Below are 126,675 nucleotides of genomic sequence, written 5' to 3'. Positions count from 1 at the left end.
ATATTTCCCTGTCTATGTGGAAATGCATGACAGGGCATGCATTCTTAAGTCCAAATTAGTGTGTTCAGACATAAACTTCCTTTGTATGATGAACCTCATCCTTCCAAATGAAAACCAGCCTACAAAATCATTAGTGTGAAATAAGCACTAACAACATGGGCTCAAGAACATTTTAGCACTGATTGGTAATATGATAATTTGGCCTAGGTAATTTTGTTTTGGAATTTTGGCTTGGCTTGGCTTTTCCAAATCTTTTGAAAACTGGCAACCCACAACTGCATGGCCATGCTGCCTGATATACAAGTTACTTTTAGAAGTCTATATAATCCACTGGGGGAGCAACAAATAAAGCTAGGGCTTGTTTAAGAGGAATTATGTTATGTGTGTGTGTTAAACTTGCAACATGCCTGAAGCACATTTCCGCCCAGAAAATCACTTCCACCTGGGTATACCCTGGTCAGAGCTTTGATTTTATAAGCATGAGTTGCTATCCTGGAGCTTGGCTGACCTTTGTGGTATAACATGAAGGGATGCAGTTGCATCACATCAAGTGACCCTAGGTTTTTATTATTATAAAATGAACAGATCTTTGGCCTGGTTTTAAGATCAACTTGTATTGTGTTTAGGGGTTTTATGGTTGCTGCCCATCAAGTACAGCATGTTTTTAGTGAGATAAAGATTAAGTAAGTTTAGAGCTGGCGGCACTATGGCGCAGGGGGTAGTGCTGTCGCCTCACAGGAAGAAGGGCCTGGGTTTGATTCTGTATTGATTCTGTTCTCACTGTGTCCACGTGGGTTTCCTTACGGTGCTTCGGTTTTTGCCCACAGTCCAAAGACATGCAGTCAGACCAGTTGGTGCTAGTGAAAATTACCCTAAGTTTGAATGTGTGTTTGTTTGTCTGCCCTGTGATGAACTGGCAACCTGTCCAGGGTGTTTCCTACTTTTTATCCAATAAATTAGACTAACCACCAGGATAAAGCAGAGGAAACACAGGCAATGAAAGAATAAATGAAAGTTTAGAGCAAAAATGACAATTCTGAAGAACTCTAGCATTAGGTAAAACTATTTGGAAGCACCTGTATTTCTGGGTTCCTCATGTTGTAATACAGACATGCATTTGTCCCATCATTTAAAAGAATAATGGGGTATACATGAACATTTCTAAAAAATGAAGAAAGGGTGACAAACAGTAAATAATTCTTACCTATTTTCATAAACACTATTCATGCCACCTCACTATACCACATGTAGAGATGAATTAAAATTGTGTACTTGTGTAATTTGTGTAATTGTGTACTTGTTAAGAACCATTTAAAATGTGCCAAATTTAGGAGAAATCGAATTTAGGAGGAATCAAATTTAGGAGGAATACCAAATCCAACACCTTATACTGACAGACAATTTGTCTGGATGGTTAGACAAATTCCAAGAACCACCAAAAACAAGCTTGCCATGAGTTACCCTGTCCATAAACAATTTAGCTTGACATCACCACAGACCATAAAAAATCTGAGGTGGGTTCTTCTTTTAAACCTGCCTTTAAGCATATGGTAATACAAAGGTTATTCTATTGGCTGTGTGATTTGTAATATGTTTGAATTTGGTGTTTGTGGAAAATGAGAACCTTTCCATTTGTGAGAAATTTAAATTATGGAAAACCACCCACCAGTCAGTAGAACTGAAGGAGTGGCATAATTGAAATGTTTACATTTAGAGATTATGCTGGAAAAACATACAGTAGGAACATTTTCCATCGATGACTAGCACAGGTTAGACAGCATTCTGTGGCAAAAGTATGTGAACACCTGACCATGGGTTTGTTCTTTTAAAATCCACCAGCATTTATATGGAGTTTATAACAGTTACTCATTTGGAAAGAAGTGACTGTGCAGGCAGTGCCCATTTAGGCTGAAGAACATACGTGAGGTCAGGTGAGAAGGCTAAATGAGAAGGTCTGGTGAACAATGAACAATTCAATTTATCCCAATAGTATGACGGTTCTTCAAAAAGTCTCCACACTTTCTTAAACTCTGTTTATTAAGAATTTATTTAAAAAATAAATGACATCACTTTTCTACAAAAACACCTTCCGATGCAGTCAACCAACTTTTTAAGTGCACCAACTTTTTAATGCCATCAGCAAAAAATGTTTTTGGTTGAGTGAGTAGCCACTCATGCACCGCTGCTTTTACATCATCACATGAAAATCTTCTTCCCCTTAAAGCTTCTTTGAGCGTCCAAAAAGGTGGAAATCAGATGGCTCTGCCCTCACCGTTTTCAATAAAAATATAAAAGCGCGGAAACTTTTTGAAGATCCCTCGTATTTAATAGGGTTCAGGTCAGGGCTCTGCACAGGCCACTGTATTTCCTCAACAAACTCATTAAAATGTCTTTAGGGACTTTAGTTTGTGCACAGTGGCACAATCATGCTGAACAGAAAATGCAAAGGAGTGTCCACATACTTTTGACCATAGAATGTATATTACACAGTGGCAGCTTTAATTTGGTTGGAAAAATGCAGATCATATTTTTGATTTATGTAAAATATACAGACGACCAAGAAAGTCAGGACTTTCTGCCTATCATCAGTGCCCAAAATTACTAATAATTTCCTAGCTGAATGGAATCTAATCCCTGCAGTTAGGGATTCTAAATTCTGGTCTAAAGTAATTTTCAAAGGCTGTTAAAAAGCAAAGAAATGACCATCTTTATATTAATGCTAATGGTCTTCGAATTAAATGAGATAGACATGATGTTTGTGTTTTTACATTCAGTTCGGACTATAGAGTCTGTCATATCATGTTCCAGCTCTTGTCTCACGTTAGCTTCCATGACCTTTGTAAATCAAGCTGACCTTTTTTATGACTTCATCATTGCTGTCTCAACTCAGGTTTCATTTCTAATTTACCATAATTTATACCTCCACCCAGCTCTTGTTACATATCATCACAGGGCAGAAGTGCAATTTTCTTACCCACAACACCATGCCGATCCTCTTTTAGGTATGTGTGTTAGTCAACATGTCAAGCAGCTGTTTAGTGTTCGTCTCGTCTCATCTCATGAACCTTTAAAGTTTTCTGGGTTTTTTATGCACCGGGCACCTAATGAGCACTGCTCCACTAGGTCCATTACCTGGTATTTATTGCCTCAGAGAACCAAAGTAAGCTTAAAAGAAACTTCCTTATGGGTTGTCAGTCTGGCGCCAGCTTATATAAAAAAAGGTATTTTTCCATTTCAGTTGCACTGATGTCCTCATAACTATTTTGTCATACACCAGGCTGGGACCTGTATTAATATATGTACGTAAAAATGTTAAATAAAACCAAGTTTTTAATCCAATGTGCTCATTTTTATCCAAATGTATGTCCTTATATACAAGGACTAATATACTATGCAAGACTTGTATTTGTAAAAATGTCTAAAATTAAATCAAGCAAATATGTGCAGTTCAGTAATTAAAGGTTTAATAAATGGTTACCTTAATGAATTTGCAATATGACATTCCTTAACCATGGCTGCAGTGCCTCTATTTTGATGTTCTCCTAAACGGTCAAGTAATCTCAGCTACTCAACTAAGGAACTCCATGTTTGCCTCTTGTACCTGCAATTTATTACCCACAGCTCATAACCACAGGTAATAATATGAACATAAACTGACCAGTACACAGAAAGCCTTGTCTGCAACCTAAGCTTCAATTATACTGTAATAATATAATATAATGTATAAACCGATATTTAGTTTTACACTTTCAACAACACATTAAACAACACCATTAATACTGGTATGGGCCGATATCATATCCAGAGTGTTCTCCTGCCTTGTATTCAGTGTTTACAGGATAGGATCCAGGTGCTGAAAAGATGAACTAATTAACAACATAACAGCACTAAACTTTTATCAAGCTTGTTTTGTTTAGTTTAGCTTTGCCCTTGGACATTCATTAGAGGTCATTTTAAGCAGTATCTTTCTCTAGAATAACAAAACACTCTAAAACCAATTAAAAATATTATTTTGTGGTTTAGTGTTAAAGTTTCTCTGGGCCACTTTTATATGTAATAGAGAATCATTTGTTCTGTGGTTGGTGGTTAATCTTGTACTAATCGGCACGCCAGAGCTGTGTGACTTTAACATCTGGTATTTGCTTTAGACACAACTCCTTTGCTCTAGCTCCAAAAATTACCATGTGGAATGTAAGAGCTGAAAGATTTCAGTGACAAAATTCCTGTTTCATTTTCCAAAAAATTCAATATTAATTTTACAGAATTTTACACCATTGAAGTAATACATAGATGTATTGTTTATATATTGTTTAACATATTATATTGTTTCTATATATTGTTTAACATGTTTTATATTTTGTAACCAACAGTCTGTTGCAGCAACAATAAATCCTACAATCCAACAAACTACACAAAGTGATTTTTATTTTGAGTGCGCACAACTTTTCAAATAAGGCAGGACAATTGCTGTCATTAAAATACCATAACTTAGAACAGCAAGATTACTTTGAACACCAAGAATAATGAACATCATTTGAAAACAATCAAACAATCGTATTTTCCAAAACAAGTCGACTAGACTGCTGCTTAAAAACAGCTTTAACCAGTGAACACATCCTTATTATTGAGTTCAGGTGTTTCAGCCTAGTGCTAAGAGGTGTATAAAATCAATTATGTAAAAGAAATAACTTTTTAATAAAAGTAATAAAATATAAAAAATGTACTGTATCAAGCAAAAATTAGAGTGTAATGAATAGGAAAGGTGATATAATTCAGTGGTAAACATGCCTCTGTCCCATCTTTTTTTAATGTTGCAGGTTTTAAAATTTAAATTCTGAGTTTATATTTGCACAACAGAACTAAGTTGGTCAATGAAAACACTGGAAATGTTTTCTGTGTACTTTTGTTAGTTAAATTAAAGTTCGAGAGAATGAACAGATAGTTGCATTTTACAAAATGTATTAACTTATCTGAAAAGGGGCTGTTTTTTCTATTTTATTTATTTATATATTTTTTATGCATTAGTAATTTGTCATCCGCTGCTGGGGGACCCTCCGACCCGAGCGCAGCCCTTAGCGAAACCCTTTTTCACAGGCGCCTCTCTATCTGCTAATCAGGGTCCTTAAACAGCGTTTGAAGACCCCACCCACACAGTCCGGTCACCCCGTCCTAGCAGAAACGTGTCTGCTGCAGTCACTGCCCGCACTCATTATGCCCGCTAAATGGCACCCAGCCGACCGATGGCAACACCGAGTTTCGAACCGAGGAGTTCAGAATCTCTGCGCTGATGTGCTAGCAGAATATCCCGCTGTGCCACCTGGGCACCCAGGGGCTTTTTTAACATTTAATTTCCCTTTAAACAAATATGTTATATACCCTAAAACTTTAAAAAAAAATTTTAGTTTTAGCTGAAGAAATGTGACATTTGTGCTGTGGTAACAAATCTGACCCAAACGCCGATCTATATAATAAAATCAGCCATTAAAAGCAGGATAGCCATAAAAAATATTATTTTTAAGTGCATTTTCACTTTAATCTCTTTCTACAGTGACACAGTAGACCTTGGCTTAAGAAGGTGTATTTTTTTGTACTGAATCCAACTTCTATTTTAGAAGGAAATCAAGTTGGTGTATGCCTAAAACAAACAATTACAGACATTTGAACTTATTCAAACTTTTTGAAATGTTTTACTAAACTTTACTGCGCTTAGTGTTCAGTAGTGATCTAACTTCTGCAAAAATTAAGTTTATGTAACGTTTCTCTGTTTTACAAGTACAATAAGTGAGATGTGAAGGGATAATTGATGTGATACCAAAAAACAAGACTTTGAAGTACTAAGCTCAGATTTCAGTGGGTAGATGTAAAAATCATTTGCAGTACCTGTTTACAAGATTGACATTTATCATGGCACAAAAACAGGTAATGTGTGCAATTTGGCACACCAACAATACCTTGTGCTCATTGCACGAATGTAGAAAAGAACCTGTCTGCCTACAGTGTATCACAAAAGTGAGTACCCTCACATTTCTGCAAATATTTTATTATATCTTTTCATGGGACAACACTATAGAAATAAAACTTGGATATAACTTAGAGTAGTCAGTGTACAACTTGTATAGCAGTGTAGATTTACTGTCTTCTGAAAATAACTCAACACACAGCCATTAATGTCTAAATGGCTGGCAACATAAGTGAGTACACCCCACAGTGAACATGTCCAAATTGTGCCCAAAGTGTCAATATTTTGTGTGACCACCATTATTATCCAGCACTGCCTTAACCCTCCTGGGCATGGAATTCACCAGAGCTGCACAGGTTGCTACTGGAATCCTCTTCCACTCCTCCATGATGACATCACGGAGCTGGTGGATGTTAGACACCTTGAACTCCTCCACCTTCCACTTGAGGATGCGCCACAGGTGCTCAATTGGGTTTAGTCCATCACCTTTACCTTCAGCTTCCTCAGCAAGGCAGTTGTCATCTTGGAGGTTGTGTTTGGGGTCGTTATCCTGTTGGAAAACTGCCATGAGGCCCAGTTTTCGAAGGGAGGGGATCATGCTCTGCTTCAGAATGTCACAGTACATGTTGGAATTCATGTTTCCCTCAATGAACTGCAGCTCCCCAGTGCCAGCAACACTCATGCAGCCCAAGACCATGATGCTACCACCACCATGCTTGACTGTAGCCAAGATACAGTTGTCTTGGTACTTCTCACCAGGGCGCCGCCACACATGCTGGACACCATCTGAGCCAAACAAGTTTATCTTGGTCTCGTCAGACCACAGGGCATTCCAGTAATCCATGTTCTTGGACTGCTTGTCTTCAGCAAACTGTTTGCGGGCTTTCTTGTGCGTCAGCTTCCTTCTGGGATGACGACCATGCAAACCGAGTTGATGCAGTGTGCGGCGTATGGTCTGAGCACTGACAGGCTGACCTCCCACGTCTTCAACCTCTGCAGCAATGCTGGCAGCACTCATGTGTCTATTTTTTAAAGCCAACCTCTGGATATGACGCCGAACACGTGGACTCAACTTCTTTGGTCGACCCTGGCGAAGCCTGTTCCGAGTGGAACCTGTCCTGGAAAACCGCTGTATGACCTTGGCCACCATGCTGTAGCTCAGTTTCAGGGTGTTAGCAATCTTCTTATAGCCCAGGCCATCTTTGTGGAGAGCAACAATTCTATTTCTCACATCCTCAGAGAGTTCTTTGCCATGACAGCCCTGCTCCCCATTTACACCTGGGACCTTGACACATGACACCAGGGAGGGACAACGACACATTTGGGCACAATTTGGACATGTTCACTGTGGGGTGTACTCACTTATGTTGCCAGCTATTTAGACATTAATGGCTGTGTGTTGAGTTATTTTCAGAAGACAGTAAATCTACACTGCTATACAAGCTGTACACTGACTACTCTAAGTTATATCCAAGTTTCATGTCTATAGTGTTGTCCCATGAAAAGATATAATGAAATATTTGCAGAAATGTGAGGGGTGTACTCACTTTTGTGATACACTGTACCTAACTGCCACTCAGAGCAATGAGACGCTCAACAATGGGTCTAAATATAAAACTTTCTTTGTGTGGTTTACATTCCATGCTCCACCCTGGTTGACCAAACACTTTAATAATCTCATGCACATTAATCACTGCAAGTCACTGACACAACACCTCTTATGGTTGGCTTTAATGTCCTCTATGGCACTATGTGTTGTCTATAATTTATATTGTTTGCACAACTGCTTCTTTAAACTCCAGTAATGTAATGGAATTTATTATAGTTGGCATTACTCTGTTTTTAATTATTTATACTTTTTTTTCCTGTTTGTTCTTCTGAAAAAGGGATTTTATGCATCACACAGCGACCACACTGTATAGATCCAACAGTAACTTACATTTGGAGCTTTTTTCTAGTCTTATTTTTAGTCATCAACTAATGCCTCACAATTCGAACCATACCATGAAATCTCAGAGAGTTCTACCCTGATGCCTATGGCTCTTGGCTTGCTTATTTTTTAAAAGTGGTTGGACATGTATTCCTTGAGCTAATGGCTAAAAGCCATCTGGACTTTTCCAAACAAAGACATTCTGATTCTTGCTTTTATTCTGTAAAATTCCTTTTTAATAAGGGTGAGGCACACAAAACAAATTCTTATTCTAATATTAATCCTTTTTGAAAGAGCAAAATTGATGTACTGCTAATTTATAAATAGTGAACAAACTGGACTTTTCAACCACCTTCCACAATGTCTCCTAAATGTTTGCACCTTTGACCTACATTACACTTGTGTTTTAAAACATGTAGCCTGTTTTTTTTCTCCCCAGAACAGATGATCCTGTCAGATTCTTCCTGGCTGTAATCACTCATTGGGCAGCACAAGTGGTGCAGCAGGTACTGTGGTTCCTATACAGTAAGTGAGTGAATAGGTGTGATATGTGTGTGTGATACCCTGTGATTGAACGGCACCCTGTCCAAGGTGAATTTCTGCTTTGTGCCCTGTGTTTCAGGACATGCTATGGAAACATGGTGGCTCTAATCAGAATGCAGTTATTATTGAAGATTAACAAATAAAGGAATTGTAATTATAGGTCGTATTCCTGGATTCCTGGTCTCATTGCAGACCCACCTTGATCTACCACACTCATTTAAATCTGATATGTTATAAATAGTATGTATTAATTACTGCACTTGCAGTTGTGTTGGTTCTGTTATGACATATTTAGTGCATAAAATTTAGTATAAATATTGGGTGCCAATAAAGTCAATAATATGTCAGACAGTGGAGAACAGGTTATATGCCATCATGACATTCAAATTACAATATTTACCATGCAATCGGTAAAAAATAATTTAATCCAGATCAGCACTTTTGCAGGCCACTAGAATTCCTCATCACCAAATCTGAAAGCAAGTATTTGGGCATGTGCTAATACAAGAAAGGGCCCTTTCTCAATTTGTTGCCATGAAATTGGAAGGATATCATTAATTTTTAAACATTGGTTTTATACAGCTGTTATTAATAAGGTTGGTACGGTGGCTCGGTGGGTAGCACTGTCGCCTCACAGCAAGAAGGTCCTGGGTTCGATCCCCAGGCAGGGCGGCCCGGGCCCTTTCTGTGCGGAGTTTGCATGTTCTCCCCGTGTCTGTGTGGGTTTCCTCCAGGAGCTCCGGTTTCCTCCCACAGTCCAAAAACATGCAGTCGGGTAAATTTGAGACACTGAATTGCCCTATATGTGAATGGGTGTGAGTGAGTGTTGTTAATAAATGTGGCTGTAACACCTGCAAGTCAATAATGAGTAAATGTGTCTACATACTGTAGCAATATAGTGTATATTTGTAACTTTTAATGGGTGTCTGTAACATGAATAGTCCCAAACAACTTTATCACATTTCTCTGTAAAAAACAGTTTTAAACATTTTATAAATTTCTATTGTTATTTATATATAATTGTGTAACTTACAGGGATTTGGCTCTTTGAAACCGCTGACAACTGAGACAGCAAAGATGCCGTTTAAAATCCTGTGAGGCATCTTTCCAGGCAAGCAATGTTGGCGTTTACTCTTTTAAAGAATATAATTGCAAGTCTGTTTTTGCTCTTTTAGCTTCTCAACTACAAAAGACAGAGCACTAAATGGATCACCAGAGAAACCTACTATCTCCCAGAGGAAACCAGATGTCAGTTTAATTTCTGGCCACCAACAAATACAGCTGGAGAACGTGCCCTGGCATGTGTGATTGACTCCAGCCAGCTCGAGATCTTAACAGAGATCTGGACTTCTTTCCTTCCTGCATGACAGTGATTTGGCTATTTAAAAAAAAAAATTACCTTAAAAAAAGTGTCGGGTAATGTGAGCTTTGTGCATGTCGACACCATTCTGTTTCAGAGATATTTGTCAAAGTACATTGGCATGCAAAGTGAGTGCTATGTGTAGATGGCCCAGGAGAGATGTTGTGCGTTAGGTCACTGACGTGACCGCTCGAAGGCAATCAGGCTTTGTTCTTGTCTTGCACTAAGTAAACATTATGCTCTTTACTCTGGCCACAGGCAAGGACATGACAAAGACAATGCAAAATGCTTTTAGTCAAATGAATATTTCTTTCCATCACCTTTATTTCCCCCTTCACCCGCTCTCTTTTTCTCTGGCTAATAACACTCAATTTGAAGGGTACCAACTGCATAATGCGCCTTCATAACACATAGGGAATACAGCAAGCATTTCTGAAAGCGGTAGAGTATTATGTAAAAACTTGATTCCATTCTGTACCTTAATTCTTAGACACTCCTGTGTTAAAAAAACATTCTGGGACCCCCTTGTTATGGTCATCTTATGCCTCCAGCAAGGATGACGTGTTCTTGTTTCTTGGTATTTTCTGATTTACTGGTTTACTTCTGGTAAACTGGTGGTGGGAGCTTCCTCGCCTAGGTCTACTTCAGCAGGTTCTGCATCAACAACTGACTAGGAATCTTTTGTAGATTGGACTTTTACACTTTTGTAGTCAAAAATGTGTCTATTCTCAAAGACCCAACATAGGCTATAGGTAGTAAAAATAGATCTATATGACATCACAAAAACTTTCCCATATGCCTATTGATTTTCCCATCCCATCACTTGATTAATTTTTACTCTTCTCAATTAAATGCAACATGACCCCCCACTAGACTCACTGAGGCCCCCGGTTGAGAACCACTGCCTTAAATCACACCATAGTTTAAAATTATGAAACTGTAGACTACCTATATTTATAAGACAAATAAATAACAATAAATCAATAACCAAAAAAAGAGTACTATGGTTGTGTTGTCATTTACTACAATACTAAGAGATATATGTATATGTGTAAAAGATGTGCTATCTAGTGCTTACACCAACTTCTGTTTATTCAACCATCTGCTAAGTTTATATTAACAATTATTATAAGCTAATAATGCATTCAGTAACGAAAGAGGCAACAAGAACTAAATGCACTTGACTAGATAATAGGCGCTAAACCTGTTTCCTGACTCTCCGCTGTCAACTCCTAGGTAGCATAGTTTAGGAATGAGAAAGATGTTTTATTGTAAGCTATTTTTGTCACCGCACTCACAATATAACATTGTCCTCTGACTTCTCCAAAGTAAATTAATACCAGAAATGGTGGGGAGGAAGGTATGGAAGGTAACTCAACCGGTTCTAGTAAACAAGTTTGGCTTAAAAAAAAAACAATGAGTGTTTGAATAGATTTTTTATATGTCTGGATTAGAAGAATAAAGTATTTAGTGAAATTAAGAAGGTACATAAGCTCAAAAAACAATTTATGTATACTTAAATTTACACAGATATGAAACAGCTTTATTTAAAACACACAGTACATTACTGTACTCTATAGTGTACTCTTTATATTTACCAAAACAATTACAGGATTAAAACTTTGTTCCTGTGACTAATGCATTACTAAGCTACCTGGCCAGTCTGGCAGCTATGTACCTAAGCTACCTGCATAAGTATATATCTTGGATACCAACAAATAAATAATTCTGTTGCTACGCAAAATAATACTTCAAATCTTCAAATTTGTCTTGTTTGTCCTAGTGACAAAAATATTCTATAATAACCTTAACCTAGGTAACAACTACAATAATTGCTCTAATATTTATGTCCTAGAAAAGTCCGTGCTAGCAGGTTGGCCAGTCTGCTAGCTAACTGTGTACCGATGTTACCTACCTAAACTTGTGGTTATTGTGCTATATTTTATTGTTTAAAATTTGCTATTGTACTAATGTCAATCAAAGTCTGATAGTAAAACAGTGGCATTAACTCGACTTTAAGAATTGCTAGCTCAAGCCTTTCTTATCTTATATGTACTTCTATTGTCCATTACTGATTGTAGTCCATTTATTGTGTCGATGTGACGTGCTTCACTTTTGTGACCCACCTCCACATAAAATGCTTCAAAATAAAATGTATTTTGTATTATGCCAATAGTATTAAGACAATTTTAGTATCTACAAAACAATAATCAAATGGTGGACAGGTAATTTTCTCATAAAGAACAAATGGGAATAATTAGTATACACCGAATACACCACTTACCAGCACACAAACACGCACGAGTGCCGACAGTTAAAAAATGCTCATATTTAAGTATCTTATTAATTAAATTAAACCATCTGTTCATTTTTATTTATTATTTTTAATTACTTTAGTTAAATTCACTGGACAAAGAACCATATAGTTCTCTAGGTTTGTAACCTTATTGGAAATGTTCCCAAATCAAATACTGTTACAATATGGACTGATGTTACAAGACCTATGGTTCAAAATATATCTGAGACACGCCTCAGGCAAATCCACCATAAAATTCCTCTTACTTTATCTTATAGACCAAACAAACTAATGTGGGTCAAGCCGTATGTGGTTATTATAACAAGAAGGCATAAGCTAACACAATTCACCTTATCTCAGCAAGCAAGCTTATACAATGCAGCAAGTATGACCCTATAACATACCATTAAACTCAGTCTCTTTTAAACATTGCTGTAACACCTGTACGTATTCTCCTCCCAGAGAGGCTGGGAGGGGAGGGATAAAATGCAGAGAGAGCAGTATAAGCTTCAATTCAACCATATTAGCTCTGCAGTTCCCATATAGCCTGAGAAAAGAAGACTTGCACATACACTTCTCGAGGCACCAGGATACGTGGAAGGATTTCTTCAATTGATATCATCTTTGATATAATGACATTTCATATTGTAAAGCCTTGAGTCAAAATATCACAGCATGGGTTGGCTCACTGAGGCTCAAATAAACCGGTGAACTAACACGCCTCTGTTCACTAAATTTGTGGAGATCACGCACACTACAAAAGGCTGTCCGTGTAAAGGGCGGGTAGAGAATAGAGAGAGCTGAACCTTGTTAGGCACATGGATTTCTCTGGAAGTAAACTGGGATCGGAGAACAACAAACAGTAAGTTGTTTCTATAGAACTACTAATAACATTCTGATCTTATTTTAATAACTTTATCTAAGAAGATTTCTTGGTTGTTATTGAACATGGTTGCTTTGAACAATACTTCTGGATGTTACCTTCCTTAGTCAGGTAAATATATTGAGTCATGTCTAGAATGGACTGTAGTGTAGTCTTGGTACATGCTTGGGGAGATGCCTTAGTATATGAATTTGAAGATGACTGTAATTGCAAAGAGAATGCTTTTGGTGTGTCTGTTTTACAGACGGTGCATTTCTATTTACTAATAAGAGAGTAATTTTGTCATGCACATTGAAGGATAAGAATTGGTGTTATACCTTGAAAAGGATTAATTTTGGACAAATATTGGCCACAGCAGATTTTTCAATGCTTTTATACATTACTAAGGGCGGCACGGTGGCTCAGTGGGTAGCACTGTCACCTCACAGCAAGAAGATCCTGGGTTCAATCCCCAGCTGGGGTGGTCCATGTCCTTTCTGTGTGGAGTTTGCCTGTTCTCCCCGTGTCTTCATGGGTTTCCTCCCGAAGCTCCAGTTTCCTCCCGAAGCTCCGGTTTCCTCCCACAGTCCAAAGACGTGCAGTGAGGTGAACTGTAGATACAAAATTGTCCATGACTGTGTTTGACAATAAAACTTGTGAACTGATGAACCTTGTGTAACGAGTAACTACCATTTCTGTCATGAATGTAACCAAAGTGTAAAACATGATGGCAAAATCCTAACAAATAAATAAATTATACATTATTAAATGCCATAAGGTGCTCAGGTGATGCAGTGGTAAATTACACTAACCCACCAGTGCCTGGATCCAGAGTTTAATTCCCCAGTGGCGCCATTGGCTGGATTGGTTATATCTAAGAGTTGAAGACTAAGTTCCTACAATGGATTAGTGTCCTGTCCAGGGTTTCTTGCTGCATTGCACCAAGTGATTTTGATGGAGCTTGTCCCAGTGCAACCCTGATCAGGATAAAGCGGTGAAACAACAACAAAAACTATATAAATAAAATTAAAGTCAAATGCCAATAGTTTAAGTGGTTCTTCTCATTGACATAAAATACCTTTTTACTACTTGTACATCTGGAAACATTGTTTATTTTTTGCATGTAGTACAGAAGTAAACTTAAAATGTACAGTGCCTAATGTTGGCAACACAGTGGCACAGGTGCTGCGTCTGGTTAGTCTCAGAGAAAAATCACCCTCGCCCCTTTGTCCATGTTTACTCCATGTTCTACGGTTTTCTCCCGTCTCACTGAAACATTGAAGTAGGAGATGCGCTACAAAGTACTGGCACCTTGCCAATCTGTTCCTGGTGCTCTGCAACACTAATTAGGATGAAGTGATGGCTGAAGATAACAAATAAATCAATAATCAAATGAAAAACTATACCTGATTGATAACTAGCTTGGGTCACTTAATCTAATGCAGAATACAAACATGCTCTGCATCTCAGCCATAACATTGACATCAAGACAGGATAAATAGCAAATAACAGAGAAACAATCACTTTGCCAGCATTTTTTAGACAAGACAGGTAGACAAGGACCAGATACAACAGCCTAGAGGGCAGCCTGGCATAGCCCTGGCATTACTAACAGCCATAACGTGAGCGTAATCAGGTTTGTAAAGCTTGTTTTGCAGGTTACATTGTGATAATGTATTTACTTCTTCCTCTGTATGTTTAACTTAAAAGGCCAGAGTACTTTTAGTAATACAGAAAATGAGACAAAAAGACCAGGCAATCAGTAACAATGTATTTGAAAGTAGCCTACTGTAAATGTTTAAAAGTTTATATGTTCATCATTCGGAGCCAAGTACATTTAATGGAGAACATGTTGACCAAAGAAATGACATGTAGTGAGAATAACTTTGAAAGCGTAGACCTAAAAATGATCTTTATGAATGTTATGAATGATATTTATATTAAAACTGGGCTACCTAGCTTTAACACTTGTCATGTAGCACTGGCTCACATTCGCGTCACTGACAGCTTTGTTGTTAATAAGCGATTTAGATGTTTCAGGTTCAGGTTGTTTGAGCCATGTGCTCATGACACTACTCAATAACATGCTGTTCATGTGCAAAACCAGAAATCAATTTCATTGTTATTAAATATAAACATAATATTGCTATCAGCAACAGACTCATCCAACTCTGCTGTAACAAGGAACGGTACAGGATATCGTTTGTACCAGCAGCGATCACGCTGTATAACACTTCACTAGTTCGGGACATCATCATCGAACGCTAAGTTACTATCAGGATAGACTCATGGAGCATGGTCTAGCACTCTGTTTATAAAGACTATATTGCACATCTGATAATATTTACTGCAATGAACACTTTAGTATACCGACATATATTAGTATATTACGTATTACATATCTCATCTAACAATATTTACTGCCAGGATAAAGTTTTTTATATTACATACTACATTTTTATTCTATTTATTTAATTACATAGTGTGTACAACAATACTTGTGTAGTTTAATACTTTGTACTTTCTATCTATCCATCTATCTATCCATCCATCCATCTATCTATCTATGGGAATGAGCTTTGGAAAATTTAAATATATGTGAGACCCGCTATTTAAGCTTATTTTGTTGGTTAGGAGCACAAATCCAGACCTCAACAACAGAAAGTAATCTAGTCTAATGGGTCCAATTTAACCATTTTCACTTCTTACACAGGTTGCCTCCAACCCTTAATGTCTGCTGTCAACTATTAGGAAAAGTGGGGGATCTAGTTTTACAGACAGGAGCCTTGTGAAAATAAATAGGCCAAATTGTTTAATAATTTGCTTTACAGGGTTGAATTAAAGCTTTAAGAAACATTCTGAACTGCTAACTGTTACTAGATCTCCACATTTCCTTATACCCCATAAGCTGAACATTTTTCTTCCTTAAGAATACTAGAGGTTTTATCTTTTCCAGAAACAAATACTGGCCATAATCGTTATTAGCTCCTTCAGACTAAAATAATGCTATCTGTTATTCTATCATTTACATTTTCAGCATTTAGCAGACGCTTTTATCCAAAGCAACTTACAGTACAGTTACAGTATACAATCTGAGCAATTAAGGGTTAAGGGCCTTGCTCAAGGGCCCAACAGCAGCAACCTGGCAGTGGTAGGGCTTGAACCAGCGACCTTCTGGTTACTAGTCCAGTACCTTAACCACTAGGCTACGGCTTGCCTGATATTTTGCTTGCTTTGCGGCTTGCTACGGCTATCAGATATTTTGCAAATTGGCACTTTGGTGATGATGGTAGTAACAGAGTGTGTTGACTGACATTCTGGTCCAAAATATCTTATATGTATTTAATTAGGTTAAGATCTAAATTTTCAAACTTATCAAACAATTTAGTGACCCCCTCCTCCCCTGTGGATGCATACAATGTAATCCTGAAAGAGATCACTTCCATCATGATAGAAATGTTACATTTAAAAAAAAACCAATAAAAACCTTTAAATCAATCCGAATGACTGCTTTGTACTGGCCTATTTTCTTTAAGGGGACCAGTGGAACAAAACCATGACAGTTCTCTGAGGGGTGCAATATGCGAATAATCTTGCAGTCAGTGCCACAGAATGTTCTATAAGAATTTAATGTATAAATCTGGTGGTTGTGACAGCCAGGGTGGATGTTTAAGTTCATCTTGGTGTTTAACAAACCACTGTTAAATCATTTTAGCAATCTGTAAATCTGTATGTGGACATTATCATGAATTTTGGAACTCTTTTGAAAAAGAGTGTTTGTACCAGAGGGTGCACCTGATATACAATACACTGTACACCAATTCTAATGCAACAGGAATGTAGACCCAAGAACATTTCTAATATTGTCCAGTGCCACTTTATCACATACTTTATCAGCTGAGTAAAATAAAAACCATACAGTGAAACCATGAAGTAATGTTGGTGTATAGGTTATCATTTGTACTGAACCATCAATAAACTCTTATCTGATGAACATGTCAGCCTCTGCCTAACGATGTTAAGTGAAAACATCTACAAATGGCCTTAAAGCTGCTGACTGACATAATGAGAATGAAAAAGTGACGGGGGAGCAGTAAAAATAAAATGGTCTTATTCCTTCATGCGTAACTGGAACCTCTGAGGTTAAGACAGACACTGAACAGAAGCAGTTGTATAACTCAGAGGGATTTAAAAATGACATTAATCATCAGCATTTTCTATTTTACTCTTACTAAATTTAACGCTAATCTGATTTGTACTTGAACTTGAATTACATTTAAAGGCAACCTTAAAATTTCTTGACCTTTTTGAGTTTTTGAGTTGCTTGGCTTCTTATCTATAGTTCCTTTGTTCTTTAGCCCTTTGGCTACTTTTTCTTCCGTTGTATTAAATGACATCTTCTCGCATTAATCTCAGGTTATGAACTCAGCCTTCTGGTTTTGAGGTTTTAAGATTTGATCTTAATCGCCCTGTTTATTTGTGTGTTGACCTAAGTGAATGCTATACGTCATAGGGCAGGTTGGGACAGAAACAACAAAGACTTTGCACAAACCAAACTAATGAGCTAAACAACTGACACAAACAATTTTACTTTAAATGTTTTTACTGAACACACTGATAATCATTCACAGTCCATCCTGGAAATGGTATGCAAACCTTCGGGCTAATGACTTCTACAGAACTCAACACAGAGCTCAACTAAACAAAATATACTGTAAACGGGATGTGGGTTTTAGATGTTTCCTGCTCTTCTCAAAAATGATCTTTTCATGTGAACCATGACCTAATCAAAACAAGTTTTAGAGGAACTTGTTTAATAATTCACAAGAAAACTTTTTTTTTTTTTTTTTTTTTTTTTTTTACAAAATAAAGGCATTCAGTACAGTTGCTGTTATATCTAAGAGTAAGCACTGTGACAAGATTCCACCAAAACACAATGTGCACAATAAATAGATTTAAAAAGACTTAATAGTAACTTAATAGTAGTCTTTTGTTAGTAACAAAAAATATGTTCCACAATTATTTTGGGACATTGCTGCATCTGGAGGAAACAAAACATTATCCTGACTGTGAAGTATGGTGGATGGTGTATCAAAGGCTTAGGTTTTATAGAGTGCTAATAAACTTTGTATGGTCTAAATGGTCTGCCTTTCTGCATCATCAGCATAGTACTATTACAATATAGTTTACAAGTGGGAGACACTCAGGTCCAGTGACCTGTCTTAAAGGAAGATATTTTTAAAGACAAGTATAAATACTTGTTGTAAAATTGTGAAGTTGTAGGAAAAATCCAAGGTCCAGGGTTACTATTAAAAACAAAACTGAGAAAAATGCCACACAAAACACAAAACATTGTATATTACCAAATGCCTCAGGCAATTCTAGTGCATGCAGTCCAGGTGTCTGTCTTTGATTTAAAACAAAAGACGTTGCCATGCAACATGGCAAATCAACAAGAGCGATGCATTATACAGTGACCAGGTCAGTACACTGATTTAATTTCACTGACATGCTATACTGTGATCTTAAGCAGGTCATGTAACCAAGGTATCCTAATTCAAATGGATCTGCATGTAAAAAACTGCTGAGCATGAATAATATATATTTATACATTCGTTTTCAATGTAAATATAAAAGTGCAGAAACGTTTTGAAGATTCCTTGTATATAAATATATGCACAAGGAATCTTCAAAAGGTTTCTGCACTTTTATATTTTGGAGGGTGGGAGGAGTAGTAATTGGTCGTGTCTGCGAGACTGAGAGAGAGCTTATAGTCCAGATTTAGCGCCATCTGATTTCCACCTTTTTGGACACTCAAAGAAGCTTTAAGAGGAAGAAGATTTTCATGTGAGGATGATGTGAAAGCAGCGCTGCATCAGTGGCTACACGCTCAACCAAAAACATTTTTTGATGATGGCATAAGAAAGTAGTACGGCACTGGGAAAAATGCATTGGAAGGTGACTGTAGAAAAGTGATGTAGTTTTTTTAAAAAAATTTTTAAAAATCTTTTTATTTTTTATTCTTAATAAATAGAGTTCGGTGCGGAAACTTTTTGAAGAACCCTCGTATGTTCTCCTTTTCTGATTGTGGGTATATTGAAGTTCCTCTTATTATTTGAAATCCATTCATATAATATTTGATAATAGGATTGGTGGATTATCCAGTTTTTTTTATATATACTGTTATAAACATTGAGCACCATTGAGAGTACTGTATAATAAAGACCATACTTTTTTATTCTGCTGTGCAATGGCATTTTACTTACTTTTCAGTCAGTAAAAATCATATTTAGTTTAGTACAATGTTAGGTGGTTTGACCCCTACAAGCTTAAAAGGTTTACAACCATGTGTATATTATAAAATGTATACACTTTTTACCGTTATTAAAAGATTTTCCTGATTAATGTATTAATTTGATTTATTTTACTAGAATAAAGGAACGTCACAAATAAAAACAGAATAAATCAATGCAGATGCCAAAATATTAATTTGAAGTTGGAATTTTGAGGTTTGATAGCTAATATAAAATTGTATAATTTTATGTCCGGTTAAGAGTACATAACTAGTCCACTTTAGATTATCATTTTACATTTAGGAAACATTTCAGGTCAATTTTTGTAAAACCTATGCTGAGGACTCACTAATGGATTAAAAACAAAATAATAGTCTTTTTAAAAGTGTTTCTTAAAAAGGCAGTCAGTCTTTTTGTGATCAGCATATCAGATGTCATGGTGCATTTGTAAAACCTCCACAGATGGTACCATTTTGGAAAACAGGCCCATAAAAGACCTGAGGAAAAGAAATAAATTGATCAATATTAAGACTTTGTGTATAAAATTTTGCAATGCTTGTGCATTGTTCCAGCAAATCAGATACACAGCCAATCATGTCTGTATGTAAACACCAGACCTACTGATAGCACCACTGAGGTTTTGAACCCTGGATCCCAGCGGTAGTGGGCTAGCACAAGTAAGCAATAATAATATTAATAAATGTATGAATGTAATACCTGTTTTACATTCAAGGTCTCTTCACAAGCATAACTAAGTTGTCCATCTAGCTACCCATGCTATTGCTCGTTAGTTATCTAACTTGGCCCAAAGAACATCAAAACAGCGAATGCTCAAGTGCCTCACTCTCTCTCTCTTTCTTTTTCTCTCTGCATGGGGTCACACCAAAGTACTGGATTGTTGCTCTGTAGTAAAATGTTCCCATGTGACATTCACTCTGCTCCCACAGGCATGGAGACTGACTCAGGGGAGCCAAGTTGGCATGGACCTGATCACATCATACACACATGGAACCTCAGCTCAGCTTCGTATCACGAAAACAGTGGCCTGAACAGCTCATATGGAGGGGGATCGTATTTTTTGCTGCTGCCGAACAGCTCAGCAGGTACCAATAATGCATCACCTGCAGCGAGGGTGAGGGATATGGCACTGGCACAGGCTGAGATTGGCGTCCTGAGTCTGATCTTGGCGCTGACCACACTGGGCAACGGCTTTGTGCTCTGGGTCCTCCTGCGTAGGCGGAAGCACCATGCACCTATGCACTTCTTCATGGTTAACCTGTGCGTGGCTGATCTAGTGGTGGCCTTCTTTCAGGTGAGCATAACTCTTAATAGTTGTTTTCTGAAAAAGTTAGTGGCTGTGTTTCAAAAAGTATACTACACACTTCACTGGTAGATACTGCATCCTAAATATTTAGGTATTTTAAATAGGTATTTTGCTGTATAGTGTGCAGTGACAAGAACTGTTATTTTGTACCAGTTAAATTTGTATTTCCTCAGTGTTACTTCGGAATTTATTTCTGTGCTATTTTGTGTAGTTTTTTTTTATGTATTTGTACAGTTATTGTTGAAATTCAAGTTAAATCATTTGCAATTCATAGTTGTGGAATTTAACACAAAATGAGTTGGGGTTTTTCTTTTTATGTGAAGCTTAACTGGTCACAGTAACTGGAATCCAACCCTCAAATGGCACCAAACAATTATAAATTTAAACTTGCAATAACTGATAGCCATTGTATATTCAGTCAGAAACAGTTATCCAGTTGATTTGAGTATAAAGCTAAGCTAAAATTTAGGCTTTTATTGATCGTATCTCTGGCAGCATACTAGGGCATATGCGTTGGCATGTGCATTAAGAGAGTAGGTAAATGTAAATAATAACAGAAAGATGTGGTCCATTCAAAGGTCCATTCACAGGTGTGTAATTGGAAAAGAAAACATAATATATTAATAAAAAAAAATATTTAAAGTTTGACATTATCAACTTGGATTGCTTGTGGTGGGATGTTGGACATTTGACAAATAGAAAATCTTTGATGGAAACTCTAGAACCAGAATTTCTATGAAGCTTGAATATTGTTTAAATCTGCCAAAATCCTGGTGTTTATTAAACCCTTGAGAATAATTTTAGCAGTTTGTATATTGGCGCTTGAAAGTGGAAATACTGTCATTAAAAAGAGTAATATTATCTAAGTTGTATATGGATAATGCAACTGCATAAAGAGGCAAAGTGTTTTCCATGTAATAATGGTGTACAAAAATATATGTACAGTATATATTTAACAGTTCAGCAGCAACCTAAACTGTTTACACCAGGCAACTCAGGTTTATGATTCCATGCTGTTTATTCAAATATACAATGAACATACAATCTGCATGTTGAAGCAGAGATCAAGATTCATTCGAGCAGGCAAAGTTTTAGTGAACTGGTGTGCAATGTGACCTTTTAATGTAGCCTCTGCCCTGAGTTTTGGCATCCTGAAATGATTTTTTAAAATAGAATAAAAAGCATGGTTATTTTGGTTTGTAGTCTTTCTTTCATATTAAACTATTTTGCACATTCTCCTCTGAATTCACTTATTAACATTTGCAGAACTGCCACTTACTGGATGGTTTTTAGCTTTGTACAGTGTAGTTCCAGGAGGAGATCAGCAGTTTTTGACACACTCAAACAGCACATCACGTTTCTTTTTTGTAATGTGTGATGTAATCATTATCTCAAGCTTTTACTATGATATTGGGATCTACACCTTTAATAACTGATCCACCTCTACACTCCAGGTTCTCCCCCAGCTCATGTGGGATATTACAGAGAAGTTCCAGGGGCCAGATGCTCTGTGCCGCTCAGTGAAGTACATGCAGGTCGTTGGCATGTTTGCGTCCTCCTACATGATTGTGGCCATGACGGTTGACCGCCATTATGCCATATGCTGCCCTCTGCAGGCCTACAGATTAGGAGCAATCTCACGTTGGAACACACCTATCATCGTGGCCTGGGGGCTGGCCCTGGTTCTTAGCGTACCCCAGGTAAGAGAGTGCAAGAGGGTAATTTTATACCAAGAACCCAAAAAGCTGAAATGACAAAACATTTGTGCATCACTAGGTTTTTATCTTCTCTCGGACTGAAGTGATCCCAGGTGAGTTTGAGTGCTGGGGGCACTTTGCTGAGCCCTGGGGTCTAAAGGCCTATGTGACATGGATGACTCTGGCTGTCTTTGTGCTTCCTACATGCATCATCACTGTGTGCCAGGTAAGTCTTGTTCCTTATTTAAAAAATTATATTTACTTGATCTGGGCTTTACCAATGAATAGCATATCAGCACTAAGCAAATTTACATTTGTGGCATTTCGCCGACACTGTTATCGAAAGTATGACTGAATTCAATTCAAGCAATTGAGGTTTAAGGACCTTGCTCACAGGCCCAACAGTGGCAACTTGGTGGTGGCAAGGCTTGAACCGACAACCTTCTGACTACTAGTCCAGTACCTTAACAGCTGAGCTGCGGCTGCCCCAAAAACTGGATGGTACAACAAAATTTCCCCACAACAATAAAATACAGGGCATCTACACTCATTTTGCTCAAATCTGAATCAACATACCAAGTCTACATTATATGGACAAAAGGATGTGGTGACCTGAAAAAGAAATTCCCCAAAATGTTGAAGGATATTATAAAGGCTTTAAGATGTTTTAGCACATAGTGTCACTTTGACTGGGCAGTTTTAGCAGGGCAGAAATTTTTAAAATGTATTAAAATTTTAAAGAAATGGCACACTATGACAGTACCACATTGTACAACCCATTCTAATGCCAGTGGTTGTCTATAAAATTGCATGGCTATATTCTTGAATTTATGTGACTGTTATGAGTGGCTGTACATGAAATAGCAGGATCCTCCAGTTAAAATGGAGTGTCTGTATTTTTTTGACAGGCGCACGGTAATGCAGCTTGAGAACTGACTACTTTAAATTGCCTTACGTTGTGTGTGTGTGAGAGAGTGAATAAATGGGTAAATGTGTGGAGTCCTGTGATAAATTGGTGCCCTGTCCTGGAGTATATCCCAGCTTTGAGTTAAGTGTTTTTAGGTTGTGCCAGACCTGATCAGGTTAAAGCAATTATTGCAGGTGAATGAATGACATCTTTGATGTAACTACTGTCTCTTTTTCAGGTGCGAATATTTAAAGAGATCCATGACAACATCTACCTGAAATCGAAACGGGGGCTGCCAGCTGACATGAAGAAAAACGCCGCCCTATTCCGCATGCCCAGTCTGAGACAACACAATGATAAAGCCAGAAAAACAGAAAAGAGAAGAGGAAGCATCCTAAGGGATTCCAAATTCTCTACAGACTTCCATCGAAGGAGTATTAGTAACTCATCTCAATCGTACTGCACTACACACAACTCCCAGCATGCACTGCAGCCAGATTGCTGCGACTGTCCGAGTGGGCTTCAATGCAGCACTCGGTCTCCTGATGTACTGTCTCACACGCAGACTAACACAAATCAGAGCAACTCTGTGTCACTTCCGAGCACAGAGCTGCACGCTGAAACAGCCAGTGACTGTTATCAGATTCCTTCAGATTACTCTGAAGCCTATAACTCATCAGAACCCTCTGTGAGGGTCTCCAGCTCTGTGCGCTACTCTTCTGCTTCCTTTTCACACCCTGTGACTGCATCCTCACCAGGTGTATCCAGAGCGATGTCCAAAACAGTAAGGATGACTCTGGTTATAGTGCTGGTCTATACCATGTGCTGGTCCCCATTCTTTACAGTGCAGCTCTGGGCAGCTTGGGACCCAAACCCACCAGTCCAAGGTGAGATACTCAAACCAAGAGGTTTTCAACTTAGTTACAATCAGGGATGCATGAGTCTAGTCTTATCTAGTAGTTGTGTTGCTGTGTCATTGCAAAATTGTGTGCAAAAGCAGTGAAAATCTAAAGCAACATGTGACCCGGCAATACATAATCAAGCCAAAGATTAGTTTAAGTGGACTTAACATATTGCTTTATAAATTATAACCTAAAAAGCCATATATCAATTCTATGCTGAAACTCTGCTGCGTTCACTGGGCCTGAGGTTATCTCAGATGGACCGAAAGACAGTGTAAATTTTCTGTGCTTGAGTAAGTCCACATTTCAGCTTGTTGTTGTAAAAAAGGGGCGTCAAGTGCCAAAGAATAAAAACTATCCAAAAGCCAAAATCTGCCATGGTATTGGGGGGGTCATTAGTTACTTGTCTATGTTTGAAGGTACCATTGACGCAAAGCTGTATACTGGGACTTTAGAAAGACATATGCTGTCATGTATGGATAAAGGGTTCACAAACTTTTTTTAGGTGTAAATAGCTAGGAATACCAGGATATCTCACCTAACAATGTCTCCTCCTCCGCCTAATTTTCTTTCTTTTTTTAGGTGTAGCCTTCACCATCCTGATGCTACTGGCCAGTCTGAACTCATGCACCAACCCCTGGATCTACACAGCCTTCTCCAACAGTGTAACCCATGAACTTCTGTCCCTTCTGCACTGCCAGCCTCGAGTCCTACGCAGAGGCTCTCTTGCTGATGATTCCAGTGCCACACATGTTACCATCACCAAGGATTACCCATACTGAGCCACAGAGATGCCAGCAAATGACTGGAATGTGTATTAATATGAAGCATATACCCTGTTCAGCTGGGGAAAATGGCAAAAACACAAAAAGATTTGTCAATGGAAGGTCATTTTTTTGTATTTGTATAAACATCTGGAAGCAGGTCTAAAGCTTCAGACTGATGAAACAGTGTGGATTATGCAACACAAGCAAGACCAGTGAACATGAAGGAATATTTCATGGCACACCTACAAGGGCAGGGGATACAGTCAATCCCAGATTGGCATCCTTGGTAAAGATAAGTAAAAATGCCTCTGTAGTTAAACAGATTAATAATCAGTAATAATGTATCTTTCAATAAAATATTTGTTCCAATTTGAAGTTAATTCACGGAAAAATAATGTTATAAAAAAAATGACATGATATAATCAAATGTGTGTGGACAGCCCTTCCATTAAATGACTTTAGGTGGTTCAGCCTTACTAATTACAAAATGTAAACAATCTATTATAATTTGTTGGCAATCATTTGAGTAAGACTCTTTCTTGTTTCACCAGGAGTGTGCCCTGTACATAAAGCATAAAGTAAGGTCAATAAACACAGGGTTCAACAAGTTAGGTGTAGAGGAACTCCTGCACCAAGCCCTGACATATTTGGCCTGAATTGAACGATGCATAAACAGGACTAAATGGGCACAGATTTCACACTCCAAAATCTTGGGGAAAACCTTCATGAAGTGGTATGTGCTGTTGAAGCGGCAAGGGGGTGTGGGAGGGGGGTTTAGCCATATAAACTTCAAATTAATGTCTTGTGTTATTTTTAAACTCAGTATTTTGAACATTCAGGAACCTAATTTTACTGGGATATAGTAACAGAGAATATTGGGAAATACACAAATGAAATAAGACAAATTTGTTTACCTTTTTAAACCATGGTTTTGACTTTAAAATAAATAGCCAAGTGTGTCTTGCCCTCTACGCAAAGTAAAAATGACTTCTATAATCTTTAAATAATTTAACTTTAATTACTGGTTGCACTTTATAAACAAGTTTTATATTTTTAGTGTGAGGTTAAGCTTTTTCTGCCATCTTTCCCAAAGGAGCCAATACATCTGGATCTGACTTTCTTTGTGTTGCTTTAATCTAAAACATTAAAGAGCATTAGAATGGACTGCTTAGCTGTAACATTAAACAGAGCATATATTTAGTATATTTATTTAATGGAAGAACACTTGAGTAAAGAGAATGGAAAGACTGCTTAGGAATCTTAATGCGAGGGAAAGAGGAAATTACTGTCTGAGAAATAAATTACAGAATTACTGTCTAGGGCAGACATTTGATCAGATCATTTATCACTTAGTTTTCAGTGCTTATCTGTTTTTGTCTTGAAATGGATTGAGTCTCTTGGCAGACATTGCTTAGAAAAATCAGTCTTGGAATATCTGTGAAAACTCATCAAAAAAACATCTGTGTTATTGTCAATGAATACTGAAAATGAAAGCAGTAAAATGATCTTTTATCATGGACAGTGTTGTGGTGGTTAGTGGGTCAGCAGCACTCAACAATCAAACATCACATGGTGACTCATTCATACTCACTAAGTCAAATTTAGAAAACTCAATCCGTGTTTTTGAGAGGCGAGAAGAAACCAAGATACCAAGACACACACAACCTACACAAACAACAAGAGAAAATGCCAAACTCCACACAGATGGTAATTAAAGTCAACCTTGGGTACCCACAGCCTCCCTTATATACTAATATCACTATTACTACTACTACACACCCATACCAAACTCCTCACGAAAACCCTGGGAAATCCGATGAAAAAAAATCAAACCTTGGTTGCAGAAGTTATGTGACAACAATTCCACCTGGAACAAAGCCATGGAGACATGGAGAGTTCATGGGAAGAACATATCAAACTCCACAGTCACCTGAAACAACAAACCATGCAGGTGACAGTGAACAAACAGAATATTGGCAAAAAAGGACAACAGATGTATGTGCAAGAAAATGTGAAAAAATCAGGGATAATGAGGACAGAATTAATTTAGCATATATTGTGCCAGTGTTAAATAATTTTAACATCCATGTTAAACCAGATGTTAATTTTTATGTTATTTTATTAAAGTTTGTAGAATATTCTTCATTTTCATTTTTGAAATGGTTTTATGCTTATCATGTTCTGAAGTAAACCAAACAAGGTGTAAAGGATTGGGCAGTAATAATAGTTACTTTATCATTTTTATACATAACACATAATGGCTTGCAATAGTAAAACATACAAATAAAAAATAGTTTAATAACACTTTTACACAAGGTGAGTATATATTTTTTATAATTATTTAATATGCTGTTAGCATCCTGAGGAGCCAATCATGATCTTTAACAAGATTATCATTTGGCCAGTCTTTGCAAAAACTATCAATAAGTGTCCACAGACTTTCTGAAACAGCTGAAGTAAACATCCCAAAAGATAGACATTTTGAAAGTAGGTGAACCGTTTAATTTCGTTCTCCCTGAGGTATTTTATTGCAGTGGTGTGAAAAAGCGCACCAGTTAGCTTTAATGCTAATACTAGATTTTTTTTTACTGAAGCTGCCAATTCAGTAAACATTTACTTAGACTGTATAGTCTAAATAGTGATTAGCAGAGACATAACTGACCCCGTTTTACTTTTATGTTTGTTTGTTAGTTTGTTTTGGCCATAAGACCCTTATCTTTAGTTACTACATACAGACGACGCTTACAAAAGTGATTTTCAGGCTGTATCTCAAACCGCATCATATGTGCTACATACAATAGTGTGTAACTATACAATTGGTAGTACACACCCAATTGCTATTAAGTACACTTGAGGCTGGATTGAAATGCAACCTGTTTTAATTACGCCAGATGCAACCGTTCGGTTCATTGTCACAGCTCTTCTTTATTCGTGACAATAACAACACCTTGCTAAAATAAATTAAAATAAAAAAATAGTTCTGTGCTCAGAAGGTTAACTGGTATGCACAAATGACTACTCAATGTAGTTTTCTACTTTTTATCTACTCAGTGTTGTTCCTGAGTTTTCTAATCAGCCTGCAAATCACTGAGTGACTGACTGCTGACTTCTCTTTTAATTTAATGAGAGATTTTGTGGCTCAATTGCCTTTTTAGTTTTAAAATATCAAATATATATTTCACTTCACACAATACTACACAAGTCAACTGTATTGAGAGGAATGTTTAAGATGCCTCTATATCGTTTTTGAAATGTTGTTTAATGATTTTGTCCCTGAATAATTTAGAAAGGCCATTCACCTGTACCGTAATTGTAACAACTTTTTACCAAAATCAAAAACGTTTTGCATCAACACCTACAACTATTTATTATGCAATACCTTTTGCACCATCAGTCTGAGTTTAATGAACTTTGTTCATTCTAATAATACATACTCGGTCACATTTATAGGCACAAAGCAAAAGACTAATTTTCTTCATTGGAAGTGTAGTAAATAATAAACACAAAACTAATTAAATGTGTCCTCTTCTGTTTTGCACACTACTTAAAACAAAACTGGTTAAAAATGATTTATAACAAAATTTACATGTTTCCTGACAATTATTGCTATTAGGCCTACTTTTAGTCCAAACTCTTAAATACAGAATGAAGGTGGCTCAAAAGATTACTACAAAATCTTACAACATGCAGCCAAAATAATTTTCCGTTTTAAGCTATATTTCACATATTGTCCCAGCTTTTCTGGAATTAAATTTTGTAACACTGCATAAGGCATATATACCAATGACTGCTGACTTTTTAGTTACTATTTGTTAACCATTTTTCATTTTTATTTATCTTCAGTAACAGCTTCATCTGATTTGGGCTTGTCTACCCATTCATATTTAGAAGCAACCTTCATTCTGCCAAACTCAGGACAGTGCCACAGGAGAGGTTTAATACCAGGGCTCCAGGACCCTGATGCAGTGCAGCATTTACACCTCCTGTCATGTTAAACCATTTAAATGTACTCTCTCCAGTAGTTTCATTGCCTTGGAACAAGCCTAATTATTACACATAATAATAATAATAATATGATTTTTGCTAAACAATATACATATCATTAACACTATTATTTAACAAAGAATTCCATTATACTGGATTTTTTTGGGGAAAAAAACAATAATAACTATTTTTTTCATTTCATCTGAGTTGAATATGCCTGTGCCTGTCTCCACCTAGTGGTCATAAAATAAGAATGTTCAAAGTTCATGCATGTAGAGCTCGGGATACATTTCACAGAACGTTTGACATGATCTGTCTCCAACAACTTACTGAATTTTATAAATGTTATATAACCCAGGCTTACAATTAAAGACAGATCATCATTTTCCTGATCTTCACAAAAGCTAAATCACAAAATTAAAAGCAAACTACTAAAATTAAGAATGGTTTATTTTTTCCCAATAATAAAAATCAAAACATTCCTTTTTGTCTTCAATCCAGTCAGTGCATTTACTACTGTTATTATTAAAACAAACAAAATGATCTTATTTACAGCTAAGCTTACTGTTTTGAACTAGACTTTTATTGTATTGTCACATTATTGGAAGGATGTAGAAAGAATGGGCCAGTAAACAATAAAAACAAAAAACAAAAACGACATCTGATCAAATAAATAAATACAAGAAATTCACTGTATGTTATGCAAAGTAAATAACATTCTTAATAATAACCTGTTTGGCACATCTTGAAAATTACGAATGATGATGTATGGAAACATAAATATGGAGGTCTTTGTGGAAATAATGGTACAGCAATGTGAACTGAAAGGTTTCTCTTTAAGTCTGGATTGTGGTCTTGGCATTGAAAGCAAAGTAGTAAATCAAGATGCCAAAAGCAGCAGCCAGGACTTCAGTAGATACCCAAGGGCCACTCCATGCTCCCTACAATAAAAACAGCGAATGCACAGATTATATTAGGATTTATCAAATTGATCAATTAAATAAATAAAAATGATAAACTAAGGGAAACATGCAGTGCTAGGTGGTTTTCCTATGTACTGTTATGTATCTAATAAAATAGCTTTTCTGTGCATACTAGCAATAAATAGGAATTACAGTATGTTCAGATAATTAAGACTAGTGTTCTGCTTACTCTGTGATCCACATTGACAGAAAAGAGGGGCTTGATTGTATCCACATCCTCATTGTTTCTTTGAGCCTGAAACAAACATACACATTTTTCATCAATTTCAACAATAAAATACAAAAATTAGTGAGGGTCAGAGTTAAAAATCTTAACAGTTTCTAAAAACAGAGTTATATTAAGAGCATATTAATAGAAAGCAGGAACAGATTTTCAATTATTCTTTCATTAATGCCTTCATTGATTGTCTGTTTTACCACCACTTCCAATTCATGGTCGCGGTGGGTACAATTCACTGGGCGAAATTCAGTAACAACCCCAGACAGTTTGCCAGACCATCATAGGTCAAACGCACACACACACAGCAATTTTGTATCTCCACTTAACCTGACTGCATGTCTTTGGACTGAGCACCCGGAGGAAACCCACGCAAACTCATCCATTTAACCTTCCATCTATCTTTTTTGCTATCTATCAAACTGATCAAAGTTTATCGCCCTAAAGCCATGAGTCAAGGAATATAGTTAAAGAAATTAATGATTAATTACAAATCATTAACCTCTACTGTTAACTACCCTGGGGTAAGTATTTGAAGTCTTTAGTGCACTACATAGGTATAAATATTCGCTTGTGCCTTTCTTAATCAAAAGTCAAATAAAACAAGGATTTTCTGTTTTTTATGAAATAAAAAGAACAATCCTAAGAAGATTTCTTAGAGATACATGAGAGTTATTGTTAACTTACTTTGCGCAGTGCACTGTAAGATTCCTCATCGAAGAACTTCACCACATACGTTCCTGAACTGGCCTGCTTGTGTGGGAGACTCCATGATACCTGTTAAAAAACATATAACGTGATATAAACATAAAAGCAACTACAAAAGAACTGCTTATCCTATGTCTAAAAATTAATACTGACCTGGTACTTCCCTACATCCTGGCCTCTTGTCACAGGAAACTGTCTTCCATTAACATCAGCATACAATGCCACACTCTGGTAAAAAGAGCAGCATAGTCACGATCACTATCAACTTGTAGACAATTATGAATACACTTTATGAATTTTAATCCTATGTGCATATGTGCAGCCAATCTGTGTGGATCTTTAGGTCAGGTTATAATAATTATACAAACACTACTTCTAAAAAAGTAATACACTGACCAACTATACTGAATTGTAAACATAAACAAATTAAAAAATGTGATGCTTGCAAGACATTCGAAAATAGTGGGACAAAAGCAGGTTAACTGCTGCTACATAACCTCTTCAATTAATTAAATTTGTTATACAGTTGGGAACTGGGGATACTAAGTGTTGCAGTTTTGCAAATGGACATTTTGTCCAATTGTTTATGTCTATTACATTGTTTTCTCCAGTTTCTCTATTAGCTCAACTTAATTATAAACTCAGATACATGAACAAAAATACAAAGCTGATTTAAATACCTGTACACCATTAGAACATGACAAGCTCAGCTCCACAATGAAGACAGACTCTGATGAGATGACGGCATCACTGGTTGTGTACGTTGACGGTGTGATGACTGGGTTTAGACAGCCGTCCCCTAGACAAGATACAAGGATACATTTAAGTCATGTAACACACACTGTTGTTTTTTGTGACCAGGCTGAGCAGCTCGATTACAGTTTACAGTACATTGACGTTCATTATGTTTTGTCTCAGAACTGATTTCAAAATTCACAATTAGTCAGCTGATGTATTAACAATATACAATATTATGCAGGTATACAACCTTGCAACTGGCTACTTTAGGCATAATGTAAAGTAACATTGCATATCTTTTCAAATTGGTAAAACAACAAAATGTGGTAAAACAGGAGATTTGCAGCATAAATGTGCAGCTGATGTGCAATCTGTAGCAGTTGTGTGATACAAATCATGGTCGACATAGACTAAAATCTGAAAAGAATGTTTCCACCACCTTGTTGAAGTTAAGTCATATGGAATTTTAGGCTGCCTGAAGAGTAAAGGGGGACCCTACTCAATATTGGAATGATGTTACTTGCCAGTTAGTGTATATTTGTTGTTATTATTAAAAAAAAAATTAAAAAGTATTATATATTTTTGCCATCTACAGCAATATACATTGGCAAATACATATAAAATTGTACCTTTTTTTTATATAAAATGAAACTGACATGGCAACTGAACAGTTCATCTTGATCAGTTAATTATTTTTAAAAACATATTTTACTTACAGTCACAATTATGAGGTCAAAAAGCAAACCCTGGTAAATTATATGTTTGGTTGCTTTTTATAAGTGAAAATTGTAGAGGAGAATATGGGGGACCGTATGAATTTCTCTTTCCTGAGAATTACCCACACAATCTTTAATTTATTTGGTAAATTTAACATATTAGAAAAAGCTTGTTATGTGTTAAATGTGGTAAGACATTTTAGATATCGTAAGGTAAATTTGTGGTAAATAAATAACATTTATCCATTCATTAGTGCAGAATTTTGTTCCTGTAGAAAACTATCCAACACCCACGTTTGTCTGTCCAAACTTCTGCACAGTACTGTGGTTGTGATAAACCTTATTACTGAACTACAGCATGTTAGATTAGTACACGGTTTGTTATTGTTAATGTTTAGCACTGCCTGGTTAGCCAGTGTGGTACCTCAGATTTGCCTACAGTGTATACAATTTAAAACACAAATGAAGCAGTTACTTACCTTTGCACACGCAGACAAAAAGCGCTAAAAAGATCAGATTTTTAATCATTATTAAGGTTTAACGCTTTTGTAAATGTTGAAATGAAAAGGATGCGGCAGAAACCACTAACAGCAGGAATGAGAGCCACATCAGCGTGGAGAGCAGAAAGATGACGTGTCTCGCTATGAATTCTGGGACTTTGAGTCTAAATCCGTCCGCTCATACAAATGCTAACATTTCCAAAATTATTTTAAAATCAATAATATAATTTGTAATTAATGTCATTAATCTGGGGTCACTGACCAAAAAGGTTGCAAACCCGTGTGATTTAAAAATATATTGCTTTTGTTTTCAATTCTATTTTAGTTCAATGCAAAAAGATTAAATATACATTTCAAATGGCATAAATTTAATATATTGTATAACATTAGGTTTAACAAAAAGATGATTCTATTACAACAATATGAATAAAATATTTTACAAAATATTTGATATAGTTCCATAATATTATTCCATGGCATAAAATGGTTTTATACAAGATTGTATGCTGTCAAGTTATTGAATAAAGTTTTTACTTTTATGTTATAGCAAAGGAACTTTTTTTCTACTTTAAAAACATTAAATAGAGGGGGGCTTTAACATATCTACATTATTCTATCGATATCATTCATCAAAAACAGTAATCCTGACCCGTATTGTACACAAAACTAATTATTATATAAAAATACGCCAACAGTCACACAATTTTGAGCTAAACATTTATAAAACATTTTCCAAGAAGTTCAAAATATTTTGTCTAAACACGACCGAACGACTTGGTCAGTGTCATGATTTATGAGTAGGGCATTTATTACTATAATGAACTAAGTCTGAGGTTTATGTTCAGCACCAATTATATAATAACAAAACATAATTTACACCTTTCATTACACTTTTCTAAAATTATCCCCACACAGTTCCTCTCTCTCAGCTTTAATTCTCTCTCTCTCTCACTGCTACATGTGTTCGGTCTCTCAGCGCCCTTAGTCACGTGACGGTACGACAACAAAACACCGCAGAGCAGGAGGAGTACGTATCATTTTTTTGTCAGCAGTTTAGTAGAAGTAGCAGCAAAGACACTTACATTACTTTTTTTTAAAAATTCTTTTGAAGTAGTGAAAGCTGGAGAAGCAGACGCAAAATGAGAGGAAACTCGACTGAAGCAAACTCAGCTAGGATGCCAGGGATCGTTGTTTGGATAAATGATCATCTGTTAATAGCATTGATAAGCTAAGTTGGTGGAACAGCGACCATGTTGGTAAATGTTTGTATTGTTCATGCTGCTTATTTTGCACAAAGAGTACTTAGTTTTTGTCTGCGTCTATTTACAAGTACAAATAAAGTACATATATTTGAAAAACAATGGTTCTTTAGTCAAGACGATGGTTCATTTGTATACTTAAAGGCTTCTGTGCATTATGAAATGTGGCCTAATTATCATTGGAAAAACAAATAATGCGAACCAGATTTAATGTTAGTCCACGATTATGTTTTGTGTCCTTGATGCCAGTATTAAAGCTCGCAGAAGCATAAATCAATCTCCCTGCTGAAACTTTCTCTTGGATCTAATTAATATTCTTTTCTTTTATTTTTGACAGAAGGTTGTACGTTTTTAAATACTTTTCTTTACACATACAGAAATAGGGGCAATTTTATGGAAATTATAGTGTAAATTATACATAGATAAAATACAAACGCACCGTACGCACTTTACGCAAATTCACGAAACCACCCGAGTACGTAGATCAGTTTCGTGAATCGGAGCATGCGTAGTGAGGTTCTCATTCTGTGTTTGTTTTGATGCATAAGTGCTCCTTTCTTTTGACTTTGTGCTTATAAATGTAAACAGAATAGAATCTATTTTTTTTATTTTAAAATGAATGAACAAGGACACATATATTCGGTCACTATTAAAAATGTACATATTTATTCACTCAGCAAACACAACTACGAGTTAGCCGCTTGGTGGTGAAAGATACTTTACTTATCCCGAGGGAAATTACGCCGTGATGGTAACGTGGTGAGAAAGCAAGGCACCCAGAAACAAGAACTCTGACAGACATGTATGTATTACAATATTAATATGATAAGTTATAAATACTGAGTGCTTATAGAAACAGAAATCACTGCAATTAGCTTAGCAGCTAACACTAGCAACTAAGCTAACAAGTACCCGTGTTTACCTTGGATATTAACTCTCAGCTGTAATGTCTTTCGTATAGTTAATGTACTGCACATGGTGCACAAGTCTTTATTGTATATCTTTCATAATAATAGTTATGGTTTATGAGTTATTTGGGTTTTAGTCAGTATCTCAGCTGTGAACTAGTTGGCTAGGCTAAGTATTGACATCACACGGCTGTTCTAACCTTATTACTAGGGGTGGGCTGATCGATCCAAATATCGATAGTATCGATACTTCAGTTTGACTTTCTCCGCTACATTCAGCACGTTTCTCCCGTTTCATAAGAATGTACAAACCATGGTTGTAGAGACGCTCCTCTCACATGCACACCAAGCCCATCATTCATTGTAATGCGTATTGTAATATTGCTTATTTACATGTCAACGAAATCATTTATTGCAACTCTATGCAACGGAGCTGCTGTCCGTTACATATGGAAAAAAGACTCAAAGACTCACGACATGCTTTAAAGAAACTTTATTGTAAATATAACGATATTGTTGGTGTGCGGCAAAACCGGAGAACATAAATCATGGACTGGAATCTGTAAACACAGTAACTTCACTAAACTTCTCAGGGTGGCCAACTGAGAAGTTTAAACGGACAATACATTTAACTCTACATTACTGCAATAATAATAATAATAATAATAACATTAAAAAAAACCTCTTCATGAACTTACCGAATAGCGTCCTGCAGCCGTTTCGCGGGACGTCCGGAGAAAAATGCGCGAGGACTATTTCCGGGTTTCTGTAGCGTGGCGCATACCATCTCGCATACCATCAAGGGGGGTTTCCGAGTGTAAATACTGCACAGATGTGCTTTTATATTATATAAGATTGTCACAGAGGTTTTAGTAAGATACATTAACACCTTGTAATTATGATTATTTAGTCAAATAAGGTCTAGATTATAAAATTGATTTTGTTTTGTTATAATTGATTTGTTGTTTGAGAAATGGTGTAGGCCAAGAACATACAGTCAGGTAACTGAACATGGCTCTTCAGTCTAGACTAGTGATGGGAATTATGGCTCCTTGAAGGGAGTCGGATCTTTTGGCTCGGCTCCTTTTAAAGAGCCGTTCAAAAAAATGGCTCTTCGTTCTTCGGGAGGCGCTACTGGGTAAACTATAATACAGCCCCGATATTAATATCAATGATGAACAATCATGAACATTTTGCTACCTTGCCTTAAATGTAGGCCTAATTCAAACAACACTTAAATGAGAATGAGATTTATTTTAAAAGGAAAAAAAACTACAGTGAAGAGACATACTGTGGTTGCATTGCATTAAGTTTCAGAAAAATCCTCTCTTGTACAGATGTGCCTGTGTTTGTTTCTGCTTTAAAACATAAGCACCATGAAATAATCAGATTTAACATAATTAAACAAGTTTATAGTTTATTTCTCAATTATTTTATTTGTCATTATATTACTAGAACTGCTAGTTTTCTGCATGTTCTCTCTGTAGCTCGGTTACGTCTCTCTCTCTCTCTCTCTCTGTGTGTGTGTGTGTGTGTGTGTGTGTGTGTGTGTGTCCCGCTCTCTCCGCGATTCTAAAAGTGTTTTTGGATTTGAATTTCAACAATATACAGCTTTCATTATGACTGATTAATTCCCTCTACTAATGCAAAGTGGAATGGGTGGATTACAGCCGATAAGAACTGCCCAGAAATAATAATACAGTAATCCCTCCTCGATCGCGAAAGGTGAAAATCCGCGAAGTAAAAACCATGTGTTTATATGGTTATTTTTATAACCCGATTCCATCGGCTTTAGTATTTAGCATCTTGTCATTAAAACCAATGGATTGAGGTAGCACAGCACGCTAATGTCAATATAACATCTCCCTTCATGTACCGATAACGGTTACATTTCCTGACAAGCCTGAACTTGCAAATAAAAACACTTGGTACAAGTTTATACAGGTTAAAAATCAGTAATATTTTATTTACGTTTGAAAAGAACTCCATTCGTTTGTCCGCACCGTCAGCCATGTTTATTTTTCTGCGAGAGAAGCGCGCCCGACCCGCAATGAATTCTGGGATTGCCTTGATCACCAATACCTTAATAAGGCAGCGTCGGATGCTCACTCGTTTTTGAGTGAAAATAACGTTGAAATGTTAAGAAGTGAAGATATTAAGGCATCTAGGATTTGGAACAGCCTCCTTATCGGGAGCGCGCACAGGATGACGTGAAATGCGTCTATGTAGAGAGCTCACTAGCTTTTCGAACACACCCAATGTCTGCAGAAATCCGCGAACCAGCGAAAAATCTGCGAAAAATCCGCGATTTATATTTAGACATGCTTGCAAATAAAATCCGCGATAGAGTGAAGCCGCAAAAGTCGAAGCGCGATATAGCGAGGGATTACTGTATATGGAACGGCTCCCAGAGGCGCGACTCGGTTCCTTTCGTTCATTTTAAGAGCCGCGATAGAATCGGATCGTTCGCGAACGACTCATCACTAGTCTAGACTGGTTTAGCGGTTGAGTGGAAAGCATCTATAGACTTGAAGTGACTAAATATTTTGATTGAGTTATTTGTTTGTATTTCTTTAAATCTGAGTTTATTTATTTTTCAATATTATTTATTGATTACTGAGTAGTGTAATTTTTTTTTACCAAAGTGTGGCTAATAAAAGAGGGTGATCCCTCATCTGTAGCCCCCTTTAAAACCACTCACACTCCATATATGAAAATAATCATTTGTACTCGGACAGTTTTGATAATAAACGGAAATGTGACCAAATGAAGCGTTTTCAGAATGTTTGTGGTGTTTCTGCGCCATCATGTGGATCTTTGCTGAGGTAACTTGTACAGTTGCTGGCTCGGGTTAGTTCGTTTTTCGGGGAGATTTACTACAAAATTATTAAATAACATTGATTTTCAGTTGAAGGTTTTTCATACAATCATATACAATAATATAATAACAAAACTAAATTTCCACTGCACTTGTGTGGCTCACAAAAAATGAAGTAAACAAAAGTACTACTGGAGAACACTTCTAAACTTTAAATTCTTCTTTATTTTTTTTTTCTTTATTTACTGCTGTAAAATATCCCCACACAGCTCCTCTCTCAGCCTCTATTCTCTCTCTCTCTCTCAGCATATTCTCTCTCTCAGCATATTCTCTCTCTCTCTCAGCATATTCTCTCTCTCTCTCTCTCTCTCTCTCTCTCTCTCTCTCTCTCTCTCTCTCTCTCTCAGCATATTCTCTCTCAGCATATTCTCTCTCTCTCTCAGCATATTCTCTCTCTCAGCATATTCTCTCTCTCTCTCAGCATATTCTCTCTCTCTCTCTCTCTCTCTCTCTCTCAGCATATTCTCTCTCTCTCAGCATATTCTCTCTCTCACGCGCGTGCTCTCTCTCTCTCTCAGCATATTCTCTCTCAGCATATTCTCTCTCTCTCAGCATATTCTCTCTTTCTCTCTCTCAGCATATTCTCTCTCTCTCTCTCTCAGCATATTCTCTCTCTCGCGCGCGCTCTCTCTCTCTCAGCATATTCTCTCTCTCAGCATATTCTCTCTCGCGCGCGCTCTCTCTCTCTCTCTCTCTCTCTCTCAGCATATTCTCTCTCGCGCGCGCTCTCTCTCTCTCTCTCTCTCTCAGCATATTCTCTCTCGCGCGCGCTCTCTCTCTCAGCATATTTTCTCTTTCTCTCTCAGCATATTCTCTCTCTCAGCATATTCTCTCTCTCTCTCAGCATATTATCTCTCTCTCTCAGCTCTACATGTGTTCGGTCTCAGCACCCTTAGTCACGTGACGGTACCACAACAAAACACAGCAGAGCAGGAGGAGTAGGTGTGAACACATGCAGAGGAAAGCAAGAGGAAGAGTTGTTTACAAGAATGAGATTTGGACACACAGGGCTAAATAGCACACTGGTATTAATTAAGAAGCATGAGGATGGTAACTGTGAAAACTGCAATAGTCCTGAGACTGTAGAACATGTAATTCTTCACTGTCCTAGGTATCATGGCTACAGAAACAGCCTAATTCAGCAACTAGAAGAAAATAAGCTTAGGCTGAATGTGCAGGACACCCTACAGAAAGGGTCTGGGGAAATTGGTTTTAAGTTTCTTTTTTTCTTTCTTAAAGGATACAGGGTTAGTGAACAGAGTTTAGGTATATACTGTAGACTGAAGTTACACGAACTACTGGTTCCTTACTCCAGTCCAGATGGTGGCGGTAATGCACCAAAAAGTTAGTTGCCATCCGCCATAAAAAGAAGAGTAAGATACGCGTATAGGAGCGTCTGTACAAACATGGTTTCTACTTTCTGATCAAACGGGAGAAACGTGCTGAATGTAGCGGAGAAAAAGTCAAACTGAAGTATCGATATTTGGATCGATCCGCCCACCCCTAGTAATATGGTTAGAATAGCCGTGTGAACGTGTCAGTACATAGCCTAGCCAACTAGTTCACAGCTGAGATACTGACTAAACCCAAATAACTCATACGCCATGACTATTATTATTAAAGATATACGATAAAGACTTGTGCACTGTGTGCAGTACATTAACTATACGAAAGACATTACAGCTGTGAGTTAATATCCAAGGTAAACAACACCGGTACTTGTTAGCTAGTGTTTCTATAACCATTCTGTATTTATAAATCTATTATATTAATATTGTAATACATACATTTTTGTAAGTAGCTGCTCTCAGTAGGGTTGTAGATAAATTTAGTTGTTTAAAGCGGTTTCTGGATGCTTTACTTTCTCACAACGTTACCATCATGGCTAACACTCATACCACGTAGTTGTGTTTGCTGGGTGAATACATTTTTGTAAATTTTTAAGTGACCGAATACATGTGTCCTTGTTAATTCAAAATAAAAATAGATGCTATTCTGTTTACATTTATAAGCACAACGTCGAAAGAAAAGAGCTCTCATTCACCAAAACACCAACACGCAGAATAAGAGCCTCACTACGCATGCGCCGATTTGCGTAAGATGCGTAAAAAAGTGCGCCCGTACTTTACGTATGTATAATTTACACTATTATTTCTATAAAAGTGCCCCTATTTCTGTATGTGCAAAGCAAAGTATTCAGAAACTTACAATCTTCCAATGCCTACCAGTGTACTGGTACAGAAGAAATAGTTAATGTTTTACCCTACCAACATCATAGATTTTTGTAAACATATGCAAATACTTAATTTCATTAACTTTCCACAGGTAAACAGTTGAATCGGCAACAGGCCATTATGATTTGGTTTTAAAAGAAGCATTGAGGCTCAGATGCTTAGAAGAATAGATGGTTATGTCCCCTTGTGAAAAAACTGTCCAACATATAAAGAACAACATTTCACAATTCAGTATTGCAAAGAATTTAGGGGGTCTATTATCTACTGTCTGTAATATTAAAAGATTCAGAGGATTTGGATAAATCGCTGTGCATAAAGGGCAAGGTTAAATCCTCAGAAGGCAATGCAGTAAAAACCAACATGCTTTTTTAATTAATATAACCACATGGGTAAGATTTTAAAATGTGTCTTCAAAATTTGTGTCCATTCATTCAAATGAGCATCAAGTCAGTCACTGATGTTGGACAAAAAGGGCTGGCTCTCAATCTGGGTTCCAATACCCACTGCACCACCATACTGCCAGTTTAGTCCTTATTTTATTTGGGGGTTGAATATTTCCTATTGAAACTATAAGCATATACAAACTAGAACAATAAACAAGAACTCACCCACTCAGAAATCTTACATGGTTCCAAAAATGATGGTCAAAGAAAACTACAAAAACCATCAGCCCAGTTTATTAACATTTATATGATTTAAAATAGGCAATATTTTGAAATCACCCAAAATAAGTGAAAAGTGATAGCAAGAGACTTAGATCATGGAAAGTTCATTCCACCAGCACAGTAGCCAGTAGCACCACTGAGATCTGGGTTTAAATCTCAGCAGTGCCGAATCTTTGTCAGAATGTGTCTACATAGTTTTGGCATTTTTTAACAATTAGATTTTTACTTTAACCTATTAACACTTCTCCATTTCTCAGTTTATCTGTTCTGCAGGATTAAAACTTTCCCTCCTCGTGCTGCTATTCCTCTTTTCTGATGACTTTGTGGGAATGAAACAGAGGAACAGAGGTTCTCAGTGGAAGACAGCCCAGAGGATGAAGAGTGAAGAGTCAAGAGTCCTTGTGAGTCAAGTGTTGCTGCCGAATGTGAAGCTCCTTGAAGACAGAGTCCATCTGAACACACACCTCCTGTGAGGGAACATTATTCTTATTGTCATATACAGTATTAGTTAGTACACAGCATCCAAATTATAGAGCTTTTTGCAATGCAGCAAAGAACAAATTATAAATGAAAATTTTCCAACCTTGTCCACAGTTATTTTGGTCTCTTCTTTTTCATTGTCTTCTGTAGACCTTCGTGTCTGGGGGCTGGTAGAAGAGCAAAATTGTTAGAAAAATTATTTGGCACTTTGCCTGTGTGCATTATTGAAAGACCATACAGTGAAAGAGGACAGGATTCAAAATGTGTTGCATACTCCATTGGTTTTCGTAAAGCCCTTGGAGAAATGGCTGGCAGGATATGTTTTCCTTGAGGTATCTGCAAGGCAATCTTTGACCCAACTGCTTGGGTGACACTGACCACAGGCTTCTCACTAAACTCTTTGGGCCTGGAAAATAAATAATATGGAGATAGAGATCTAGTAGATGCATTTCAACCATTAACCATTAGTCTAGTTTATTTACTTTTACCTGCTGCTAAAGCACCCAAATATATCTGGGTGTTCATCTCATATTCATCTCTTCCTAAATGCTGTTTACCCAGAGGTAAATAAAGCCAATTATTATCTTATCTTATCTGTCTTATCTTTAATTACTCTATTTATACTGGATTTTAGCCCCCCCATCCCCATACAACTCCCAACCACCCTTTCCACACTTGCGACTTTACCATATGCCATTTTTATGTAAATCCGTACACTTTACAAGTAAACAATGTTATCATTTGAAATAAATGTGCACAGTATATTACCGTGTGTGGTCGGGCCTGGCAATCTGTTCCTCAGCCTGGGTTTCTCCAGTGCTGCTTTTGTCTGTGTCTTTGTAATCCTGCCCTCCATCCACACTGCATGATGAAGGATGAAAAACAGTGAAAGAGATGAGAGGGGTTAGTGCAACAGGTCAAATAGGGAAAAGTGATATTATGACAGGTATTATGATTGACATTAACCTTGCAAGGTGTGAGCATGGTTGTTTTCTGTCATGTTAGTGTTTTTTTAACTTTTTAGGTGTCCCACACATACTTTACCTTTGTCAGTTTTACTAAAATGAGGGTGGACATTTTTAGCATAAAAACTTGCTTTTTCCCCATTTCACTAAAAGTAAACCACAAATTTAGATAAATGGTGTGGTACTGTTATTAAAGTATCGATGCTTTCTAGTGCTAGCAGTTTTGTGTTAAGAAAAACAACAGATGTTACATGGTTGACTAAAGGACAGTCCTTTTTGTTTACAGATGCACTGGTCTATCAATGCTGGCATTACTATTTTGGTATCTGTTCCCCTTGGGGTGGCACGGTGGCTTGTTGGGTAGCACTGTCGCTTCACAGCATGATTGGCCCAGGTTTGATTTCCAGGTGGAGCAGTTTGGGTCCTTTCTGTGTGGCATGTTTTCCTTGTGTATTTGAAGGTTTCCTTTGAGAGTTCTGATTTCCTCCCAGTCCAAAAACATGCAGTCAGGAGAATTGGAGAAACAAAATTTGCCCATGACAGTGTTTAAAATTAAACTTAAAATGTAGCCTTTATATCATGTCCTGTCATGAATGTAACCAAAATTATAAATATAAACTATAATATGTAATTAGAAGCAAAAACAAATATATGTTCAAGGAATTTAATTGATAAAGGAGAGAAGTATTAAAACACTTAAGTACATTGTTGCAAAACTGTAGCTAGCAATTACAAGTCTTTGTATTTAGCTTCAAGACTTTTACAGCAAGAATAATTAGCTTTTTAAAGCAATATGGTTAAATGTTTACCTATTTATGCTGTTAAATCAGTTTTACTTTCTCAAGATTACAAATGATTGTTTTTGCATGTTGCTCAGTTTTACCAATTTAAACATACCGAGTTCCCCATCACATTTTTTACCTTCAGTGAAAATAATCTTGTTGCTTCTGCATCAGCAAATGTCTACCTTTTAAACAACAAAAACGGTAGTGTTCAATTACTTGTTTTTTCCCCTTTTGTATGGCATTTGTGTGACAAGTAGGAAGTCAAGCACCTACCTACTTCCTTCTACTGGGCTCATCAGTGACAGTTAAGAAAAATAAAGAAGAAAATAATGGAGAACTGATGTACATGAACTGAGATCTGGCCCTGATGGAATAGATGAGGAAGGACCTGTGTTATGACTTACCTTGGCACACTGATGTAATTACTTGGAATCAGACCCTTAACACCATTCATTTCCCCCTTCCACCAATCAGAGGAGGCTCTGCTGTATAGTCGGAGGCGGCCACCCTGTCTGAAGGACAGCTCAGATGCTGAACGTGCTGTGTAGTCAAATAAGGCCACTCCTTCCAGCTCTGCACAGCCAATGCACATTCATTAACAGTAAAATACACTACAGTCCAAAAGTCTGAGGTCCTGATTTTGTTTTGAATGCACAGTACAAACCTAATAACAGAAATCAGTGAATTGTATTTTTATATGAATTTAATTAAAAACAATACAAAACAATATTGGAATTTTGACTTTTATGCTTATTCTAAATTGCATGAAAATGATGATGTCTAGATGGCAGCGTTTTTTGCTACAAAATGTTGAGAGATCATTTAGCAATAATGATGCCAAGACAAATATGCAAATTGTCAATGATGCCCTGAGCATTACCTGTTGTGGCAACAGCAACCCAAAAAAAAAGAGCAATTGATTTGAAATATGCTCTGTAAACACTGTTAACAGACAAGCACATTTTACAAATTACATGACACTTAGGCAAGAACGTTGCATCTTAGAGTATTCCTAAGAAAGTTGCAGTTCTTGAAACTGGTCTTGGCTCCGAGACTGTACACTGATGTCAGATTTGTCTTCAAAATCTTACATGTTTTACTTCAAATAATACCTGATAAATTTTTTTTGGTGCCTGGTGAAGTGTGATTCCTCGACGCTTACCCTCTTTGACTTTGTTTGGAGAAACTTCTGATTCCACCTCTGACTCCTCAATTGCAGCCTCACTGCAGACACAATAAAACAATGTTCAGGATAGGTTGCCAGGTAATTAGGTACACATATACCATATTTGTGGACTCTGTAGGTATTGGATGATGAAAGTGGCCAATCAGTATTTACTGCTGCATCCCAAATTACATGATATATATATCTTAACCGCTTATCCAATTAGGGTCGCGGGGGATGCTGGAGCCTATCCCATTAACACCACCATTAGCTCCAGTCCATTGCAGGGCAGACACACACACAAACACACCCATTCACCTACGGGGCAATTCAGTGTCTCCATTTAACTTTACTGCATGTTTTTGGACTGTGGGAGGAAACCGTAGCTCCCGGAGGAAACCCACGCATACACGGGGAGAACATGCAAACTCCGCACAGAAAGGCTTAGAGGAAAGGCCTGATCTATGGAGTGTGGCCTTAGATTCATAACAAAAAGTTTTAGTTATGAACATTTAATAAAACATTTACAGTTTTTACTTTCTGCTTGTACTATTTGATGCTCTGAGGTCAAGTTTCCTTCTCCAGATCTCTGCATTTCTATAACTGGGTCCCAGATTTGTTTTAAATGCTCCTTTTACTTTGTTTTGTGGACAGTTCAAAAATGGTAAACCTCACAAAGAAATATTTCTAGTTGAGAAACATTCTACCAGCTGATTCACAATTTTTACACAGATAGTACAAATCATATTAAGTTTGAAAAGCTGATACACTGTTTGAGCAAGTGTGTGTAATGTGTGGTATTCTTACATATCCTCTGTCTCTAGTGTCATGCAGGTTTCATACACTGGTCCCTCTAACTCAGTTTGGCTGGGGAAGATGTTCTCCTGCTGGATGATGATTGTTTTGACAAGAGCATTGATGTGCTGCATGGCTGCAGCATCTGCATCCTCGGGTGCTCTTATCAGACTGGGTCCAAAACACACAGCCACGTTGTAGGGCTGCATCATGTTCTCATCACTGTACTGAGAAATGCTGCGCGTGCACACACGCACGCACAAACATTTTTTAAATCACCTTGAACATGCACACAAGTGTTTTCAACTGCTCACTTAGACAAATTGTCCAGGTCAGTGTTTGATTACTCACTGGTGAAGAAATGCAAAAAGGTATCTCATCACAACAATGACCGGGGAAGGGTATGAAAGTATGACTGCCTTTAACTGTGCTACTTTCTCAGCCTCATCCTCGATTCCTAGAGAAAAGTATGAAAAGGTTATATGTTATTTAATTTACACTAACTGTATATACAGCAGGCCACAAATGTAAGTTCACTATCATCAACTGTTTATTGATTAGTAATCAAAACTGGCTAAAAGCCTTGGAAATTATAATGAATGATTTTTATGTGTAGATTAATAATAACAGCCACTTTTAATTGAACGACCAGCAATGAGGGCTCACACACGTATCGCGTATAGGGGTGTCATAGTGGTATGCAAATGCAGATAACAAAAACCCTGGTTTAATCTCCCATTATATATGGGATATATTGTCTCTGTTGGATGCCCAGACAGGTGGCTGGCATAGCTGAGATCATAATCTCGAATCTCAGCAATGGTGTGGTAGCATATTGGACCACTGCACCACCCAGTTCCCCATTTCCTAATTTTTTTAGGAGGAGAAAAAGTCTTACGTCCACACTCCATCAGTTTGTCAAAGCTGTCCTTGGGAAAAAGAGGGTTTTCCATTCCTCTGAAATAGAGCTTAAGTACACAAGCCACTGAATCCATATCACAAACTTCACCTTCCAGGGGGTCGTCACCTACACACACATGCAGAAAGCTAACCTCATTATTAATGACCTATAGAGAGACACACACAGAGATAGAACCTATGGAAAGCCCTTGTCCTTTAGTTATCTTGGCTGTATGACTTTGTTTCTCATGGCACAAAGACCTTGAGTGCAGTCATAAGTTTTAAGCAGAGCTGTTTCCACAAACCACAGCAACAGTTTTATTACTTTTAAATATTTTTTAATCACTAAACATGTTTTTACAGTATATTCTTGAGACGTAAAAGAAAAGTTAAAAATCTTGAAAATTCCAAGACCTACTGTACCGAGACATACCAGTCAATTACAAGTGCATGTAAAGCTTTTATAATTTTATATATTAAAGTTATCCACTGCTTTACAATAATACTAGGGGATTGTAACAGTAAAGTTGCTAAACATTTATATGTATCCCTTAAATAGTCTGTGCATAGGCCTGCTTACAGTGAAAAAGAGTGCTCATCAGGGTGATCACACATACCTTTCTCAAACACGTCTCTCAGACGATTGACCTCAAGCTGAGATCCTGAAATTCGAAAGATGCCCTCATGATGCAGGCCTTGGCAAAAAAAGAAACAGAGGTAGAAAGTGACATAGAGAAAGCAAATCTTTCAGTTCATAACAAACCAAAACATTTTTCCTGGCCACCTGACAAAAACTTTACATTCAACTCCAAATTACATCCAATTTTACCATTTCCATTTTCCATTTTCATCAACTGCTTTATTCTGGTCAAAGTCGCGCAGGTCCGGTTCCACCGGTAAACAATGGGCAGACTGGAATATCCTGAGCAGGGCGCCAATTCATCTCCGGGCTTGCGCCCCCAACCCCCACCCCACACAGATCATGTACTAGACTAGATAGTGTGTCAGACTAAAAATTATAGCATTGATAGTGTATTAATTTAACATTCTATTTAGTAGTGTTTTAAGCAGATTAAGACACATCCAATGTAGTGAATGTTCTGCTTTTTAGGTAGCTTTTGATAAGAAAAAGGTAGTCATCTTTGTCCTTTAAAGTAAAAACAAATACATTAATACATTTAGCTCGCATAAATACATTACCAAAATTACAATGACTCAAATCAAGATTACAGTATTCACATGAACAGATTTGAACTGATTTAATGTTACCAGATTTCCAAAGTGCCTATTTATAAATACAATGGCAGAAAAAAATTATTTATGCCCTCTAGAATTCATCTATTTTTGCATATTTGTCAAGGTTATTGGTTTCAGACTGAAACATCATGTGTATTTGTTTTAAGTTTTTAAATTAAATTTAGTGTGACAAATATCCAAAAATAAAAAAAGGGGGCTAATACTTATATAGGTATATTTATAGGTATAAAGCTATAGAAATATTTTAGGGCTTTTTTTACTCTTTACTCAAATTGTTCATATGAAAGGGATTACCTCGAAAGTTAATAAATCTAATGCAGCTCTCCACCACCAATGGGATCGGCTCTCCAGATGCCTGCAGAAGAGAACCCAGAGAGTTTTTAAATAGGCCAACACTGTAAACGTTTGACTTCAACTGAATGTCCATTTCACAACCAGACAGTGAAAAAGAGAATAAGCTAGAGAGAAAGGGCATGAAAAAAGAGAGAATACCTGGATGTAGGAAAGCATGTCTCCAGAGAAAGGCTTATAGTCACTCTGAGCACAGGGTTGACTCTTTCTTTGACGAAAAGACCTCTTTGTACGCCTCATGCTGCAATAAATGTAACTGTAATTATTATGCAGGCAGAAGGCTTCTTCAAACCATACAACTTTTTAAAATGCATTATGAATTCGTTTTACAGACAGTTGCAATATTCAAGCCCCCCCCCCCAAAAAAAAAAGGATTTACAACTAATTTCTGTAAAGCTATATTTTGCTTTATTTGTTAAATGTACACTGCAAATGAAGTAATATCATATTGTTGATCTTGAAACCTACTGCTAGTCTGTATGACATAAAGTTGGGTTACAACATGATTTAACTGATGGGAACTCAATAATAACCCCTAACTTGCTTTAGCTGTGATGTGTTATTTATAAATCACACAGATACAAGTTTAAGGTGTGTTGGCCAACTTGCAGAATACTCCCAACGGATTTTTACTGCCAGCTATAATGGGTACAGTCTAAAAACTAAGTGCTATTGTATGCCACAGGCAAACATTATATCAAACATTTATTTTTAAATGCAAACCATTTCATAAATCTACTTACACTATAGGTACACGTGTTGTAGTATGTAGTAGTTTTTGTACATGTCTAGACTGTATTCCTTACAAACCTTATTTGTAAATGCTGTCTTGCTTATCTGGACAATTCAGTTTATTCGTTTTATGCATGTCTTTTAATTTATTGAATTTTTATGCCATGCTTATACTGAAAATAGGTTTTCATTTCTTACCTTTGATCTTGACCATCAACAGTTCCAGCTGATTACAGGCAGGCATTTAAAAAAGCAATTTGGTATTTATTGGTATTAAATTATGTATTTAATTATTAATAAACATCATTTAATTATGATTGTTATATAATTATTTAAAGCTGATTTTACTTTTCTGTATGGCAGCTTTTAGTAGATCATGCTTTGCCTGTAGTTTTGATATTAAAGAACCAGTAAGGAGATGGTCTTTAATGTTCTATGGAAGACATCAAAACCCATATTAAATACAAAAGCAGTTTCTTAGTGCTGCAGGTATTTAGAAGAGACATGACAGGTACTTAACGAATTTCATTATTTACCGAAAAATATGCAGTCTCTGAGTCTTGCAGACTTGATCGACGTTTTATTTGATGAACCTTATTGATTGAGTTTTCACTGGGAGTTTCTGGTGACTGACTGGGTGTGTGATCGGGGGCTGACCCAAATACATCCTCTGCAATCCAGCCAAGCAGGGCAGAGTGACAAGCCTGCAGTGTATTACTGAACTACAACAGAAAAGTGATTATGCGTGCAATATCATACATACATACAGCTACATACCCTATTTTCTCCTTAACCTAGATTCCCACTTGCTATTTTGTTCTCCTTTATCATTCAACAGCAAATCAAAAGGGTGTGGCAAGCACATGCTTTTTCTGAGCTGTGCCATGCTATAAAGACGTGCCAACTGCCCCATCCATACAGATGACCTCACAGATGCCAGAGATAGGCTTATGACTTAGATGAAGATTAGTACACATTTTAGTACACATTTTACACATATTACACATTGTTAAATCCAAGGGGTTCACAAACATTTTCAGCAAATGTACACATACATACAGTATATGTGTAACTATTTATGCAACTGTGCAATATCTATAATCAGTTATATTGTAATAATCATTTGTATTTTGTGCTTTATTATAACTGGGTATTTGAACATACCTCTTCATTTTCAGCTGTAACTGTGCTAAGTCTGGTATGTAGCTGCTGGCATCGAGTGTCGATCTCACTTTTTGTCTCACAATCTACAATTACCTCACACACCTGCATCGAACAGGATATACACAGGATTTGAACTTACACCCACATAAAAAAAGACTTCAATTCACCCACACAAGGCGTTATATTGTTTTGTAAAGTTGTGGGCTTTAGCAGCAGCACCTCTGTCCATATGTGAGAAAATCTTTAAAAAATCTTAGAAAGCAAGCAGACCAGAATCCATGTGTATAAACAAAATAATATGTAATCAATCTATACTTCATTGTAAAAGGTTCTTGCTCATTTGTTTATGCACCACATAAAGACAAGCAATTATGTGATCATATCAAACTAAATGATCACACCCAATAACAAAGCAGTACCTGGTCACCCTCATGAGGCTGATACTGAAATCGGAGAGGTATGCAGAAAGCCACTTTGTAAGCCTGCATCAGTATGTCTCTATCCTGATTCTGATCCAAACCAGAGACAGTATTGTCCAGCTGCTGCAGTCCAGAGCCCAGGTTCTGATGGGCTCTCAGCCGGCTGGACAGGTAGAACTGGAGCACTTGAGACAAGCAGTGGTGGAAACCTGTATCACTAAACTAGAAAAAAGATTTGCAGTATCAGAATTGAAGTAAAAAAGAAGTCAAAGTGAAATGAAATTTCTCAGCTTTTCAATGGGCGCAAGACACACAGTAACACCCTGGACCCTGGGGCGCCAGTCCATCGCAGGGCAGACACATATACACACACTTATTCACCTATAGGGCAATTCAGTGTCTCCAGTTAACCTGACTGCATGTTTTTGGACTGTCGGAAGCTCCACACAGAAAGGACCCAGACCGCCCCGCCTGGGGATCAAACCCAGGACTTTCTTGCTGTGAGGCGACAGTGCTACCCACTGAGCCACCGTGCTGCCCTGTAAATAATTACATTATTTAATTCATAGCAATTTTACAATTAAATGTCTTGTGCCTTAAGTCACAACCAAAGTTGTGTTATGTTATAATGTAAAAGAGAAGAAACATACACTGTATGGATTGCGTGGCAGAAAGATTTCACATTTAAATGATGATCATTTATATGAAATGTATTTTACCTTAGTCCATATAAGCAAAATACAATAAATCGCTTCTTGAAATTTTCAATAAATCCAAAAATAATTGAATTGATCTATTGCTTAAAGCAAAAAAAAAACCCTAATAACTAATATCAATTACTTGTCTTCTGATAAAATTAAGTTATTTTGATTAAATGAAAGATTTATTCTGAAAGCAATGTGTCTCATTCTAAACCCCAAATCAAACCAGATTACTTACATCAATCAGAGAAGACAGATCATGTAGGTAATATTTGTTTAAGTTGGCATTTGCTGCTTCCAGGTCAAGCAGGTAGTAATTTCGTGCTTTGGTGGACTTTACTTGAGTCTCCTGAACTTTACACTGTCTCTGCACACAAAATAAGAAACAAAAAATGCACTAAAAATAAAACCACGAATTCCCCTCCCACACACAAACACTCACTTAACCACACACATCCGTAAGCTGTCATTTTGAAAGGAAAATTGATTTATATAGTACACACATGGTGCCACATTAGATAATCAGAAACAAAGAAAGGGTTAGGGTTAGGATGTCCTTATAGTTGCTGAACACACTGATGATATAAATACAGCAAATACCACATTTCATACTTTTTAACATTATTGTGATATTAATGCTCTCATGTACAAACCCTATTTTAAAAAGAATTGGGGCATTTTGTAAAAACAAAAACCGTGAGCCACCTATTCAAAGAATTTAATGGATTCTTTATGTTGACCAACTTGACTGTAAATTTTGTAAATACATTTTCGAAAATATTAACTACATCAGCTGTGTTTGTTTGTTTATTGAAATTTTAACGTCATGTTTTACACTTTGGTTACATTCATGACAGGAACGGTAGTTACTCATTACACAAGGTTCATCAGTTCACAAGTTTATATCGAACACAGTCCTGGACAATTTTGTATCTCCAATTTACCTCAATTGCATGTCTTTGGACTGTGGGAGGAAACCAGAGCTCCCGGAGGAAACCCACTCAGACACGGGGAGAACATGCAAGAAAGAATCTGAACCGCCCCACCTGGGGATCAAACCCAGGACCTTCTTGCTGTGAGGCGACAGTGCTACCCACCGAGCTACCGTGCCGTCCCATCTGCTGTGTCAAAATACATTTACATACAATAACTTATCAATTGGGTAGAGTGGAAAGTTCTGTAGGCTGTAGCTAATTTCAAAATGATCATTCCAAAAGATAGCACTTTGTGGAATGACTCACAGTGGCTATTTATAGAGTTATTTTAATGTAAAAACAATTGCTGTGCATTTTCTTCATCAACTTAACCAAAATAATTTCTGTACTTTTACAAAGGTTACAAATAGAGGCATCAACCATGGGTGTAATGAATGCAACTGTTCAATTTAATTATATCTTGCATTTATAATATCAATTTATAATGTTAGACCCCCAGTACAGTTAACATTTCAGTCATTACACGTCATTACTGGTGTGGGTGTATCTTTTGGAGAAGTTAGGGAATAATTATGATCACTTTGAAGTGAACCTGGAATCCATTATTTTTGCACCCATTCAAAAATACATGCACCCGTGGTCTCAGGCCAGGTTAGGGGGGGGGGGGGAGAAAAAAAAAAAAAAAAAAACTGAGCAACTTCAGAGGAATGCATTCAGATACCTCAAATACAGAATCAAGAACCCACAATTGTTTTGCAGTGGTAGTGTGTTTTAGACTCCTGTGATAAAATATCTTTCCCAGCTGAAGCATTTTAGCAAATGGGATTAAACTGTCGGATTTAAGATCTCTGCACTGTGTACACAATCTTTTTGCTAAAAATGATCCTTATTACATGATACCACCAGTCCATTACAATGTTCTACTTTGGAAAATGTGTTACCTGGAGAATGTGTTGTGTTAGATTTGAGTTGAAATTACTTTGAGTAAAAGTACAATTTTCTTTAAAAATAGTCTGCTATGATAGGCAAAGTTTGCTTCCCCCAACCTGTTATATACAGATTATAATTGTTACAAGCTTTGTGTATGTTGGTTGTTTAAGTAATCACACTTACTTTTTCCATAAGTCTCTCCATTTTCTTATTTGCACTCTGTTTCTGTTTTTCTTCTTGTTTGGCAGCTTCTTTCAGTTTGCCCTCAGCTGACAGGTACTCAGTGTGGTACTGGGAATATGTCTTAAGTGTCTATAAGACAATAATGCACACAATACCATCATTACTTCTTAATTTTCACTTGATGTAACTTTGTCAAGTCATGTTATCATTGATATCTTTAAAAAGTCTTTAAAACCTTAAAATTACTTCAAGTGGTATGTAACGTGAATCAATCCTAACACAAGATTAGCTCAATTTGAATTACATACATTTCTTTTTGGAATAAGTATGAGTATGAGCAGTTTTTGGATAAGCAGGTATACTTTTATGTCTACAGAATTCACAAAAATCAAATCAACAAAGATTATGTGTTAATCATGTTGTGAGACGTGCCATTGTTGCTTTAAATATTGAGCTATATCGGTATAGATATACTGTATTATTTTTGATTACTAGTTTACTGATCCATTCTTTTATTCCAGACACAAATAAAACACACTTACAGTCTGCAGTTCTGCCATCACCTTCAACATGCCGTCCTGTAACTGGTTGCAAATGTCTTTACTCTGAAGAAATATAAACACAGACAGAAAAATACATGTTTAGCAAGCTTTATAGGGTTATAAGCAGCAATAATAACTGTGGTACTCTAGCTGGAATTGACTTTTAATTGATTTGTCAATAATATATAAACATAATAAATATCTGTATTATGTCTACAGAACATGCAGAACACTATTTAAACATACAACTCCACAGGTGCATGCAGAATAACATGGAAATATCTCCCACATTTAAAAAAAAAAAAAACCAAAATATTGTTATTATAGTTTTGGACCTTGTTTGTGGGTTTTATATAACTTGATGTTATGTCCAGTCTTTCAATTTGACACAATATAGGCATGATAATTAGCAGGGAAATGGTGAGACAGTAAAACATTTGTGATTGTATCAATATCTGATGTGATATAGACATTAAAAATCTACATAATCAACATTGTAGAGCTGTATTAATTATCAGCAAAGTAAATCTAAATTTACCCAAAAAAAATATGTCCAAACCTTCAATTCGATTAGTACTTTGAGCATTTCTTTAAACTGATAGCTTAATTTTTATTTTACTTAATACATTTTCAAAACACTCATTAATAAGTAATTGCTACTTTTGAGACATATCATTAACCACAATGTAACCACATGTACATTAGATTTGAAATGCTTGGGAGTTATCTTCACACACTGATCTATTTACTAAAACTAATTAAACAAACAATATAACAAGAGGATTGCTTCATATGTGTTGTCTAGTATGAGATGCATTTGTGTGTTTGTGTGTGTGTGTGTGTGTGTGTGTGTGTGTACTTTTTTAGCCAGACGCTGAACATGCTCCAGACAACGAGACAGCTGCTGGGGTAAAACAGTTCCACAGCTTTCACTAAGCATGATGTGATCTTTGCTCTCTTGCTTTGTCTGAGTCAACAACTCTTGCCAGCAGTGCAACACTGAATCACTACTAGACTCCTTCCTGAAAAGAAAAGAGAACAACAGTTCTGTTTGGTTTTTCCTCAGTAGAGCAAAGATAGTAAGTGAAACAATTGCACAGAATTGCATGAACCAGAATTATGTCTTTAGTTTAAAAATGATTAAATAAAACCAACAGCTGCTGTGTCACTACATAGAGTAACACTGGCAGTAGAGTGGGTTGGAGCAATGAGCAGTGTAAGCATGCCACCCTATCAAATAGTAAATTTGTCAATCTGTTGTTGTGCACAATTGTTTTCGCTGTTATTTTTAAAGAAGAGTGTTTTAAACTGAGCTGTAAGCCTGCTCAAATGTTTTAGTCTGGATGTAAAAATATCTAAAGTTAAGGCTCTTCGTCAACTGGTTCTATTTAAAAGTAAATATTAGCTTACTGCCGTTTCCCTGTGTTTAGTCTTTACTTTAGGCTACTAACTGACTAGTTTCTCGTGATCTGACACTCCTGCTTGGCTCATATCTCAGTAGCATACTAAAAATAAACGAGTGACAGTACGTTAAAGTCTATTCCGTAACATACTGCTAACCATGGTAAGGAAGAAATTTAGGAATTATTATAAAGCTGAAACATCAATTAGCAACAACAGTCCAGATTAGATATAGGAGGCCGCACAAGATCACAGAACAGAATCACCAGAATCACAGAGTGCTCAGTCGCATTAAAATATCTTGTCCTTATTTTAAATATTGCAGTTTTTGCTTAGTTGGCTTAGTTTTCTTAGTTTAGTCAAATGAAAAAAAAATTCTAATGCTAACAACAATGACATTCTAAAGTTGTGTGCTTTTAATAACGTGGCAGATTGAGTAAGATACCTTCCGGTTTCATCATGACAATGCGCTATACACAAAGCAAGACTTTTAAAAGCAGAAATGGTTGCACAAAGTTTACACTAAGAAAACCTGACCCTGACCTTAACCTCATCTGACACATTTAAGATGACTTGGAAGATGACTGAAAACCACACCGTATTGCCCAACATCAGTGCACAAACCTATTAATGATCTTGTGGCTAGAATTTTTATGGTTATGTCAATTGTTAAGGTGAAACACTTGTTAGTACATAGTCTACAAATAAAAATGTAATGATGATAATTAACTTGGCCTAGTCCTCACTTTTTAATTTTTGAAGAAAACCTGTCAGCCAGTTTGTCCAGGGAGCGAGCGTATTCACCCTCGATCTCACCACGTCTGCGCAGGTAATCACTTAGATCTTGCAGCACCTGGGTCTTCTGCTCCAGATGACTATCAAACACACGCAGCTGCTCGGCTAGCTGGTTACGAACCTCTAAGAAAGAGGAAGATATCAGAGATGAGTAAGCAAATTTATTTTTTAATCTCTCTATGTAAATAACACTGAGAGGAACTTCTGTCTCCCGTAATAATCAGTGAAAAAATAGCTGGTCCTAGTTTCAGTGGTTATACTCTTTTTAAAAGTCTGTGGACAACTGACAATGACCCTGCTGGACATCTTATTCAAAGGGGACCGTGGTAGGTACAGTGGTAGCCGGTAGAGCTTTGGGCTGTCAATCAAAAGGCTGAGAGTTTGAGTCCCAGCTCTGCCATTTAGGATAAGGATGTTTATTTGTCATTGTATTTCTACAACGAAATTTAGTTGGCACTTTAAAACTACAGCTTAAAAAGAAAAAAGAAAAGAAAAATAAGAAAAACACAAGCTACCACGTAAACATATAACAATCACACATTTCGTTAAAAGAAATACAGCAAAAATGTCAGTAATGACAAGTATTGGTCCTTGCCCAATTTAATTCAGGTCTTATCAATGAGTGTGTTTAGTTGAGTTGAGGGACGAGCGTTCCAGGTCCAAGTGTGTGTGTGTGTGCATATGTTGGAGGGGTGATAGCGGTGATTGTATTTAGCCACTGTTGGGCCCTTAAGCAAAGTCCTTAACCCTCTCTTCTCCAGGAGTGCAATACAATAGCTGACTCTGCACTCTGACCCCAGCTTCCAAATGAGCTGGGATATGTGAAAAAAGAATCTACACCTGTATATTTATACATGACAAATAATAGCATTGTATTCTGTTCTATTTTCACTCACTCACTTTCTTAACCGCTTATACAATTAGGGTCGCGGAGGGGGGGGGGAAGGCACACAGTAACACCCAGGGTTCCAGTTAATCGCAAGGCAGACACACATACACACACCCATTCACCTATAGGGCAATTCAGTGGCTCCAATTAACCTGACTGCATGTTTTTGGACTGTGGGAGGAAACCGGAGCTCCCAGAGGAAACCCACGCAGACACGGGGAGAACATGCAAACTTCCCACAGAAAGGACCCGGATTGCCCCGCCCTGTTCTATTCTTTAAAAAAAAACTATAACATCTATAACAGCTATAACATCCTTTACTCATCAAACAATAGGAGAAACCAATTAGCAGGGGTGTCTACATACTTTTTGCCATATACTGTATTTATTTGCATAGGCTTGTAACTAATGTACTCTTTTACAGCATATAATTTGGTATCATTTGTCTTTGTATTGGTAAAGTATTTAAAATGATTGCATTTTTTGCAACACTATATAGGTAAAAGTATGTAGACACCATCCATAAGTTTGTTAGACATTACATTCCAAAACCATAGACATTAATGTAATTAATCATTAATATAACACAATCATAATATAATCACATAAACATGTTTTCAGGAGATGAAAGTTAATTTATGCACACATTGTTCAATCAATGGCAATGTACCGATCAACTAAAATGTAATGTTTTTCTTTCTTAAATAAATTAACGTCCATACATTTTGACTTCATATAATTATATCCTGGCAGTCTAAATGTACCAGTATGTCTTTTCCACAATCTGCCCATAACACCAGGTCTTTACATTTACATTTGTTACTGATATAGTAATAATAATAATAGTTTTTAATGAAAGCTTTTACAGACAGTTAAGCAGAATGCATGTCCTATTATTCCTTCCAGTCTTCCTATTTTTATATTATATATGATACTATTTTACATTTTGTATGAATTTTAACTTTTTTAATAAAATGTCAGTTTTGTAATAAAAGATGCTCCTACCTTTAATCGGTGTGTCATAGTCAGCAACTCCAACCCTTCTCAGTTTAACACCATAGGATGACATTGTTGCTCCAACTGGATGAAGCTCTGGATAGAAAAGTTACAGTATCATATTGTGTGTGTGTGTGTGTGTGTGTGTGTGTGTGTGTGTGTGTGTGTGTGTGTGTGTGTGTGTGTGTGTGTGTGTGTGTGTGTGTGCGCATGGCAGCACTGTCCGAAAATGGGTTTTTATATGTAATTTTTATTGCTAAAATACATGCGTTGCAATACTTACTTAACACTATCCAACAGCAGCCAACATACCCATCCAAAAACACTCAGACATGCAGTTAAAATAAAAATGTAGTGCCTATTCATGTATGAAAAACCAACTTAACACGTCTAAATATAATCCACTCATTCAAAACAGTTCTTCTGTATTACAGGAAACCCAGACCCAGTGTACAGTAAAAATGTTGTCAGATTTTAGAGGAACTCTGTATAGCATGTGCAGAAGTAAAAATGATTTTCTGTGTATGTGTAGGGGTGTGTTTCCAACACTACGAGTGGTGGCATAAATGGTTGTGAGAGAGGGGTTTGCTGGTGACCAGACTTCAAAAATACAACACTTGTTTCTTGTGCTAGAGCCTCAGAACACAAGATTTAACATTAATAAAATGATCAATGTAGAACCCCATGTTCTCCTGCCAAGGTTAAAAGAATCTATGTCTCGGTGGGTCAGAACGGTATCATGCAGGTTGTCCTTGGCTCATTGGCTCACATAAGGATACATATACATTTATTATGTTCATTACAAATTAGATAATCCAATGTAGCAAATTACAAATGTGTACATACCCAGCCAACCAATAGCACCACTGGGATTCAAACCTGATAAAACATACCCAATTAGGAATATGTAGATACCCAGCCAGCCAATAGCATTGCTGGATCTCAGTGGTTGTGGGCTAAAGTAGTAGCCACTGTGCCACCTGAGCACCTCAGCATATACATTTTAATAAAAACTTAGATATATATTTCAGAATCTGGTACTAAAGCAAGCAAACATTTGTGATATTGACCATGTCCATTCCTTTGTACAATGATTTTTTTCTCCTAACTATTGAAATAAATGACAAGACAGTTTTATCATGTGAATTTCTTTTTACTAGTCAGAAGCAGAAGTCAATAAATTAGCAGCTATTGTTTACCTATTATAAATATGGTCATGCTGAAAACTAAGAATTTCTAAATTTTATGTAGATTTTTTATATATTTAATGTTTCACTTAATTGTTATGCTAATTATATGATTGTAAATGGTAAACACTGTATTAAATTCAAGAAAAAAATGCAAAAAATATATTTTTAATAGCGGTCTCTGACATTTGACCAATTCATCCATGAAAAAAGGGTTAATTACACTAATTGTGTGAAAGTGATTGTCCTTAGATAATTAACCAAGTTTATTTGGCAGTTCATTTACATTTACATTTTCAGCATTTAGCAGACGCTTTTATCCAAAGCGACTTACACAATGAGCAATTGAGGGTTAAGGGCCTTGCTCAGGGACCCAACAGTGGCAATTTGGTGGTGGCGGGGAGTTGAGGTTCAGTTACACTAGACATAGCCAAGCTTGATTGCTGCCAGCCTCACACACAAGGCAATTTTTAGTAGCTTCAATTTGCCTGGCCTAGAGTTGATGTATGGCTCTTACTTTGAATAACAGAGTTTAAGGTTGCATTTGTTGATGCAGAGGTGGACTGGGTTAAGTGACAGTGCTTTTCTGATGTACTCCTGAGCCTATGCAGTTAAGTAGACATTTAACAGTGGTCTCTGCCCTTGTCTACATAAGATTTCTACATATTCCCCAAATCTTTTTACAATATTATGTACAGTAGATGTTTGTTTGTTTATTAGGATTTTAACGTCATGTTTTACACTTTGGTTACATTCATGACAGGAACGGTAGTTACTCATTACACAAGATTCATCAGTTCACAAGGTTATATCGAACACAGTCCTGGACAATTTAGTATCTCCAATTCACCTCACGTGCATGTCTTTGGACCGTGGGAGGAAACCGGAGCACCCGGAAGAAACACACGCGGACACGGGGAGAACATGCAAAAAAAAAAAAAAAACGCTAGCAGACCAGAGCTGACATTTCGAACTCGTCGGTTTGAAACTCAGCTCTGCCATCTGGCTGGGCTGGGCAACTAAACGAACAACGGTTGGCTGTTGTTTATACAGGGTGGGAGCCGGATAGGGACTCCTTATAACTGAGGCAATTACGACCTCTGCTGGCTGACAGATGGCACCAGCACAGGGTAGAGGGATAATGCTTTGATTAGGGTGTGGCTGATCTGCATATGAACTCGCCTTGTGCAGGTGAACAGAGTGTGTCAGTCTCGCTCTCCTCAATCAGGGGATCAGCATCAGTAGAGAGGAAGCATAATGCAATTAGGTAATTGGATACGCTAAAAGTGGGGAGAAAATACATAAACAAATATATATATATATGTAAAAATGTTTAATAGAGTTAACTACTGTACAGTCACAGATTCTTGTTTTTATTGCATTTATTACTAAATTTATCAACTGATCCAGAAATAATTTGTACTTTTCTCTCTGGGTGTTATAAATGTTGCATCAATAAATAATTGTACGAAAGCTTTATTTTATGTTAATGCTACAAATAGTACGATAAAAAAAGTAAAACAGACAACTACAAACGGACAATGAAGCGAATTGTGTAAACAACAGCCAGGCTGTTAGAGCTGACTGAAGGCGTTAAAGTGTTGCATGCAGTGCAAACTTCACGCACAATTACACCCCCGTGCCAATGCAGGCGTAAATGAAAATGCTGCACAGTATTCAAGATTTGCATGAAAAACAGGGTAATGACTAAGTAAAAACTTCATTAATAATACATCAAATAATTATCAGTGATGGGAAAGTCAAATAAAAACCCACTTTTCAGCTTTTTAGTGAAATAGTGAAGTGATTTAACAGTCAAATGATGTTCCTGATGATCATTCATGCCCACAGATTATTAAACAGCCCACAACTTGAAATGAGTCCATTTTTTGTTTATGTTAATGTTGGGTTATGGTAATTTAGCTTTACTTTTGAATGACATACCCAATTTGGAATTTACACTATAAGCTTTTTTTACAATAAAGTCGAGCAAAGAGTAACAACTCAATGAATGAGATGTGAATAATAAAAATATTTGGAAGCCTTTTGCAAATGAATATTAGGGGTGCTGTTAAAAAAATAATAAATATAGGCCCTCTGACAAGCTATTGCACTAGTTCCCATACCCTAGACAATTATCATCACCCACTGGTGATGAAAAATTGCCTTTAAAATGATAGTTAACTAGGGTATGGAAACTGGTGCAAAACACAAATGGTTAACAGTATTGTATATTGTTTATATATCTGTTGTCAGCATAAAAATACAGCTTTTTGTTATAATAGTTGCATACTCAAACCATACAATTGCAACTTTGAGTTTCTCACCTCATGTTAGAATGCCAGGTATCAGAAAACGGGAAGACAGCTAAGCTTCCTGTGTTAGATGCAGAACCCTGATAGAATCATGCTTCAGCAACTTACACTTATCATTAGTCACTCCGCCTCTGTCAGGGCTCTCTTGTATTTTCTAAGCTGTCAAAAAACTTCCTCTTTTACTTTGAAGAACTAAGCCTGTTCATATATATATATATATAGTATTAGTAAAGCTAGTTGATTATGAAGTAGACCAAACATCCACTTTTTCAGGTGTTGCTACCTTCGATATCAGAAACATGCCAAATTTGGTAGTGCTGGGTCTGATTTTTTCAAATTAAAATACATTTCTGAGAGAAAGTAATTGCTTTCTAGAAAACCAAGACCTGTCAAATCTTTAAAAAAGCAAACAATTCAAACGTTCATGCACAACACAAGCAACGCAAGAATTATCTTCAGTCAATTACAACTACAATAAACCAATTACTAAGTAATTAAAACATAAACAATAGATTTTTATGTTAAACAAGGCTGAAACACATACCTACTCCTGATGTGCTTTGTCTTTCACATTGATCTCCACTGTAAAGCTTTAAACACTAACAAGATTACTTTATCCTTCACTTATCCCTTACTAATATGCAAACACTGAGCTGCTCTTCTGTTAACCCAGCACAAACTCACTGACAATGTGAGAACACACAATAAATACTCTACGAGTTCCTCCTCTCCTCGGGTTGCTGCCCACTCATGCTGTTGACACATTGTCTTAGTATTAGGTGTAAAATCTACAGCTTGTTTGCTTATACTTTAGCACCCCCTGCACCCCCCATGTATGTCTGTACAGGCATTTTTAGTCTAAATATTACATACACTGTTTTCAGTGTATTCAGTATCATTTGGTCACAGTACATTAAAGGAGTAAAATATTCAGAACATAAAAAATGAAGATAATATTTTGGGTAGGGGCAGCCCTGGGGGATCCAAGGGAGGCAGGCCCACTGTGTAATCAAACCTAACGCTTAACCTAACCTAACGCCTAACGGTAAAGTTGTTTACCATCCTGTGACAAAACCATGGTCACTAAAATAGAAGTGCCCCCTCCTCCTTGTGGCTTCACTCGTCTACTATAATGCCACAAGATCTTCAACTGTGCTGCTATGCAGGCCACTAAAGTTCCTCCACACCAAATTAAGTAACCTTTGTCTTTACAGACCTCGCTTTGTGCACCAGGTAGAGTCAGGCAGGAACATGAAAGGACCTTCCTCAAACTGTCACCACAAAGTTGGAATCGTGTTATTTATTATATGTAATATATTTTATACACCAGTAGCAATATGTGTGACCGAAACGCCTAAGCATTTTATTCTGTAGGGATGTCCACATACTCTGAGCTATAATGTGTACATAAAGCTGAAAAAGCAATAAATATATATATATATTTTTTTAAACTGTGTATCAATCCATATTAACACATTATTTACAAGAACGTACAATTCATCACCATTGCTGCAAGATTCTGCAAAAGTGCAAGCATCACAATGTGAAAGCATCTAAAGAGCTAAAATGTCCATTATAACAAAACAATGAACAAATAGTGTTGCTGTAACAAACCTGAGACTTTCAGGAATGGTTTTGAAGAGCAGGTGTTTCCTATATGGTGTCCTTCATTAATCTTTGCTTAGTGTTCTTTTTAAAGTAGATACATAAACAAGTACTTCAGCAAGCTGCAGAGATGGTCTTTTTCTGTTACCTTAAATTCAGAGTTCTTTTGCAACTTTTTTGAACATAAAAAACATAAAACATAAAAAACATTATATATATATATATATATATGTGTGTGTGTGTGTGTGTGTATGTGTGTGTGTGTAACGTTAAGCAGGTTACACAGATTCCCAAACTCCCTTGCTGTGCACTCACTGTATATTGTGATTACATGTATTCTGACATTTCATTGTCTTTTGGTTATTTTAATATTTTACTTGTTTGTCGTGTTTATACTTTCGTTATCGCCGCACTTTACCGCTAGCATTAGCCACTTGCTACTGTAGAGGTCGGCTCACCTAGCCGCTGCGAGAGCTGCTCGTCCGGCGGGGATAATGCTTCTGCTGCGGGCGGTGGTGGAGGTGTGGGAATAAAGACACACGACAAGGTAGAGTTCACTTTAACTGTTTAGTCAGGACTTCAATGAGCGTTACAGAACTTTAGACTGCTTAGCTCCAGCACCCGAACTAACTATTGGGTTCACTGCTGGGACCATACGGCGAGACTCATATACAAAACTAAACTACTGCAGAACGTCCGAACGCACGTGTATAAACCAGGTGCTGCATTCTGATTGGCTGAGCTGAATGTCACTCACACATCGCCGCTAGGCAGGCCCCAGTGCACCTGAACCCCTGCCCCCCTCCCCCCTTTAAAATGTCCTTATAAAAGCATAATTCTTCCCGTAAGGTAGGTAAATTAGTTTTGAAATTAGGCAGAATTTATGTCTTTTTCATTTAACTGGGCATCTCTGTAACCCACATAGCTCGGAGATTTACACTTTTTTTGGATTCTGGCTTGCAAATGATTTCTCAGTGACAAAAGCACAACTTGTTAAGTACAGTATTGTAATGTGGTAATGTGTTAAAGTTCAGGCTGCTGTGTGTGTTGTTATGAAGTGGATGAAAACCGGTCCACAATTTATATCAATAAAATTCAAGGCGTTTTTAAAGCTGCTTATTTGCACATTTGCTAGCAACAGTACATGGAAATAAGGCCATAGGATTTATAAGACGTATTTATCTACATAGATAGAGATTTGCTGTTACTTTGTGCTATTACAAGTGCAAAAAGAAGAGGAATTGGTAACCAATTGTGACATGTATGCCATAACATTTAATCATGTGTTATGTGCTTACCATAAAATAATTAAAATGTGTGAACTACTGTATACTGGTGACAAACACAACATAAAACATACTAGGTGTTAGATTTTAAGTCAAGTACATGTGCAATGTGCAAAAAAGGAATAGCACATTTCTTGCTGCATTGCTACTTGTGCTGCTGTGGTTAGTGTTAAGACACATTTGATTGTTTTCTTTATTTCCTTCCCCTAAAGAGAACAATGCTTTATAATTGCCAGAGCTGGGCAGCAGCAAGACAATGCAACATGTCACATGGCTAAAAATGTCCAACATTGGTTGCAAGAGCATGATCAAGACTTCCAACGTCCAGACTTGAACCCAATTGAGCATCTGTGGGACCACCTAGAGTATAGTGTTCGATCTATGGATTCTCCTCCATGTACCTCCAGCAGCTGTGGGATGCACTACAGTCAGCATGGCTCCAGATACCTGTGACAGGACCTTACTGAGTCACTCCCAGTCCATCTAGCTGCTGTCTGTGCTGCACACGACAGTTTCTCTGGATATTAGCTGGTGGTCATAATAATGTGACTCGACTGTGTATATGTAAATGCGTATGTCAACCTTTTGAACGTATAGTATGTTTAAAGTTCTTACACAATTGCTCACAGCTTAAACAGAACTAAAAATGACACCTTTGCCATCTGTTTGTTTGTGTCGTGTACAACAGGATTATCAAGGATCCTGCTGTAAATTATGTTCAGATAAATTTTTTTTGCACTTTTGTGGCTATGACAAGTAATTTGGATAAATTAAAATATGGTACATAAGGTATATTTCTCAGACAATTGGTGATTGAAAAACTTTAAAACTGCAGTTTTGCCACAACATAATTTTAAGGGATTTTAATGAGAACCATGCCAAGCCGTTTAATAAAAACTGATTAAAACTGCCTTTATCTTTCAATTTTTAATAGTTTACTTCATTTGTACAGTTGTACCACTTGACATTTTTATCAATAACATTATCCACACGACCACACGACTTTTATAGTTGGAATTGCAATTGGTTCAACGAAGCTAAATATAAACAAAAATCACAACTGTACAACTTGTGTTTATGTGTACAGATTAAAAATAAGCTAATTTCAGTGTGTCAAGCCTTTCATATCCACATCTTGCCTGGTCATGTCTTGGAAGTCTGAAAGTAAAGCAGCTTTCGGAGGAAATTGAAAGATCCAGGCATCTGCTTGTACACGCCTTTAGCAGATATCTGTGAGACCTCATTGTTCACCTGTGCAAAATAATACATACACAGTTAAATGTAAGTTGATGATATTTGCATAGGTTCCATAGGCTTATCTGTTTTTTAATGTTGAATCAGCTGTTAAAAGTATACATTATTTGACCCCTTACAATGTAAACAAACAGGAAATTTAATACGGAAGTGACATACAATCATTAACATGGTGGCAAGGTCATCAGTGTCAGCAGTCACTTCCAGCACGCGATCTAGAATGTCCACATACCAGGAGCCAGTCTGTGTGTCCCTCCACGACACATATCCTGAGGACAGAATTCATTTAACACAGTCAACAGCTTTCCTTACTAATTTTTAGTATTGGTAACACATACGAATCCAAATGATCAATATTTTATTTTAATCTGGTAAATTATTATTAATTAAATATCTTGCTAATTAAATTTAATGCCAATCTTTATGAAAATATGCATTGTGAAGTTAACTGGTTTGGGAATTTTGAATGAAACAGTCGGAGGTATTCAGAGGTAAAACAAACCTATTATAACCACAATGTTTTCAAATGCATGTTGATTAGAAAAAAGTAATGAACATTTCTTGTCTATCTTTGCAGTAGCACACACACACCTGGAAAGGTTGAGTAAGACACTAGGATGTCACTGGGCGTGGGTAGTGAAGCCCTAGCATCTGTCTCATCAGACAAGCTAAGTGAGTCACTGCTGGAGGACAGGGGAATAGCGTCTGGCTGCTCATCATTCCCACCCACAGTGGCTTGCACCTCGTCTGGAGAGACCTCAAAACCGATGTCCTTTTCACCTGCCAAGACACACCATACATAAGAGTGCATAATGGCATAAAGGAGAGCATTTTATAAATGTGTATCATCCCACGCTGCTTAGAACTGTGCTTACCAGTTTGTGGCAAGCATTGTAATTGAAACACTATTAATAATGTTATTATATACAGTGTCCAAGTATTACAAAGAGGTCTGAATACATTGAAATTTTCCACACTTTGCGTTGTGGATATAATTTCAATAAATATAATTACCATTTCTGGCCATTAATCTAACTCTTGACTTTGCAACAATTTGATCAAGAAGATCAACAGATAGTTCCTTTGACTTCATGGCCCATTTTTTGTCCTGACAATGCAGGGTAAATTGTGAGCATTTTTTTTTTTTAAATGGCAAGATCTATTCAAAATTAAATCCACAACACAATTAAGTATGCAAACAGTCAATAGGTCTGAATACTTGTAATCCACTGTACAAAACTTCCAAAAATGATTCCTGAGCACATGTAATTACAGATATGTCAGTAATGCAGCACCACAGAAGGGATCAAAGGCCACAGACACTCAATATTTTTCAATCTTGCAACCCTTAATGGACAGATTTCTCAATTTTCTTAGAATCTTTTACTAATGTTGTAGACGGTAGATAGCATTATCCCCAGATTCCTTATACTTGTTTATTAAAAAAAATTTATTCTTTAGGTGCAAACCTCAACCATGCTTGTAATTGTTTAATGTTTTTGCTAATGAATGGATCTTTAGCTAGAACTATTACCTGTATACATTTTTAATATACTTTGGATTATATGGAATGTGTTGTAGACATGAAAATATTATGTTAATAAGACAAAACATAAAATATATTTTCTACTGTTTGTGCTGTTTTCATTTTTTTTTTTTTTTGGATTAGATTTGTAGAAATACTGTTTTTTTTATTTAATATAAGATTCGGGGCAGTGCATATGGTTATTTAAAAGCGTATTAAAGAATTGTACTTTATTGTACTGCATTGTAGTTTTATATAAAGCAAAAAAAATAATTTCATTAATTATGAATGACAATTTCCAGCACAGAAAATACAATGGTTCGTTTTTAATAACATATACTTTAATAAAGAAAAACAAGAATATTAGCTACATGCAGTGTATGACTACAGAACTGTCATGCTCACCTCCTCCACATGCCTGGATAAAGAAGAGTTTGGGCTTGCCCTGCAGAGAGGGACAATTCTGCCCATTCAGGTAGTTAGTGATTATTTGTACAGGGACAGAGGGACCATCCACACCATGCACTGCTCCAGGAAAGCGATTGTGGGTCGCCTGAATATCAGAAATTACAAAGTGGACATAAAAAAATAATCCAAGAATCCAAAGAAAACTGAAGACTATGTTTAAGTCAGACACTCTATGCAATTCTAAGGATAAACAAGCATAAATTGTGCAATGGTTAAAACAAAGTACAAAAAATCTCTTAGCTCTTTTTTCATGCTTGCTGGCATATTTATGCATTGGCAATTTATTTAGCATATTTGTTTTTACCCAGTTTTGCCTTAATTGCAATTTAGTAGGAGTCACTGAGGCAATGGCAACAAGATAATACCCCACCTGGCCTGTTTCTCTAGACATGGCCAACTGTGTCTGAAAAGTGTCAGACTATTTGTAGTGTCCGGTACCAAATTGTTTCTGATTTATTCAAGCCCCAAACTCCAAAACTTGCAGTTTTCAGATTAGCCAATCTAAAGAAATTGTTTGGTTACGTTGTGCGCAAGTGGCTGTCACAATTTACTTAAAGGGCGCAATCATACTTGGCTATTTACATAATAGAAAATAAATAAAATGTTCCTTTACTATAAGTCACAGACACAGTAATGTAACTGAATAATTTAATTGAAAACAGGACGAATTTCCCTGAAATCTGGCAAATAAACCACCCCAAAGCAACTTACAATTATAACTGAATACAATTTGAGCAATTGAGAGTTAATGGCTTTGCTCAGGTGCCCAACAGTGACAACTTGGCAGTGGTCGGGCTTGAGCTGGCAGCCTTCTGATTACTAGTTCAGAACCTTAAAAATCGTAGTACCTACATTTTTACAGATATAAATGTGTAGGCATGCTTCAAACTGTCTCTCCGCATTCTGTATTACTCCTCATATTCTATATTGTAATGATAATACATTTACATTTTTGGCATTTAGCAGTTGCTTTTATCCAAAGAGACTTGCATTACACTTACAGTATACAGTCTGAGCAATCAAGGGTAAGGGCCTTGCTAAAAAGCCCAACAGCAGAAACCAGGCAGTGGTGGGGTTTGAACCAGTGATTACTAGTCCAGGCTACAGCTTGCCCAATATACAATATACAGTAATACAATATAAATAAAGTACTGTTGACAGAAAAAAAATCCTGAATCCCCATGATTTATAATAACAATTATTTGTAAGCTAACATTCCATAACCACGACAGATCTAGCATCAGTCATCTAGTCTCCCATACTATATAGAAATCCACCATCCAAACATGAGCCACATGTGGATTTCCTTTTACAAGCCTTTCGAAAAGACCTAAAATTTCAAAAGAATAGATATTAATTTTGTTTACAACGTTAACATGTGTATAATTATTAATTATAACACCTCATGGTATTTGGCTCATCCTCACCTCAGTGCCATGTGACAGGATGACTACAACACAGCAGTCATACCTGGAATGATCCCTCTTAGACAGTTCTGACAGTTCATGTCGAATATGCTGTGACAAGAAACGAAATTACAAACGCAGTGTCAAAAAAACATTAGTGCTATTACGTTGCTATAGTACACGCTTAGGCACTTACGTTACGTTTCTGGTTCCTCTTTACGACAACTTCAAAGTTGAGGGATTGGAAGCGTTTCTCTAGCCTTTCACAGTCAATATCAGACCCCTTACGGTTATTTAGGTTCGAGGCAGGATTAAATTCCACATTGTTGATAATCAAACACATTCCACAGGGACTGGCATCCATCTTATAGCTCTGAATGGGCAAAGAAATCATGTCATGTCTTTTGATTAACAATTTTTCTTCAGCTCAAACTCCAGCCCTGATTTAAAAAGTTCTTTAAAAGTTTTTTTTATTTATTTATTAAGGCAAGAATGCAAAATTATCAAAATATGTTACTTTGTTAACTCTAAAGACATAAGCCTTCATAGGCTGTGTCCAATACAGTGTTGTTACCTGTACACTATCACGCCTCTGTCTAGGTGGCCTCGGTCTTGCAGGTTCACTCTCAGGGGCTGCAGGAATACCAGATATTTTGTTCAGTCAAAAACAGCTTACACTGAATGCCTGGATGCAGCATTAATTACAAATACAGTTATTTTTATATGTTTCCTTACTTGGAGTAGGCAGTATGTGCACAGGCTGAAGAGGCACCAGATTATCAGAAGCATTATTTCTTTCTGGCCTTAAAAGTTCGTTATTCCCTGTTAAATTAGAGACCAGAATTTTAAATGATATACAGCAGATGTGAATGTGCAGAAAACATTGTACCATAAAACACACTCACGAATGGGGAGAGGGATTAGAGAAGGTCGCACAGGAAGAGGAACTGGAACAGGAGCTGAGTCTCCACTTCGGCTCTCCAGAAGCTCTGCTAGAGCGTGTTGTCCAGTTTCTCTAAGGCACTCTAGGAAGGCTGGAAATGCCCTGCTCCCTCTTTTCTCAAGGTCTATTACCAGTTGCCTGGCTTGCGCACGTCTTGCTCCAGCAATCTAAACATTTTAAAAAGGTTTTTTTTAAGACAGTATGCACAGCATGTACACATACAATTGCAAGAAAAGGTGTGTTGATTATTTAGAATAGCCTGAATTTCTGCATGAATTATACATTTACATTTTCAGCATTTTATCCAAAGCGACTTACAATTATGACTGAACACAATATTTTTTGAGCAATTGAGGGTTAAGGGCCTTGCTCAGGGGCCCAACAGTGGCAACTTGGCGGTGGTGGGGCTTGAACCGGCAACCTCCTGGTTACTAGTCTAGTACCTTAACCGCTGAGCTACCACTGCCCTTATATACATATAATTTGGTCTGATCATAAAAAAATTACTGCTGAAATCGTTCACCATTCAAGAACCACCTGAATATTCCACAGTCCTTCTGGGCAGTCAAATACAATTATTTACAGGAATCAATCAGCTTTGCTCGTAATTGACCAATATTTTTGCTAATTAATTGATTTTTGGAACTATTACCTGTGGGGATTTCAACAAAGATATGAAAATATATGTTTTACGTTACGTTTTTGGCATTTAGCACTCTTTTATCCACAGTGACTTACAGTTGTGTCAGTATACACACTCAAGGGCCCAACAGTGACAACCTGGCAGTGGTGGATCATGAACCACCAACCTCCTGCTTACTAGTCCAGTACCTTAAACACTAGGCTACTAGGCTTTAAGACAGTATGCACAGCATGTACACATACAATTGCAAGAAAAGATGTGTTGATCATTTAGAATAGCCTGAATTTTTAGGACCCCTCCTCTTCTCACTTTATCTGCTTCCACTGGGATCCATTTTGAGAAAGCATGGCATCTCATTTCATTGCTACGCTGATGACAGTCAGATATATGTCCCGCTGAAGAAGAAAGATGCTTTCTCTATTAAGCCACTTCTGTTATGTCTTAATGACATTAAAGCCTGGATGGCCTTAAATTTTCTGAATTTCAATGAAAAGAAAACAGAAGTGATGGTGTTTGGTCCCAGTGGTTCCTGTGAAGCCCCTCCTGTTGATTTGGGCCCTTTGACACAGCATGTGAAGCATACAATCTCTAACTTGGGTTTTAAGATGGACAGTGATTTTAAATTGGACCGTCAAATTGGTCCTTCATCACATCTCGGCTGGACTACTGTAATGCACTTTATTTTGGAGTCAGCCAGTCCTCCCTCAAACATCTCCAGTTAGTGCAAAATGCTGCGGCCCGACTTTTAATGGGATCACGTAAGAGAGAGCATATAACCCCCATTCTGGCCTCCCTCCATTGGCTGCCCGTGCATTTCAGAGTACATTTTAAGATTCTGTTGTTTGTTTTTAAATCTTTAAATGGACTTGCCCCGCCTTACCTCGCTGAACTGCTCCATCCCCACACTTCTGCTCGGTGCCTCAGGTCAGCTGATCAGCTGCTCCTGGAGGTACCAAGGTCAAAGCGTAAGCTCAGAGGGGATAGAGCTTTTTCAATCGCTGCCCCTAAATTATGGAACAACCTACCACTCCATATTAGACAGGCCTCTTCACTGGCTATTTTTAAAACTAGTCTTAAAACCCATTTTTATTCCTTGGCTTTCAATCCAGCATGAGCCTTCTCATTGTTTCTAGTGTTTGTTTTATGTTTTATAATTATCTATGTACAGCACTTTGTCACAGCTGTTGTTGTTTTTAAAGTGCTCTATAAATAAAGTTGAGTTGAGTTGAGTTGAGTTGAATTTCTGCATGATTTATACATTTACATTTACATTTAAATTACTACTGAAATCGTTCACCCTTCAAGAACCACCTGAATATTCCACAGTCCTTCTGGGCAGTCAAATACAATAATTTACAGGAAAATAAAAAATCCAAATCTGCACAAATCCAACACAAAAATCTCAAAACCTCATTTAACCTGTGTATGATGAGGGGATTCTGGGACTGCTTTGTTGCTGCATTGCCTGTACATACTGTATGTAATCATTCAAAGAACAATGAATTTAATTTTTTTAAAGCAGTCCTTCACCTGATGTCTTATAGAAGGATAATGCAACCATGAGCCAAAAACAAGAGTAATAAGTGATGTACTTACACTGTAGTGATATCTATAAGTTTTACATCATAACAGGCTTAGAGCCGCCTAGTTTTTCCTTTGTCACTGTAATCAACAACAAACTTTCATCAAGCTTTAAGGTGCTGATGCATTCGCCAGAGACATTAAAAACAGACATTCCAAAGATTGCCACTGTCTGAAGTGAAGCAAGCTTAAAGGCTGACCTGCATAAAAGCAACTGTTGCTGCTTTTTCTCTGTTTGTTAAAGTTTAAGACATTTCAGCTATACATATTGAAATGAAACAACGTTCTTACAGGACCAGGGTGCAACACAGAACACAAGTGCAAACTAGACAATATACACAATACAAGGCACATTTCAAAACCTAAAAGGTGAAGGGACTGGACCAAAGACATTACAGGACCAAAGACAAGTGTGGTGTTGACCAGTACATGGTACTGAGTAAATATCAAGGAAGTTACATTAAAGAACATTGTGCAAAAATCCAAAAGTGTGCAAAATGCAAGAAAGAATACAGTCAGTGAGTAGTTCTGTGATGATCAACGTTATGATCAACTAAGTCAAGCTTCAAGGTGCCACATAAGAAGGACTGTGGACACCCAGGAGCTTCTAATTAATGACATGGGTGGTACGGTGGCTCAGTGGGTAGCACTGTCACCTCACAGCAAGGAGGTCCTGGGTTCGATCCCCAGGTGAAGTGGTCCGGGTCCTTCCTGTGTGGAGTCTGCATGGGTTTTCTTCCGGAAGCTCCGGTTTCCTCCAACAGTCCAAAGACGTGCAAGTTAAGTGAATTGTAGATACTAAATTGTCCATGACTGTGTTTGACCGTGAACTGTTGAATCTTGTGTAATGAGTAACTAAGTTTTCTGTCAAGAATGTAACCAAAGTGTAAAACATGACGTTAAAATCCTAATAAATAAATAAATCAGTGACAGTCCCGTTTTGCTGGTGGTTCATTGCATGTAAAAACTGGGACAGATTGTTTTTCTGGGTGGAACTTTGGGTAAGACGTTTTTTCGATTCATTCAATTTATGGTACAGAACAATATGAGTTTATAATGTATATCCTATTACCTTTATCTTATCGATCATGTCCTGGGTGAAGATGCCTCTAGATAACAGTCCATCGTAGATCTTAGAAGGATCTAAATCTTGAACGATTTTAATCCTGTTCACATGAAGAATCTTTTTATGTCGAGCTTCCATATTACAAAGGTTAAACCAGCACGATTTAGCGCGACTTTATGTACATGTGAGCAAATTTGCCACTTTATTATTATTAAAACTGTTCAGTGGGGAAATATAAAAATATCTATACAAATGAACAATGGCAAAAATATTTATAGTATTTTCGAAGTAACGCAAACCATCACTTACTACATGTCATTTCCGTGTTTACAATATGTAGGAACGTCACGAGTTCCCTCTTTGGGTGCGTTCATGAAGGACACGCTGCGTGAAATAAGCGCAGACTAAGTCACCTTCCAAGAAAATTAACAAATCATTACTTACGGAAAATGTATATGTACATGATTTGTAGATCAATTATACGCTATGAATTTAGCTTGAATGAATACATACGGAAACATTTGTTGCTTGGCAGGAATACAGACTAGTTGTCGACTAGTTAACTGCAGTTGTCCATTGAGGCAGTTGTAGCCTAGCGGCTAGGGTAGTAGATTAGTGATAAGAAGGTTGCTGGTTCAAGCCCCACCACTGCCAGGTTGTCACTGTTGGGCTCCTAAGCAAGGCCCTCAACCCTCAATTGTTCAAATTGTATTCAGTCATAATTGTAACTCGCCTTGGAGAAAAGCATCTGCTAAATGCTACAAATTACTATTGAGATTCGAACTCTGATCTCAGTAGTAGTGGGCTGCTTTTTCTGGATAAAAGCGTCTGCTAAATGCTAAAAATGTAAATATAACACAATCAAATTCATGCGTTCATTCACACTTAGGGGCAATTTAGAGCAGCTGGAGAAAAGTCTTGAATACGGTGACTGGAGACTAGGATCAAACCCAATTTTCTTAGGATCCATGTTATTTAATCCATGACTTATTTATTGTTTCTCCACCTAGGTTATTTTTTTTTTTAACTTTGTCTTATTATTAGGAACGTCCTCAGGAATAAAACATAACTAATTTATGAAGTAATAGACATATACAGTTTATTAGAGTACTTTTATAATATACATTTATAATATGCATGGTTGCAGTGGGTCCAGTTCCACCAGTGAAACACTGGGTGCCAATCCGCCACAAGGCTTTGGCCACCTGACATAACTCATGCCCTGTTGTCCAATAACACAGCTGAGATTTGAACCCAGACCCAAGGTCTTTTGGATTAATGTATAAGAAAATGTATATAGCTTTAGAGATTATTCACATCTTTACAAATGCTGACCTGGCCTAATGCACAAAATAGCTAGTCATTGACCCACCAGTTGGCATTTGCTATTACATAGCACCTGAGAACCCTCACTAGACACAAAATTGACCTGGTTTTTGTCAAAATTGACATGCAGGATTTGGCAACTTGTCTAAACACCGGTCCCAAGTACATTTTTTTCATTCAAAAATGTAGTGTAGACTTCATGTGTAATTTGCATTGCAAAACAAAACTCACTTCAATAGCTCATATTCTTACTTTATTATTCATTTTTTTGCACACAAAACTTTAACTGTGTATGTTACATCTGGATTTTATTCCAGGTCCTCTGTGTTGATTCCTCCAGATGAAAGATTGTATAGCCTGTGGTTCTCTGCTGCAATTTCCTCTGTAGAGTTGACACTTCTGTGTTCCAGAGAAGTGCGATGTGCGATGATTAACGATGTGTAAACTCGTTGGCCTTGTTTTTTTACTGGCATTTGATTTAGTGCTTTCCACTGGTTATGTACAGCTAAGTTTGGTGAGATGGATCTTAACGTTCCCACCTATAAAGGGTAGTAAAAACACAATAGGAAACCTTTCTAAATTGTTGTTTTAATTATGAAAACTCCTAATTAAATGTTCAGAAAAACAACAAAATATTTAAATTGTGTGCATTTTTCTTACATCTGCTCGGTCAGGTCCAAAAAGCTAACGATGTGGATAGATCTGCATCCATTCATCCTACAAAGCCTCCTCTATGGTGAGATGCATTATAGGGTCCCACCTATTAGGAGGGAAAAAGGTAAAACATACAAACAAACCACTGATCTTTTATAAAAGGATCTTATCTGTCAAGCCTGGATTGGTGTCCTGTCCAGAGTATTCCTGTCTTGCATCAGGGTTTCCTGGTGAAACAGGACCTGCCGAGACCCTGACCAGAAAAAAAACAGTTGATGAAAATGCAGTAATTTAGTGTCCAGACTACAGATATGCCTAGAGGAATCAGAAATGATGATAATTTGTCTTTTCTGGCAACATGAAGGTGACAACCAAGTACAGACACAATAAAAGCATACATTCATCATTCGCTACAACAGAAACTGATACTCATATTATAGGCTGTTTTTGAAAGTGAACACCATATGCTTTACCCAAAAAGAATAAAACATATTTTGTTTAATCAAATCGCATCTAACAAACTAATAAACTCACCAGTGCTGTTGTTGACTTGCTCAAAACGTCATGGCCCGGGTTTAATAAGGGCCCTTCCGAATCCACTCATGCTGCAAAGCCTCCTTTGCAGTGAGACGCATCTTCGGGTCCCAACTAAAGAGAGCAATAGACACAAAATATAAACACATAGATGTTAACCTGCACTGCACTACACACTCATATTAAACTGCTTGGTGCTCACATACGTCAGGCAACGTTTAATAAAGTCTACGAACAGCCCATCATTTCTACGGAACATGTTGGCCAGATTTCGGGAGCCAGGAACTCTTGGTCTGCCACTAAGGTCTGTTCTCCTGATGGGTCGTCCCATAGAGTCTGTGTCAAAATACATGAAATATTTAAAGAATGTATTTATATATATTATATATATTTACAAATTCACAATATGTTTTTCAGGAAGAGCTTACCAAAGAACAATTCCGTTCTTGAAGAGTTGTAGTCAGCTGGAGGATTTCCGAGAACCTAATGTATTTCAAAATAACATAAGCGCTTGAAAGCTTTTATTTGTAGAAGTACTGGATATCTAATTATGCTTATAAATAATGTTTTATACCTCCATTATGCAGGCCATTTGGTCCCCCTCATCCTCTCCATAAAAGAGAGGCTGGCCAGTGTACAACTCGAACAAGATGCAAGCGAGACTCCACATGTCAATAGCAGTCGTGCAGCGCTTGCGCACAATCACTTCTGGGGCGCAGTAGGTTCGAGTCCCGACACATGGGACCTCTGCAGAGAAAGAGATAAAAGATGTAAAACATGGGTAGACTGAATAATAAAAGAAAATGTTTTAAAGTTTTTTCTTACCTTGCAGATGTTCGAAGCAGCTTAATCCAAAATCAATTACTTTGATGCCATTTCGTTTTTTTGGCTCCAGTACGATGTTCTCCTTAACAGTGAAAACATGATCATTTGAAGATAAGAGCCTCTTACATTACAAAAGAACTCCAACATTAAGCTTGTGCCAGTTTAATGATACCCTTCCCTTATGACTGATGTACTCACAGGTTTAAGATCAGAGTGGATGATCTTCTCTTGTTCCAAAATATTCATGCACTTAAGCAGTTCTTTAGCAATTTTGTGAACCTGAGCTAAGCCGAAACCCTTAAAGTTATTCTTCTTCATGAAGTCATACAGGTTAGGCCTGAGGGAACAGACAGTGGCACGTTCAAGCTTGTGTGCTATCTACGTTTACAGATAGAAAGTTTTTAGTCCAAGGATTATTCACACATGCGAACACACTCACCCCAGAAGCTCAAAGACGATGCAGAGCTGGTTACGGAATTGAAAGTATTCCTTCATTTGGATGATGTTGTGGCAGTTGTCTTTGTCCTTCTTTCTCAAGAAATTCAGTATCTTCAGTTCAGTCGTGATAGAACTAAAAGGTTTAAAAGTTATTCCAACCACAGCAAAGTTAAGAAAGTGTTATTAGTATTACTGTCATGAACATTATTCAGTAACATTATTCAAAGTGAATAAGATTTAAATTTAGCGCATTCATAGCTATTATTAGGACTATTTTGTTCGATCTGATTATTAAGTAAACAACATCATAAAATATATGCGCTATAGGGTCTAATATGGTCACCTGTCAAAGCGAAGGACTTTAACAGCAACCATCTCCTTGGTCTTGTGATCTAGACACTTATAAACCTGTCCATAAGTGCCTCCTCCAATCACTTCTAGCACCTCATAGCGGTACGTGATATGATCATGAATAGCCTGCAAACACAACAACCAATGTAATAGTAGTGAATGTCTAAAAATCTTGATTGATTAAATTGTAAAAATAATTATCAAACCATTCATTGCATTCTGCTTGGTTCCATACAGCTTGGATTTAGGGTTAAACGTAAGGTTAAAATTGATTAAATTGACTTGGATTAGATTCAATTCTTTCAACTAAATGATTATTTAATTATGATTTTAAAACTGAAAATCAGTGGACGAAAACCACCATGCAACAGACTGAAATAGAAGCATGTTATGCTTTCACTGTATTCACTGTAGGAATAAAGCAGATTATTACAGTACTTTTATCATTTGTAACCACTTTACAAAAGTTAAACCACTTTACACAAATAAAAAAAATACATGATACAAACATAAGGCTTGTGCTGGATTTGAATGTCGTTTAGCTGGTCCTTCTTGCTGATGTTGGGCAAAACTGTAGGGGCTTGGTGGTTGGCCTTAGCACAGTGAGTTGCCCCTGGTTTTAATTTCAACGGTGGCAGCATGTCTGGACATTTGCAATACTTCTATACAATAAAAACAATGGAAAAGTTTCATTTAATCTGTTATTTTGCTTCAGCACTATTCAATCTATTTTAGCTGACTCTATAGTAGCTGACTGCAGTTGTTGATATTCTTTTATTTATTATTACATCATTACTGTCATTTTTCATACTATAGCATTTAATGCATTCATTAGACAGTGCACTATGTTTGGAACCAGCTGGTGTTTAATGGTTAAGGGAATATCCTGCCAGTTACTTTAGTGATGCATATATTAGTGGGCTGTACCATCAAGGTGGGCTTACCTGCTGCTGGCAGGGATGATGTACAGGCTTGATTTGCACTGCGTTGAGCAGCCGGGGTGCATTAAATTTCACATCCTGTGAAGGCAAAAAACATAATTAATGCCTTTTTAAAAAAAAATCTGTAATTTGTTACTTAAAATGTGTTGCAACTGCTCTGGGCCAGACAGTGTATTCTCTGTACAACAGTTTGGAAGGATCCAAGAAAATACCACTGAGGATCTCACCTGCTGCTTTTGGGGCTGATGTGTAGGCTTGTTATGCTCTTTGTTGATGCATTTCCCACCCTGTAAAAGCAAAGAATTTAAAGCAAGCACTAAAACATCTTATTTGTGTTACAAATATATTTTTGATAATATTCAATGCTCACTGGTTACTGGTTTATGTAGTTTTAATCACAGGTAAATATGTCAGAATAGTTTCCTAGCAAATACCATACAAGCTATTAACTCCACTCTAAATACAGCAATAAATATGCAATTTTAAAGAAACAAGAAATGTGGTAGGAACATAAGTATAACATAAAACATTTACCACTCCATCTATACATTTGCATAAAGTGGTTATGGACAAAACCTAATCACAGATTACCAATGTATACATAAGTGGGTTATACTACAGGGGAGGGCTTACCTGCTGCTGATGGATCCGATGTGCAGGCTTAATTTGTGAAATGTTAAGCGGTGGGAGGGCAACACACTTTAAATTCTGTCAAGGCAAAGAAACATGTATGAGTCCTTGCACACTTTTACTGTCATAAACTATTAATGAGACAAATTAATAAGTCATTATTGTTTGCAGCTGCTGCCTTTTTTGTATTCTTACATATAGCCCAAACTCACTGTTTAAGCGACAAGGAGGTGATTCTCCATTCCACCCTCCCTTTCCTTCCCAAGCTGTGTCTGTTAAGTGCCCAACCAGGCCTATCTGATATGAATGCTGCGGGTGGTGCATTATTTTGTTATTGGATATCTTTACTTTGCCTAAAGATTGGCATTACCACTAAAGAGGAGTCTCACCTGCTGCAGGACTTTGTTAACTCCAGGGTTAGCATACCTCCCACCCTGTGGAGACAAAATAAATATTAATTTGTCACACATAGAGTCACAGTACAGTAGCATATAAATGAGCTGGTGCCAAAATATTGATTATCTTATATAGGCATATACATTTTAAATTCTGCTCATTAATGTTATGCACTTATTATCATTTTGATGATTTGACGAATGCTTGCTTATTATAAGCGCGCTTTATATTAGAAATGCTTGCGTCGACTCCAAAGGTAGCCTAATTCATGGAAAACTACAGAGTCGATTCCAATATTTGATTCATTTTGGCCATATGTTTTAGACCACAAACGTTGAATCGAAGAGTCGACTCTTTGACATCTTGTCCAAGAGCCTGTGTTCTTTTCGTATACTGCGGATCTACTGTATATTGTAGTCCACAAAATAACTCCCTATACCTTTCACTAGCTTAAAAACCTAGCGAACAAATATATTCAGAACATGTCTGGTTACTTTATATTAAGCTAAACCTTGAATTCATTAAAACACGCTGTTAAAAACTATTTTAAATCGTAAATTACAACAGATCTAACAGATAAGCATTTACTTACCTTTTTATCTATTGTGGGAAACATTGCTACAAGTACTCAAATCCGTTTCCACACTGTTATTCTAATCTAACAATCTGCACTGTTGTGAACTCCGAGTAAAGCTGTGAGTGAAAATGAACTACAGTATTACAAACGTTCTGTGAGCAGTCCCACGCTGTGATGAGTTTACTTATGACGTCACAGTAGCGCACCACTTGCCCTTATCAATAAACGAGCTACTAGTTACCAAAGCATAACGTCTGCACTGTGTTTTCATTGTATTCACTGTAGAAATAAAGCTGATTATTACAACACTTTTATTGTAACAAGTTTACTGGGATTTAAAAAAATACATGATACAAATACAATGCTTGTGCTGGATTTGTATCATAGCCATAGCCTAGTGGTTAAGGTACTGGACTAGTAATCAGAAGGTTAATGGTTCAAGCCCCACCGCTGCCAGGTTGGGCCCTTGAGCGAAGATTGCTCAAACTGTATACTGTAACAGTACTGTAAATTGCTTTGGATAAAGGGGTCTGCTAAATGTTGAAAATTTAAACGCTGTTTAGCTGGTCCTTCTTGCTGATGTTGGGCAAAAGTGTAGAGGCTTGGTGGTTGGCCTTAACACAGTAGGTTGCCCCTGGTTTTGATTTCAATGGTGGCAGCATGTCTGGACGTTTGCAATACTTCAACAAAAACTATGGAACCAAGCATAACGTTTGCAAAACCTTACAATGCTGTAGACTCAAGAAATAAAACAGCAGATTAATATTTTTGTTTACAAAAGCCACACATGTATTAAAGATGAAATATTATTGTAAAGTGGGCGACACGGTGGTCCTGGGTTTGATCCGGGTCCTTTCTGTATGGAGTTTGCATGTACTCCCCGTGTCTGCATGGGTTTCCTCCAGGAGCTCCGGTTTCCTCCCACAGACCAAAGATATCCCAGTGAGGTGAATTGGCGATACAAAATTGTCTATGACTGTGCTTGATATTAAACTTGTGAACTGATAAATCTTGTGTAACGAGTAACTACCTGTTCTGTCATGAATGTAACCAAATTGTGTAAAACATGACGTTAAAATCCTAAAAAATAAATAAATATTATTGTTAAGTAGGAATAAATGTTATTAATACAGGTTTTAAATAAAGGCTGTGTTGAGCATTTAAGTTGTATGCAAAAGTTAGCACCCACTAGTACAATTACATGATTTTCAAATAAGTTATCTACAGGGACCAAGTTTTAATATACAGTAACATTTTTGCCTGCAAATGTTAAAGCACATTTCTATTAATTTGCTAAATGTAACATATTAAAGCCCCATGTAACATATAAACCCTGTGTGTGGCACAATAAACTTTTGAAAAACAAAATTTATAAAGCAAACAGTAATTATGCATTAAGATGTGCAGAAGATGCACCCATATACAGATGTGTTTATATACTTATACTTTAAAAAATCAGCAAAACAGCTGCTCGGGTAGTGCAGCGGTCTGTTGAGCAAGCCATCTAGTAAGAGTCTCAGTCCCACAGGGGCCACAAAGCTTGTTGGGCACTGTACAGACACGGAGGAAGGGAAGGCTGTGTTAAAAAAAATTCTTGCCACTGCAAAAGTAAGTCATATTGTTTGGTTTCAGGTGCCAGGGCACATGCTGAAGGAATACAGAGAGGCAGACATGATTCTTTAGATGTGTTAAGTTTTCTGTAAAAATCCAACACTGGTGGGTGAAAAGATTAGACGGCCCCCTCTGCCAATGAGGGTGATAAGCAACAACAGGCCGATTTTCGCTTTGTGTTGATTCATTTTCTGAAGCAGTGTTTAAGTTTTTTTTTTTTTTTTTTTTTAGTTTGAATCTCAGATAAGCTATCATATGGCCTGGGGCCTACACACAGACACAGTTGACTGTGTCTGTTGGAATGGATGGCTGAAATGATTCCTCATTACTGCTGTATTATTCCTGTTTACTGGTACTTAGGCACTGCTATAATCTTTGTTTGTGGCTTGTGACTTAATAAATAGTAGACAAAAACTAGATACACTGAGATGGATATTTTATTTGAACACAGTAAAGCACAACATAGTAGGAGAGAGTGTAAGGCATTTTAACTTTTTATCAGCAAGGTTCACTTTATTACTGGGACGGCATGCTGGCTCAGTGGGTAGCACTGTCGCCTCACAGCAAGAAGTTCCTGGGTTCGATCCCCAGGTGAGGCGGTCAGGGTCCTTGCTGTGTGGACTTTGTATGTTCTCCCTGTGTCTGTGTGGGTTTCCTCCGGGTGCTCCGGTTTCCTCCCACAGTGAATTGGAGATACTAAATTGTCCATGACTGTGTTCGATATAACCTTGTGATGAATCTTGTGTAATGAGTGACTACCGTTTCTGTCATGAATGTAACCAAAGTGTAAAACATGACGTTTAAATCCTAATAAACAAACTTTACTACAGTGTCACAGCGCACCCTAGTGTGTATACGTTGTAACTGCTTGTTCATAGTGCAACGTGCAACAGGTAAAGTATAGGAGTTTTACAATGAAAACTACCAGTAAATGTGGGATCACGGGTTTAAAAACATTTTGTACCATAAGGAAAAGTGCAGTGGAAATTTGGCATGTTTAGAAGGCTTCTAGGCCAAGGAGAACTATGTAGAGCTTTCGGCATTACCTTCTGTTACCGTGGTAACAATGTAAACACATTGATAGCAGAAACGGTAATGAACGACATCTCTAAAACGATTGAACAGAAGAGCAAGACGTTATATATACTTTACATAATATTTATTTAAGTTTTTATTACATATTTATTTAATACAGTTTAATATTAGTTAAGTGGGGTTTGTTAACTAGGTAGCCAACGAACTCTGAAGCTAGACTGGCTAGTTTGTGGGTTGTGCTAGTTTTGCTACGATAATCTGAACAGTTAATTAGCTGACTGGTAATTAAATCAAGTTCTACAGAGATGTCAGATTATGATGAAAATGATGTCGACGAAGAGTCGGAAGCAGAAGAGCAGACAGAATATGATCATGAGGAAAAGACAGATAATGAACTGAATCAGGTAAGTTTTATTAACCATGTTGATGGTAGAGTCTAATTTAATATTTATTCATTTATTTATTTATTAAGATTACATTCATGACCGAAACGGTAGTTACTCGTTACACAAGATTCATCAGTTCACAAGTTTAATGTAAAACAGTCATGGTCTTTGGGAGGAAACCGGAGCACCCGCAGGAAATCCATGCAGACATGTGGAGAACATGCAAACTCTACACAGAAAGGACCCGGACCGTCCCACCTGGGGATAGAACCCAGGACCGTCTTGCTGTGAGGCGACAGTGCTACCCACCGAGCCACCGTGCCGCCCTCATTTAATAATAATAATTATAATTACAACAAAAACAAGATTCATTTATTTATCTACACTTACCGGTTTATCCTGGTCAGTGTCACGTTGGTGACTGTGCCAACCTGAAGATCTGGGCTCAAAAGTGGGTATATGTGCGTAACACCTGAAGTGTGTTCTAGACCCGCTATGTATATCTGGATGAAATGGTTACTGAAGATAAATAAATGAAAATAAAGAAAAGAATAAGGAATACATGTTGAATAGTATCAAAAAATATTTCTCCCAAAAATGATTACATCCAAAATGTTAGTATGTAAAATGGCAGCTCTAATCAGGTCTATAAATAAGTATGTAATGGCCTTCAAGGGGTTGGCTTTATGTCCAGGGTGTATTTTAGCCTCATATCTTTCTATAAAAGTGTGGAATCCCTTTAGTTTTTCCACCCCTGGGCATGTCTTTCTAGGTGCAGGCCATAGATAGCAGAGCTGTCATTTGAATTGTGATCTTGAGATCTCAGCAATGGTGAGATTATAGACTATAGAGTAAATGTAAGTTGCTGTGTGTATTTTGCTGACCCAGTATATTTTCTCATAAATAAAAAGCAAAGTATTTTAATAAAGTTAATAAAGACTACCATGACATTTACGTCCCTTCCTAATATGTTAACTTAGACTTTAGCTGTATATGTTTACACTATAACTTTACTCTGTTTTCAGATTGAGCCCTGTTCACTAACGAAGGACATGATAGCACAAGGTCTGTCTTTATTGTGCCGCACAGGTAATGGACTTTCTCACGCGTTTGTCAGGCTGGACCTAAAAAACAGGTAATTTTTGGAGACTAAGCAGAACCAAACTGAATGATAAATATCACATGAAGTGGCTATTTGTTGTGTAATTTGTTTTCATCATTGCTTAACCAGGCGTCTGACAGACATTCTCTTACTGAGCTCCTTTGTACATCTGCGTTTTCTGGATATCTCCTCCAATCATTTGACGGACCTCTCTCCACTGGCTGCTTTAACCCAGCTGCTTTGGCTAAAGGGAGATGCTAATCAGATTCAGGGGTTTAAAGGTCAGCAGCTGGGTCAGCTACCTTATCTGCAATGGCTCAGTCTAGTATCCAATCGCCTGACCGACATGAAGGGTCTTGATGGACCTGCGCTGGAAAACCTTAATCTTATTGGTTAGTGATTCACATTAATCTGCACTGTGGCACTGTAGTAAACTGTACCTTCACATAATGTTTTAGAAGAATGTTATTTCCAGATGTCGTTCTTCTCTTGAAATATGCTTAATTAGTAAAACTTTGCTGTACTATTCTGAAACTGATATTTGATTGAATAAACACCAAACAATGAGTTTGTCAATGCCATGCCACCTTAAGATTTAGCATTTCCAAACTTGCATTTTACATTGAACTATGCTGGATTTACATGGAAATAATAATCATATTAAATAATTGTGTGCAAATGTAATGTAATGCTCTTTCTTAGGTAATGTCATTCAGACAGTGTCCGGCCTTGAACATCACAAGTTGACCAACCTGGTTTCTCTTGAGCTAAGAGGAAACAATTTGGAAACTACAGATGGTATTTACCTCCCCAACTTGCGCCGGCTTTATCTGGTAAGTTCAATAAATTCACTAACAATATAATTTTATATAAGTTAACTATTATTGTTCTGCAATAATCTAAACTTTGTCTAGGCCCAAAACAAGATAAATCGACTGGAAGGTCTGGAGAAACTGGAGCGTTTAACCACCCTTCACCTCAGAGACAACCAGTTGGAGACACTTGATGGAATCTGCCACAGTATGAAATCTCTGCAGTATCTTAATTTAAGGTACATAGCAGATACTGCACCTCATTGCACACCCATAAAGAAAAAATGTGATTGGTTAATTGGAAACAACAAGATTGGCAGTAAAATTGGGGGAAAATGCATAAACATAATATTATTACCACAAAAACAAAATTTAACAACAAAAAGTAATATTAAGTATCAATTTATTTGATTCACCTAAAATAATCTAGCAAAGACTTAACTTGTAAGTTCTGCTAACTCTTTTCTTTCTTTTCCCCTAAAGGGGCAACTTGGTATCTTCCCAGCAGGCATTGCAGAGCCTGATGAGCGTTGCACAGACACTGCGGGTCCTGGTGCTAGCAGAGAATCCTCTCTCAGAGAAGGATGATTACCGGCTTAGTGTTCTCTCACGTCTACCACTTCTTGATAGACTAGATAAGGATTCAGTCTCTTCTGAGGAACGAGCTGAGGCTCAGGTAAAAATCTTGGTATACATATTTTTACTACAGTATTAGCTAAATATGGAATGAATAGTGATACACTATATGGCTAAAAGTATTTGGACACCTGACCTGAGCTTGTTTGACATGTCGTTGCTTTTGTATGGCTGGACACTGATGTTGGTCAATTGGTGTTCATTCCAAAGCTGCTTTGTTTATAGGGGCACAGTCATGCTGGAACAGGAAAGGGCCTTCCCTAAACTGATGCTGCAAAATTGGAAGCATATAATTGATTCATTACACCTGTTAGCAGTTGTTGCAGATAAAACACATGAATTAAAAATGAGATTGGGGTGTCCCAATACTTGTCCATATAGTTTATTTGCACTGAAGGATTAAGGTCATTTGAGAATGGTTTATGGTGTATTTGTTTATTGTAACTGTGGTGATAACATGATTTTAAATTTATGAAATAAATATGAATAATTGTATAAAGTAATTGTCATTTATCTGCACTTCTAGGAATTTCGAGATTCCACAGGACAAGAGGATTATTAAATGTGACCAGAAGAACAAAAGAAATAGCATACCTATGCTCCATAGTGCACAACCAAAGTTCAATGTATATTTTAGAAACAGTACTCTGTACTTACCTTACATTTTTGTTTTACTCATTTGGACATATCCAGTGTTTAATAATTTGATTATAATGTTTGTTTTCTTACAATAGTGTCTTTTTGAAAACACTGTTGAATATTAAAAAAATATTAAACAAACATTAAACATTCATTGCCAACTTCAGTTCCTTAAATGTAATGCCCTGTGTGTAATTTTTTTTTACATTATATGGCCCAAAGCATGTGGAAATCTTCCTAATCAGGTGAGATCAGGTGTTTGAGCCACACCCATTGTTCCCCAATATAATGCTTTTTTCATGATTGTGCACAAAGTAAGGTCCATAAAGACATGGTATGATGAATTTCACTTGGAGTAACTCCAGTGCCCTGCACATAGCTCAACTTCAACCCCATTTAACACTTATGGAGTGAATTGAAGTGTTGATTGTGTGCCAGGCCTTTTTGAGTGTGTGTTTGACTAATAGTTTCTCCAAAAGGCTCTATGTACATTAAAAAGTACACAAAGCATACTTTTAAAGGTTTTCCTTCAAAACATGATTAAGGAATTTGTTTTCTTTCTGGTTTTCTCCATCTTCGAAAACATGCAGAAGGCAGATTGGTTATTTTATTGTCTATTGCCCTTTAGTTGTAACTAAATGAGTAAATGTGTGCATGTATGTTGGCTTTCAATAGTTTGTCAAACTGGTGCATTCCTGTCATAGTGACCTTGACCATGATTAAGCAGTAAGTTATTAAGCTATTAAAGAGGGCCCTGAATGTGGGCCCTGAAAAATACTGGGAGCTTTTTGATTCTTGAGTCGACAGCACCACCGTTTCATAGTGTTACTGAGTACATTTTAAAAATTTCACCTAGATTTATAATACTTCTTAATTTTTTTGGAACATTCATTTTAACTGTGCCTTTTTGCTTCATTAGTAACTTTTTAATAAAGGGTTTAATGATACAATAATGAGAGTTCTCTTATGCTATTTGATCTTTCTCTTTTTTATTTCATCATACGAAGCATTGGCTGTATTTGATCTGATGTGGAAATCACACTCTCATTCCCCCTAAGTAAGAATGAGAGAGCAAAATTCACCTCTTCCTTGTTGACTCATGCTGTGTCCTCATTCTGGTTTCTTTGAAAGAGACAGGTTGATGTGACTAATGAAATCCGACTATGTAGTCAATGGAAATGTAATACTGGAGTGAACACACATGGGTGTTGGTGTTTCATCATGGCAGTGACAAGTGTGATAGTGAAAACAATACACTATTGTTGTTCTCTTATTTTTAAATTTCTAGAAAAATAAAACTAATATTTACAATTACCACAAGATGCACAATTTTCTAATGTGCAGTTTGTGTTCATGGCTTACTCTCTATTTCATTTAAAATGACGACAGCAGAATATTGACTTCTCTTTTTTATTTTTTTTTAAACGACCTGCTTGTGTAAGACAGATTGACGTCTCGCCACGACGTTATAGCCAATCAGAACACTCTGTGGGCGGGGTTAACTGCAGCGCTTTACTTATAAGCTTGTGCACCAGCACGTAATCGGCCCGCGTTCTGGTTTCCCCCTCAATATCACTAATAACCTCATAACTTCAGTTAATACACCCTTTAGCCTTAATTAAACATCTTCAAACATGGAGAGCTACCACAAGCCTGACGAGAAAACACTGCAAGGACTTAAAAATATTGCTAATAAGCTAAGAATTCACTCAATTAAGGCAACATGCGCCTCAAATTCAGGGTAAGTTTTGTGCAGTTAGCAAACAAGCTAGTAAATTAATGCTGTTTACTTGTGTGGTCTATTTACAGCCGCTTAGAAACTTTTTTTTTTTTTACATTTAAGGTAACATGTTCTATGTTTGGTAAATTCTGCATGTCATGCAGGCTAATGCAAAGCTAGGGGTTGTTAGCTAACGCGGTTCTGCAGCCCATGTGCATAGTTCATTCAGTTGAGTAACTGTGGATGCTAGGCTAGATGCAGATCAGGTCAAATCTTCCGCGTTGTTAGGCTTTCCTAGACTAACCAAACCCAGGCCGCAAAGTGCTGGAGTAAAACTTGGCTTATCCAGTTTAAGTAGTTAATGTATTAACCTGTAGCAGTTATATGTGACACGCAGAAAGTAATAAAGTAGGGAACTGTTTACGAGCTCTCGAGTGAAGTTGATAGATTTGTTCCTTTCTGTCTAGACAGAAGCACGTGATCCCTGCTGCATGGAGCAGTCGCTACTTTCACTAACAGGATTCATGTTCAGGCCCTGGTCTGGATGTCTCATGGTCCCAGTTAGAGATCACGAAACCAGTTCATTTCCTTTTTTATTTCTTATTATTTGAGGCAGAATCGATGAGTATTTCAGCTACAGTGCTACCAGAATTTGAAGCAAATTAACTATTAGTGGTACTGCATACACTAATCTCAAAAGCTGGTGTATAAAGTGAAACTACCGTAAACTTCCTGTTTATTAGATTAGGTATACATGTGTGTGTGTTTGTGGTGTTTGTGGTGTGTGTGGTGTGTGTGTGTGTGTGTCATTCGGATAAGTTAATTTCATCAACCACTTTATCCTGGTTTCCACTGGTTAACACTAGGCACAAGGCAGGAATACCCTGAATGGGGCACCAATCCACCAGAGCTTTGCCTGCTGCCATTCCTCATGCATAACCTCTAGTAGTTCTTTTCAGGAAATATTTTATACAGTTTAATCCTGAATTATGCTAATAAAAAGTCTTGCTTATGTTTGGACATTTTCTTTAGTTATAACTGTAGTAAATTCCATTCTACTGCAATAAGCCAAAACTATTCTCTAGATTACAGTAAATGTATTTCCTATTTCCTTTTAATTCTTCCTCATTCATTTTATGGTTCAAGGGATGGTAGGATTATTATACATTTCACTTCCTTCAACACCTATGCAGAGATGACACCGCATCTGTTTTTTTAATTTACTTTCTTCCTGTTTATGCAAGTTTTTTTTGTAACTTATCATTTTACTTTTTCAGGTTAAAAGTCTGTAAAACCAGAAGGGTAATGCATTAATGTGATGTTATGTGGTTGTATATTTATAAGCTGTGTTGGAATAACAAAAATAGGCATGCATTTCATGTTGGTCTTTTGAAATTAACTACACCTGAACAACTGACTTGCATGGTTGGTTTCCAGTTTACTAACTTGAAGCATTTCATGGTTCTCTTTGCTCCCTTTGCAATTTGGAAATGGCTTTTCAACGTCTGTGTGTTTTGTGTGTGGGAGATGGGTCTAAACAGCAGACTTTTTCAGCCTTGTGAATAGTCTAACATCAGTGACTTTGCCCCCTCAGTTCTATAAACATATGCGTTTTGCACAGGTTGAACTTTAAACATTGTGTTTTCGGAAAAGCTGAATTGCAAATGTCGTTGGTTGGAACATATATCTCTAGTGCTTGTATTTTCTTATTCACACTGATAATCAAGTATTAAGCTTATTAACTGTGTAAAATATGCAACTTACATGTGCAGCCAAATTATCACTTCTCTAATGTAATGATGCCATGTTAGTGTGCTTTAAACACAGAAAACCCACAGAGGGGCAGTGTAATCTGCAACTACCGTCAATGTAATACAATTACAATTTAATAAGTGCGAGTTTGACAGTATGCTGATAACCTGCATGCTTGTGTCTCTTACTTGTGGCAATGTTCGAGCACATAGTTAATTGTTAATTTGCTTAGTGTTAAATGGTGTTACAGGGGTACCCCTGCTCTGCAAGGTTTAGTACTTCTTCCTGTGCTCAGCCAGTTTTGCTACATTTTGAAATGATTACTAGATTAAATATGGTGAATCAGGTTGAGCACAACAATGTATAACATTTAAAATATATAGTACAAAGTTAGTACAGGATTTGAATTGATGACAGACTGTCTCATGTGCAGGCACCCTACATCATGCTGCAGTGCAGCGGAAATAATGTCAGTACTCTTCTTCCATACGATGCGTTACAAAGCTGAGGACCCCCGCAATGCCTGCAATGACCGCTTTGTCATGTCTAAGGTAAGCTTCAGACAAACCAACATTTTCTGTGGTTAATACCTCTTTTTTCACCTGTTGTTCAGTGTTTTTTTGAAGTTTTAGTAAATTGTTGTATGAACTAGATTTATTTTCTTCATATCCCAGGGTCATGCTGCTCCCATATTGTATGCTGCTTGGGCAGAGGCTGGTTATGTCAAGGAAGCTGACCTACTCAATTTGCGCAAGATTGATTGTGAACTTGAAGGACATCCTACCCCTGTGAGTAACAGTGGTGGACTATGACACTGGGCTTGCTTATATCTATGTGTGTGTTGATTTTACCTGCCACCTACCATGTACAGTACACCTTAGATGTTTATTATGATCAGTTCTTTTAGTGTGTGCTACCTAATATTTTCTTTTTTTCTCCCAGAAATTGGCTTTTGTGGATGTGGCCACAGGCTCGCTGGGTCAGGGTCTGGGAGCTGCATGTGGGATGGCATACACAGGAAAATACTTTGACAAATCAAGGTATATTAGCTGCTCCATTGGATTCTGTGATCATCTAGTTGTTAATTAGTTATAAGTAAATCAACAATGACCTATCTCGAATCTTTTGTTTAGCTACCGTGTGTACTGCCTGCTGGGAGATGGTGAGTGTTCAGAGGGGTCAGTGTGGGAAGCCATGGCTTTTGCATCCCACTATGGTCTTGATAACCTGGTGGCTATCCTGGATGTAAATCGTCTGGCTCAGAGTGAAGCTGCACCATTAAAGCATGACATGGCAACATACCAGGACCGCTGCAAAGCTTTTGGGTGACTTACATTGTTTCATTTTTATTTTGCAAATGATTTACTTTGCATAATTCCTTATTAAAATTACATAATTGTGTAAATAATTTAGAGCTTGACTTCAGTTGACTTTATTTCATTGTCAATTATTCAGCACAATGTAATGTGTGTTTCTCTTTAGCTGGAATACCTGTGTGGTAGATGGCCATGATGTGGAGGAGCTGTGTAAGGAACTGTGGAATGCTGAACACTTCAAAGGAAAGCCCACTGCCATCATCGCCAAAACTTTCAAGGGCAAAGGCCTTAAAAGTAAGTTGCAATGTTGTCGGAAAACCTGTTATCACTTAAACACTAACTCCGCTATTGAAACCAGTAATGTTAATGGTTCCAGTATGTGCGAGATTTGAACCGTCTTGCTTTTAGAAAATAACAGCAGAGGAACTTCTAATATATGAAGTATACATACAGTTTTATGCAAACATTGAATTTTGCTTTATTGCTTTGTGTCTGTGGCTTTAGACATTGAGGATATGGATAACTGGCATGGCAAGCCCATTCCTAAGGACCGTGTAGCTGAGTTAATTAATGAACTGGAAAAACGGATCCAGGCTTCCCCTAAACTCCTACAGCCTGACTTGCCAAATGAGGATGCCGCTCCTGTAGACCACAGTCCCATCCATCTGCCCTCACCTCCAGAATACAAACTTAGAGACAAGGTAATTAGTATATGGTTAATACCAGAGCCGTAGATAGAGAGAGTTGCGACACTCCTTGATCTCGCCGTCACGTGGTTTATGTAACTCTCCAATAGTTCCAAACAAACCCGGCGCTGTCATGTTCTCCTATGGGACAGGCAGCAGTGAGTGAAATATTAAACATTAAATAATAAACATTTGTACAATTTCTGGGTATTTTCACCTGCCTTTACATTTACTACTGCATCTGCTTTAATATCAATTTGGTATATGAAGTGGAAGATTGATGTTTATAATGACTTAATAGGTCGTTCTTGTTAACACATAGTACATTATATTAGCATACATTACATAATGCCATATCATTAAGTAGTAGAGACAATATACAGTACAGAGATTAGACAGTTTATGTTTTGTTTTTTACATAAACTAATCTCCCTTCACTTTCCCGAGGATTCATAATAATAATAATAATAATAATAATAATCATTTTGGTTAAACACTAAGCCATGTGGCTGGATTCATAAGGTTTACCTGCACTAAATGAACAGATTCATAAACACACTACCGTACCAATACCTTTAACATTATAGTGCAGGTACATGAAATAGCATTCATTCATGTCTTATTTCATGAGTAAGTAATAATTTATTCCTACATGTAATACATGAATTAATTCATAATTAATATGCACTAGTTCATTTTGTCTAATGTAAGTGGTGGACAAGGTACACAAACCATGTAGTTGAGTTGAAGTAGAGATATCCAAGGTGAAATATTACTCCAGTAAAAGTAGTAATAAAAGTAAAATACTCTTTACCTCCACTAAAGTACTAAACTAAATTTACCTTCAAATGTACTTAAGAATGAAAGTAAAAGTAGCATGATTTATTATGGCTCTGATGTTTTATTATCATTTCTGTAACAAGACTCTTGATTAATCAACTTTTAATTAATCAATTTTAGGTGAAAAGACTCGTGTCAATAATTTAGCTTAACTGACTAAGCTAAATTCAGTTATACCTATTAATTAAGATAAACATGTAACATTTAGTGCTGAGCAAATGCTAAACAATAACAGTAAGTATATTAATGACATCAAATTCATTATTTTTTTAAACAAAGCAACAAACAGCTAAAATGCTTGATAAGTAGTGAAAATGAATGGGGCTCTATGGGACATTTGGAACTATACAGAGCTCCACAACCCAGAAGCTGCACAGAAAATATGTCCCGCCCCCTTTCCAATGGTTCCCTATGGGAGTGTCGCCACTCTGTTCTCTCTACCGCTCTGGTTAATACGTTTCACTTTGTGTGTCTGTGTTTGTGCCTTTTTTTTTAACTAAGTATTTTATTGGATTTGATGTCTTTGAACAGATCTCTACCAGGAAAGCTTATGGTGTTGCCCTGAAGAGGCTGGGAGATGCCAGCCAACGTGTTGTGGCTCTGGATGGAGATACTAAAAACTCCACCTTTTCTGAGATCTTTAAGAAAGCCCATCCTGATCGCTACATCGAGTGTTTCATTGCTGAGCAGAACATGGTGTGTAGCCCTTTGTGTACAAATGTCATTATAACAGGACATGACCTCTTCTTGTGTTCATTTATTTTAATGCACAGCTGATGGATTTTCATATATGGTTATGTGTAGTTTCTGCACTGTTTGGCTACATTAGAGCTACAAGCATGTAATTAATCAAAGATAAATGTCTGTCTTTTTTGTTAACTGACTACTTTAGTTCCTGCAAATATTTCAGTGGCTAGGTTTAAATTTGGGTAGTAGAAATCTTCTGCCCTTTGACTCTGAGCTTTAAGTTTGGTAACCTCTTAACATTTGCACTTTCTTGCACAAATCCCTATTTGGTAATCACTGCATAGTGTTTGCTCAATAGCATGTGACATTATGCATTTCACATAGAGCAAGGTTTCCCAATTGTAGTCATGAAGGGCCAGGGTCCAGCATAGTTTGGTGGGTTCCTTACTTAATGATTGACATTCAGCTTTTCAGATAATAACCTGATTATTTAGTGGTTAGAACTGGAATTTTAAGACCCTAATATTTGAAATGAAGTCAATCTTTTTATGTGGTTGAAGTTTTTTGACTAGTTTTTATCCTTCCTGTGCTGTGTAGGTGAGTGTGGCTATTGGTTGTGCCACTCGTGACCGCACCGTCTCATTTGCCAGTACGTTTGCTGCTTTCTTGTCGCGTGCCTATGACCAAATTCGAATGGCCGCCATTTCCCAGTCTAACGTCAACCTTGTAGGCTCTCACTGTGGTGTTTCTATTGGTAAGAACCTCCTATTTTCCTCTACATAAACAAATTAGTTTTATTTGTTTTGTTTGACTTGTATATTTGCCTTGTGTATTTTTAACTTCTGTAATTTTAACCTATGTGCTTAGGTGAGGATGGCCCCTCTCAGATGGCTTTGGAGGATCTTGCGATGTTCCGTGCTATTCCAACATGCACTGTGTTCTACCCTAGCGATGGAGTGTCCACTGAAAGAGCTGTAGAGTTAGCAGCTAATACCAAGGTAATGACCACAAATTGTCATTATTGAAATAGAACCTCAGTCATGGTCTCCATTTCTCTCTCTATCGCCTCAAAGGAAAAAGTTCAAGAAAAGAAATTGAGGATTTTGATTTGATCGAACACACACACAAAATATTGTAAGGTTCTTTGGCTAAAAGCTTACCTTACTTGATTACTGTATCTTTGTGGTGTTATTACAAAGTCTGCTTTACTGAATGATTTGAATTCCTATGCCATGTCTTTGTTTGATAAGGCACTATATTATGGAAACTAACTTCTGTAAGTAGTTTTAAGTGTTTACAACTTTTTTTCAGGGTATCTGCTTCATCCGGACCAGCCGGCCAGACACAGCAGTGCTGTATGAGCCAGAGGAAAAATTCAAAATTGGCCAAGCTAAGGTCAGTACTCAAATTTTATAAAACCAGGAGCAAAAAAAAACATTTAGGGGGAATACAGAATTATGTATTAGCGCATGGGGACGAGTTCCTAATGTGTGGCCACAACTTAGTAAGGCTTGGAAATGACGTGCAAAGATAATGAAGCCTGGTTTTGGCTTCTACTTGGAGCATTAGCTTATATAAAGCCAGGCTTAACTTTATTCTCCACCCCCAATAAATAAATTTAAATGCTTTGTTAGCTTAATAATAAAGGATCTTGTTGCCTTACCTTACTGAGTCATTGATGACTTGCTTATCCTATTCCCATGCCTAAAATGCTGGCCACTCGTTATTTTATATACAGGATGTAACCTCTGCAAACATTTAAATGCATTTCATGTCTGTTTTTGTATTTAACATTTTCTGATTCACTGCTACTATTCACTTTTTGTCCTGTAGGTGGTGCGCCAGTCTAGTAGTGATCAAGTGACTGTGATTGGAGCTGGTGTGACTCTGCATGAGGCTCTCGCTGCACATGACATTCTGGCCAAAGAAGGTTAGAGTGCTGGCTACTGACCAATCAAGGCAATTAAGGCAAATGCCTGATGCTGCCTAAATGTCTTTGTGGAAGATGTGCAGTTTTGTAGAACAAGATGCAGAATCTTAAGACTTTCATGTCTTCTACAGGTGTGAACATTCGTGTGATCGACCCGTTCACTATTAAGCCTTTGGATGCTGCCACAATTGTGGCTAGTGCTCGTGCCACTCGAGGCCAAGTGATCACAGTGGAGGATCATTACAAAGAGGGTAAGCACTATTCCTGACTACTGTTTGAACTGAACAGGTGGACATATCTTTTTGGGCATCTGAATGTGTCAATCATTACAGACATCAACCAGCAACATCAGTTAAAATTGCTCTGTATAAAGGGGTGATGGAAGCCTCTTCCTCTTAAGCTAAGATATTTAAAAATAGTAGAAAGTAGCAGTGCTCTGCATTATATGGACGAATTGTAAAGAACTAAAATAATAGACACTGATTTACATTTATAAACTAAAGCCATTGTACACACCCCCACTTTTTAACTGAATGTTGTCTGTTCCTATTCTTGTATAACAATCGCTTACTTTTTCATAAGGTGTGTGTTTATTGGAGATCTACTAAATATAATGTAGATTTTATTTGGCTGTTGCCAATACGACCTATTCTGAGTCTGACTATATATTGGTCTAGATTAGATATTTTAAGAAACTGAGAGTTCTAGCTTTGACCTGTTCAAATGCCTCCCCACTTCTGTCATACTTAGTAATAGCATGCTAGTCATGTTTGTAATATCTCACTTTGTGTGCAGGTGGTCTTGGTGAGGCTGTCCTGGCAGCAGTGGCAGAGGAGCCTGGCATCGTGGTCCATCGGCTGGCTGTTAGCCGTGTTCCCCGGAGTGGCAAATCCCAAGAGTTGCTCGAGATGTTTGGCATCAGTGCAAATTCCATTGTAACTGCAGTTAGATGCACTTTTGCCAACTGAAACCCTTCACTGTGTAAACATTTCTCCCGTATGACGGTTTGTTTCCCAACCTGAAGCATTTAAAAATGTTTTTCATTTTGGCTGTGTTTGCTTAAAAGAGCCTATTCCATTCTTGCAGGCAGTAACAACATTTCATTAATTAAATCAGAATCCAGTACCTGTAACATCACTGACACTTAACTTTGTCAGCATTCCAGAATTGGTGTTCCTCATAAGTCTTATCCTTGTCTGTTAACATGGTTGTTAAATCACATTCCTTGTCACAAGATAGTCTTTTGAATGGTAATATAGAGTTACACTTGGTTTAGCATTTCCAACAGGTGCTTGAGAGGGATTATTGAATAGCTCTGGTTGTGTTTTGTAAGCTACTGGATGCAGCTTATTGTGTCTGTGATGTACCTATTTGTGCATCATGTTACTAAGATATCCAGATTGTTGTTCTGTAAACTTATCTTGTTTACAAGCCTTCAAAATAAAGAACTGGTCACAACCCCTCAGCATGTTTCATGTCTTGTCTGTACCTTAGATTGGTCATAGTACCCAAAATTTGGTAGTCATTATGAGCTATTCTAATAGCAATTTGAAGTATTTTGTAACTCTAGGGAATGGCTGGTTTATTGCAAGGTATGTATAAGCTTTTTTTTTTTGTGCTAATGCTTAATCACTACCTTCTTCCCATGTCTCTTGTATTATAAGTAAAGTCTTGGCTATGCTAATGCACAAAGACCCAAAATATCTACAACTGTCATTACTTTTTGATTGGTTAGCCTTAACGTAAAGGGTTAAGATTGTTTGTGGTCCCCCCCTCCCCCAAGTTGACTGCAGAGTTATCCCTAATCAGTTGACGTATGAACCTTTAAACTGCTTAATTATTACAACCCGAGCAAGAAGACCAATCTATTAAAAAATCTTGACTGCAAAGCTAAAACAATCGGGACAGTACTAGCTTTTAAATGGCTAGAATACAACCCAATTGAAACTAATTGACCAAATAAAAGTAAAAAGTGACAGAAGAAGCACACACTACAGAGCATTATTTAATTTGGCACAAAGTTGGTTTGAGTATAGATTAAAAGATAGTTAATGAGTATAATGTGTGTGTCTTCTGAACCAATAGAATCTAGATAAATTATTTACATGACTTGCAAGCAGTTTGCTCAACATATTGACACGGTTGTTATTTGCTTGTCAGATCAGAGATAAGGGTGATGACCCTGTGATGTCCCGATAGTGTGGCAGGGAATGATTGGGTGACACGATGGGCCATTGGATCAGCATCAGGGTCTTCAGTTAGGCAGAGTCTTTACTCAACACCCTTCATGAATTCCAAGAACTCTGTAGGTTTAAATAGAAAATCTATGTTAAACCAAGACACCGAAGGAATTAGTTTTAAATGGATTAGTTGGTGTGGTGTATTACATCTACCATATACTTAAGTGATTTAAAAAAAAAAGTGTTTAAGACCTCAGTAGTGTTGTTACATTCAGACATTGAGTGAATTTATTAAAAATTTGTTTTTTATATTATACTTTCTAGCCTTTGCTAATAAAGCAGCACTTGGTCTTCTAAAATCTCATTAAGTTTGAGAATACAGAGCAGAAACATGGTCATTACCCAGGCATGATTGTCACAGTTGTAGTTGATTGGAATTAATTATTACCCTGAATGTAGATCTGGGTATTTACAGGTGAGTAGCTATAATTATATATATAAATCTTTATTTTAAAATAATTATAACATTTATAAAATTAATTAATATTTTATAGCAGTTCCCTGACAAAGATCACAATTTTCCCTTTTTGAATTGTCTTGTCTTCATATGAGAATTTAACCTCATTCACCATATAGACCTAGACACTGATCAACTGAAAGTAAAATATAACTGAAAATAATGCTTCAGTAACATTTTGTTTCTAAGAACATATAATAATAATAATTAGGTTTTATGTTAAATTTTGTTAAAATTATTATTTGTTGATTAGGGATCTTGTTTTTTTTTTTCTTGGAATACATTTAGTTAATTTAATGGTTGGATTTTTTAATTTTTTAATTGTGGAGGGGACTATATGCTAAATCTTTAATCAGTATAAAGAAAGAATTTGACAAACCTCAAAAACTCTAAAATTAGCATTGTTTCCAAATGTGATTTTGCATTTTAAGAAGAAATAAATGAACATTTACCGTCATAGTCAATCTTTCCATCGTTGTTTTTGTCGCCGTCCTTCATGAGTTCCTCGATGTCATCCTCAGTGATGGCCTCACCTGTTGATTCTAACATGTTCTTCAGCTCGTCCAGGTCGATGTATCCATCACCGTTTCTAAAAGAGAAATCATTCATTACTGTGAGTCTTGATAAAGCAAACAAAGAATCACAAAATGATTTCAGGGTGTTGAATGTGTTGTGACTTCATTTAGCTTTCTTACTTGTCAAACATGCGGAAGACTTCAGCCAGTTCCTCTTCTGATTTTCCTTTGCTCTCCTCTTTCATACAGCGCACCATCATGACCAAGAACTCATCAAAATCCACTGTCCCGCTGCCTGCACACACACACAGTAGATAATATATTCATAATTAGTTTTAATGAGAAACTGGCTCTGGATAGTGCTACTGTTTTTTTTTTTAAAGATTTTGATTGTTACATTTTAGAACTGCTAGCTAAATTAGATTTTTTACTTTTGGTATCTGAAAATTAGGTATCTGACTGCATAGTTTTTTGGCTGCATAAATAAAAAGTAGAATTTTATAAAGGTAATTTTTACTGCTTTACTGGCAGACAGAAGCAGACATTTACATAGTACCTTACTGGTCTGATCTTATTTGCATCTAAAGCCTGTTGAGGAGTCAAATGCTTACTTGTGTCCTCCATAAATTATAAAAAAACATAATAAAAAATAATTATATTACCACAGACTAAGCCTGTAAACAAATACAATTGATATCACCAAGGTATTAGCCACAAATTGAACATTAGGGGGCCAAATATATTGTAAATACGGCCCTAAATATCAATTCTCTGAATAATATTCAGTGTATTTTCTTTTTTAGTTTTATGAATGCCATTGATTTAGTAAAACTGTTAATGTAATTTTATATATACTGACAGATTGCAGGCCTAATTCTTAAATACAAAATCAGGAGAGTTAAATAAAATGTAAAATAAGTTTTCTGAAGAATGATACAATGTTTTTAATGCATTGTGCCATACCATCCTCATCTACTTCATCCACCATCTCCTGCAGCTCTTCCTGAGTGGGGTTCTGTCCCAGCATCCTCATTACCTTCCCCAACTCCTTAGTGCTGATGCAACCATCCTCGGCATCCTGCACGAAGATGTCAAAGGCAGCACGGAACTCTGCCAAAGACATGACAACGTGAATAAATAGCTCTCACTTAACCTGATATGAACAGAATTGAGCTGAAAATAGGATAGATAACATGGTTATGATAGTGATAGGTGATAACCAAGGAATGTTTACCATTTTTCTGTTCCTCTGTCAAGTTCTCAACCTGTTGTATATTTAAAATAAGAAACAGCAAAATTAATTTTAGATACATTTCAAATGGTAATCTAATTCATCAAGGAAATATCATTCATAAAATACTGGGGATTTGGTTTTTTTCACTAAAAAGAAAAGAAAGACTGGATATCACACAAAATGTGATAATTTATCTGTGAAATACATGATTAAACCTAGAATCTAGAATTGGCTTAAAAATATAAAATCTCACTGGTTAACCACTGGTGCAGTGGTAAAACACACTAGCCCACCAGTGCTGAGATCCCAAACTCCTTTCAGCCAGGTGTCTACATGCAGATATAACGTCTGCCACAGACATGATTGCTTGTCTGCCAGATGGGAGGGCTAGAGGGCTTCCAACTGCTGCAATTATGGCCTTTGCACAGAACTGGGGAATCTTTGAGAGCAATGTTTGACTCTCCATACGAGATACTGATCCCTGTGTGAATTAGCCTCATGCAGGTAAAAATAAGCTGTTGGCAACTGCACATGTGAAGGAGGGGGCGTGTGTAAGATACTCCTCAGCCAGGGTAGGGGGCTGCATTGGTGGAGAAGAGCTATAACCAGGGTAATTGAATAGGACTCAATTGGGTCAAAAAGGGAAAATGCATACATAGAATTAAAAAAGAAACCACACTTTAATGACTGTGATTGGAAAACCTCTGTCCTTTGTTGCTCAATATTAACCAGATATAGTTGTTTGTTAGCTGCCCAACTATTTTAACTGGTTTCTAGCACTGGATGAAAAAACTGATTTTAATACGTGTCCTACATCCCTAGCCCTTGGAGCCAAATTTACAGCACATTGTTTGGTAAGTGGTTATTTTAAGCTATTAAGTTACCCATAGTTAGGTCATGGCCATATCTGTTTGAACTGGTTTCTAGCCCTGTACTGACTAGACAGGCCTCTTTGCTGACCTCAAAGAGGTTTAACCTTGAGGGCTTTCCATTCAGTGCCTTCTTCTTAAATCAGGTATAGGATTGCACTGTTAAGGGGATTATACCATGACGGTTTCCACCTTTAAATAAGAATTTACATAATTGTGTTCTTACCCTTAATACAAGTACGTAAGAATCAACATATATACTATTTAAGTGCATTGTGAAGTGCACTGATTAGCCTATGAAGCTGTTCTATACTTAAGAAGTACAAAAGTCTGGACCTTGAATCAATCAGCTCAACATTTTTTACTGTGTGTGAATTTTACTGATGTTAACAGGAAATGTTAGTCTTGTCAAAAAACCATTAGTCTTGTATTAACCCAGTTAACTCCCAGTTAATTCATTCCAAAGTTGCCCATGTGCCCACTGTCAATGTTGGCCATGCATTCTCTTCCAGAATAAAAACACACAGATTGCTTTCTTCACCACTTACCGCTGCTTTGTATACATCATCCATGGCTGTCCTGAGTTGGTGTCTCTTTCCTCAAACCGTCTGATTCTCAAAGATGGTTCCTCTCAGGTAATCCAGCACTCTACAGCACTGTGGACAGAGGACAAAGAGTCCCAGGACCAGCTTCCCTGGCATTTATTCCTGGAATGGGTGTCTCAGAAAAGACAAAGCCGGCTGTCACTCCCCCTTTCCTATCAGAGAGAGATGGTTAGAAAAAGAAAGAGGGTGAGAGCATGGGTTAAGGGATGCAATAGGCTATAAATAGTGGAGGAATGTGAGAGACAACAGGCAGGAGGGCATAAGTTATGACAATAAGTCCTTGGTGCTGTTCCCTGCAGCCATCCAGCTTGCAGGCCCATATCAGGCTCTATACTTAACCTCTGCTCACCTGCATATGCCAATCACTGTTAGACGAGTAGGAGGCCTCTGAGAATGGACACCAGTACAAAGGGCCAAGACCATAAAAAGCCAGGCTATTGTCAAACTGCTATGCCACCTGTTGTTAGTAATCTACGCTCTCTTTCTCTCTCTCTAAAATAGTTAACAGGAAAAACAGCAGTAATTTGCATATTCTTTACCCTTATTTAGTTAGAACAGTACAAAGACAAGCTACTTAATGTTTCAACAAATTAGTTTATTGTTTTTTTGTATATATAGGTTTACATGTTTCCTCGTCAGTTCATCTCAGATAGGCTTGAGCTCAGAGAAGTTGGCTATGTTTTTGGATGTTGTTGGTATATTACTTCCGCTTTGCATAGTAGAGACTTTACTTTAGTAGATGCAGTGATGAACTGTGTTTCCTGAGCCCATGTGGTTATAATAATTACAGAACTTTACACACTTTTCTTGTAGATAAATATGTATCTGACTGAGATTTAATTTTTCACCGCTATTCAATGACGGTTATACTGTAGCTGTAGGCATTCATATTACAGACGTATGACCACCAGCAACTGTTCTGATACAGAATGTTGTAGCTACCTCAGGTTTTATAAAATATATTGTGGATGCTACCTTTGTTAATAATTATGTGACATTATTTAAACATTTAGATGGTAAAACATTATGACAAACTGAAATTTTAATGATATCTGCAAATGTTTTTTTCTGACTGAAAATTAAAACACATACTTCCATGTTTAAAATTATTTGTGAATCTGAAGTCTTTAAAGGTTTATTAAGAGTTACTTAAGACTACATTTTGTTTCAACTTGTGTTTTGAACAAGTTGAGTAATGCCAGAGCCCATTATTAAAACCATTTACAAGAAAAAGCTTGACAAAACTGGTCCAATGACAACACACTGTCTGTTTAATGTTTATAAAACAATGCATTTTTAAGGTTATGTCATTACACAGCCTTTTTTTTAGTTTTAGTTTCTATCATGTAATTTGATTTTATAGCATGCACTGATTCTTTGTTAGTGGTTTTCTGACTACAGCTGGTGACTTCATCTTGCCCATATAAATAGAACTAGTTTGACTGCACATAATAAACCATTCCATAGATTTTGTCTCTCCAAGCAAAGATCAGAACTGTCCAGACTATGGTCTTCTTTATGGTTCTTTATGGACATAAAAGCTCGACAATAAAAAGGCTATGCCATTCAAAGACTTTTAAGAGTATTTTGGGCAGCAAGGATTACAAACAAATTCCATTCTTAACCAAATCAAATCTAACCTCTCACTTGTAGTCCAGATAACCAAAGTGAAGCTGTTCACTGGAAAAGACAGGCTTAGACACGGATACAATTCAAGGAACAATACATGTGCCATTAAGAAGCCTGAAGACAAGATGTCCATATCACCAGGAGTTGGAATAATTTGACATCACTAAATAAACTTCTACTAGTCTCAGGTTTTTCTTGAGTCATTAGGTTATAGGGTACTAGTAAAATATTACACTGTTGTGAATGTAGCAAAGCTGTATGCATAAGGTTAACTTTAAGAAAAGTTGTACTCTGTATAGAATGGGTGAGGGTTACAGCTGCTCTGGTGCCCTTTGGCCTTTACAAGAACCTGCTACCTTTAAACCGTAGGCACTAAAACCAATGTTAAGCAACATTTAAAGACCCTTATGTCCATCACCCCACTACATAGCAAAAATACATATCAACAAGCTGATTTGTTTCTAATACAGTCGACATTGTCAGGTCAGTGGTTTTGGTTCTGTTTCCCATTGGACAACTGTTAAAGTAACCTGCACAGACTAAATTTAAAGCACCATATCTACCAGTGCCATTGTAAACAAAAATAGCTTTGGCAAAGCATCAGCATAAAGGCTTTTTTATTACGTACACATATCTGGTATGTACATTTGTTGATTATTTTTAGGCTACACCCACCACACAGATGAACGTTGTGACTATACGATTACTGAGTGTTGCCCATCTGATGCCTTGTACACTTTGTCACTTCACTGTGCCATATTTATCCGTTGAAAGAGACCCCAAGAAACTGACCAAATATTATTTGGATGGTGGACCATTCTGGCAATAACATTATAGTGTGTGTTGTACCAGTATAAGTGTATCAGGTGCAGCAGTGTTGTTGGGATTATTAAACACCTCACTGTCAATGCTGGAAGGAGAGTAGTGCTCCTGTGATCAGAAAAATATTTAAAATTTCAACAACACTGTTGCACCTGATGCACTAATACACACTCAGGGCAGTTGTAGCCTAGCCGTTAAGGTACTGGACTAGTAGTCAAAAGGTCGCTGGTTCAAGCCCTACCACTGCCAGGTTGCCACTGTTGGGTCCTTGAGCAAGGCCTTTAACCCTCAATTGCTTAGACAATATACTGTCACAATACTGTAAGTTGCTTTGGATAAAAGTGTTTGCTAAATGCTGAAAATGTAAATGTCATACCATAACAACACACACTACCATGTGTCATTAGCATGTTAGTGCCATTTCAGTGGGGAGAATGGTCCATCACCCAAACATCAGCTGGTCAGTGGGGGTTTTATAGGGGTCCCTTCTGACTGATAACATTGTTACAGTGGTGTTACTTTGTACAGAGCAACATATGGGTTACAGTCTGTAATTGTATACCCACAACATTTATCTAAGCTAATTATAAAATTCACATACCACATAGGTGTACCTAATAAAATGGTCAGTGACTATAGCTGTTTTGCAACTTATTTAAATAGTTTGGTGTAGGAATCCTATGAAATCTGTCAACACTGACCTTACATTGAGAAAGTGGAGAATAGGTGGTGAGAGGACGCACACAGGGGGAAACAGATCAGCAGTTCACACCAAACTGGTAATTCAAATCACACACACACACACACACACACACACACACACACACACACACACACACACACACACACACACTCAACTCAAACTCAAAAGAAGCTTTATTGGCATGACAAATAAGGACATTCGTATTGCCAAAGCAAGTTACAGGGAAATATAAAAATAAAAATAAGAAAAAACAAAAATATACAGAACAGTGTGCAAATGTGCAAAAAATGTTATAAAATAGAATAAAATATTAATAAAAACAGTGCAAAAATAATAACAATAAAAATTATAATATTTACATTAATGAGGTAGAAAAACGATCAGTTTGTGTGTGCGTGTGTGTGTGTGTGTGTGTGTATGTGTGTATGAGACATGGTCACCCACTGTCCTGGCAGGTGTGTGTATAGAGTGCTGCTAGTGTGCTGCTCTCTCTGTGCTCCCCCAGTAGGTGGGGCAGTTTGTCGGGGTCTGGGAGGGAGGTAAAGTTGGGGATGATGTTATTAAAATTAGGGAAGAATTGGGAGCGGACGTGGTGGTACTTGGTACACCGGGTGAGGAAGTGCAGCTCCGTCTCTACTGTACTGAGAGTGCAGTGCTGACACAACCTCTCCTCCCGGGGCAGCCAGGACCGGGTGTGTCGCCCCGTCTCCACGGCCAGGTCGTGTGCGCTCAGTCTGTACCTCGTCAGGGTGTTTCTTAATTTAGGGTCGGATACTGCGCTCAGATAATCTGCTGCACTGTAGTGTCTGTTTAGGGCCAAATAACACTGCATTTTACTTTGAGTTTTAGTTTCAGTTTCCCAATAATTCAGATATTTAGTTCTGAGTTTTTGTGTAATTTGGTTTATTCTAATTGGGTTTACAGATTTCTCCTGTTCCTGAGTCTTTATTGTGTTAGTGTGTGTTAGTGGTGTGTCGGCGTGTGTTATTACAGTGTCTGTGTGTGTTAGTGGTGTATCGTTGTGTGTTAGTGGTGTATCTGTGTGTGTTAGTGGTGTATGGGTGTAGTGACTCAGGACCAGTTGGATGAGGGGACTGGTATGTTTGCTCAGCTCTTGGTGTTTCAGGGCTTTATAATGATAAGGTTGGGGGTCGCTCTTATTCACACACATACACACACACACACACACACACAGAGTGAGAGTGACATTCAAAATCTGTATGACTATTCAGGTTATAATTACAATGTTTGTACATCTTCCTTGTGTTTGTTTGGTGAATGACTGGGTAAAATCCACCCAGACTTTGGACACATATACAGTACAGCTTGTCTTGGAAGCCGTTGTGTGCTTGTTCTCACCACAGCTAATTCCAGAAACATACTGGAAAATAATATACATTAAGCTTGACCTAAGTGTATTTGCATACTAGGTTCTACTTCAGCCTCTAATATTTAGTTAAGAGCTTAAATTATGAACATTTTTAAACCTTAATTCCCAGCACGCCCATGAGGTGAGGTCTGTTATTGCCAGTAATAAAGTTAGCCGCACAGCTAGCGTGTGGTTGCTTGTTAGCCGTCCAATTATTTCAACTGGTTTTTATTCTCACACAGAAAAATAAGAATTTACATGGTTACATGGTTACTGACATGAGCATCCAGTCCTTATGGGAGTTTATTATAGGTTTTAAAAAAGTTCAGCCTGTGGGATACCAGTATAAAAAGGTTGAGAAAATCATATGCTTGCTATATAAACAATATATAGCTGTTCTCCGAGTCGTAGCCAGCGTCTGTCTTGGCAAACATGATTGGAGTCACAGGGCTATCTCTCACTCTACAGTGATACTTTGTGGTCAGCAATTCTCTGACCCCCAGTGTGCATGAATGTATATGTGTGTATGTTTGTGTGTGAGACTCTATACCACCTGTTAAAACTTTAACCCTTCAAATGTAAATGCCAGCAGTGTTGACCTTATTTTAATCAAATTTATTGTAATTTTTTGTAGCAAATTTAACACGTTTTACTGAAAAAAATATAGAAAAATTAGTTGAAATAAAGTATACGGGCAATTGTCAAATTACAATAATAAATGTTTAAAATAAATGACTACAAAACTCGAAGGCAAAAACACTATTAAAAATGCTTTTATTTTGCATTTGTTTTGAATGTAATACAATGTTTTCATTATCTATCACATAATCAGCATAACAGTGTTGAGTTTAATGTGAAAAATTGATTTTTCGCATTTTTTTCAATGGCTATATATTGGTCAGGGTCACAGCGGACCCAGTTTGTGTCTGTGGAGACCACCGTCAGCCAATAGCACCACTGAGATTCAAACCCAGATCTCAGAAGGTGTGGGCTAGTGTATAAGACCATTGTGCCACATGAGCACCCTTAATTTTGTGTCATTTTGTTGTATTTTCCTCCCAGTCTGGTTGTATCCAACCATTGCATCCCCAGTTGTAACTTCTACTTTGGCCAAGAAGAGCCGCCCCATCTGACACGCACACAATCGCCAACCACTTCTTTTCACCTGCAAGAGACTGGGTCACAGAGAGCAGTAGTGCGTACAGAGAGTCACATCTCTTGTGCAAGCACCTTGACCAGACAGCGAAACCCGCAATTGCAGCAGCAGGGAGGAACGTGTTCGATGATGCCCTCTCAAACATAGCCAAATGTATCTGTGTGGGTGCCCAGCTGATTGATGGAAGCTTTTAATGAGTGAATCAAATCCACATGTTCAAAGTCATCTAAGCATGTGCTTGAAAAGAAAGGACAAGACTGAGTTAAGGAAATTTGACCTTTTGTTTAAAGTAATTGATGTGCTTGATTTCAGAAATGTGGACCCATGAGACTTTGTCTTATTTTTAGATATAAATAGAAACTAAACTTCTGAAAATTCAACATAGTTTTATATTTGGTAAAACGAATTGTGTCTTCTATTTATTCAGTCAACAAACAGTTCTAGAAATCACTGAAATCTTAAGACTTAAAATCTCAGAACTAAAATCTTAGACTGTGATGCCATACATACATGACCCCTACAAGTGCATGTAAACTTTTGACTTCAGTTGTATGTCAGCATGTGTTTTTTTTGCATCAGTCTGTCTGTCTTGTCCTGTTTGGACAGCGGTGTATTTTTATTTGGCCAGTGTGTTCCAACTTTTCATACATACATGTCACTGGCTATGTGCCAGGCAGGGATACGCTGAGGATAAGCAACAGAGCTGGAGATAAACTTAAGAGCCTGTCCTTCCACTCCCTGTTTTCACACTTGTTTTCTTATTTTCCCAACTTGTCTATCTAAAGTGTTACAAGGTGTGAATGCTGTGTCATTCTGCCATTCTGGCACCACTGTCTGTCATGTGGCTCTCTTCCTCTCCAGCAGACTCCTGGTTTTTCCTCCCCCCTCCCTTCCTCTAAAATGTTTCAGGATGGCAAACATAGCATAACCACTAAATATGTAAAAGAGGCACGATGTTTCTGAAAATGGGACTGGTCCAACCGAGAACGTTCTTTATATAAATATCTAACCTCCCTCCTGGGCTCTTCACTTCCTCTTGCTGAGTCTTTAAGAGGGCAGTCATCAGGTAGACTGAGTGAGAGTGTTACTGTACAGACCACATCAGCACCATGCAGTCTGTGTGGGCTTTACTGATAGGTGTAAGTGTGTGCATGGGAGCTTTAGCTGTGGATGCAAATCCTGCAGATGCACTGGAGAAGACGACTAACAATGGGACAGACACTGACATTACAAATATGGAGACGGCAAAGTTCAATTCAGGTTAGTTTTAATGAAATGAGAGATACAAGAGTTTAATGTATTGTTTTTTACATTTTTATACATTATTGTTTTTATTGGTAGGGAATTGTTCATACATTGAGTAGTAGTCATGGTGAATATTTAGCTTCCTAAATTTATCAGAACCAAATCAGTAAATATGTCTGCCATTACATCTGATTTTAGAATATTCAAGTAGATTTTACAATGTGGTCTCTAAATATATCTAAATATCAAAATAATAAAAGCAAAAAAAGTTACAGGATGATCTGAAAACAGCAGGAACAACAGCTACACTCAAAAATAGACAACAAACTGCACTACAATCTTCTTACCATATCCCATACCATTCTTTTCTGCTAACAAGACAAAGAGGTGTACTACATGTCATTAAAAAGAAGCATGATCAATATTCTATGTATCTCTTAAGGGAAGGTTTTCCACAATATTTTGGAGTTTGTCTGTTGGAATCTCTACCTATTTAGTCAATGAGCATTTGTGAGAAGAGTAGGTTAATGTTAAGGCTCTGTGCAGGTGATTGAAATTCCTCTATACCAAATTCAATTTCTTTTATATTTGATTCTTTATTATTCTGCTCAAGATGTTTAAAGCTCTAAATCATACTGTAATATATCACTGCTGCCCTGAAAAAAATATACAGTGTATCACAAAAGTGAGTACACCCCTCACATTTCTGCAAATATTTCATTATATATTTTCATGGGACAACACTATAGACATGAAACTTGGATATAACTTAGAGTAGTCAGTGTACAGCTTGTATAGCAGTGTAGATTTACTGTCTTCTGAAAATAACTCAACACACAGCCATTAATGTCTAAATAGCTGGCAACATAAGTGAGTACACCCCACAGTGAACATGTCCAAATTGTGCCCAAATGTGTCGTTGTCCCTCCCTGGTGTCATGTGTCAAGGTCCCAGGTGTAAATGGGGAGCAGGGCTGTTAAATTTGGTGTTTTGGGTACAATTCTCTCATACTGGCCACTGCATATTCAACATGGCACCTCATGGCAAAGAACTCTCTGAGGATGTGAGAAATAGAATTGTTGCTCTCCACAAAGATGGCCTGGGCTATAAGAAGATTGCTAACACCCTGAAACTGAGCTACAGCATGGTGGCCAAGGTCATACAGCGGTTTTCCAGGACAGGTTCCACTCGGAACAGGCTTCGCCAGGGTCGACCAAAGAAGTTGAGTCCACGTGTTCGGCGTCATATCCAGAGGTTGGCTTTAAAAAATAGACACATGAGTGCTGCCAGCATTGCTGCAGAGGTTGAAGACGTGGAAGGTCAGCCTGTCAGTGCTCAGACCATACGCCGCACACTACATCAACTCGGTCTGCATGGTCGTCATCCCAGAAGGAAGCTGACGCACAAGAAAGCCCGCAAACAGTTTGCTGAAGACAAGCAGTCCAAGAACATGGATTACTGGAATGCCCTGTGGTCTGACGAGACCAAGATAAACTTGTTTGGCTCAGATGGTGTCCAGCATGTGTGGCGGCGCCCTGGTGAGAAGTACCAAGACAACTGTATCTTGCCTACAGTCAAGCATGGTGGTGGTAGCATCATGGTCTTGGGCTGCATGAGTGTTGCTGGCACTGGGGAGCTGCAGTTCATTGAGGGAAACATGAATTCCAACATGTACTGTGACATTCTGAAACAGAGCATGATCCCCTCCCTTCGAAAACTGGGCCTCATGGCAGTTTTCAAACAGGATAATGACCCCAAACACAACCTCCAAGATGACAACTGCCTTGCTGAGGAAGCTGAAGGTAAAGGTGATGGACTAAACCCAATTGAGCACCTGTGGCGCATCCTCAAGTGGAAGGTGGAGGAGTTCAAGGTGTCTAACATCCACCAGCTCCGTGATGTCATCATGGAGGAGTGGAAGAGGATTCCAGTAGCAACCTGTGCAGCTCTGGTGAATTCCATGCCCAGGAGGGTTAAGGCAGTGCTGGATAATAATGGTGGTCACACAAAATATTGACACTTTGGGCACAATTTGGACATGTTCACTGTGGGGTGTACTCACTTATGTTGCCAGCCATTTAGACATTAATGGCTGTGTGTTGAGTTATTTTCAGAAGACAGTAAATCTACACTGCTATACAAGTTGTACACTGACTACTCTAAGTTATATCCAAGTTTCATGTCTATAGTGTTGTCCCATGAAAAGATATAATGAAATATTTGCAGAAATGTGAGGGGTGTACTCACTTTTGTGATACACTGTAGCTCATCCCAATCAATATGGTCAATCAATAGGTCCACCATAAAAAGGTAGCTGGAAGACAAGTATCACTGTACACAGTTTAGAGGAAAAGCTTCAGCATGCAAAATAAAAGCCTGGGCTCCATAATCAGCACCTTAAAGCTCATTAAAGTTTGGTGCTGATTAAATGATCCATTAAACACAGGAGCAGAAGGCTGGCTTCATAGAGCGGCTTTCAAATAACGGTGAAAAACTAATATAAATGTATAAACTTTAAGCTTTTTTGCATTGCTGCAAACAGTGGTGCAACAGTAATATGTTTTAAGTTAAAGAGCAGTTACTTTTACATGAGAGTGAAATGTTGTTGAATGAGTTTGTACAGTACACAAATGCTGTTTGATGCAGTGTTATGGATGTGTTTCTAGAAGAAAAGAGAGCAGTCGAGATCCCAAATAAGAAGCTGTTCAAAAGGGAACCTGAAAACACACAGGTAGGATCTACTTAAAATTAATGTACAGTATAAACTAAACATCTTAATTTTTTGCTTTGTAAATAGTTTCACATTTTTCACAACGGGTTAATGACAGAAACAAACAGGGCTCAATAACATTTTTTACTACAACTACTGCTGCTTCTACTATATTCATCTTCTGCATGACTTCTACAAGGCAAGAACTTATACAAACCCACTACCAAAAATGTTTGGACAGTAGGAAAAAGGGAAATAGTGTAAACACAGACAACAATTATTTGCTAATTCTTTTTACCTGTATTCAATTAAGAGCAGCTCATTCTAAATTTAATGGCTGCAAATGGTTAAAAAAAGTAATGATGGGGCATCTTTATGACCTTGTTACATAATTTTACATTTCTGTGCACTTTTGCGGATACTTTTATTCAAAATGACTTACAATTCAAGCAAGTGAGGATTAAATGCTTGTTGGAGGGTCCAATGAACCAACATACTTCCTATTACTAGTCCAGCAGGTTAACTGCCCACACCTCTCCCTTTAACAACTTTCTATAATCATTTGTCAAATGAAAAAACACATTTTTATAGCATTGAAAATAAAATGATTTACATATTTGATGTTGACAAAGGTCGGGTCTTTAGCCTTTCTCTTTATGCATGGAAATTCCACCAGTTTCCCCTCAATATTTTATGAAGGTTATAAAGTAAAGATGTTACCTGTTTACCTGTGGAAAGTCCAAAATGTGTTTTTCCTCATTCCATAAAACTTCCTAAGCTTACATCGCCCATGTCCTAACTTTTTAGGAATATGTTGCAAATAAGAACCACAATACATACAGTTCCAGAATACAACACATAAAAATAAACACTAATCATTTGTATGCTGTTTAGTAAAACTAGTTTACAAATCATTGCTTTCTGTTTGCAGTTGCATTTTATCTACTGTCCCAACTATTTGGATTTGTAGATGTAGAGTAAATACCTCAGCATCCTTACTGCAGTGTGTGTTTAAAATCGGTATAGTAGTTCTGCCTGCCAGTATACTTAGTGTACTGGATATTTTTATCTTCACAGTTTTTAATCTCACAAATTGGCATTGCTCATTTTCTGTCTCTGCCATGTGCCCACTACTTTACTCTGCTTTTATGTTGGTGCCAAATTCAGCCGATACTGTATATTTATGTCTAATTATTGCCTCTGTGTTCCCGCACCTCCCTGTTGGTAGACCGCCCTGGGTCGGACACTGGCAGCATGGGTGGAGTTAAATTCCATCATGGAAATGAGAGATGGATTCTTGGGTAAACTGAACACGATACTGAGAGAGCTGGGAAGTGAAAAGAGACGACTTCTGGGCCAGGATGATGAGCCTGTAAGAAGGAAGAAGGTAGAGAAGGAGGAGGAGGAGGAGGATGATGATGAAGAAGAGGATGATGATGAAGAGGAAGAAGAGGAAGATGAAGAAGAAGGAGGAGAAAAAGAAGGAGGGGAGGAAGAAGGAGAAGAAGAAGAAGAAGAGGAGGGAAATGAAGGTGAAGAGGAAGAACAAAATGAAGAAGAGAATGAGGAACCTAGTAACAGGACTGCAATCAAAGATTTGCTACCAGAGCAGTGCCTGCTGGATGGGTGGCTGATTTCCTGTAAAGACATTGGCATAGCCGAGCTTCCCATCATAACTGACCTGAATATCACTACACTTGAGCTACCTGGTAAGCTTACAAAATACATCTAACATAAACATCTACATAAATATCCATAACATCTAAAATAACCACATTATTATTATTACTGTTTTATTTAAGGAAACAACCTCACTACATTACCTCCTCTGGCTTTTTCTGGTCTGCCAAACCTGGAAGTCATTGACCTGAGCAGGAACATGCTGACCGACTTATCTTCTGACTTCTTCATGGTATAATTCACCCCACTAAAAATATAACTAAATGATCTAAATGCACCTTAAAACAGGCAAAGATTGTACATCTCTTTTAGTAATTGCAACAAATGCACATCAGTCTCATTGGTTTTATTTAGAAAAATGACATGAAGATATTGGCTTCATAAAGTATTAAGCTGGTTTGGGGTGGCGCAGTGGTTTATAATGTTTGCCTACCACCTCTGAGATCCAAGTACGAACCTAAGTGCTGCTATCGGCCAGCCTGGCATCTACACAGACAAGATTGGCTTAGTCTGAGAAGCAGATGGCTGAAGCCTTGTGATGGACTGGCACCCTGTTCAGGCACCCTGTATTTGTGCCTTGCACCCAGTGCTTCCTGGTGAAACCCTGACCTGGATAAATCAGTTGATGAAAATGGAAATATTAAGCTTCCAATTTAAATTAATCCAAAATATACTTTATTTGAGAAAGCCCCACATTTCCAAAAGCACTCAACTTAAAATAAAATTCAGCTTAAAATAAAATACCATTTTTGGTGTTAATTATACAGTTTCGGTCTCACATACAAACATTTACAGCGGTATTCCTTTCAGCAAAACTGAAAGGTTAACTGTAAAATAAACTTCCCTTGACAACACTCATATTATTAAAGTTCCAACTGTGGTCTCAGCTCAGCCCAGTTTCTCCCAGAATAACTGTTTGTTTTTCTGAGACCCTGAGGAACGGCCACACAGGCTTCCCAGCAATTACCAGCAACAAATGTTACAGTAAAGCAGAGACACACACTGACCGGGAAAGATCTAACAAACGTAGGCATTCCGCAGAGCACTGACATTGTACAGTGGGTGTATAATAAGCTGGGGAGCCAGGACAAAGTGAGCACTCTCAGAGGGGGAGGAAGTGAGGTCAGATGTACAGTATCCCGTCCTAGCACGCCACCGCAAGTGCCAGGAGATTGAGAACTTTTTTTTGGAGTGCCGCGTTTAAAAAGAGGGGCATTCTGCTCAAAATATATTTAGCTAAAAGAGTTCCTCAAACCAAAGGCTACTCATTTGGCTGCACTGGAAATATAACTAGTTTAAATAGGTGTTATGATTAAACAGATCTTGTTTTTGCATGTAAAGCACGGTGTAAAGCACTGTGTAAAGCATATGTCAATGGGGAGATAAAGCACTCTGTCTTTATCCTCAACAGAACCTGACACAGCTAAGAAAACTGAATCTTGATGGTAATGGTCTGGAAACAATCCCACTTCTTCCACAATCTCTGGAGGAGCTGAGAATCAATGACAACAAAATAAACCAACTGCTTTCCAGCACATTTGAAGGTCTGACTTGATGAATACTATCCAATTTTTAAGATACAATAACCACAAAATGTTTTTTTAATTGTTCATTGTAACAATCAAAAACCAAACAACTTACACTATTTGGTTTATGTCTCTAGGTAAGCATTTTTAATATCAAGTTTCTCTAAAAATATCTTTTAAATCTTCTGCAGGATTATCCAACCTGATCCTCTTGGAGCTAAATGGGAATATCTTGTGGGAAGGAAGTGTTGAACGTCTGGCCTTCCAACCCTTCACTATGCTCAAGCACCTGAGACTGGATAACAACCGATTTACCTCCATCCCACTTGGACTGCCTGAATCTCTAGAGGTCAGTTCCTTCTTTGTCCTGGTCTGGTCAGCCACCTTTTCCAGACATAGCCAATCATGTCTTCATTTTTACCAAGCATTGCCCAGTATGTGGTTGTTTTTTCTTACAGGATTTGAAGATGCCACACAATCAGTTAGTGGAGGTGCAGGACATAGTTCTGAATAAATTAGTCCACCTGACAGTGCTGGATCTTAGTCACAACCTCTTGAGTGAGAACAGTTTTTATTCTGGAGCCTGGACCAACCTGCTGTAAGTCACATACCTGCATCTTTCTTATTTTTAACCTCAGGGAGAAACAGTGGGAAGAGCACTTGTATTTATTTGTGTTTTATTTATTTATTAAGACATAGGGTACATAGGCATATGTGGTGGAAAAACCCTTAATAAAATACCTCAGAGACTGGATTATTAGTAGAAAAGAGTTTTATTGTATTCTTGTCTGCAGAGAAGGGCCGCACTGACAGAGTCTCACATGAGGACTCTGTGAATGTGATAAGACGGAAAGAAAATAATCACCCTTTATACTCACATCAGTGACCTTGCAGAGCCACTGTAAACAGAGATTTCTTAGCTAGAACATAGGAACTGGTCTAAATCAGCTAGATCTGGGTTTTGGAGGTCTAACACAATGCAGTTGACACACTACACCACACACACATCCAGCAGTATTCTTGGAATATTTGAAATATGACTACTGGCAATCATGCTCTAATCATATTTACACGTTCTAAGTAGTAAATAATTATGTATTAATAATTATAGTGTAAATTAACATTTTTATCTCACGCATATCTATCTTTTATTAAATCTTTCATTTTTGTATGACATATTTTCATTTAATTCAATTTTTAATTTCAAATCAAATGGTAGGTACAAATTCTTTAAAATAATGAACAGAATAAATTCTTTCTCTTTTACCACTGCTTTATCCTAGGCAGGGTCACAGTGAGTCCAACTTATTTAAGGTGCATACTACCCTCTTTTATAGTTTATATGAATACATGCAGTTTTATGTTAAAAATACCTACTAAAATGTCAAAGTTATACCTGTATGAATGCCACCTCAGCATAGGTGTACATTTTAGAGATTTTTTCATAGTGAACAAGCGCATAGACAAGCTTACCCCACATGACAAACTAAAATATCTACAAATAATGCACTTAATAGCAATATGTCCATGTGTAGAACCCTGCACAGTATTGCTTATTAAAAAGGACAGTACTGTAGATTTGCATCCAGCAGCAATTTCAAGTCCCTTTGCTGTAATGAGTTCTATGTAGCTACCACAAGAGGGCACACTTCAGCCAGACATCACCGTTACTGCAACTATGGGACAGTAAGACAGACAAAACTTTGTTTTCACATGGTAAAAATGATAGTCTTTGTCTTGCCTTTGACAGCATGAGGTCCCCAGACACAGTGGTCATTTCTACAAGGGAGGAGATGTATTTCTTTACTGTCCCTCATGCAGCAAAAAACACTTCAGTGGCTCCACCAAGTCGACAGCTAGTTCACCCCGTACTTCTGAACCCAAACCCAGTTTCCCTGCCAAAGCAGGAGGATTGTTTCTAATGAGATAAAAAGCAGAATCATGTCTCTATGTCCTTCACCCAATGTCTTACGGAAGCTAGTGAGTGATTAAGAGGGATGTGTGGCTAATTAAGGCTTTGCTGTACAGTGGTACCTTGTAACTCGACATCCCCTAAACTCCAAATCTTTGAAACTTGATGCCATTCGTAGAGACATTTTACCCTTAAACTCGAGGTTTCCCTTAAATTCGATGTGTTCGGCCTTTAAAAAAAAAATTATTTATTTAATTTCGAATTAACAATGAACAGCCGCTTTGATCAGCGCTCTTCTTGAGCGTGCGGTAAAACACCATCAAAGTGCGTGTATGAGACGAATCTGTATTATAGCTGGGGGTTCTGAGAAATTGAGAATCACCTTTTTTAGAGTTTAAAACGCTTATCGTAAGAAAAAAGTGGATTAATGTACTAAAAGAATGACACAGAAAAACTAAACTTAATTATTACTGCTCATAAGTTCTCCCCACTAATGAAATTCCTTGCTCGTTGTTTTAGTACAATAAGTCTATATAAAAACACTGAAATACAATTGAAAACAGTTCAAAATGAATATAAAGATACAATAAAACCTGCATTTTACCTTAATTTCTTAATTGTCTCCTAATGCTTCTTAATCATGGAAATGCTTCATCTTGGAATACAGTAATCCGTTTAGTAAAGGCGCACAAACGGTGAAAAAAGCAGAAAAGCGCAAATGCTATTTTGTCACTACTCAAGTGAATGTGCCTTTACTGCACAGAACACGGCACAGTAAAGAAACAAAGTAAACATAAAGTTTAGGTTTTATTGTATTTTTATATTGATTTTGAACAGTTTTTCAATTATATTGCAGTGTTTTTATATTATATTGTGTTATTTTCAGTGTATAAGTGTCAAAACAACCCCATTATTTTACACTAGCCTAGAATATATACATTTCCACAGGACAATAGAACGCATTAACTGGTTTCCCATCCATCCTTATGGGAAAAATACCTTGAAACTCAACGCCTTTTAAACACAAAGCCACTCCCAGAACCAATTAACGTCGAGTTTCAAGGTACCACTGTATATGCAATTCCACTGAACAATTAAACGCATTAACAGGTTTCCCATACAACCTTATGGGAAAATATACCTTGAAACTCAACGTCTTTAAAACTCGACACCAGTCCCAAAACCATTTGACATTGAGTTTCTTGTGCCTTGTGGGCTGCTTGAGCAATGACATTTAAAGTTAAAGCTTAACGTTAGTCAGGTCCAGAAATACTGACATAGTTGATAAGAATGGGTAAAATAGGTTTATTTATACAAGAAAATTAAAAACAATATTTGATTTTGAGAGTTTTAAAGGGTTCTGTTTCTGTTCATTATTAATATGCAGGCTTTCATCATTTTGCCAACCGTTTTCTTAATGCAGTTCCTTTTTTCACTTCCCCTCCTTTTTTACTTCCTTTTTTTAGCTTTTTTCAGCTTTTTTCCTGTATTACTTTTGATAGTCTATTATAATCTTTATTGTTTTAAAATATATATATAATCATTGCATTCTTTGTTGCTGTTCCTGTCGCCATGCTTTACTCAGTAATTTATAATCTGCCGCAGTATCTCTCAGTACTTTATCATTACTATCACCCTCACCTCATGTTGGTATCACTTAATTTGAAATTATGCCATTTTACCTGTTTGATGTTTGATGCGTGTGTGATCTTGTGGTCTACTTAGTCGCTAAAGCATCTCCCTTATTTTAAAACCTTACCTTTTATCTTCTCATGGCTTGCAAGTTCATGTCTAAATATGCTCCTGAAATCCTGTTCCCTGAACCCACTGTAATTACCCCCTCCACAGCCACAGCCAAATCTTCACACATGTTCTTGTTAGCCACCCTGGGTTTTGTTTGAACTATTTAGCAATCCTGACCCATTCTTTCTACTGTCTGCTTTAATATTGACATCAAAGATCTGTTCTGATTAAAAGGAATACCCTGGACAGGTCACACATCCAATATTACTAGTCCAGTACTTTAACCACTGAGCTAACACTACCCAGCACAACTAAAACCCAAAAGGCAAAAAAATGCTTAGAGAAATATTTATATTTAATATTTAATACAGAATGGTTAAATAAATAGTTAGTTTTGGAATGGCAGGCCTTTATCAACTGAGAGGCTGTTGCACTAAAATCATCTAATTTACCTCAAGCTACAGGAAACATTATGCTTCAATAAGAGGTCCTAAATACAAGGTTCACATATTTCCAGTCAAACCCGGCCTCTTTCCACTCCTATATATCCTGGCTGTTGGCTCATAAAGTCTTATTCTAGTTTTAGTTTTCACATTGGACAGCCAATCCCTGCTGTGTTCCCCTCATTCATGGTATGCTTTATGCATTAGATTGAAGAAAAGTTGATCAAAGCTATGAGTTTCCAGTAACGTCTACGTTGTTTTCTTATCTCGTAGGAATTTGAACTGTTTGGGGTGAAAGATCTGCAGGACTCCTTGTGTGTGTTTGTGTGAACTGTGTAGCACAAAATAGTGTTTGTGTGTGAGAAACAACACAGGGGTCCTTTTGTCAGTGGAAGAGCTGATTTATTTTTGGATAGATGGGAGCTGGAACAGGGCAAGGAGGATAGATAGATGGTTATGGGGACAGGGTGAAAGTCATGTGAACCAGAGGACACTGGTGTTTGAAAAGTTTTATTTAGCAGCTTTATGTTCTGGTGTTAAAAAAAGCATAAAATACAGTTTTATTAAGATTTCCCTTGCCAGCCAGCCGTACAGAACTAAATAATTAGTCAGATATTGTAGCATTTACTAAGCTCTGCATGACACCAGCCTTTGTTACGTTACAAATGTATTAAATTGATAAATTCTTAATTTAATTTATTATTCTAGCTAAAGCTACCGGCTTTATAATCCTATGCTTTCTGTGTAAATACAGTAGATGTTAAAGTGCTCATGTGTATAAGACCTAAGATAGCTTAAGAACTTACATCAGGGTTCACACTGGCTCACTCAGCCCGGTGTTAAAGTTCCCCTCAGTGTCTTTTAATGCATGCTCAAAGCTGAATCAGTTCATGTGGACACAAAGTTTGGTGTGGAAATACATTTCGTCACTCATCCAAGTGACTTCTTCAGTTTACCCCTTTACTGGTATGGTGATTTATTTACACTGATCAGCCATAACATTAAAACCATCTCCTTGTTTCTACACTCACTGTCCATTTTATCAGCTCCACTTACCATATAGACCATACTTACCATATAGAAGCACTTTTTAGTTCTACAATTACTGACTGTAGTCCATCTATTTATCTACATTCTTTTTTAGCCTGCTTTTACGTTGTTCAATGGTCAGGACCACCACAGAGCAGGTATTATTTAGTGGTGGATGATTTTCAGCACTGCAGTGACACTGACATGGTGAAGGTATGTTAGTGTGTATTGTGCTGGTATGAGTGGATCAGGCACAGCAGTGCTGCTGGAGTTTTTAAATACCGTGTCCACTCACTGTCTACTATATTAGACACTCCTACCTAGTTGGTCCACCTTGTAGATGTAAAGTCAGAGACGATCGCTCATCTATTGCTGCTGTTTGAGTTGTTCATCTTCTAGACCTTCATCAGTGGTCTCAGGATCCTGCCCAAGGCACTGTTGGCTGGATATTTTTGGTTGGTGGACTATTCTCAGTCTAGCAGTGACAGTGAGGTGTTTAAAAAACCCCAGCAGCACTGCGATGTCTTATCCACTCATACCAGCACAACACACACTAACACACCACCACCATGTCAGTGTCACTGCAGTGCTGAGAATGATCCACCACCTAATTAATACCTACTCTGTGGTGGTCCTGTGGGGGTCCTGACCATTAAAGAAAAGCATGAAAAGGGGGCTAACAAAGCATCCAGAAAAACAGATGGACTACAGTCAGTAATTGTAGAACTACAAAGTAGCCTACATGGTAGGTGGTGCTGATAAAATGGACAATGAGTGTGGAAACAAGAAGTTGGTTTTAATGTTATGGCTGTATGTCACTAATGAGAAAGTTTGCTAACCATAAAATATACTTGCTCTGCTCTATCTCTCTCTGTACTACCAGAAAGCTAGAGTCGCTGGACCTGTCTCACAACCAGTTGTTCGTGTTGCCCTCTGACCTGCCGAGAGCTTTGCGGCAGCTCTTTCTCCATCACAACTTCATCCACACTGTTCCTCCCAACACGCTGAGCCACCTGCGGCCAGGTCTGCGGTCACTACACCTCTCTCACAACCAGCTGCTGGAGCACGGGCTGTTGGGAAAGGCCTTCCGCGGTGCCTACAAAACACTGGAGGAGCTCTTCCTGGACAACAATAGGTTGGAGAGGGTTCCACCCAACATTCGCTTCTTCTCAAAACTTCAGACGCTGCGGCTCGATCACAACCGCATCAGGTAAGTGTGAGTGAAGTTACCACTCTGTGGTTGGCATCATCTAACTAGGATTCTGGCATGAACCTTTACACAACCTTTGTAGCCTGTTTATTTACTGATATCCATCCTCACAGTTTTATGAATATGTAACAATAAGTGCAGATAAAAAATCTAACCCTATAATAAAGTTGATTTGTCAAAGGTGGTTTTTCATGTGCAAACAGTTTAGCCTATAATTAAAGGAAAATAGATATTTGTGCAACATCAGTGAATGTTTTTCTACAATGTCTGATAAAAATGGAAAATAGAAAGCAAGCAATCTAAATCTCTTCACATCTTTCTGGTTTCTGGGTCAACACTGGGTCCTTGGTGACGCTCCTCTTAAGCTTACCCCACAAGTTTTAATTGGGTTAGGCCAGAGGTGTGGGATGGCCATGGCAAAAATACGTTCTGTAAATGACAAACCATTTTGTGTAGATTTAAATGTATGTTTTTGATTTATTTTTCAGACTCAACTTGATAGAGGCAACCAGATGTACATTAAAATTAGGTCTAATAGTTGGCCTCTTTTATTCATGTTCTCCAAGGCTGTCAATAATTATGGAGCTGCATGTTCAACACACATGATTTTGAAATAAGATTTTCATCAAGCTTATAGTCCACATATGTCCACCTACTGTTGTCCATATAAGGTTTAGACTTAGACTTATAGACTTATTTATGACATTAGTCATGAATCCCTACTTCCAACTGGACTTCATAACTTAGACAGTAATACAAAATAATTAGACATAATAAACCTGTAGCTGTTGAGCATGAGTGACACTGTAAAAAGCACAAGCTTGTCTCCATCTTGCAGTTATTATACACTGACTTGGCAAGCATGCTTTTTTGGCACCCTGCCAGTAATTGTGCACATTTATATCCCACTTGTCAAGTCTCAGTTTTGGGCAGCAGGGTGGCTCAGTGGGTAACACTGTTGCCTCACAGCAAGAAGGTCCTGGGTTCAATCTTCAGGTGGGGCGGTCCAGGTCATTTCTGTGTGGAGTTTGCATGTTCTTCCCGTGTCTGTGTGGGTTTCCTCCAGGAGCTCTGGTTTCCTCCCACAGTCCAAGAACATGCAAGTGAGGTGAATTGGAAATACTAAATTGTTAAAAAACTTGTGAACTAATGAATCTTGTGTAAACGAGTAACTACAGCGTGTGATGAATGTAACCAAATGGCAGTTGTAGCCTAGCGGGTAAGATACTGGACTAGTAATTAAAAAGTCGCTGGTTCAAGTCCCACCACTGCCAGGTTGCCACTGTTGGGCCCTTAAGCAAGGCTCTAAACCCTCAATTGCTAAGACAATATACTGTTACAGTACTGTAAGTCGCTTTGGATAAAAGCGTCTGCTAAAAGCCAAAAATGTACATGGATGTATATTCATAAATATCAAATATAATTGTAGTGGAATACAGTACTTGTTTCTTCACACTGCATATTTTGATATTTCAGGACATTGATGTAAGTGCACAATCTGTTCCTGGTGGAACACAGTGTTACTGCTGTTACAAAAATATATCATCTGATAACACTGACACTTTTAATTAAAATGACTGACATGTGAAGTAAAGGAAATGAGTTCCTGCAGACTAGTAGTACTTTTAAATAAATATTACATAATGGCTATTAAAATACTGTGATACAAAAGGCAGGCAAAAGCAGTATACAATGTAAAATGTAGGATACTTTTATGAAAAAATAATGTATATACCTTATAAATGGCTCTGCTTTACTGAACTTGAACAACGTTGATTTTGTTTGAATGATAATAGGTACCTTATGGTTCTGTCTGTAAGATTTTACATGAATATTCGAGTCAACAATGTTTGTTGTTTACATTATTTATGAATACATATTATTGCTATGCTTGTTAGGATATCTATTTCAACTGATTTTTTCTTACCACATATCAGAAAAGTTTAAATTAGATGTCACGATGCCTATTTTACATTATTAATAATTGCATATTTAAATGTGTTCAAAAACATTAATATGTAGAAATGTTTATTTATTATTATTATTAGTAATGGCAAACATTTCTGTATATGTAACTCCTCACATAAATGATGTTTGCAGCTCTGTTCCAGTAAAGTCTGTGTGTAAAGTCAGAATGAACTCCTCTCCTCTGCTGAACCTTCATCTGGAGAACAACTACATAAATGTGAACAGAATCCCCCGAAATGCTCTTTCCTGCATCCAGGACCCTCAGAGAGTCATGCTAGAGCCTCAGACTCATAACGAGATCTACTAAAGTTTTGCAAAATGCATGAAGACCTTTCAAGTGCCATCTTATTCCTGCTATTAAAATGCACTAATTTGAAATATTTATTCAACTATTTAATTCAGTAGCATGATTTGAAGGTATTTGTCTTTATTTCCCAAGACTGTGGTGCTGTTCTTTATTGTAGTTTACAGTTTATTTGTTTATCTTAAGTCAACCTGCTAATTCCAGTCTTCATACCATTGTAGTATCGTGGTTACTGTTCTTTTTGAAAGTGTCTTGGTGCTTTTCCTGTCTTTGGATTCTCATTACATGTGTAAATATGTGTTTTTAAACATATTTGTCCAACGATGCCAATGACAGAGTATGTTTTTAAAACACTAAATAAAATCTATAATACAGTTCAGCTGTCAGTAAAGGTTATTCAGTAAAAAAATCTATAATATTGATAAATATTTAATATGACTAAAGTGCATGGCAAGTGCATGCTATATTGATGGGTAAAAAAATATTATATCCATTCAAAACCCAGGAAACAATACGTTATGCAAAAAAGTCTAGAGGTCTGAATACTTTCTAAATCAACTGTATATTATTTTTACTAGATATTAAAACAAAACATCTGATCCTAAAAATTCACAGATTAAATCAGCCATCACATTTTAATCTGATTTTTATTCATTTACATGAACTGCTTTATTGTCAGGTGGTGCTGTGGTCTAATACGCTAGTTAGAATCTATGCTAGTTAGAATCCAAGCACTACCAGTTTGGCTAGATACTCAACAGACATAGCACAAGTACAAGCACAAGTAGTGTCTGAATGAGAGAATGTCGGATAGAGTTTTTCTCATTGATGCTGCATAAATTTCAAGGGGTAACACGTTTTCTAGCAGAATTAGAACCAAACATGCTGGGGTCCTGTTTGTGGAACTCTGTCCTGCACTTGAAGCTACAATAACGCTTGAGCCTGGTTAGCGTTGTTTACAGTGTGACATCACATGTTCTGTCCTGCCATTAACTTAAGTCTTACTGGGCATAACATCCAACTCTATTCTTTTAAGTCTTAGGTAATCTTCATGCTTGTGCCAGTTCTGGTTTTCCAGTATACAATGTGTCTCTTGTTTGCTTGTCCCTCACTCCCTCTCCAACTCTCCCTGCAGTCTGACAGTAAATGATGCCAGCAAAGTCTGCACAAGGATGCTGTAATTTTATTATTCCACTGTGCCTCCTTAAAGTTAATAACTCAGGTTAGGCTCCTGTGTCTCACTCCTCTGTTCATAATCCTCCTCCTACATACTGATTTAATTACTTAGGTACACCTCTTCACTCTTCTATGGACTCAAAACTGCTCTGCAAAATGCTAAATGCAATGTAAGATATTTTAACCAGAAGCTCTAAAGTCCTTAAAACCAAATAAGATTTGAAGGATTATCTACTGCACCTTCTCTGTTGGTACTAATTTTAATATTAGGGTTAGGGTTCAAAGTTAAGGATTATTTTTATGATCAGGAAAAGGGTTATGGTTAAAATGTTGGACTGAGATGTTGTGGTTAGGACTAAGGTTTAGAATTTGAGATTGTAAAAAAGCAAGCTTATTTGCTTTTTTTTAGGGTCAAGGGTTAGCATAAGGGTTAGGACTAGAGTTATGGTAAGCATAAAGGTTAGGGATACATTTAAGACATGTTAGGAATAGGATTATGATTTTAGTTAGATTAACATCAGGGTTAGGGTAAATGTGAGGGTTAGCATACAGGATAGGGTTAGAAATAGGATTATGGTTAGGATTAGGTTCAGGCTAATGGTTAGGAATAGGTGATGGGGCTAGGGTTAGGATTAGGGTATGTTTAGGTTTAGGATAAGCATAAGGGTTTGGGTTAGGATTAGGTCCAGAATTAGGCTTGTAATGATTAGAGTTAGCACTAGAGTTTGGGCAAGGTAAGATTTAGGTTTAAGTGTTAGGGTTAAGTGTTAAGGTTAAATGTTAGGGTTAGGGTTTAAGGTTAGTGATTAGGGTTAGGGTTATTTTATGTATTGAAAAATGACAAATGTGATTGGTGACTGGGATGCTGGATAATAACATTTAGTTAATCAAGGTTAAGTGACTTTAGTCTTATTGCTTTAATCCTGCTGAAAGCACAAATTCCAGTTAAATGAAGCATTTTGTTTTTTTAAGAAGTTTGGCCATGGTGGAACTGAATCCCAACTAGAAATAATTCATAAAATTACAGTGCAATTTTAGCTAATTATTTATAATAACAAATTCCAAAAAACATGAACATAGGTTCACATTGTAACTCAAATAATTATTTATTTAACCTAAATTCAAGCACGTTTCTAGATTTTGCATTTACTTAATATTTTAAGCATTTATTTATGTTGACAACATTTTGCAATACCAAAAACAGCTGGATTTACAACAAAGGTTCTTTAAACTATTTTAAATAATGTTGGCATGCTGAAATAGGGTTTCTGTCAGAGGACATGTTCTGCATGGCTTCTCAAATCTTTAACTTAGCCTCAGTGTGCCAAAAGAAAATTCTTTAAAAAACGATTAAAAATCCACCTTTTTACTAATCACTTAGGCTGACTTGTACTTATTTACTAACATTTTGTTCCATTCTTTTCCATTTCCAAAAAAGGCACTTTGGTTCTAACAGGTTTTAGCAGATTTATGTTCTTTGACTGTTGTTTACCTAAACTTGAGAAATGAAATGTTCACCATAGAAGCACTTCTGTAAGTCGCTCTGGATAAGAGCGTCTGCTAAATGCTGAAAATGTAAATGTAAATGTAAAAGAAAAAGCTTGCCATCTAATGATTAAGGAATTGGTCTTGCTATAGAAATGCTTGTGATTAATTGTCCAATATTATTAAATGTAAAAAAAAAAAAGAAAAAATTACTACAGTTTTAGAAGTACCGTGCTGTTTTACTACACATACTACAGTAAATTACTTCTACATTTCCGATACGGCCTTAAATTTTTTTTACTGACACTCAATATAATGTGTGTATGTGTTTTAGGGTTAGATTTAAGACGTGTTAGCCTACTAACACCAGTTTTACAGTTAGGGCAAGGGTTATTTTAAACTTTAGGGATAGGATTATGGTTTAGGTTAGATTAACATCAGGGTTAGGGTAAGTGTGAGGGTTAGCATACAGATTAGGGTTAGAAATAGGATTATGGTTAGGATTAGGATCAGGCTAATGGTTATGAATAGGTGATGGGGCTAGGGTTAGGGTTGGAGTATGTTTAGGTTTAGGATAAGCTTAAGGGTTTGGGTTATTGTAAGGGTTAGAGTTAGCACTAGGGTTTGCGTAGGGTAAGGTTTAGGGTTAGTGTTTAGGATTATGGTTCTTTCCCCTATTAAAAACTGACAAATGTGATTGGTAGCTGGGATGTTGTGTATGACCTGTGATGGACTGGAGACCTGTCCAGGGTATTTCCTACATTTCGCCCAGTAAAACTTACCCACCGTGACCCTAAATAGGACAAAGTGGTGGTAAAAGAGACAAGGAATGAATAAATGAATGGATGAATGAACTTAACAATATGCTGTCACTTATAAGTCTTGTTTCCCAAGACTTCTGATAAAATACTTCCAATAGTTCCAAACAGCAAAATCCATGAGTACCTAAGCACCCTCTTACCCCTGTTACAGTATGTAGAGGAACAAACTGAGCACATAATCACATGTTATCTTTCTATATTTTACCATGTCTTTCTGCCTGCTGCCTCTTCTCTATGTGGTTATCTTGAATTCACATAATTGTAGAGTCGTTTTAGAAAAAGTGGCTAGCAAAGCATCCATCCATACCAGCCATGCCTATGCCCTGACACTCTGACTTGCCCCTGGGAAACATGTCTGTCCGAGTAACATATGGCCTTAGTGTGTTTTAGGAAATGCCATATTTAATGTCATGGGTTGGTAGCAACATCTTTATTTGTGCCCTTTCTTTACTGTCACTGACTACCATCTGGAGAACAGCCACAAAGCTGGTGTGTTGTGTTATCTAAACATACAAGCTTCAGTACTATCATCTAAATTCCAATGAAGTAGAAAGTCAGATCACTGAGGACAGTTGACTGTTTAGACAGACCGATATTTTTTTTTGTTCCCGCTGACTTTAACATTTCATTTTTCTTTGCCACCTCGAGCAGTTTTTGCAATGTGGTAAAGATTGGGAAATTGGTTTAATGCACTTTCACATACATGCAAAGGTTCAGCATGGCATTTCTGATTATAGCAAACTGTCTATGTCTGTTTCTTTTGACTTGTATGAGGCAGAAATCTTGTTTTTACAAGTCATGTTCTACGTTTCTATGTCAGCTTTTGACCAGTGACAGGGGCTTCCTAAGTTTGTTTTTAGTGTAGATGGATCAGAGGTCAACAACCCCCTTGTGGCCACTTCACATGTGGACTGGAACAGTTGAATCCCTGGCACAGCATTCCACATTCACATAGAGAAAAAGACTGAATGACATGAGAACAGTGAAAAATAAAGGTTGTGCAGTGTACACTAGCCAGTACAGTATGCCCAGGGCTGGCTGAAAACACATATTGATTGCCTGTGACATTTAATCTTTTAAAAACATGCTTCTGTAACAAAACATACATACATATATATATATATATATATATATATATATATATATATATATATATATATATATATAAGAAAACTTCTAGATACTTCATAATTGACAATGTTAAAAGGTTATACACAGTAGTACACAGGTTAAAAAACGTTTACACGGTAGTAAATCAAACGTCCCAACTTCTCTCCAACCTAAAAATTCTCTTTGACCTGAGATAAACTGTAAAAACACAATATGATACACTTTACTGATTTGTTTTCACTTATTTATTTATAATATACTCATTTTAAATTGAATGCCCCCTAGTTCTAGCACAAGAAGTGTCTTGTGGGTCCAGGTTTGAGGTATGGGTAGTGCTTCTTGCTAGTACAAAAGCCATACTTATAAAACCACAACTATGAGTGACTGTGCAGGGTATAACATGCATTCTAAATACACACCTCATTGTGGTCGATGTGCCTTGTGCATGCCATGTTTCAAGTTTTTTAGCCACAGGCACAAAATGCCACGTTTTATTTCCCGCAGTAGCATCCAAGAGAGTTGGTTTTTTGACAGCTGACACTCTGAATAAGGTTTTAGGCACTTATTAACATGAGAAATTCACTCATTCACTGTCA

General features: G+C 37.2%; 9 protein-coding genes and 2 long non-coding RNA genes across 12 annotated transcripts; 5 read left to right on the top strand and 6 right to left on the bottom strand.

Moving 5' to 3' along the window:
- Positions 1–13,328: 13,328 nt before the first annotated feature.
- LOC134333983 (uncharacterized) lies at positions 13,329–26,764 on the bottom strand. The gene is made up of 4 exons (XR_010015436.1): positions 26,674–26,764; positions 26,432–26,505; positions 24,612–24,917; positions 13,329–13,561 (listed from the first exon to the last, which is right to left on the bottom strand). It is a non-coding gene; the product is annotated as an uncharacterized LOC134333983 (long non-coding RNA).
- Positions 20,370–25,244, top strand: avpr2aa (arginine vasopressin receptor 2a, duplicate a). The gene is made up of 6 exons (XM_063016159.1): positions 20,370–20,555; positions 22,022–22,267; positions 22,344–22,490; positions 23,410–23,434; positions 23,855–24,058; positions 24,656–25,244. Exons 1-6 carry the CDS (start codon positions 20,385–20,387, stop codon positions 24,853–24,855), a joined length of 993 nt encoding a protein of 330 aa, XP_062872229.1. The 5' UTR covers positions 20,370–20,384; the 3' UTR covers positions 24,856–25,244.
- Positions 26,765–29,278: 2,514 nt separating the features above from the next.
- LOC134333475 (translocon-associated protein subunit delta-like) lies at positions 29,279–32,762 on the bottom strand. The gene is made up of 6 exons (XM_063015461.1): positions 32,666–32,762; positions 31,413–31,531; positions 30,886–30,960; positions 30,712–30,801; positions 29,977–30,042; positions 29,279–29,765 (listed from the first exon to the last, which is right to left on the bottom strand). The coding sequence occupies exons 1-6, from the start codon at positions 32,712–32,714 to the stop codon at positions 29,661–29,663; spliced, it is 504 nt and encodes a 167-aa protein (XP_062871531.1). The 5' UTR covers positions 32,715–32,762; the 3' UTR covers positions 29,279–29,660.
- A 7,864-nt stretch (positions 32,763–40,626) lies between these two features.
- Positions 40,627–62,831, bottom strand: arhgap4a (Rho GTPase activating protein 4a). The gene is made up of 24 exons (XM_063015843.1): positions 62,581–62,831; positions 57,025–57,111; positions 55,082–55,253; positions 53,794–53,956; positions 52,935–52,997; positions 52,393–52,521; positions 50,583–50,711; positions 49,644–49,865; positions 49,225–49,326; positions 48,597–48,782; positions 48,409–48,493; positions 48,259–48,286; positions 47,470–47,569; positions 47,272–47,332; positions 46,338–46,415; positions 45,719–45,847; positions 45,172–45,277; positions 44,833–45,057; positions 44,023–44,084; positions 43,265–43,433; positions 41,879–41,971; positions 41,385–41,516; positions 41,214–41,277; positions 40,627–41,097 (listed from the first exon to the last, which is right to left on the bottom strand). Exons 2-24 carry the CDS (start codon positions 57,086–57,088, stop codon positions 41,020–41,022), a joined length of 2,640 nt encoding a protein of 879 aa, XP_062871913.1. The 5' UTR covers positions 57,089–57,111; positions 62,581–62,831; the 3' UTR covers positions 40,627–41,019.
- Positions 53,888–65,321, top strand: LOC134333718 (uncharacterized). The gene is made up of 3 exons (XR_010015407.1): positions 53,888–54,013; positions 55,165–55,281; positions 65,240–65,321. It is a non-coding gene; the product is annotated as an uncharacterized LOC134333718 (long non-coding RNA).
- On the bottom strand, positions 64,304–72,501 carry casp9 (caspase 9, apoptosis-related cysteine peptidase). Its single transcript, XM_063015844.1, has 10 exons — positions 72,301–72,501; positions 68,967–69,171; positions 68,797–68,883; positions 68,636–68,694; positions 68,258–68,434; positions 68,083–68,172; positions 66,593–66,740; positions 65,254–65,442; positions 64,822–64,931; positions 64,304–64,659 (listed from the first exon to the last, which is right to left on the bottom strand). The coding sequence occupies exons 1-10, from the start codon at positions 72,430–72,432 to the stop codon at positions 64,552–64,554; spliced, it is 1,305 nt and encodes a 434-aa protein (XP_062871914.1). The 5' UTR covers positions 72,433–72,501; the 3' UTR covers positions 64,304–64,551.
- Positions 72,502–73,863: 1,362 nt separating this feature from the next.
- Positions 73,864–77,063, bottom strand: LOC134333902 (dual specificity tyrosine-phosphorylation-regulated kinase 4-like). The gene is made up of 11 exons (XM_063016067.1): positions 76,932–77,063; positions 76,415–76,548; positions 76,073–76,204; positions 75,832–75,970; positions 75,634–75,715; positions 75,383–75,555; positions 75,237–75,291; positions 75,015–75,144; positions 74,809–74,922; positions 74,281–74,527; positions 73,864–74,159 (listed from the first exon to the last, which is right to left on the bottom strand). The coding sequence occupies exons 1-9, from the start codon at positions 77,061–77,063 to the stop codon at positions 74,850–74,852; spliced, it is 1,050 nt and encodes a 349-aa protein (XP_062872137.1). The 3' UTR covers positions 73,864–74,159; positions 74,281–74,527; positions 74,809–74,849.
- Positions 77,064–81,449: 4,386 nt separating this feature from the next.
- lrrc23 (leucine rich repeat containing 23) lies at positions 81,450–85,695 on the top strand. 2 transcript variants are annotated; one of them, XM_063015595.1, is made up of 8 exons: positions 81,450–81,470; positions 81,916–82,016; positions 83,024–83,133; positions 83,230–83,492; positions 83,803–83,933; positions 84,015–84,151; positions 84,396–84,588; positions 85,075–85,695. In XM_063015595.1, the coding sequence occupies exons 2-8, from the start codon at positions 81,918–81,920 to the stop codon at positions 85,108–85,110; spliced, it is 969 nt and encodes a 322-aa protein (XP_062871665.1). In that variant the 5' UTR covers positions 81,450–81,470; positions 81,916–81,917; the 3' UTR covers positions 85,111–85,695. The 2 variants fall into 2 exon arrangements, with proteins under 2 accessions (XP_062871665.1, XP_062871666.1); XM_063015596.1 differs by lacking the exon at positions 81,450–81,470 and adding an exon at positions 81,660–81,669.
- Positions 85,696–86,723: 1,028 nt separating this feature from the next.
- tktb (transketolase b) lies at positions 86,724–95,583 on the top strand. Its single transcript, XM_063015296.1, has 14 exons — positions 86,724–86,928; positions 89,093–89,210; positions 89,334–89,447; positions 89,602–89,699; positions 89,793–89,984; positions 90,142–90,269; positions 90,480–90,676; positions 92,033–92,197; positions 92,786–92,942; positions 93,056–93,186; positions 93,500–93,583; positions 94,022–94,118; positions 94,250–94,369; positions 94,914–95,583. The coding sequence occupies exons 1-14, from the start codon at positions 86,822–86,824 to the stop codon at positions 95,084–95,086; spliced, it is 1,881 nt and encodes a 626-aa protein (XP_062871366.1). The 5' UTR covers positions 86,724–86,821; the 3' UTR covers positions 95,087–95,583.
- A 535-nt stretch (positions 95,584–96,118) lies between these two features.
- On the bottom strand, positions 96,119–100,115 carry tnnc1b (troponin C type 1b (slow)). The gene is made up of 6 exons (XM_063015021.1): positions 99,982–100,115; positions 98,565–98,595; positions 98,294–98,440; positions 97,511–97,625; positions 97,268–97,404; positions 96,119–96,421 (listed from the first exon to the last, which is right to left on the bottom strand). The coding sequence occupies exons 1-6, from the start codon at positions 100,003–100,005 to the stop codon at positions 96,390–96,392; spliced, it is 486 nt and encodes a 161-aa protein (XP_062871091.1). The 5' UTR covers positions 100,006–100,115; the 3' UTR covers positions 96,119–96,389.
- A 6,711-nt stretch (positions 100,116–106,826) lies between these two features.
- On the top strand, positions 106,827–121,533 carry si:dkey-32e6.6 (extracellular matrix protein 2). The gene is made up of 9 exons (XM_063016066.1): positions 106,827–106,977; positions 109,629–109,693; positions 110,901–111,381; positions 111,475–111,584; positions 112,764–112,896; positions 113,070–113,227; positions 113,337–113,476; positions 118,889–119,215; positions 121,316–121,533. Exons 1-9 carry the CDS (start codon positions 106,827–106,829, stop codon positions 121,488–121,490), a joined length of 1,740 nt encoding a protein of 579 aa, XP_062872136.1. The 3' UTR covers positions 121,491–121,533.
- The last annotated feature ends 5,142 nt before the right edge of the window (positions 121,534–126,675 follow it).

The sequence above is a fragment of the Trichomycterus rosablanca genome, chromosome 19 (genome assembly GCF_030014385.1).
Source record: "Trichomycterus rosablanca isolate fTriRos1 chromosome 19, fTriRos1.hap1, whole genome shotgun sequence".
NCBI classification, from domain to species: domain Eukaryota; kingdom Metazoa; phylum Chordata; class Actinopteri; order Siluriformes; family Trichomycteridae; genus Trichomycterus; species Trichomycterus rosablanca.
Note: the sequence above shows the minus strand (reverse complement) of the source record. Positions and strands in the feature narration are given on the sequence as shown.

Excerpts from the sequence above, each read along its gene's own strand:
- arhgap4a (XM_063015843.1), bottom strand. The coding sequence starts at position 57,088 with ATGTCATCCTATGGTGTTAAACTGAGAAGGGTTGGAGTTGCTGACTAT. Across the intron at positions 43,434-44,022 it reads TCCAAACAAAGTCAAAGAGG|AGCTGGAAGGAGTGGCCTTA; the intron begins GTAAGCGTCGAG and ends TTGGCTGTGCAG. Across the intron at positions 41,278-41,384 it reads GCTTTACGAAAACCAATGGA|CCCCCAGACACGAAGGTCTA; the intron begins GTATGCAACACA and ends CTCTTCTACCAG.
- tnnc1b (XM_063015021.1), bottom strand. The coding sequence starts at position 100,005 with ATGGATGATGTATACAAAGCAGCG. Across the intron at positions 97,626-98,293 it reads GGATGAAGTAGATGAGGATG|GCAGCGGGACAGTGGATTTT; the intron begins GTATGGCACAAT and ends GTGTGTGTGCAG. Across the intron at positions 96,422-97,267 it reads TGGAAAGATTGACTATGACG|AGTTCTTGGAATTCATGAAG; the intron begins GTAAATGTTCAT and ends TTAAACCTACAG.
- casp9 (XM_063015844.1), bottom strand. The coding sequence starts at position 72,432 with ATGGAAGCTCGACATAAAAAGATTCTTCATGTGAACAGGATTAAAATC. Across the intron at positions 69,172-72,300 it reads ACATGATCGATAAGATAAAG|ATTGCTGGAGCAAGACGTGC; the intron begins GTAATAGGATAT and ends TAAAATGTTTAG. Across the intron at positions 64,932-65,253 it reads GTCTTACTCAACCTTTCCAG|GATATGTGTCGTGGAGGGAC; the intron begins GTGTGTGTGTGC and ends TTCTGTCCTCAG.
- si:dkey-32e6.6 (XM_063016066.1), top strand. The coding sequence starts at position 106,827 with ATGCAGTCTGTGTGGGCTTTACTGATAGGTGTAAGTGTGTGCATGGGA. Across the intron at positions 111,382-111,474 it reads CACTACACTTGAGCTACCTG|GAAACAACCTCACTACATTA; the intron begins GTAAGCTTACAA and ends GTTTTATTTAAG. Across the intron at positions 111,585-112,763 it reads TATCTTCTGACTTCTTCATG|AACCTGACACAGCTAAGAAA; the intron begins GTATAATTCACC and ends TATCCTCAACAG.
- LOC134333902 (XM_063016067.1), bottom strand. The coding sequence starts at position 77,063 with ATGCTGCCACCGTTGAAATTAAAACCAGGGGCAACTCACTGTGCTAAG. Across the intron at positions 76,549-76,931 it reads AAATCCAGCACAAGCCTTAT|GCTATTCATGATCATATCAC; the intron begins GTTTGTATCATG and ends TTGTGTTTGCAG. Across the intron at positions 75,971-76,072 it reads ATCGTCTTTGAGCTTCTGGG|GCCTAACCTGTATGACTTCA; the intron begins GTGAGTGTGTTC and ends CTGTTCCCTCAG.
- LOC134333475 (XM_063015461.1), bottom strand. The coding sequence starts at position 32,714 with ATGATTAAAAATCTGATCTTTTTAGCGCTTTTTGTCTGCGTGTGCAAA. Across the intron at positions 31,532-32,665 it reads TTTTGTCTGCGTGTGCAAAG|GGGACGGCTGTCTAAACCCA; the intron begins GTAAGTAACTGC and ends TATCTTGTCTAG. Across the intron at positions 30,961-31,412 it reads CATGTTCTAATGGTGTACAG|AGTGTGGCATTGTATGCTGA; the intron begins GTATTTAAATCA and ends TCTTTTTACCAG.
- lrrc23 (XM_063015595.1), top strand. The coding sequence starts at position 81,918 with ATGTCAGATTATGATGAAAATGATGTCGACGAAGAGTCGGAAGCAGAA. Across the intron at positions 83,493-83,802 it reads GGAAAACCTTAATCTTATTG|GTAATGTCATTCAGACAGTG; the intron begins GTTAGTGATTCA and ends GCTCTTTCTTAG. Across the intron at positions 84,589-85,074 it reads AGGAACGAGCTGAGGCTCAG|GAATTTCGAGATTCCACAGG; the intron begins GTAAAAATCTTG and ends CTGCACTTCTAG.
- tktb (XM_063015296.1), top strand. The coding sequence starts at position 86,822 with ATGGAGAGCTACCACAAGCCTGACGAGAAAACACTGCAAGGACTTAAA. Across the intron at positions 90,677-92,032 it reads AATACAAACTTAGAGACAAG|ATCTCTACCAGGAAAGCTTA; the intron begins GTAATTAGTATA and ends GTCTTTGAACAG. Across the intron at positions 94,119-94,249 it reads TGACATTCTGGCCAAAGAAG|GTGTGAACATTCGTGTGATC; the intron begins GTTAGAGTGCTG and ends TGTCTTCTACAG.
- avpr2aa (XM_063016159.1), top strand. The coding sequence starts at position 20,385 with ATGGCACTGGCACAGGCTGAGATTGGCGTCCTGAGTCTGATCTTGGCG. Across the intron at positions 20,556-22,021 it reads TAGTGGTGGCCTTCTTTCAG|GTTCTCCCCCAGCTCATGTG; the intron begins GTGAGCATAACT and ends TCTACACTCCAG. Across the intron at positions 22,491-23,409 it reads GCATCATCACTGTGTGCCAG|GTGCGAATATTTAAAGAGAT; the intron begins GTAAGTCTTGTT and ends TCTCTTTTTCAG.